Below are 142,998 nucleotides of genomic sequence, written 5' to 3'. Positions count from 1 at the left end.
GCCAATTTCTTTGACTTCTGGGTAGTCTGTAAGTACTTAGTAGACAAGAAAACCTATCCCCAACTCGATAGTCCTTTGGCATAGCTCTTTTCTTGTCAGCCTGTCAACCCTCAAAACGAGGCTATAGAGCACTGCACACCAGAACAACTAAACACAAGAACAGTTTTTTCCCCAAACGCCATCACTCTGCTAAACAACTAATTCCCTCAACACTGTCAAACTATTCACTAAGGCTGCATTACTACTAATCTTCTCATCGTTCCCACCACCCATCTCCTCCCACTTATGACTGCATGACTGTAACCTTGTTGCTGGTATCCTTACGATTTATATTGACTGTTTCCTAATATGATTTGATTGCTTATCTGTACCCTATGACTATCATTAAATGTTGGACCTTATGATTCTTGATAAACGTATCTTTTATTTTATGTACACTGAGAGCGTATGCACCAAAGACAAATTCCTTGTGTGTCCAATCACACTTGGCCATTAAAGAATTCTATTCTATTCTATTCTATTCTATTCTATTCTATTCTATTCTATTCTATTCTATTCTATTCTATTCTATTCTATTCCATTCTAATTTCATTGTTCTGTTCTGTTCCTGATTCTGTTCTGTTCTATTCTATTCTATTCTATTCTATTCTATTCTAATCTAATTTCATTGTTCTGTTCTGTTCCTTATTCTGTTCTGTTCTGTTCTGTTCTATTTTATTCTATTCTATTCTATTCTATTCTATTCTATTCTAATCTAGTCTAGTCTAATCTAATCTAATTTCATTGTTCTGTTCTGTTCCTGATTCTATTCTATTCTGTTCTGTTCTGTTCTGTTCTATTCTATTCTATTCTATTCTATTCTAATTTCATTGTTCTGTTCTGTTCCTGATTCTGTTCTGTTCTGTTCTGTTCTGTTCTATTCTATTCTATTCTATTCTATTCTATTCTATTCTATTCTATTCTATTATATTATATTATATTATATTATATTCTAATTTCATTGTTCTGTTCTGTTCCTGATTCTATTCTATTCTATTCTATTCTATTCTATTCTATTCTATTCTATTCTATTCTATTCTATTCTATTCTAATCTAATCTAATCTAATCTAATCTAATCTAATCTAATCTAATCTAATTGTTCTGTTCCTGATTCTATTCTATTCTATTCTGTTCTATATTCTATTCTATTCTAGATGGTTCTTTTCTCTCCATGTCATTACGGAACCTCCCAGCTGTAGCTGCCAGGATCTAATCTGGATTTAAAGATAAATTTCACTTGCTAATTGGAGAAAAGCTGGAGAAAAATCAGTTTTTAATAAAACCTGGGACTGAGACTCAAAGAAACATTTCTTCAGTGCTCTTTCCCCATCTAGGAAAAGTCCTGCATCTTTAAGCCACTCCGGTTATATTGGAAAGGAGGAGTGTATATATGTACTTCCTTATTTAAAAGACAACTATTATTACCCAAAGCTATTTTATCTGGCACCTGTCATAGCTCTTGCATGCGCAGGAAAGATTACATGGTAATAATAATTTAAAAAAAGCTGATTTATCTGACAGAAAAGCACGTGGGGGCAAGATAAGGTCAGCAATAACCTGAGCTTGCAACTTTGCTCTGTTTTAAATGGAGCTGTTTCTGATGAAGATAAATGGGTTCTCGGGAAGAGATTCAGGGGCCAGGAAGGTGTGAGCTGTTCGGACACGAAGTCGCAAAAAGATTGACCGATGGGGGCTCAGACCAGAGGTGGGTTACAGCAGGTTCTGACCAGTTCTGGAGAACCGGTAGCGGAAATTTTGAGGAGTTCGGAGAACCGGTAAATACTACCTCTTGTTGGCCCCGCCCCGATCTATTCTCTGCCTCCCGAGTCCCAGCTGATCGGGAGGAAATGGGGATTTTGCAGTAACCTTCCCCTGGGGTGGGATGGGAATGGAGATTTTGCAGTAACCTTCCCCTGGAGTGAAAACTAATCAAGGAGAGAAGCAACTTAGAATTAAGGAGAAATTTCCTGACAGTTAGAACAATTCATCAGTGGAACAACTTGCCTCCAGATGTTGTGAATGCTCCAACACTGGAAGTTTTTAAGAAGAGGTTGGATAACCATTTCTCTGAAGTGGTGGAGGGTTTCCTGCCTGGGCAGGGGGCTGGACTAGAAGATCTCCAAGGTCCCTGCCAACTCTGTTATTCTATTCTATTGAACAAAGTTTTTTTTTTTCCCCGGTCCCGATTGCGTTCGTAAGTCGAGGATCACCTTTAAAGAGGAAAGGCCAGGATGTGAGTCAACCATCTGATGAAGCCAAGCTTCAAGCTACACACCTAACACATGCCGTAAAAAAGACACCGATTTGTTTGCCAACCGTCTTGCAAGGGTGACACAGTGAAAACAAGGAAGTGAACTTTTTGCCAAAGGGAACTGAGCAACCAGTGAAAGGACAAAAACATTTGCGTGCCAACTACAGATCCTGCATTCCTTCTTTCTAAGGAGCCTTTCCCCTCCCTTGGCCAACAGCAAAGTTGATTTACTTGAAGCACATGCTAAATCGCAGTAGGCCAACAACTGTTGCCAGCTACCAGCTAGAACCCGAAGAGCTGAAAGGCACAGAGAGAGCTGCAACTGAAGTCCTGTTTTCCCTCCCGCCCTCTGCCTGTTTGTTTAATTGTTGGCTTTATTTAATGGCCGCTTTATATAGTGACTACTGTCCATTGCAGTCCGTGTTTTTTTTTCCTGGCCTCGGGCACCTTACATTATCAAAAATTCCCCCTCGGGTTTGAAAGAACCATTAAAATGGAATGGAATGAATAGAGTAGAGTAGAGTAGAGTAGAGTAGAGTAGAGTAGAGTAGAGTAGAGTAGAGTAGAGTAGAGTAGAATAGAATAGAATAGAATAGAATAGAATAGAATAGAATAGAATAGAGTAGAGTAGAGTAGAGTAGAGTAGAGTAGAGTAGAGTAGAGTAGAGTAGAGTAGAGTAGAGTAGCAGAGTGGGAAGGGACCTTGGAGGTCTTCTAGTCCAACCCCCTGCTTAGCCAGGAAACCCTATACCACTTCAAACAAATGGTTATCCAACATCTTCTTTAAAAACCTCCAGTGTTGGAGCATTTACAACCTCTGGAGGCAAGTGGTTCCACTGATGAATTGTTTTAACTGTCGGGAAATTATTCCTTAGTTCTAAGTTGCTTCTCTCCTTGCTTAGTTTCCACCCATTGCAAATGTATCTTTTCTTTTTATGTACACTGAGAGCAAATGCACCAAGACAAATTCTTTGTGTGTCCAATAACACTTGGCCAATATTCTATTCTATTCTATTCTATTCTATTCTATTCTATTCTATTCTATTCTATTCTATTCTATTCTATTCTATTCTATTCTATTCATTGCTTCTTGTCCTACCCTCAGGTGCTTTGGAGAATAGCTTGACTCCCTCTTCTTTGTGGCAGCCCCTGAGATATTGACTGCTATCATGTCTCCCCTAGTCCTTCCTTTCATTAAACTAGACGCACCCAGTTCCTGCAACCATTCTTCAGTTGAGGTCGTAAATCGAGGACTACCTGCGGTTCCAAAGCTATGGATTTCTATTTCAACTTCTTACTTCCTGAATAGTGACCTACTCGTGTTACTTTTTCCCTGTGCAGTGAAAAGTTATCTGTTCCCCTCCCTTATTCCAATTATTTCAAACGCCTTGATGTGCCTGCAGTTTCAAAGATCAGAATTGTGCATGCCACAATATTCCCTCTATGGAAGTGAAAGTTGGACTTTGAAGAAGGAGGATAGCAAGAGGATGGACGCCTTTGATCTTTGGTGTTGGAGAAGGGTCCTGAGAAGATGGTGGACATCCAAGAATGCAATCGCCAGATCATCAAACCAACCAACCCAGATTTCTCTCTCGAGGCACAAAATGAAGGGTCAAATTATTCCTGCTTCACATGAAGTGAAGACCTAGAGAAGCTTCTCATGGTGGGAAAGGTGAAAAGAAAGAGACTAAGAGGACAACCAGCAGCCAAGTGGGTGGAGATAGTTACGGGGGGCAATGAATGTCTCATTGGAAGAGTGGAAGGGTCATCTGAGGACACATCACCATGGAGAAAATTTATATCTAAGGTTGGGAAGAGTCAACACAAAGAGTCAACATTGACTTGATGGAACGTAATCAGTCAAGGCAAACAACCAGCTCTGTCATGTTGGGAAGAGGAGAAAAGGAGAGGAGAGGAGAAGAAGGAAGAGGAAAGGGAAGGGAAGACAAGAGGAGAAGAGAAGAGATGGGGAAGGGAAGAGGAGAGGAGAGGAGAGGAGAGAAGAGGAGAAGAGAAGAGAAGAGAAGAGAAGAGAAGAGAAGAGAAGAGAAGAGAAGAGAAGAGAAGAGAAGAGAAGAGAAGAGAAGGACCAACAACAAAGTAGATGGATTCAGTGACACTATGCACCATTAGAAGATCTGAAAAACCAGATTAGGGAGAGATTGTCGTGGAGAAGGTCTATCTTTGTGGTCTCTAAAGGTCTACGCTGATTTGATAGCACACAACCAAGCAATACCTTAGCTTAAACCAGCTTTCTATAAACTGACATTGCCACCTTTTTTGGAGAACGCAGGTCCTCCCATGCCCGGCTCAAATAACCAGATCTCCGCCGTTGAATAGGACTCCAATTCTTTCTCTCCCACCCCACCCTAGCCCCCAAATAATCTTCTGTCGGGCTCTTCAAGTATCGTAAGAGAGTTTCCAACCGAGGACTTAGCCTCCTTTTTAATGTCGTTCTCCAACGAAATGAGCTTAAGCAGGCGTGACCACCTACACAATATTTCTCCTGCATTATTCATGGCCTGCTCCTATTCCCCCTCCTCGGCCTGCCTTCTCCAAAAAGGATACCGGTAGCGTTTTCCCCAAGTAGCACATTTTTTTATTATTATTATTATTATTAAATAAGCCCATGCTTTTGTGAGTGGTAGCCGCAGTTTAGGAAAGCTAATGCCTTTTAATAACATTTGTTAACTCTGGAAAGGGGGATGCCCTCCCTCCCTCCCTTCCCCGTCTCCTTTTCCTCTTCCTCCTTGAAATTTTGCAGACTAACAAGGCTCACCTCTTCAGGTGAGTCAGAAGAACGTTGTGAATCGGATGGGAGGGAGCGGGAGATGTGGATGGCATGTGCGTGTCTCCGTGTGTGAATCTGCTTGGCAGGTGGACGGGGAAGGGAAGCAATTTGCACACCGAGGAGAGCGATTCTAAAAAAAAAAAAAACACCCCCAAACCACTTCCGTGTGGCACAATGGCCTGGTGGCAGGAGGCATTCCGATCCTTGCTGGTTCCTAAGGGGCTCCAGAAAACCCTGTCACTAAAGGTTGCTATCCTTCTGTCCCTGCTTCGCACTTGTTTTAAAATGGGATGGTTGTGGGATGGGATGGGATGGGATGGGATGGGATGGGATGGGATGGGATGGGATGGGATGGGATGGGATGGGATAGAATAGAATAGAATAGAATAGAATAGAATAGAATAGAATAGAATAGAATAGAATAGAACAGAACAGAACAGAACAGAACAGAACAGAACAGAACAGAACAGAACAGAACAGAATGGAACGGAACAATGAAATTTAGAATGGAATGGAATGGGATGGAATGGAATGGAAGGGAAGGGAAGGGAAGGGAAGGGAAGGGAAGGGAAGAGAAGAGAAGAGAAGAGAAGAGAAGAGAAGAGAAGAGAAGAGAAGAGAAGAGAAGAGAAGAATGAAATTTAGAATGGAATGGAATGGAATGGAATGGAATGGAATGGAATAGAATAGGAAACAGAACAGAACAGAACAATGAAATAATAGAATAGAATAGAATAGAATAGAATAGAATAGAATAGAATAGGGAACAATGAAATAATAGAATAGAATAGAATAGAATAGAATAGAATAGAATAGGGAACAATGAAATAATAGAATAGAATAGAATAGAATAGAATAGAATAGAATAGAATAGAATAGAATAGAATAGAATAGAATAGAATAGAATAATAGAATAGAATAGAATAGAATAGAATAGAATAGAATAGAATAGAATAGGGAACAATGAAATAATAGAATAGAATAGAATAGAATAGAATAGAATAGAATAGAATAGGGAACAATGAAATAATAGAATAGAATAGAATAGAATAGAATAGAATAGAATAGAATAGAATAGAATAATAGAATAGAATAGAATAGAATAGAATAGAATAGAATAGAATAGAATAGAAAACAATGAAATAATAGAATAGAATAGAATAGAATAGAATAGAATAGAATAGAATAGAATGGAATGGAATGGAATGGAATGGAATGGAATGGAATGGAATGGAATGGAATGGAATGGAATGCAGGATAGGATAGAATAGGATAGAATAGAATAGAATAGAATTTTTATTGGCCAAGTGCGATTGGACACACAAGGGATTTGTCTCCAGTGTTATTCTTATTTTAGGCTTACATGACAACTTTTGTCTGTTTGCTGTCTCAAAACAGTGAGAAACTATGCCATCAGATTTTAGCAGAGTTGGTGCGGTTCCAAGACTTGTGAAAGAGATTGCCCCTCTCCGTCTAAGTGGAAGAAGATTGACAGAATAACAACAGAGCTGGAAGGGGCCTTGGAGGTCTTCTAGTCCAACCCCCTGCTCAAGCGGAAACCCTATACCATTCCACACAGAAGGCAGTCTCTTCTTGAAAACCTCTGGTCATGGAATACCTATAACTTCTGAATGCAAGCCTTCCACTGCTTACTTGTTCTCACTGTCAGGACGTTCCTCCTTAATTCTAGATTGGATCTCTCCTTGATTAATTTCCACCCATTGCTTCTTGTCCTGCCCTCAGGTGCTTTGGAGAATAGCTTGACTCCCTCTTCTTTGGGGCAGCCCCTGAGATATTGGAAGACTGCTCTCATGTCTCCCCAAGTCCTTCTTTTCCTTAAACTAGACATACCCAGTTCCTGCAACCGTTCTTCCTATGTTTTAGCCTCCAGCCCCCTAATCCTCTTTGTTGCTCTTCTCTGCACTCTTTCCTGGTTCAAATGTCTCTCTTCCTTGCTCATGAGTAGAACTTCCAAACCATGGAGAAGAACCCTCTGAAAGTAGAACCAAATAAACTGGGCGAGTTTAAAGTTGGGAAGCCGCCAACTCTGAAAATGAATCGATTAATCAAATCAGAGAGGAGTGATAGCAATGCAGCTGGTAGGGTAGCTTGACTCTGGAAAAGAGCAATAATTTCAGGTCCTTTGGTGAGGTCAGAACTGCCACCTCCCTGCCAGTCTGGGGGAAAATGAAAGCGAACGGTGAGGACCCTTCTCTGGGACAACCGATGAAGTCTTCAAGGTCATTTTCCTGTGAGAAGAACGCCAACACGTAGCGTGACTGTTTCCAGAACATCTGTTTGAAAAGTTGATTGGAGAATAAACAATGGAAAGGGACCAAGGGAGGAAAGTGAACAGGCCAAAGTCCGGCGTGAATTCTCAGTTCTGACTTTAAAGCTAAAGGTTCCCCTCAGACATATGTGCTAGTCGTTCCCGACTCTAGGGGGCGGTGCTCATCTCCATTGCAAAGCTGAAGAGCCAGCGCTGACTGAAGACGTCTCCGTGGTCATTTGGCCGGCATGACTCAATGCCAAAGATGCACGAAACGCTGTTACCTTCCCACCAAAGGTGGCCCCTATTTTTCTACTTGCATTTTTTTTTTTACGTGCTTTCGAACTGCTAGGTTGGCAGAAGTCGGGACAAGTAACGGGAGCTCACCCCATTAGGCGGCACTGGGGATTCGAACCGCTGAACTGCCGACCTTTCGATCGACAAGCTCAGCGTCTTAGCCACTGAGCCACCGCGTCCCTGGTTCCGACTTTACACTACTGTAATTCACTTGACTTCTAGTAAACAATACCTTTCTCGACCAATGGAGATAAGGATCCTTAGAAGCCCAAGTTGAGACAGGTCTGTTAATTTTCAATGGTTATGAACCTGGGAACCTTGCTCTATTTCCCATCCGCCCACCTTCTCATCAATAAACCAGATTTTAAATTTCCACCTACGTGCAATCTTATTTTATTCTTTTCGGCCATGATGCAATCTCCTGAAAGTTTGGCTCGCCCCGAGGACTCATCAGCATTCAGGAATGATGCATCGGCTCTTCCCAAAATCTTTTTTAACTCCTGGAGTTGCGACGGAATTGAGCTTGGCGAACTCCCATTATGTTCCCCGCCACGAAAGGCACTTGGGAAAAAAAATGATATTGTTCCCAGCAAGGCAAGCTTGCTTTTTAAAGGAGAAAAAAAAAATCCTTAGTTTCTAACTCCAGCTAGGAACAATAATACACAGCAATAATGGATTTACCCCTCAGGTTCTTCTGGAGCTGTCACGATAATAACAACTCATTTTTAAAGCTTCAACCAAGCTGTGCTGAATTCCAGGGGAGGAAATCCAATGAGCGGGAAAGTTTCTTCTAGGTTTCGCCTGCTCTGCTTTTCATCTGCTTTTTGCTTTTTCTGAGGTGGGAAGACTTGAAAGGGAGACCATCCGAACTGTTTCACCCCAATCTTCTGTTCTGCTCTACCGAATAAAAAGTCATGATGAGAAGGTCAAGAGATAGCTTGCATCACGCCAAACAAAAAAAGCTAAAAATACAACTGAGAATCTCCCGGTTCTTGGCTAACGTGGAGGATGAAAGAGAAAATGGTTGAAAGCAAACAAGCATTCTCCAAGATGTTTCTTCTGTTGAGATGATGGGGCTACTGGGGTTAATTCACATTCATAAACACGAGCCAAGAGTGTGCAGCGGCAGCCCAAAAAGCCAACGCAATCCTAAATTGCATTAACAGAGGGATTCAATCAAGATCATGTGAGGTACTAATACCACTCTATAAAGCCTTAGTAAGACCACACCTAGAGTACGGCATCCAGTTTTGGTCACCACACTATAAAAAAAGATGTTGAGACTCTAGAAAGAGTGCAGAGAAGAGCAACCAAGATGATGAGGGGACTGGAGGATAAAACATACAATGAACGGTTGCAGGAACTGGGCCTGGCTAGTCTAGTGAAGGGAAGGACCAGGGAGACATGATAGCATCTTCTAATATTTGAAGGGCTGTCACAGAGAGGAGGAAGGGGGTCAAACTATTCTCCAAAGCACCTTTGAAGGTCAGACAAGGAACAATGGATGGAAACTGATCAAGGAGAGATTCAACCTGGAAATAAGGAGAGATTTTCTGACAGTAACAACAATCAACCAGTGGAAGAGAAGTTGCCTTCAGAGGTTGTGGGAGCTTCATCACTGGGAGCTTTCAAGAAGAGACTGGACTGCCATTTGTCAGAAATGGTGTAGGGTCTCCTGCTTGGCTGGGGGGTTGGACTAGATGACCTACAAGGTCCCTTCCAACTCTGTTAATCTGTTAATCTGTAGTTTCATGAAGAGAAGGACCAGGGGAGACATGATAGTAGTATTCCAATATTTGAGAGGCTGCCACAGAGACGAGGGGGTCAAGTTATTTTCCAAAGCACCTGAAGGCCAGACAAGGAATAATAATGGATGGAAACTGAACAAGGAGAGATTCAACCTAGAAGTAAGGAGAAATTATTTCTGACAGTGAGAACAATCAACCCATGGAACAGAAGTTGCCTTCAGAAGTTGTGGGAGCTTCATCACTGGAGACTTTCAAGAAAAGATTGGACTGCCATCTGTCAGAAACGGTGTAGGGTCTTCTGCTTGGACTAGATGACCTCTAAGGCCCCTTCCAACTCTGTTATTATTATTATTCTATTCTAATTCTGAGGGATGGCTCAAAAATGGTTTTTTAACAGAATAACAGAGTTAGAAGGGACCTTGGAAGTCTTATCCAACCTCCTGCTCAAGCAGGAGACCCTCTTCCATTCTGGACAAAGGGTTGTCCAATTTCTTGAAAAGCTCCAATGATGGAGCACCCACAATTTCTGGAGGCCAAGCTTGCGTTGATGAATCGTTCTCACAGTTAGGAATTTTCTCTGTTGTTCTAGGTTGGTTTAAAAAGTGGGATTCAGCCGGTTCGCACCACTTCGGGAGAACCGGTTGTTAACTTTCTGAGCAGTTTGGTGAACTGGTTGTTGGAAGAAATCATTAGGGCAGAGAACCGGTTGTTAAATTATTTGAATCCCACCACTGCTTATGACCGTTTTTCACACTTACGTCCGTTGCAGCATCCCCACGGTCACGTGATCAGAATCCAGACCCTTAGCAACTGACTCATACTTATGACCGTTTCCCTTCCGCGACCTTCCGACAAGCGAAATCAGTGGGCAAGCCAGATTCACCTGTCAACCCTGTGACTGACTAATCGCCTGCAGTGATTCACTTAACAACGGTGGCCGGGAAATGGGGCGAAACTCTCCCTTCGCAAATGTCTCACTTAACAACAGAAATTTTGGTGCCGAATTGTGGCCGCAATTCGAGGACTGCCTGCATTGCCTTCAATAAAATAAAAATAAAAGAAGGTGGAATGAAGGTGAAGCTTCCAGCAATGTCTTGCTTGCCTTCTGCCAACTCATCGGGGGTGTCATTTTCAAATTCGATGTTGTGCTGCCAAAGCATTATTGATCTAATTTTCTCTGCAAAATGCTTATTAATGTTATCTTGTTACCCCTTGATGCATATGGCCTTGTGCGGCGGGGAACAGCTATAATTGTCTCTTGGCAAAGAATTATTCAGGGTTTTTGTTTCCCCTCCCTATCTTGAAGAGAATGAACAGCATATGCAGTTACACTAATGATTTCGTTTCTGAAGGCTTCTTGCACCGTGTTTGTGGGGGTGTTGGCAACGCATTACACCTAGATTAACAATCATTCATTTTAAATATCCTACTTAGAAAAGCCTGTTTTGATTACTAGATGCAAATATTTCTCTCTTGCTCCGTTTCCTTTTATTCTTCTGAGGCAGTTTAAAAAAGAAACATGTGCTTCCCTCATCGTTTTGCTGAAAATAATTTGGATAATTTGGATATTCCTTCCCTTCCCTTTCCCTTCCCCTTCCTTCCTTCCTTCTCCTTCATCCTTCCTTCCTATCTTCCTTCTTCCCTTCCCCTTCCTTTTTTCTCCTTCATTCTTCATCCTTCCTTCCTAGCTTCCTTTCTTCCTTCTCAATGTCCCATTCCTTCTTTCCTTCCTTCTCCTTCATCCTTCCTTCCTATCATCCTTCTTCCCTTCCCTTCCCCTTCCTTCCTTTCTTCCTTCCTTCTCCTTCCTATCTTTCTTCTTCCCTTCCCCTTCCTTCCTTCCTATATTCCTTCTTCCTTCTTCCCTTCCCCTTCCTTCCTTCTCCTTCATCCTTCATCCTTCCTTCCTATCTTCCTTTCTTCCTTCTTCCCATCCACTTCCTTCTTTCCTTCCTTCTCCTTTATCCTTCCTTCCTATCATCCTTCTTCCCTTTCCCTTCCTTCCTTCCTTCCTTCCTTCTCCTTCCTATCATCCTTCTTCCCTTCCCCTTCCTTCTTATTTTCCTATCTTGCTTTCCTCCTTCTTCCCTTCCCCTTCTTTCCTTGTCCTTCATCCTTCATCCTTCCTTCCTATCTTCCTTTTTTCCTTCTTCCCATCCCGTTCCTTCCTTCTCCTTCTTTCTTCCTTCCTTCCTTCTTCCCATCCCCTTCCTTCTTTCCTTCCTTCTCCTTCATCCTTCTTTCCTATCTTCCTATCTTCCTTCTTCCCTTCCCCTACCTTCCTTCTTATTTTCCTATCTTCCTTCTTCCCATCCCCTTCCTTCCTTCTCTTTCCTTCCTATCTTCCTTTCTTCCTTCTTCGCATTCCCTTCCTTCTTTCCTTCCTTCTCCTTCATCCTTCCTTCCTATCATCCTTCTTCCCTTCCCCTTCCTTCCTTCCTTCTCCTTCCTATCTTCCTTCTTCCCTTCCCTTCCCCTTCCTTCCTTCCTTTCTTCCTTCCTTCCTTCCTTCCTTCCTTCCTCCCTCCCTCCCTCCCTCCCTCCCTCCCTCTCTAACTAAATAAAAATAAGAAAGGCTAAAGAGTCAAAAAACAAAACAAAACCCTAAGGGCTTAAAATGTTGGACATTATAAACTAAATGTTCCAAATTCCAAAATTTGGGATTATTGTGTCATGCTGGACACAATAATTGTATATTGCATCAAAATATGACAGTAATCGGCTTTCTGGGTGTTGACAAACATGACTTTTAATCCATTGTTCTGTTACCTTCCTAAAAACACCACCAGAGGTATTTTTAACAAAAACATTGCAACGTCAGTAGCTTTGGAGTTTTTGTTGGCATTCACACTTCCACAACTATTACATAAGTGGGTGTGTCTGAAGAACAGCTCCAGAGCCTGTTTTTTCCCCCTTTATTAGAGTTTCTTTATTCTTAAAAACTGTTTCTTAGAGACCAGCTGTTGCCTGCCCGCTCCAGATTTTACATTTGAACGATGGAGGAAAACAGAGTTCACTTTTTATTAAATTCTTGTTATTGCTCCACACGACGTGTTGCGAAATACTTGTACAGGATTCCAAAGCAAACATTACACAAGGCATGAAAATGAAATCCCCTGTTATCCTTATGAAATCCTCATGATTTCAAAGGCCAGCTGTCTCTCCTGGCCTGACAGGACTCTGATCTTCTCCCATCGGCTGGTCCAACCAAGGAAGAATTTCATTCACTTCACTTTGGGGGTGAAGATGTAGAGCACGATTTAATGGAGTGGGAGAGAGAAAAGCTGAGTTGCAGGACAATGCAACTCAAGAAAAAAAGCGAAAGTGGCAAATTTCATCCATCTTCAGGAGTAGGCATCTTCATGCAGTTAAATCTCCTACAATTATATACAGAGAGAGAGAAGGGGGGAGAGAGAGGGAGGGAGGGAGGGAGAGAAAGGGGGAGGGAGAGGGAGGGAGAGTGGGAGAGGAAGAGAGAGGGGGAGGGAGGGAGATGCGGAGGGAGGGGGAAGGAGAGAGGGAGGGAGGGAGAGGGGGAGGGAGGGAGAGAAGGAGGGAGGGAGGGAAAGAAGGAGGGAGGGAGTGGGGGGACAGGGAGGGAAGGAGGGAGCGAGAGAGGGAGGGAGATGCGGCGAGAGAGGAAGGGGGAAGGAGAGAGGGAGGGAGGGAGGGAGAAATGGAGGGAGGGAGAGGGGGAGGGAGGGAGGGAGGACAGTTCATAATAGCCAGGTAAAATCCATTTTCCAGTTTAAAAAAATAGTCCTTAAAAATACACAGAAACTCCATTGAGGGATTGGGGAAATCCCTACCTTGATTTAGGCTCTGTTGGTGACCTTCAAGACGATGGGTATTGTAGGTCTTTTGAAGATCCCTTTTGTGGAAATCACCAGTGGGATCTACAACAGGAAAAGAAATGGACAAGTTGTATTTAAATATAGGGAAATAAAATGCAAGGAAATTCAGGGCAAGGTCTGAATTTCTAACATCTATTAATTCTACCCAGTATAATTCTCTCATTGAGTTTAGCCGGCTGGGAGTGATGGGACTCAGAATCCATACATTTGGAAGAATCCACATTAGGGTTCATTTTTTTTCTAGGGTTACATCATTTGAAGCGAGTCGCTGTTTTAAAAAAATTCCAGTCTGCGGATTGTCCATTCCAAGTAACTGCAGCCTATTGGAAGATAGGATTTTGCTATCTCATTTTGCCCTGTAAATATATTTCCTAATATATATATACATATATATCAACATCTTCATGTGGGTTTTGATTCTTGCCATCCCGCATAATTGGACAATAAGTTTATCTTTAGGAAAAATAACACCCAGAGAGAGAATCTATCCTATCTTCTGTAGCTTTAGTTGAAGATAAGGTAAAAGATAAAGGTTCCCCTCGCACGTATGTGCTACTCGTTCCCGACTCTAGGGGGCAGTGCTCATCTCCATTTCAAAGCCAAAGAGCCAGCACTGTCCGAAGTCGTCTCCGTGGTCATGTGGCCAGCATGACTCAATGCCAAAGGCCCAAGGAACACTATTCCCTTCCCACCAAAGGTGGTTCCCTATTTTTCTACTTGCATTTTTTGCATGCTTTCAAACTGCTAGGTTGGCAGAAGCTGGGACAAGTAACAGGAGCTCACCCCGTTACGCGGCACTAGGGATTCAAACCACTGAATTCCCGATCTTTTATTATTTATTTATTTGTTTGTTTGTTTTAATTTGTATACCGCCCTTCTCCAACAGGACTCAGGGTGGTGAACAGCCAGAATAAAACAGAACATACAAAATTTTAAAAACAATTTAAAAATAATTAAATATTTTTGGCCGCAATTTAAAACAAACCCAATTAAAATCAATTTAAAATTAACCAAAAACTATGGGGTCATAGTTTTGATCGACAAGCTCAGTGTCTTACCCACTGAGCCACCACATTCCTAATGATTAGCATATTTCAGGCTAATTCTGCCCACTGCCAGGAGTTCGATCCTGACCAGCTCGAGGTTGACTCAGCCTTCCATCCTTCCGAGGCGGGTAAAATGAGGACCCAGATTGTCGGGGGCAAGAGGCTGACTCTGTAAAACCGCTTAGAGAGGGCTTGTAAAAGCACTGTGAAGCGGTATATAAGTGCTATTACTATTGCTATGTGCATTTCTCCCTTGTGGAGTTGGATCCGTGATGGAAAAGAAAGACAGAGATGGGCGTATGAATCCACGCTTCTATTTTCTTCCAACTGGGAAGCGGGAGTCAAAGGGTTAAGCCACAGAACTACAAGCTGCATCTTCCAAATACTCGGTGTTGTGTTGGCTGCAGGTGAAGCGTTACCTGTCGAGCTTTTACTCTCCAGAATAGCTGTCTGCATGACACTTTCATTAGCTCTCCTGTCTCTGCTACTGTGAGAGGAAGGGAGGATTTGATGCCAACCTGTTGTTGTTTTCTTTCTCTAGATGAGCACAGCTCCTGATCCTCACCTGAGTTTCTTTGCAGGGCTGGAAGGTGAAATTCTGCATCAGGCTGGCTACGGCGGCCTTCATGGTAAGGGAAGCAAATCTCATCCCAATGCAATTCCGGGGACCAGCTCCAAAAGGCAAGTAAGTATAAGGATTGATCTTTTCTTTGACCTCTTTGCTGAATCTGTTGGGACAAGCCGACATTCAGTCAACTGTAATTGTCAACCGCTGTAGGAAAGGTGGAGTCAAGAGAGCAATCAGCCTGGAATCGTTACGTGCCCACAAACAGTCTAAGTCCAACTCAGGGGGGAAATGCTCCAGGTTTGGGCCAGATCGCCTGATCCAGTAGCGATGGCTGTGGGTGGTTCGGAGAACCGGTAACAAAAATCCCTGCGCCTCCCCCTCCATGCCCAGCTGAGCCGCGCGATCCTCAGAGGCGCTTTTTTTTTTTTTTACTTTTAAAAGCATTTTTTTCTACAACCTCTTCAGCCAAAAAAATGCTTTTAAAAGTAAAAAAAAAAAAGCTTCTGATGATCACGCGGCTCAGCTGGGATCGTCAGAGGCTTTTAAAAGCATTTTTTTCTGCAACCTCTTCGGCCATTGTTTTTTTTTTTTTAATTTTTTATTGAAAATTATTAAAAAATACAGAAAAAAATATAATAATATGGATAGAATTGCAGAGAGTAATATAATACATATAGAGTTTTAAAGTATCAATTTTCGCCTGGAGAAAGTACAAACTTCCATTAAGCTAACTCATCAAAAGAAAGAAAAGTTTAACTAGAAAAAAGAATTCTCAATTGTCATGCAATACTCCTGTAAATATTTACCCACGTTCATATTAAGGTTAATATTTTCATTTTTCTTAAGATTTCTTTTTTTGCAGCCAAGCATACCATCTGTCCCAGCTCCTATATACCCCCGACTCTTGTCTATCTCGCAAAAGTCCAGTAAGTTTGTCTGCTTCTGCACAGTCCATGATCTTTGCAATTAACGTAGCTTCCGATGGGATATTTTTGGATTTCCATTCTTGCGCGAACGAGATCCTGGCTGCAATGATGATGTGGGCCATTGTTTAGGCTGCAGCTACTTCCTTCCATCCCCCAAAGTTATTCTCACAGCCCATTATAGGCTTCTAATTTCTCTACCTTAACCAGCAGGCCAACTTTGGCCATTGCCAAGATCACCTAACAAGCTCTCTGTCTGGAAGATTCAACCCAGGTTGATGTTTTTACCATCAAGTCATTGATTGTGAGAACTGGAAGTATAAAAAAAAAAAAAAACACCAACCACCAGAGAAATATCAAAGGGTACCTTTCAGGTCTAAATCGCTCAGGTTCAGGCCAGTATTCCGGATTGTAGTGCAAAATGACTGATGGAATCACAATGCCCATCCCTTTGGGAATGGTGATTCCATTTAATTCGATGGTTTTCTTGCACACTCTTTGAAGTCGCCCAGTGCCTGGATGCATTCGGAGGATTTCGCTAATGACCATTTCCATATACTCCATTTGCATGAGGGCCTCATAGGTGACTGGAGCCTGAGAGAGAGAGGGAGAGAAAGAGGGAGAGGGAGGGAGGGAGGGGGAGGGAGGGGGAGAGAGAGGGAGAGAGAGGGAGGGAGAGAGGGAGAGGGAGAGGAAGAGGAAGAGAGAGGTGGAGGGAGGGAGAGGGAGGGAGGGAGGCAGAGAGAAAGGGAGGGGAGGGAGGAGAGAGGGAGGGAGAGAGAGGGAGGGAGGGAGGGAGGGAGGGAGGGAGGGAGAGAGAGGGAGGGAGGGAGGGGGAGGGAGGGAGGGAGGGAGGGAGAGAGAGAGAGAGAGAGAGAGAGAGAGAGAGAGAGAGAGAGAAAGAAATAAGCCTCTGCTTATTTTGTCCCTAACTAACTTAACTTAAAAGTTAATATCTGTATCTAGAGCAGAAGAACACAAACTCGTGTCCCAAAGGTGCTTTTTCAAGAGGCAACTGGACTTCCTTGTTTTTCTTTGAAGACATTTTGCTTCCCATCCAAGAAACTTCTTCAGCTCTGACTAGATGATGGATGGATGGATGGATGGATCCAGTCAGAGCTGAAGAAGCTTCTTGGATGAGAAGCAAAACATCTTCAAAGAAAAACAAGGAAGTCCAAGTTGCCCCTTGAAAAAGCACCTTTGGGATAACCATGACCTGGATGATTGAGAACCTCCATAGACAGAAACTCATGGACTCAGGAAAGTTAACTCCTGTAGCTTTCTGGATATATTCATGTGGTTCTCTCAATTTTTGATAGTCCTTCTCTAGCATGTGTTTCGAATCTCCAGTCTGGCCTACAGTCCTTGAAGTTCTTCTGAAGTTCTTTAGATAACAACCAGGTCCAATGCTTTGTTTGTTTGTTTGTTTGTTTGTTTGTTTGTTTGTTTCTTTGTTTCTTTGTTTCTTTGTTTGTTTGTTTGATGGTTTAAACTATATTAGTCACTCAACTCCAATGGACTCTGGATGGCCTACAAGACTGGACAATCCATAAAAACAAATAAAAACATCAAGTGAGCATCCCAGACTGAAACCATCTTGTAAACAACACAAATCAAACAACGCAGAGACCCTAAACAAACAATAATTCATCAACCGTGCCGGGCCTGGGACCCAAGCCAGGTTAGCTGGCTTGCTCTTTGAGACAATGGCGTATCAAACAACAGCTTGCTTTGTGCTGTGTTATCACATCCCTATCGCTGTAGGAGGTGACATAGCGTTACCATAGCAACGTGCTCACTATGGATTGCATGTTCTAAAGGTGCAAAGTGTAAGAAGTGTTTTATCGTTCTTGTCATCGTTGCGGTTAGCAGGCTTTCCTTAATGCTTAGCATGTTCTTGAGGAGGCCATAAAGTAAGACTTTGATGTAGGAGTTATGCCATTTTTCCTGAAGAAAGCATCAACCCTTAATTCAGATAGTTTAGAGTTTGGTCATTGTTTAGCAGCTGATCTAAAGGAAACCTAACTATGCTCAAAGAGCTACTTCAATCAATCAGAATAGAGCTGGAAGGGATCTTGGAGATCTTCTAGTCCACCCCTATAACATTTCAGACAAGTGGCTGTCCAGTCTTTTCTTTAAAACCCCCAGGGATGAAGCTCCCACAACTTCTGAAGGCAAGTCCTTCCTCTGATTAATTGTTCTCAATGTTAGGAAGTTTCTCCTTAATTCCAGGTTGCTTCTCTCCTTGATTAGTTTCCACCCATTGAGTCTTGTCTTGCCTTCTCATGCTTTGGAAAATAAGTTGACGCCTTCTTCTTCTCTGTGGCAACCTCTCAGATATTGGAACATTGCTATCATGTCACTCCTAGTCCTTCTTTTCTCTAAACTAGACATACCCAATTCCTGCAACCGTTCTTCATATGTTTTTTTTCCCCCCTTCAGGCCCGTAATCATCTTAGTTGCTCCTCTCTGCATTTTTTCCAAAGCCTCAACATCCTTTTTATAATGTGTTGACCAAAACTGGATGCAGTATTCCATAATACTACTCGTCTGGAATGTCAGGTATCCAGGATACTGGGTACTTAATATTCCAGACCAGGGATCAGCAACCAGCAGCTCTGGAGCTGCATGTGGCTCTTTCATCCCTCTGCTGCAGCTCCCTGTCGCTCAAAATATGCGTCATACCTGCCAATGTGAGATACCTGCCGGCACGCGATTTATTGAGGATTTCGACCCATTGTTTTTTTTGTTTGTTTGTTTGTTTGTTTTTTGGAGTTCAAAATGTTTTTGTTACGTGCAGAAATAAAAATTTGTTTTCTCTGCAGCAGTTCATTGATTTCATAAATGCAACACACTATAGTTTTATATATATAGTTTTATATACATGAGATGTGGGTTTTATATACATGAGATGTGGGTGTGGCTTACTGATGATGGCTAACGAGCCAGAAATAGAATTTGCTGGCTGCCAGAAAGGAAAAAAGCCCAGAATCGAGTGGATGTGATTCTACTGAGCTAGGGCTGCAGAAAAATCTTGGTTACGTAGGAAAAACCTGGCTAAGAGGAAAAACACACATAAATCCTACGAAGAAGTAAGAAAATAGATATTGTACCTTTACAGGGAGGATACATGAGATGTGGGTGTGGCTTACTGATGATGGCTAACAAGCCAGAAATAGATCTATATAAGTCTCTCACCTGGCAGCAATATATATATATATATATATATATATATATATATATATATATATATATATATATATATATATATATATATATATATATATATATATATATATATATATATATATATATATATATATATATATATATATATATATATATATATATATAACATAAAGTTTAAAAAACCCTATATATGCAGTGTTATCTTCATTTTAGATGTCAAAAGGGTTTTTGTGACTCCCGGTGTTTTCTTTTCTGTGGGAAAATGGCTCTTTGAGTGTTTAAGGTTGCCAACCCTTGTTCCAGAGGATGGGAATCAAGGCGGAGTTTAATGGACATCGTTGAAAGCCTCATCGCACCCATGTTGAGTGTCACCTACCTTGTTAGGCAGAACCTGGTCAATCTCCTCCTGAAGTTTCTGCTGTATGTCAGGTTGGAGGGCCAGTTCATATGTCAAGTAACTGAGGGCACTGCTGACCGTCTCATAGCCAGCAATAATGAAGATAATCGCTTGAGCCAGAATTTCCGTATCAGTCAAACCTACATGAAGAAGGGAAGAGAGAAGAGTTGAAGGCCACTTTCGAGGATGCAAAGACACCCTAACTTAATGAACCTTGGAGAAGATGCACAAGAATAGGGCCAACTTTCTTTACTGATCCGTTGGTGAGGCGCTCTTCAGGATGGTTTCCTACGAAGTTTAGCTGAAGTTTATAGACGGGATTGAGAAATTGTAGGCCTCATCCAAGACACTCTGGATCAGAGGTGGGTTGCTCCCGGTTCTGTCCGGTTCTTGAGAACCGGTAGTAAAAGCGACGGGAGACTCCTCCCACCCACCCTGATGTCATATTTGGTGATCTGCACATGTGCAGAAGCTTCTGCACATGCGCAGAAGTACGTGCGCGCTCCCGTTGCAAACCGGTAGTAAAAGTAAGTAGAACCCAACCCTGCTCTGGATTCTTATGAAGGTTTCCCTCAAACCCACTAACTTTACTTTAAAATATTCCTAAACTATCTCAATGCTTTTTTTTTTCCCCTTCACTCACAGGTTTGTCTGTCTCACACACATTGCATTATTAATTCCCACGCTAGCAGACTTAGCAACGAACGCTGCTTCTGGTTTGAAGATGTGACCGTCGACGACGATTTCAAATTATTACCTTTATAGGTGTGATTCACACCATTCACCTCGTGGCTTGTCAGCGAGTTTTGAGATTCTATCATCAGTTGCAAGAAATCCACTCTTCTCTGAAATAATAAGAACATTTCAGAATACTTGCTCCTTGGCAACCTGGCCCAACAAAGAACGGTATTTACGCAAGAGCAACACAACTTCGGAATGCTGATTACAACGATGGCATTTTATTCAGAAGGAACCCCCTAATTATTCCCAGGTCACTGCTTGCAACGCTGCAGTTTAATTTGAAAGGGATTGAATACGGGAAAGGTATCGGATATGCTTAAACCTAAAATGGAAGGCTAGGCTTTTGAAATCTAACAAAAGAGGATAGACTTGTGATGGCAAACCTACGCGACAGGTGGCACGTGGAGCCATTTCTGCGGGCACACGAGCCGTCGCCCTAGGTCAGCTCCACCGCGCATACGCCTCTCGCCGCTCAGCTGATTTTTCGGGTCTCTGCCGCACATGTGGGAAATGCGCACGCATGCTACCGACGACCTCCCATCGACCCGTGCGCTCCCACAGAGAGGGCCTCCTCGGGGTGCCATCAGCCAGACAGTGTAAGCTGGTGACCCCCAGGGGGAGGGCCTTCTCTGTGGGGGCACCCACCCTCTGGAATCAGCTCCCCCCCCCAGAGATAAGGAGAATCCAGGACCTCAGTGCCTTCCGCCGTGCCCTTAAAACCCATTTTTTCAAGCAAGCCGGGCTGGCTTAAGATGAAATTTTTTAATTGTTTTTAAATGTTTTAAACATTTTAATTGGTAATGAGTTTTAATTGGGCCAAATTTATATATCTTTTAATTGTTTTTTAATATTTGTCCTGCATGTTTTTTTAATTTTGGCTGTACACCGCCCTGAGTCCTCAGGGAGAAGGGCGGTATAGAAATTCAATAATAAATAAATAAATAACAAATAAATAAATAAATGCTCATGCCATTCCTCCCCTCCCAGGAGTCTCCATGCGGCCTGTTTTGGATGCCAGGTAAATACAGGGCTTGCTCAGAGGGTAAAAAACGGGCTCCCTGGGAGTACCAGAAGTCCAGAAACAGGCGTTTCCGGCCTCTGGAGGGCTTCTGGAGACCATTTTTGCCCTTCTGGAGGCTCCAGGAAATTTAATTAATTAGCTTCCACCCGTTGCTTCTTGTCCTGACCTCAGGCGCTTTGGAGAATAGCTTGGCTACCTCTTCTTTGTGGCAACCCCTGAGATATTGGAAGACTGCTCTCATGTCTCCCCTAGTCCTTCTTTTCATTCAACTAGACGTACCCAGTTCTTGCAACCGTTCATCGTATGTTTTAGCCTCCAGTCCCCTAATCATTTTTGTTACTCTTTGAGACAGTTCCTTAAATATTGGAAGACTGCCATCATGTCTCTTTGTTTACAAATAATTCTGAAGCTACTTAGCTTGGAAAAGATTACAGATTACAGATATGAATTCCTGACGCTTGGTGTTTTTTTTTTTCAGAATTAATTTAATAGCTGAAGCTTCTCCCATACCTTTTCACCCTCCTGGGCCCTTTTCTCTTTCAATTTTGTTATGGACCTCGCAAAGAACTCCAAGGATTCGTTGGAAAATACACTGATATTCATCTTCTCAAGAAGAGGCGTTAACCATGGGGCAACATCTGGAAAGAGAGGGGAAAGTGTTAGGAGAACACCTGCAGATGTCATGAGCAACTAGGCTGTGGGGTTGCTTTGAGGCAGAAGGAAATGGTTATCAACCCAAAGAACATTCATTTGAGGAGAAGCTTGAGTGGTGAGATTATTTATTTAAAAGGGGAAAGTAGTTGTGAGATTGAGTGCCCTCAACCACGCAAAATGATGTAGACAAAAGGCACACTCAAACCAGAAGAGGTATTTAGCAGGTTCTGACCGGTTCTGGAGAACAGGTAGCGGAAATTTTGAGTAGTTCGGAGAACCGGCAAATACCACCTCTCACTGGCCCCACCCCCATCTATTCTCTACCTCCCAAGTCCCAGCTGATCGGGAGGAAATGGGGATTTTGCAGTATCCTTCCCCTGGAGTGGGGAGGGAATGGAGATTTTACAGTAAGCTTCTCCTGCCACGCCCACCAAGCCACACCCACAGAACCGGTAGTAAAATATTTTGAATCCCACCAGACGTTCTACTTCTAACTTTATGGTAAGTTTATATTAACAGAACCTTGCAATATCTTTAGACTTGCAATCTAATCTCTCATCACCCCTCCTTTACCTTTACAATCTAAGAAACTAGGGTGGTCCCTTCTGACTTGTTGGCCACTTTCCCATTCCTTCAGTGGGCTCAGCTGCCTCTTATCTGTCCATTGTCTAGTCTTCACCTCTTCCTCCTCTCTCTCAAGGCCATTCCCGCAGACCATTACAAAGCGCTAAACCTTATCAGAGGTTACAAAGAATGGGTTTCAAAGCTGAAGGTAGCACCAACCTACATGACAAAATAAACAGCGGAGAAAGGAAGTCAGCCGTCGTCAATTTCTGTGCCTGTTGGACAAAGGGGTCTTTGGAATTGTTTATGGAATCCGTGTTGACACCAAAAGAGGTGCTTGTGATCACATCCATGCTGTAGGCACCGAAGATTCTGGACAAATGCAAGACACAAATGGTCAAAATAAGGAAAAAGAAGGAAGAAGGCCCTCAAATGTCCATCTGTACCAGAGGTGGGTTTCAGCAGGTTCTGACCGATTCTGGAGAACCGGTAGCGGAAATTTTGAGTAGTTTGGAGAACCGGTAGCAAAAATTCTGACTGGCCCCACCCCCATCTATTCTCTGCCTCCCAAGTCCCAGCTGATTGGGAGGAAATGGGGATTTTACAGTAACCTTCCCTGGAGTGGGGTGGGAATGGAGATTTTACACTATCGTTCCCCTGCAACATCCACCAGGCCCCACCCACCAAGCCATGCCCACAGAACCAGTAGTAAAAAACCCACCACTGATCCGTACATGTCAAATTTTCATGTCTGAAACATTTTTCTTTAGCTGAGCTGGATCTGCTAGTAGACGACTGCTAGATTTCAGCTTGCTCTTTGATCTAGATTTCCAACATTTGGATCTAGAACATGAACTTTGAGGCCTGGATTTTAAGCTTGATCAGCTTTTTGAGGCACTATGGGACCTACCTCAGCAGAGGTGACTTTCTATGTGATCGTCTTCTAAATGATCTACTGCCAGATTACACATTACAGATTAACAGAGTTGGAAGGGACTTTGTAGGTCATCATCACTGGTAGCTTTTTTTTACTACCGGTTCACCGGAACCTGTAGCTTTTTAATTACTGATTCGCCCCGAACTGGTAGTTTTTATCACTACTGATTCGCCCCGAACTGGTAGTTTTTATCACTACTGATTCGCCACAAACCGGTAGTTTTTATCACTACTGATTCACCACGAACCGGTAGTTTTTATCACTACTGATTCATCCCAAACTGGTGTAAACTGGTAGCATTTCACTCCTGTGCCCAGCCCACCCAGTCAGGCTGTTACTCACTTTTTAACATCCACCAGTTCGTCTCGATCAGCTTTCTTCTGCAAAAGCGCTAGTAAATTGTTCGCATAGTTCTGAATGATGGGAAGCATCTGAGGGAGAAGAAGAGGATGGAGAGACACAAAATGCAAGTGAGGGAGAAAGAGAGCGTATCGTTTTTGTCCTACAGCAAAATCAGGGTTTGGGGCACAGCCATAAGGCTGTGCTTCCCCTACCCCCCCCCCACTTCTTATTCCTCACCTCTTTCAGCTTTCCACTGGTGAAAGTGGGCGAAAGCACTGTCCGAATCCTCTTCCATTGCTCATCTTCTGCTGACACGATGGATTTCGTTAACTGGCCCCGCGGAAGAAAATTCTAAGGGTCACGTTTGAGAAAGAGAGAAAAATGGATGCGCATCACGCATTTGGGATGAAAAAACAAACAAACCAGGAAGGTTTTAAACAGGGGTGCAGGGGTACACAGGGGTGCAGGGGCACAGGGGCACATGGGTGCACAGAATCTTAGCTAGAGGTTCACCTGAACCCCTGCGAACCCCCAGCAGGGGGTATACAGGGGTTCGGGTGAACCTCTAGCTAAGATCCTGTGCAGTTTGGAGAAGCCTCAAATCTCACTTCTGGCTGGCCCCACCCACACCTCCCCTCCCAGGACTCCCCATGTGGCCCGTTTTGGATGCAAATAAGTGCAGGGTTTGCATAGAGGCTCAGGGAAGGTGAAAAATGGACCTATCGGAAGTTCGGGAACACCGGAAACGGGCCCGTTTCTGGCCTCCAGAGGGCCTCCAGAGCCTGGGGAGGCCTTTTCGCCCTCCTGGAGGGTCAAGGAAAGCCTCCGGAGCAGTGTTGGGTTTCAAATTTTTTTACTACCGGTTCTGTGGGCATGGCTTGGTGGGCGTGGCTTGGTGGGCGTGGCAGGGGAAGGATACTGTAAAATCTCCATTATTTCTCTTGGGTTATAATTACTGTACTCTGATTAGGCCTATAATCAAAGCCTTTTTCTCAACATTGTCAGAATATTTGCCGAATTGAAACTCACCCCACGATTCAGGAAGGTGGAATGACTTTCTTTTACCAGTACAATTTTAATCATCTCAGGGTCTGTTATAACCAGCATCGGCTGTCGTCCATCATAAGTCCTGGAATGAGCGGTCAATGGGTTAGTTGAAGTCTGGCAAGAGTTACATATATTCATACACCCGTGTTTCCCCGAAAATAAGACCGGTCTTATATTATTTTTTGCTCCAAAGATGCATTAGGACTTATTTTCTGGTTAGGTCTTATTTTGGGGGAAATATGGTACTAATTGCATCCGTCTGGCTGATGATCTTAACTAGGGCTTATTTTTGGGGTAGGGCTTATATTACAAGAATCGGTTGTAGGGTTTATTTTCCAGTTGGGTCTTATTTTCAGGGAAACAGGGTAGATATATATATACATATTAGTGGTAGGTTGCTACTGGTTTTACCCAGATCGGCAAACCAGTAGTGGCGATGGCGGGAGGCTCTACCCACCTGCGCAGGACGCTTCTGCGCATATGCAGAAGCATTGCATGTGCACGCAAGCGCGCGCACACACATGAGCAAACCAATACTGACGGGTTTTGCAACCCACTACTGAGACATATCAGAGGTGAAATCCAGCAGGTTCTGACAGGTTCTGCAGAACCGGTAGCGGAAATTTTGAGTAGTTCGGAGAACCGGCAAATACCACCTCTGGCTGGCCCCAGAGTGGAGTGGGAATGGAGATTTTTGCAATATCCTTTCCCCAGGAGTAGGGAGGGAATGGGGATTTTGCAGTATCCTTCCCCTGGAGTGGGGTGGGAATGGAGATTTTACAGTATCCTTCTCCTGCCACGCCCACCAAGCCATGCCCACCAAGCCACGCCATGCCCACCAAGCCACGCCCACAAAACCGATAGTAAAAAAAAATGGATTTCACCACTGATACATACATATATACTGTGTGTATATATATATATATATATATATATATATATATATATATATATATATATATATATATATATATATATATATATATGATTCATGTATGAATCCCCTCATTCACATATTCACAAACAAGGGGAACAAACACAGAAAGTGTGCCAATCGAATAAAAAGGAATCCATACTCACCCCCAAATTTTACCATATTTTTTAAAACAGGCTATATCAAAATTGGATCTTCCCTGTAAGAGGAAAAAATGAAGAATGGCGAAAACCAGCCTTTGCAACTTTGAGATCAACTCTCTTTTAAATCATTCCTTGCCCTAAAATTCACAGCACAGATTTGCAAACCTCTCTAATCACGGAAAAATAAGGAATCGCTTACAACTTACTCTAATGAGCGTTAGAAATTACGACGCGCTGAAAAAAGTAACATACGACTCTTGTTCACACAACCGCTGCAGTGACTCATTTAAGGACTGTGCCAAGAAAGGTCGTAAAAAATAGGGCAAAAACTCATTTAACAAACGTCTCGCTTTGCAACAGAAATTTTGGGGTGAATTGTCATCAATTGTGAATCATATGTCGAATATACTGCCTGTAAATTCAGAGAGGTTAGGTGGACGGGTGAGTTTTGCGAACAGGGCAGGGTTCGCAAAGCTGAAATAAGAACAATATTAAACTAAAAAGACTTTCCAACTTGTTTGCTGAGTAAGTTAGTTAATAGGTTTTCACACCACACCCCCAAGTGTTTAAAGCCGGTTTCTTGCCAAGCTCAAATATACAAGCAGCTGAGTTATAGATTCCTTTTTGCTTTACAAGATAAATTCTGATTAAAACTGGGTGACAGAGAAATCCCAAGATTCCCTGCCTTGTTTTTGATTCTAAAGTCCATGTCTCCATCAAAAAAAAAAGAAAACCAACCTGAGTACATTATCTCAGGATTAATTTTAAAAAGTTTCATGCTTATTCTCCAGAGCATCTGAAGGCAGGACGAGAAATTGTGGGTGTTAAAGAGAGATCCAGAGTAGAACTAAGGAGAAATTTGCTGACGGTGAGAACAGTTAACCAGTGGCATGACAGAATGGAATGGAATGGAATGGAATGGAATAGAACAGAACAGAACAGAAAATGAAATTAGAATAGAATAAAGAAAGAATAGAATAGAATAGAATAGAATAGAATAGAATAGAATAGAATAGAATAGAATAGAATAGAATAGAATAGAATGGAATGGAATGGAATGGAATGGAATGGAATGGAATGGAATGGAATGGAATGGAATGAAATGGAAGAGAAGAGAAGAGAAGAGAAGAGAAGAGAAGAGAAGAGAAGAGAAGAGAAAATGGAATGGAATAGAATAGAATAGAATAGAATAGAATAGAATAGAATAGAATAGAATAGAATAGAATAGAATGGAATGGAATGGAATGGAATGGAATGGAATGGAATGGAATGGAATGGAATGAAATGGAAGAGAAGAGAAGAGAAGAGAAGAGAAGAGAAGAGAAGAGAAGAGAAGAGAAGAGAAGAGAAGAGAAGAGAAAATGGAATGGAATGGAATGGAATAGAATAGAATAGAATAGAATAGAATAGAATAGAATAGAATAGAATAGAATAGAATAGAATAGAATAGAATAGAATAGAATAACAAGATTTGGAAGGGACCTTGGAGGTCTTCTAGTCCAACCCCCTGCTTAGGCAGGAAACCCTCCACCCCTTCAGACAAATGATTATCCAACCTCTTCTTAAAAACTTCCAGTGTTGGAGCATTCACAACTTCTGGAGGCAAGTTGTTCCACTGCTTAATTGTTCTAACTGGACGGCCATTTGTCCACAATGGTATAGAGTCTCTTCCTTGAGCAAGGGGTTGGACTAGAAGACCTCTAAGGTCCCTCTCAACCCTACGAGTCTACGTTGGATGTGCCTCCTACTGCACGAACATGTTTTCTTGAACTTATTATTAAAAACCCTAAGCCCCAAACCCCAATTTGCAAGTCCTCTCTTCCCTAATCGATCTTAGAGATTTGAACCCTCCCAGAAGATTAAGTCTGCCCTTGAACCTGTGCCAATAAAAATAATCTGCAAACTTACATTACGAAACCAGAAGGTGGTACCGATGAACGGGAGAGGCATGGGGCCGGGAATACCTAACTTCCTGAAGACTCCGTAAGGCCAGACGCCGTATCTGTAAAAAGGAGAACATAATTGTTCAGGGTTCAGGAGAGTTTGACTATGGACAGAGAAGTTAGAGGTGCAAGGAAAGTGTCTGTTTTATTTTTTAACAGTTTATTTATATATTTTCACATTACATACTTAAGTGCTTAGTGAAGAGCGTATTGTCTGGATCATTTTATTTATATATAATAATATTTTTCCCACGTCTGATTTCTACCGCTTAGACCCGTGATGATGAACCTATGGCACGCCATATCGGTGGGCACACGAGCCATATCGGTAGGCACATGAACTCAGCTCCGCCAGCTGATTTTCGGACCTTCTGGGCCCACTAGAAGTAGGGAAACAGGCTGTTTCCTGACTCCGGAGGGCCTGAGGGTGGGTGGGGAAGGCCTGTTTTTTGCTCTCCCCAGGCTCCAGAGCGCCTCTAGGAGCCTGGGGAGGGTGAAAACAGCCTTCCCCACCCATCCCCCCGGAGGCCCTCCGGAGGCAGGAAACAGCCCGTTTGCCAACTTATTGGAAGTCAGCAAACGGGCCGTTTCCAGCCCCGGGAGGGCCTCTGGGGGGTGGAGAAGGCCATTTTCGCCCTTCCCAGGTTCCTAGAGAGGCTCTGGAGCCTGGGGAGAGCAAAAAACAGGCCTACCGGGCCCACTGTGCCATTGCATGCCAAAAGCAGGAGGAGCGTAGGGGGGCTCGTGTGCGCATGCATAGGGGGCAGGGCGCATATAATTATGGGTGTGGGCATACATGTGCATGACTCCCCCTCCGTGTTCCCCCCACTTTTGACATGCGATGGCAAAAGGGTTCCTGTCACTATCACTGACAGATAGTCACTGTCTTAGACTATCCAACCATTTATATAACAAGTCCCATGTTCGAAAATCCTCTGCGTCTTCTTTTTCTTTTCTTTTTCGTGTCAATCTGTCCATTTCTGCACAGTCTTTTTTTTTTTTAATGACATCTTCTTCTGTAGGTGTTTCCTCATTTTTCCAATACTATGCAAATATAATTCTGGGGGTGCAAGGAAAGACCTTTGTCCCACTTGGCTTGAAGGGCCCATTTAATTTGACGGCCTGCAAGCTTCGGCCTTCCATGGGGACTCCGGTGACCATCTGCGTGTCTCAAAGACTATTATATATATTTCAGCATCACGACAGTGTAAAAATCCCAGGATCTGGAACTAACAAAGCAATGGGTGTACTGCTAAGCTGTCCTTGATTTACGACGACACCTGGAACCAGATGGTTGTTAAGTGAGTGACGCCTAATCTTGCAACCTTTTTTTTTTTTTTGCCACAGTGGTTAAGCAAAATCACCACAGTTGTTAAGTGAATCACAGGGTCGTTAAGCGAATCTGGCTCCCCCACCCCCACCGTTGACTTTGATGTTTGGAAGCCAGCTGGAAAGGTCACAAATAACAATCCCAGTTATTTTTTTTTATTTTTTATTTTTTTAATTTGATTTATATGCCGCCCTTCTCCGGAGACTCAGGGCGGCTTACAATGCGCTAAGCAATAGCCTTCATACTTTTGTATATTTTATACAAAGTCAGCTTATTGCCCCCACAAACTGGGTCCTCATTTCACCTACCTTAGAAAAGATGGAAGGCTGAGTCAACCTTGAGCCTTGGAGAGATTCGAACCAGCAGAAATTGCAGGCAGCTGTGTTAATAACAGGGTGCACTAAACCACTGTACTATCAAGGCTCTTATTATGGAAATAACTTCCATAAATATGTTGGCAAAAGCCAACATTGTCATAAGTGCAAGGACTGGTCATCAGTGACTTTTTTCAGGGCCGTTCTAACTTCAAACGGTCGCTAAGCAAAAAGGTTGTAAGCCAAGGACTATCTGTAGTTCCATCAGGAACCTTCACGGGTATTAATTACACTGAACAGTGGGGTCCTATTGCCAAATTTAACCCTCATTCGCAGGTTGCATCCCAGCCAGGAAGGGGAAACAATCTGTTTCAGTTCTGCAAATCTGCAAACAGATCAATGCACCGCTTGAAGCCCCCGCCTCGGTTTGGCTGCTGATTTAAAAAATAAAAATAAAAAAATAAAAGTTACATTCCGTTTGAAAGAAATTTGCTTAGCTGTTTAAAAAATAAAAATGACAATTCCCTTCGTAAACAGAACACAAGGTTGGAACGTGAGATCTTCCAAAATCTTCGCCAGAGGCAGTCCAGCATGTTCATGTTAACTCAGGAATTAAGCGTTTAATCTGGAGATATATATATATATGTATATTTGTGTGTTTGTGTGTCTACGCTCGCAACATTTTCCTCCGTGCTTCCTGCCATAATGACTTTGTAAGGCTCTTTAATAAGCACCGGCCATTGATAAGCGGGGCAGCTGCTGCTTCTGCAGAAATCTTCAGAGAGAGATAACCTCGAGGTAAAAGCAATCATTTCATAAAGAAAAGGGGGGCCCCGGACTAAAAAGAAGCCTTAAAAGCCTGAGCAAAAAAAATAAAAAATCAATTTTTTAAAAAAAAAGAAAGACAAGTTTCCTTTTAGACCTTCCACCAGCTCAAGGCAAAAAGGGAAAGTGGGGAGAAGAGAAAATTTTTTAAAAAATGCAACTTAAGACATATTTCTTGCTGAGAAATCAGAGCTGAGCTAGCTTTTCTGGCAAGAAATCCTGTAGGTATCCATCCGGGGAAGTTCTGGTGTTTTCGGTCTGAGCTTCCTACCGGTTCCTCGTCTTTTCTACTTGATTTTTAAGTAGGTCACCCCTGCAAGGTAGATGAACTCAGCAGTGGTTAGTGGAGGATCTAAAGGATTAAGTTGCGGTCCCCAAACATCAAAGGCTTTTTGATATCTACGTGATGATCTTAGAGTTGAAGACCCTCAAGTAGAATCAATCAGTCTAGACTCAAGATCCTAACAGGGTAGACTCTGCTCAGCTTCCAAGCCCACCGTTGTAAATAAACGTGTTCTCTTTCCCAATTCAAATGTTTAAATTCCTCGAGGAACGTTGGGGGAAACCAAGAAGGATGTCAAAGCAATAGGCTTCTGTAGTCTTATCGTCTATAGTTTCGCCAACGGTAGATCAGGTCAACTCGAATATACGAAGATTGCGTTCTTCTCTATCCACAGCGAAAAGTAGGTGGCAAAATAGACAAAATCGGGGTGTGGAATTTGATTCTAGCTCAACAATAAAACTGCGCAGACTAAACAATCCTACTTCAATCTTGGATATCTTCAATTAAAGGTAGGAAAGAGACCCAAAAAGGTTGACCACATCAGTTAAGGCGAACCAGTGGTTGAAGTTAGAAGAACTTTGTTCTTGTAACTCAGTAGACTATCTCCTACAAGTTTTTATTTCTTCCTGTATGCTATGGGATATTGAGGAGGACCTCAACAGGTAGACCCAGCAACAAACAAGGCTGAAATTCATGCAGGGAGAAGAATATGGAACATCACGTTTTACTTACAACATCAGAAGACCAATGAATAAACTCAGAAGTGCCCAAGTCTCTATTGAAAAATATGGAAGGTGGTCCATCCTGAATTTCTGGGATCTTGGGTTTCTCTTTCTGCTTTTGGAAAGATTGATGGTTCGAGGGAAAAAGGTTGACAGAAAGTACTACTGGTTCAAATCGTTGAGAATCGCTGCTCCTATTTGCCTTTAAAGCCAAGAGTACGTAAAATAAATACGAAGGGACTATTTAGTTCATGAACTAGAGGTGGAGCAAAGTCAGAACAGGAGAAACTCAGTTGCTAATATTAAACTCCAGAGGTGAAAAGGTCTTGAAAATAATTGACCGAGTTAATTTGAAAAATCTTTTTTTAATGAAAAAAAAAAAAGAAGAATAAGACAAACTGGGTTTAAAAATGACATACATCTGTAAAAACTAACCACGTTACCAAATCTCTTCCAAGCGCCAACGGGAGTTTATGACTGTCGGAGATTGCAACCAACCAACAAAGTAGAATTACATGAAATGACAACTGAATATCAATAATGTTAACCATGTCTATAAAATACATCAAATAGTGATGTAACGAAGCCAGCACCGGGAGCTGAGAGGTATTACCTGCCTCTGCTACACAAAAACTTGACAATATTGAAGTTACTGAATATAACATAACTTTTCCAAATTCTGGATTCTCTTCTGGATTTTGTGGACAGCCGTGAAGAAGACCTTGGAGAAAGTAGGCAGGAATGTTCAATTACATGGACAACAACATGTTTTAAGCCCAAGAACAAAGCAAACATAAGAAACACATCCCCAATTTTGTTGTCTCTGTCAAATTTCGAGACAGAGCTGGCCTGCCTTCCTTTGAAGGTCTATCAATAAAAATGGAATTAGTGCCTCGATCCCTTTTTTTGTGTCTTATCATAGCAGGCATAGCTAAATGCCTGCTAAGTGGCCTAACCCTTTTTTTAAATGTTTTTAATTGTTTTGTCATTGCTTTTAATTATGGGGCCAAATATATATATATATCTTTTTAATTGTATTTTAATGTTTGTGGTTTATGTTTTTACTTTGGCTGTACACCGCCCTGAGTCCTCAGGGAGAAGGGCGGTATATAAATTTGATATAAAATAAAATAAATAAATAAATGTCTACGGAGATTCTCAATCCTCCAGGTCATGGGTAGTACAGTGGTTTAATGCACCCTGTAATTAACACAGCTGCCTGCAATTTCTGCAGGTTTGAATCTCTCCAAGGCTCAAGGTTGACTCAGCCTTCCATCCTTTCTAAGGTAGGTGAAATGAGGACCCAGTTTGTGGGGGCAATAAGCTGACTTTGTATAAATATACAAAAGCATGAAGGCTATTGCTTAGCGCATTGTAAGCCGCCCTGAGTCTCCGGAGAAGGGCGGCATGTAAATCAAATAAAAATAAAAATAAAAATAAAATAAATGGGTGTCCCAAAGGTGCTTTTTCAAGAGACAGCTGGACTTTCTGGTTTTTCTTCGAAGACGTTTCACTTCTCATACCCTGAGGACACAAATAAACCTCCGGATGGCCTCAATGACTCTCTAAAAGAATGCAAATGTCGAGCTGTCCGCAAGGAGTATAAATCCTTCCGTTCCCCACCATCCAGCCAGAGCTGAAGAAGCTTCTTGGAGGAGAAGCGAAATGTCTTCAGAGAAAAAACATTAAGTCCAGTTGCCTCTTGGAAAAGCCCCTTTGGGACAACCATGACCTGGAGGACCGAGAATCTCCATAGACATCTATATTGTATGGACATAGAAAATGGCCTTGGGCTTGTGTTTGCTATGATGGTATTCCTGCATACAATACTTTATTTACTTTAATATTTTATCTCATGCTATACATAAATTCTCCTTAGGTTAATAATTAGACATATTGAGTTCAGGTTTCTTCTTGTGTTGGAAAATATATCTGAGTCACCTGCCACATCATCTTTCTCCAGGGATGAAATTGTAATATTGGGGATTTTTTAAAGCTATATTTTGGTCTAGCGGTTAAGGCGCCTGGCTAGAAATGGGGACACTGTGAGTTCGAGTCCCGCCTTAGTCATGAAAGCCAGCTGGATGACCTTGGGCCAATCGCCAAGAGATGGTGAGTTCTAGTCCCGCCTTAACCATTAAAGTTGATTGGGTGCCCTTGGGCCAATCGCCAAGAGATGGTGAGTTCTAGACCCTCCTTAACCATTAAAGTTGATTGGGTGACCTTGGGCCAATCGCCAAGAGATAGTGAGTTCTAGTCCCACCTTAACCATTAAAGTTAACTGGGTGACCTTGGGCCAATTGCCAAGTGATGGTGAGTTCTAGTCCCTCCTTAGCAATGAAAACCAGCTGGGTGATCTTGAGCCAATCACCAAGAAATGGTGAGTTCTAGTCCCGCCTTAGCCATGAAAGCTGACTGGATGGGCTTGGGCCAATCACCAAGAGGCAGTGAGTTCTAGTCCCGCCTTAGCCATTAAAGTTGACTGGGCAACTTGGGCCAATCGCCAAAAGATTGTGAGTTCTAGTCCCGCCTTAACCATTAAAGTTGACTGGGCAACTTGGGCCAATCGCCAAAAGATTGTGAGTTCTAGTCCCGCTTTAGCCATGAAAGCTGACTGGCTGACTTTGGGCCAGTCCCTCTCTCTCAGTCCAGCCTACCTCACAGGGTTGTTGTTGTGGGGAAAATAGGACAGGGGGGGAAAGTGTGATGGATATATTCACCACTTTCTTAATAAAAATATTAAAAGCAGGAAACAAATAATACATTAATTAAAACTAGAAACCAATATTACTCAGGGAGGGGGAGAGAGAGAGAGAAACATTATGAAAGGTGAAATGCTGCAACCTGCATTGAAAGAACATTGTGTGCAGTTAACTCTAGCAAAACATGCTCATTTGCTCAGTTCCTGGCCCTTTACCCTTCTTGGATGAGAGTCGTGGATCTCTGCCATCTTCCAGGTGGAAAGTGGGAGGGACAGACTGGGACACTGTCAGCTGCGGTCAGGTGAGTTCATGCCAGAAGAAAGATCAAAGAATGATGAGTTAAGAGCTCTGGGTCAGGAAAGTTTGTGCGATGCAAAGTAGAAATTCCTGACTTATTAGGAAAATATCGATCCAGCTGGAGGGCATGGAAGATGGCATCAACTGATCCTTCTCACTCGTTCAACCAGCAAAGAATTTGAAGTTTTATTCCAACATCCCTGTTTAATTGAAAATGGCTGCATCCAGCCAGGCTAAAGTCGGAAATACCTCTGCTACTATAAAATCTTACCTTTTGAGCACAACAAATTGCTAAATGTCTTTCCTTTTGAGTCTAGTACAGTAAGCTAATATCCCTTGATATCACTCAGCAATAAACGTTCTGAATAAAACAAGAGTATCTGAGAATGGCCCATTTATCATAACAAAATAAGGGAGATTTAAGCTTCAGGGGTTTTTTTTTTCCCCCTCCTGTAGAAGCATTTTGCTCTTCTCTTGGTCCAATTCATTTCCATGAAACTTGCCCAGGAAAATGTCTCAAGACAGATATTAATTAGGAAACTCAGGAACTTACATTGTGGGATCCTTCTGAATTTTAAAGCTATGGTGGCGCAGTGGTTAGAGTGCAGTACTGCAGGCTATTTCTGCTGACTGTGCCTGCAATTTGGCAGTTCAAATCTCGCCAGGCTCAAAGTTGACTCAGCCTTCCATCCTTCCGAGGTGGGTAAAATGAGGAGCCAAATTGTTGGGGACAATATACTGACTCTGTAAACTGCTTAGAGAGGGCTGTAAAAGCACTATGAAGCGGTATACAGCGGGAGCCGAGGTGGTGCAGTGGTGAGAGTGCAGTACTGCAGCTACTTCAGCTGACTGCTAGTTCAGCAGATCAGCGGATCAAATCTCACCGGCTCAAGGTTGACTCAGCCTTCCATCCTTCCGAGGTGGGTAAAATGAGGACCCAGATTGTTAGGGGGCAAGATGCTATTTAGTATACTGTCTTTGGTGTAAGCCACCCAGAGTCCTCGGAGAGTGGGCGGCATAGAAATATGAATAATAAAATAAAAAACAAAATAAATATAAGTGCTATTGCTAAACTCAATCATCCTCTTTTAACGACCCCATAATCCCTTGCCGGATGAAGTCTGGGCAACTGAATAGAGTTGAGTGTTTGCTGGCCAGATGCCCTTCCTATCGCCAATGCGGAGTTTTTTTTTTCAGCAGATATATTCTCAGTGTACCCAGAGAGAGAGGAATGTAAATAAATAAATAAATAAATAAACTCCATGAATAACGGAATAAGAGAGTTGGAAGGGACCTTGGAGGTCTTCCAGTCCAACTCCCGGATAAAGCAGGAGACCCTAGACCATTTCAGAGAAACGGCTGTCCTATCTCTTCTTAAAAACTTCCGGTGATGGAGCACCCACAAATTCTGAAGGCAAACCGTTTTACTGATTAATGGTTCTGTCAGGAAATTTCTCCTTAGTTCTAGGTGGATTCTCTCCTTTGATTAGTCCCCTATGGATTTTTGAAAGCTCTCCTTCTCCTGTAGATTTTAGAGTTATGCTTATGAAAGTTATTGTGTGTTCCATTTTTGGCTGTAAGGGTGTTTTACTATGTTTCCTACTTGTGATGGTGCTAACCACTCCAGACGGCCAAGGGCTGGTGGACTCTATAGCGGTATGTAAGTAAATAAATACTTTTAAGGTACAGCTATGTTTGCAAAGTTATAAGTAGGTAAAGGTAAAGGTTCCCCTCGCACGTATGTGCTAGTCGTTCCCGACTCTAGGGGGCGGTGCTCCTCTCCGTTTCAAAGCCGAAGAGCCAGCGCTGTCCGAAGACGTCTCCGTGGTCATGTGGTCGGCATGACTCAACGCCAAAGGCGCACGGAACGCTGTTCCCTTCCTACCAAAGGTGGTCCCTATTTTTCTACTTGCATTGTTTTTTACGTGCTTTTGAACTGCTAGGTTGGCAGAAGCTGGGACAAGTCACGGGAGCTCACCCCGTTACGCAGCACTAGGGATTTGAACCGCTGAACTGCCGACCTTTCGATCGACAAGCTCAGCATCTTAGCCACTGAGCCACCACGCCCCTTATGTATGTATGTTATAAGTACATCTTAGTTATTCCCATAAAATTATTTCTCTGGTGAGTACAGGTGAGTACAATTTGGATGCAGAAAAAGATCATAAAACTCAGGGAGAGGGGGTCAAAAAAGGAGGAAAGTCCTATGTTCTAACCCAGTTTTCTGCAAGTTTGGACTGTCCTTCTCCAAATACCTATGGAGATTCTCAGTCATCCAGGTCATGCTTGTGCCAAAGGTGCTTTTTCCAAGAGGCAACTCCTTCTCGAGATGTTGGAACTGTAGACCTATCTATCTTGAAGACCCCAAGAGAGGCACAAATTGTTTTGAATAGAAGGAAGAACTTTGTGTGATGAGATGAACCCAAAGAATGAACCGGTTGAAGGTCTTGTTTAGAGATGAAATGAGTTGAGAACATCTGCTTCTGGACAGTAGGTATTTCTACTGAGATTTAGAAATAGTACATTGTTTATTGGCACTTGGATAGATGTTCTGGTGACAGATAGATAACCTACTAAATCACACATGAACAAATATCATCCAACAACTATTTAGCAACTCAATTTTTGTGGTAGGACATGTCATCATTCTTTCTTGCCTTCTGTGAATGCCTATAATTTCTAAATTTATATTCCACTATAATATAAAGGCTCACTTTTGTAATATTTGTAGATGTCTTTTTGGATAAAGTAAAGACGCATAATACAGTTTTTCGAAAACACCACCAAATGCAGGAGCTAAAACTGGGATAAAGACAGCTTTGGCACAAATTTACTTCTTAGTAGATCTGAAATCATAAATGCAGCTAAAAACACATTCAAATCTCCTTGAAAAATAGGAAGTTTTTTTTTTTAAAAAAAAAATCAGGTTTCTAAAGTTAATTGTACAGCCACCATTGCTGCAGAATTTGTAAGTGAAGAATAGATTATTTATTTATTACGTTTATGTTCTTCCTCCAGCAAATTTTAGGTCGTAATGGAAGTCAAGAGAAGTTGATCAAATGGGAATCTTATCCAGGAAGAGACACTGAAAGTCAGGCAAAGGTCAAAAAAGGCAAGATGGAAGCTGAAACTGTACAATGTCTTTGTGTGTCACAGATACTACATATCCCAGACACCCAGTTTAGGATGATACCCAACAGTCTGAAGAATTTCTAGCAATCTGTGTCATGGTTTAGCTAAAGGAAGAATTGCACAAAAGACAAATAATGTATTGGTCCTAGGTCTAACACCATTTTGAGACATTTTTAAGACAGCTAATAGAATTAGAACCGCTAATTATCTAGTTATACTTGACAAATATAGTTCCTAGATCAGAGATGGGTTTCAGCAGGTTCTGACCAGTTCTGGAGAACCGGTAGCGGAAATTTTGAGTAGTTCGGAGAACCGGTAGTAAAAATTCTGACTGGCCCTGCCCCCATCTATTCTCTGCCTCCCAAGTCCCAGCTGATCGGGAAGAAATGGGGATTTTGCAGTAACCTTCCCTTGGACTGGGGAGGGAATGGAGATTTTAGAGTATCCTTCCCCTGGAGTGGGGTGGGAATGGAGATTTTAGAGTATCCTTCCCCTGACACGCCCACCAAGCCACGCCAACCAAGCCATGCCCACAGAACCAGTAATAAAAATAAAATTTGAAACCCACCACTATCCTAGATGGAATGTTGGGATGAAGAAATTATGAGTATAAATAAAAACGTTCTTTCAAAACCAGAAGAAGGACAAACGTCAGCTCTGGAATTATATCTTCTCCATGAGTTGGAATAATGAAGATTCAGCATGGATAAGATGTTCCTTGAAACCAATATCCTCCTTCATAGGTTTTTATTATATCATTATTATTGTGATTGTAGGTATTTTTTTTTCAGACTTCACAAAAGGTTAACAGAGTTCCTTCCAAGATGTTGCAACCACTGTGTGATATTACTTTCTCTAATATCCTTTCTCTCATTCCGTAGGCGTTCTCATCAAGACTGCTACTTGGCATGATTGCAATCCTTTGGTATGTATGCATAAAATAAACAGATAATAGATATGTAATCTCTTTACCTCTGCCTGCCCTTCATCTAACTTGACACGCAAAGTTGCGTAGAGTAGTTTTAAGGTCCGGTGAGTCAGTGCCTTTAGTTATTCTTATCAACATGTTTGTGTAGCCATGAAGTTCAGCAAAGTTCAGGAGTGTAGACAAAGGAGCTTCTGAAGCCACCTGGACACCGTGAGGTGACTGCCAGCTGTGAGTTCATGCCCGGTGCAAAGTGTACTAAAGCCACCACCGAGGACCACGAAAGGACTTTAGACCCCCTGCCTTGAACTTCCAAAATCGCTTGAACAAAAAAGTAAAGAACCAAATACTGGACACCTTGGTTTAATCTGTCAAATCTCATTCTTCATGAAATGGCATGTTCTTCCCGAATCAGAAAATCATGGGATTTGCAATCCAGCACATCTGGGGAATGCCAGCTTGGAGAAGTGATGTTTAAGTACAAGTGACATTTGGTATTGGATGGAGGCAGTAGGCTAATTGTCAACAAGATCTGGAGAACGTGTAGAACTTAACTTTTAAACCTTGCCAAAAGAAGGTAGGAAGAGACAAACCTGGGATGATATCAAACCAGGAACCTTCTGAAGGATGGTTATTGCATTTCTTACATTGGTTCTGATCTCATTCATTCATTCATTCATTCAATCAATTTAAAAGATCACCCAATTTCAGTATGACTCTGGATGGCTTCTGGAGTTAACAATCAAAAGAAAAAAATACGTGATTTTAGGGCAGTATTTCTCAACCTTGGCAACGCGAAGAGTGATGAACCTCAACTCCAAGAATTCCCATTTTGGGTGGCTTGGGAATTCTGGGAGTTGAAGTTCACCCTGCTTCAAGTTGCCAAGGTTGAGAAACTCGGCTCTCGTGAGACATTCAAATAAATAATGCGGAAGCCATCACAGCCATTCATAGGGTAGTAATTCTTCCCAACTCTAACTTGATCCTCAACCAAAACTTGGAGTCTTTGAAATCTTGGGCAATGGATGCTTACTCAGTCGTCCAAAATTAAGGAATTGTTTCGATAGGCGTGCCATCAAAGAATTCTCAGAAATTAAAATAGGTTTCCTAACATCCTTGTTCAGGTTGTAACATGACGGTTTTCTATTTTAAAAGGCCCTCGTGAATTGTACAGATCACCAGCTGGGATAAACAGTATGAAAGTCTAATGATGAATAATGATATATTTTAGCTACGCCTGTCTTGAGACAGCCTCCGTATCAGTCTTATATCTGAGACAGATGGGATTCGAGGATGTCTGTCTGTCTGTCTGTCAATCAGTCAATCAAAGAAGCTCAACTGAATAGCGAGGAATTGATTTGTCAGATATGACCGTGCCTTGAAAAACCAACATTTTAGAATTTGTACTCCACCTTGGAAGAAAACGAGCCCATTTTGAGAAAACAAGCTACCTTTGAGGAGTTGCTAAAGCTGGCAGAGACAACATCCTCCCACAGTTTTGGGTGGTGCGATTTGTGAACGCAGCTGTGAACATTTGCGATCGTGGTTTATGCATGCGAAAGAAGCTAACTGCGGTAGGCTCAACAAAGCTTAAACAAATCGTGGCTCACCACAATGTTTAGAAACAGATCTCCACTCTAGCTTCCCTTATCACTTGCTCACTCCTTAAAATATCCTAGATTGGATTAGAGCAATGTGTTCTCCACAGAGCTGCCAACCATCTTGAGATGGTTAGGAAGTAACCGTTCTAGACTGCTGATCCAATCTAGACTCTCTAGGTCTAGAACAAGGGTCACTAACTTTTCGGAACTCAGGGACCACTAAATTCATAATTTAAAATCCCACGGACCACTAATATGATCTGCCTAATGACCGGCAGGGTGGGCGTGGCTAGGTGGTCATGTGACTGAGTGGGCATGGCCAACTCGATGTCACTCACATCAAGGGCACCTCGCCAGCCTCTACTCACCCCTCCCAGTCACTCCTTGCCTCCCTGCCTGCCAACAGGAAGCAGTTGTTGGAGCTAAGCAGCCACCATGAGAAAGAGTTGGCAAAACAGCTCAGTTCTAATAGGATCTGGTCAAGAAGGAGGCTCAGCAGAAGCACCTCACTGAGGACTAGGAGCATAGGCTTTCCAAGCAGAGGGAAGACCTGCGGGAGTGCAAGGCCAGATACCGGCGCCTGGAGGCTCAGCGGGCTGAGATGGTCAGCCAGTTCCAGGCCATGACGCAGTCCCACTGGAACGAGGCTCTTCGGCTCTTCGCCACCAGCGGTACTTCCCTCCAGCCTTCGCCCAAAGCCCCACACCAGGAGGACGAAGCAGACCCCAAGTCAGGATTTCTGCCCCCCTCCAACCCGCACAAAAAGACCCCGAAGGGGGAGACTCTCTGCAGCACCACAAATGTTCATTGCACGTTTCCGTCCCAGGGGCCGCAGTTTGAGGACCCCTGATTTAGTGCAATATAAAAAATGCAAGTAATTTTTCTGCGGACCACCAAAATATTCTCGTGGACCACCAGTTGGTGACCGCTGTTCTAGAAGATTCTCTAGGTCTAGATCAGGTCTAGATTCTATAACGAGATGGTGGTTTCTCAACAAATTCAACCTTTTCCTAGTTTGTTTCCAGGCTCGGTTCAAAAGCCTTCTGAACAAATTCTCGGCTTATTGTAAGGACTCCACAAACTGGTAGCGTTTAGAAAAATTGAACTCGGTGTTTTACACAGGTCTTGTTTAATCTGCTAAATCGTGGTGATTCCTAAGAGACCTGAGATATTGTTTAAATTGGACATGCACAGTAGGGCTGCCTCTGTCTGTATAATACATTTTTAATGCTTTTGCGAGAATAAGTCAAAGTTGCACGGAGGGGAACACCTTCCTTTTTGATACTCCAGCTTGCCGCGCAAGGGCAACGTTGAGTATATTATCCTCGCCCGAGTAATCATCTCTTATTCCAAGCAGAACGGTCCTACCCCTTTGACGCTAACAATTAATCTGCTAGTGATTTCTCGGAGATCTATATTGCTGCCTTTAGCAATATAGCACAGATTACTCCGATCTGGTTCCGTTGCAAAGGGAAGTTGGGAAGGAGGCTGGAAATTTTATTTATTCTATTTATATCTTGCCTTTATTATTTTTACAAATGTTACACCTCTCCTGCGGGACCTGCATTGGCTACCGGTTGCCCTCTGGCTGAGATTCAAGGTGCTGGTAATTACGTATAAAGCCCTACATGGCTTAGGCCCGGGGTATTTGGCGGACTATCTGCGGCCAGCGACAGCTCCCCGTCGCCCGGTGCGTTCTCACAGGGAGGGCCTCCTTGGGGTGCCATCGGCCAGACAATGTCGGCTGGCCACTCCTAGGGGGCGAGCCTTCTCTGTGGGCGCACCTGCCCTGTGGAATCAGCTCCCCCTGGAGCTCCGGGTGGCCCCTGACCTTCGCTCTTTCCGCCGTGACCTTAAAACATGGTTGGACTGAAGGGATTTTAAAGTGGAGTTTTAATGGTCTTTTTATAATCTTATTGGGTATTTTTAACATTGATTTTGCTTGTTTTTCTTGTTGTGAGCCGCCCTGAGTCCTTCAGCGATAGGGCGGCAAACAAGTTTAAATAATAAATAAATAAACTGTCAGCACTTCAAGTTGCATTTACTCTAGTGCTGACATAAGAAGGAGAGGCGGAGGCGTCTGGAAAGGGACGTTTGACTTTTCACCTACTTATTTTCTCTGGAGATAATATCCCCTAGGAGATGGGATGGGAGGGGGGAAATTCCTTTGAGCTGGAGCAGTAGATTAGGGGTGGAATGACTTGGAAGATGGCCAATGAGTGCAGGGGAGTGGAGAACGGAAAGGGAGGGGTTTGGGTCTGGAAGTCAGTGTTGGCTTCTATGGAGTCGGATTAGAATGTCGTGCTTAATAAATAGGAGTTTTTCTTCAAAGACTTTGTTTGAAATGCAATTTATTTGAGACGACCTCGAAACCTGACTTAAACCTTCACCCTCCCCAGATGTTCTAAAGCTGTGTTTCTCAACCACAGCAACTTCAAGATGTGTGGCCTTCAACTCCCCAAATTCTCCCAGGAAACACATTTATCAGAAATGATGTAAGGTCTCATGCTGAATGGGGTGGGGTGGGGGTTGGACTAGATGACCTATAAGGTCCCTTTTCCAACTCTGTTAATCTGTAAATCCAAAAGAGTTCTGGATTCTGCATTATTGGCTCTTCTACTTTATTACCCACTTCTGAGAATACAAATTCTTCCAAGGGTACTAGCAAAAGTTTTCCCTTGGGGCAACACCTTTCTTTTGCCCGCTGTAAAAACGTAGCTTTCTACGAAAGCAACTCAAGAAGATGACGACAGTGAAAGAAAGTGGAAAAACATCTTTATTTATCTCGTACGTCTATATTTTACATGCTTGCTTGTTTTTCAAAATAGGTATTTTCAATACCTTTTTGAAAGGTATTGGAGGAGGCGAGGAGGGATGGCTAATTATACAAAAGTACAACAAAATGCAAAGCAAGCCATTTAATAATTAGTTAAAACACCATTAAAATTCATCCGTGGTACAGACTCCTTCTAATGAAAGCCCCCTGTTTCCAGATTCTCCGAGGCTGGATGAGATCATCCTTACATATTATTAATGGATATCAGTAGATGTCAGAGAGAAAAAAATTCAATTGATTTTTCTTGGTGAAAAGTTCCAAATTTCTGATGGTGATAAGGACAATCCAGCTCAGGTGCATATGCAGTCTGGATTTTACTAACTAGATTCATCACCGGCTTAATTTATAGGTCACAAATGTTCAAAATATCAAGTTATACATCATCATCAGTAAGGACAACAAATATTAACATCTCCTCCACCTATGTTATGATTTCAACCTTATAAGAGCTACTTAAAGCAAACGGGTCCATCTCTCCAAAGCTATTTAGTGACTATTTCAATGGTTTTTCTTCCAAGGTTCTACAGATGACGATGTCCAAAATTGTTGCATCCACTGCAGGGATGTTGCAAGCATCATCGCTAAGTTTTATTCCTCATTGTCTCGGCCGCCTTATCGTGGGACTAACTTCAGAACGATTGGTTTCTCCGGGACTAAGAATGCTTGGTTGCTCATGACCAGAGGAATCTGCGGGAGAGAGAAAGAACGGAGAAAGAAATTAGCAAACGGGACAACCCAACCCAAATGTTTTTGTTGCATGCAGAAATAAAAATGTGTTTTTCTCTGTAGCAGGTCATTGATTTCATAAATGCAACACACTATAGTTTTTTTATGCATAGCATAAAGGTTAAAAAAAATGATATATCCAGTGTTATTTTCATTTTAGATGTCAAAAGGGTTTTGTGGCTCCCGGTGTTTTCTTTTCGGTGGGAAATGGGTCCGAATGGCTCTTTGAGTGTTTAAGGTTTGGTAGTACAGTGGTCTAAAGCACCCTGTTATTAAGACCAGCTGCCTGCAATTACTGCAGGTTCGAATCTCGCCAGGCTCAAGGTTGACTCAGCCTTCCATCCTTTCTAAGGTGGGTAAATTGAGGACCCAGTTGTGGGGGCAATAAGCTGATTTTGTATAAATATACAAAAGGATGAAGGCTATTGCTTAGCGCATTGTAAGCCGCCCTGAGTCTCCGGAGAAGGGCGGCATATAAATCAAATTAAAAATAAATTTTTAAAAAAGGTTGCCGACCCCTGGACTAGAAGATCTCCAAGGCCCCTTCCAACTCCGTTAACAGATCAAGTCCAAATCTATCTTTCTCACCGGTGTTTCTTTGCAGACTTTAAAGGAGAAGTGTTGCATAATGACGGCAATAGCAACTTTCATGGTGACCAACGCAAATCTCATTCCGAGGCAATTCCGGGGTCCAGCTCCGAAGGGAAGGTATGTGTAGGGATCGATGTTCTCTTTGTTTTCTTTGCTGAACCTGGGTGAACAGAGGAAGGAAAGAATGTCAGGAGCTGTAAGAAGGAGCTAGGACAAGGGACCTCAAACTTTTTAAACAGGAGGCCAATTCACAGTCCCTCAGACTGTTGGGAGGGGGCGGAGCAGCTGGGTGGGCGTGGCTAGGTGGGCGTGGCCAATTTAGCAGTCCAGAATTCACAGTAACTTAATAAAAAGGTTTATTTATTTATTTATTTATTATTTAAATTTGTATGCCACCCTTCTCCCGAAGGACTCAGGGCGGTGAACAGCCAAAATTAAAATACATACAATATAAAATTTAAAATAATTTAAAAAACAGAATTAAATCGAATTGGCTTCCCCCAAAATTAAAACCCATTACCCTTTAAAATAACCCATTAAAATTTTAAGCCAGCCCAGCTTGCTGAAATAGGAAGGTCTTCAAAGCTCGACGGAAGGTCCGGAGGTCCGGGATCAGTCGTATTCCTGGGGGTAGCTTGTTCCAGAGGGTGGGAGCCCCCACAGAGGAGGCTCTCCCTCTGGGGGTCGTCAGTCGACATTGCTTGACCGATGGCACCCTGAGGAGACCCTCTCTGTGGGAGCGAATTGGCCGGTGGGAGGTTATCGGTGGCAGAAGGTGGTCTCGTAAATAACTGGGCCCTAAGCCATGGAGCGCTTTAAAGGTGAGAACCAATACCTTGAAGCGCACCCGGAAGACCACTGGAAGCCAGTGCAGCTTGCGCAGGCAAGGTGTCACATGGGAGCGCCATGTCGCCCCCATAATTACCCGCGCGGCCGCATTCTGGGCCAGCTGGAGCTTCCGAGTGCTCCTCAAGGGGAGCCCCATGTAGAGAGCGTTGCAGTAGTCCAGGCGAGAGGTGACAAGGAGTCGGGACAAGGGACAAAGAATCTGCTTCGTGGTTTGGGGAGGTCTAGGTCAGAACAACAAATGCAAACATCTGGTTTGCTTGTACCTCTCAGGTCTGAACTCTTCTGGTTCCGGCCAGTATTCCGGGACCTGATGCAGAATGAGGGGTGGGATCATAATCACGGTGCCTTTGGGAATCGTCATCCCGTTGATTTCAACATCCGTCTTGCAGACTCTTTCAATACGCCCTCCGAGAGGATAAATCCTTTGGGTTTCGTTCAGCACCATGTCAAGGTACTCCAGTTGCATGATGGCGTCATAGGTAACAGGTGCCTTTGTGGGATAATTAAAATAATTAATTTTCTTTCGTATCCGGTCCACCTTTCTTCTCCCAGATTGAGGCAAAGATGCCCATTTCCATGTTGACTCAATGTTGGTCAAAATATGGTAACAGAGTTTCCTAACACTGAAATCAACTCTGCATTAACAGAAACTCCGGACTCTGTTGGATAACGGGGGAGGGCGTTTTTGCCCTTCCTGGGCTCCGGAGGCTTTCCTCGAGCCTCCAGGAGGGTGAAAACAGCCTCCCCAGGCTCTGGAGGCCCATCCCAAACTTCCGGTAGGCCCATTTTTCACCCTCCCTGAGCCTCCGCACGCACCCTGCACTTATCTGCATCCAAAACAGGCCATGTGGGGACTCCTGGGAGGGGAGGGATGGGCAGGGTGGGGTGGGGCCACCCAGGAGTGGGGGTTCGCCAAATTGCACAGAATCTTAGTTAGAGGTTCTTCCGAACCCCCAGCAGCCCACCCTTGTCATTACCTTATTGGGTAGAACAGTATCTATTTCCTCTTGCAGCTTCTGCTGAACATCTGGGTGAGTGGCTAAATTGTAGGCCATGTAACCAAGGGAATTACTGGTGGGTTCATATCCAGCAAAAACGAAGATAAACGCCTGGGCTAGAATTTCTTTATCGCTCAGGCCTGCAAAATAGAAATAAAATTTTTAAAAAAATAGGGTGATACAGTACAGAAAATTTACTGCGGGCAATCATTATGACTTCGTACCAAAGATAATAATGGACCTTGCCTCGTATTGTTTTATGTACTTCGAAACACAGCTAAAAGGTGTCAAACTTCCTAAGGTATCATAGAACAACGTTGATCGATGCTGACTTTGCTTGAAAGAAAGAAAAAAAAATCACATATGCTGTCTTTTTTTTTGGTTGTTGTTCTTTGAACCATCTGTTTCTTGGAAAAGAACTTCTCGCTTGAGTTCAAGATAGACTTTGGAGGGCCCATTGATTGAGACTTGCAAGAACTACTGAGGTGGGGGTGGGGGGGAAGTCTTATCTTGCCAGGTCTCCGTAAGTCCAAGGTTCTTTAAAATATGATGCTAAGTTATGGAAATTAGCGTGTGATCTACCTCAGCGATGGGGTTATCATGGAGAAAATCTGTCTATGGGGCTGCTAAAAGATGATAATGACTTGATGACACATAATCAGTCAAGTAGGTGGACTCTGTGGACGTTGGCCACAGAATTGAGATGGTGGGTGTTAAGCAAATCCCTTCCAGGGAACCCCATTGCACATATAACAGATTTGGAAGGGACCTTGGAGGTCTTCTAGTCCAACCCCAAGTGGCTGTTCAGTCTCTTAAAATTTCTTGGCTGTTTACGACCATTAATTACAAATCGGTTAGCTAGGACTTCTCAATCCATCAATAGAAATGCACCACAAAATTTAGAAAATGTGTAATGGTAAACGGGAAACGTAGGGACACGGTGGCTCAGTGGCTAAGACGCTGTGCTTATCGATCGAAAGGTTGGCAGTTCAGCGGTTCAAATCCCTAGTGCCGCGTAACGGGGTGAGCTCCCGTGACTTGTCCCAGCTTCTGCCAACCTAACACTTCAAAAGCACATTAAAAAATGCAAGTAGAAAAATAGGGACCACCTTTGGTGGGAAGGTAACAGCGTTCCGTGCACCTTTGGCGGTGAGTCATGCCGGCCACATGACCACGGAGACGTCTTCGGACAGCGCTGGCTCTTCGGCTTAGAAACGGAGATGAGCACCGCCCCCTAGAGTCGGGAACGACTAGCACATATGTGCAAGGGGAACCTTTACCTTAAACGGGAAACGGGGCAGTATTACCTTTATATGAGTGATTCAGTCCATTGCTTGTAGAGTTTTTGCCATTGTTTACAGAGTCCTTCTTGTTGTTTTGGGAGTCAATCATCATCTGGAGGAAATCCACCCGGCTCTGTGAATCAAATGAATGGATCCATGAAAACCGACAAATCAAGCATGCAACTTGGGTGTCACTAAGCATTAAGGGAACAAAGATAGGGACAAAAATATGGGTAGCCAGTGGTATATTAACCATTAAGCAGACTAAGCACATGCTTAGGGCACCAGGCACCACAAAGTTGAGAAAGAAAGAAAAAAACAATGAAGATTTGTAAAAAGAAATGGGTATGGCTTATTTTGTGGGTGTGGTTTGATGGTCATGTGACAATTCTTTAGGATTTAGCAGAGGTACTGGTCTACCAGGCATTTAACTGCTTGCCGAGCTGTACTGGTCTACCCATTTGTTTTTGGAGGCACTGGTCTACCCATTTATTTTTGGAGGCACTGGTCTACCCATTTATTTTTCAAGCACACTGGTCTACCACTACACTGCCTTTTAACACTGATCAGCTGTAGGGCGGCCCTTTGAGGCCCCACGGCAAGAGTTTAAACAGTTTTTTTCCTTTTAGCCGATCAGCTGGGTCTTGGGAGGCAGCGAATAGATTGGGGGAGGGGCCAAATAAAAGGTAAGAATAACACGGGGGGGAGGGAAGGCCCAGCTCCTGAACGGTGACCGTTACCGGTTCAGCCGAACCGGGCCGAACCGGGAGGAACCCACCACTGGTGCTTACCCCTTGGCCTTCCTTCAGTCGCGATTCCTTCATTTTTGAAAAAGATTTTGTGAAGAAGTTCACAGCTTCCCACGAAAAAGCGGTTAGGTTCAAGGCATTGAAAATGGGCATGAGTGCCGGGAACGTAACTGAAAAAGAAATTCATTTGTGAAAAACACCGCCATGTCCCTGGAGGAAAACAATATTTTATTATACATGTGTTTCTTTCCTTCGAGTACCCAAGGTGAGCAATGAATAAACATTAACAAGATTTATTCAAAAGGCCACACTCTGCAAACGCCAATGGCCGTCAGGCGGGTGCATTAAGAAGCCTCTGGATTATGCAAAGATGCGTCCTTTTCGACAGAAATGCCGTGTAAGGTTGTCTTTGTATCACAGCAGGAGAAACTCAAAGCAGTGCCATTATCCCTCATTAATTGGGAGCAGGCAACTTGCCACCTTAGGTTCATACCTGCTGCTCGGTTTAATTTCATTTTCAAAAAGCTCCCTGCAAAAAGATGAATCCAAACTGATCGGAAAAGGGAAACAGAAACAGCGACAGAGGAGGAGGTGGGCGAACGGACGAAAAGAGCTCCATCCATTTTGGCTTCGGTTAGAAACATCCATCGAACAATGAAATTACATCGCACCAAAACTCTAACCTAGGGGGTCCTCAAACTACGGCCCACGGGCCGGATATGGCCCACCGAAGCCATTAATCCAGCCCACACGGGACCACAAGGCTGCCCTGCCCACATCGCTCCACCCGGCCGCCGGCCACCAGCCACCTTCTAGAAGCTGAGGCGGCCAAAAATGGGATGCGCGGAGGCCTCGGGAGGTCAAAAAACGGGCCCATTTTTGGGCAGCAGAGTGGTACTGGAGGCTGGGGAGGCCACAAACAGGACACCCAGAGGCCTTGGGAGGCCAAAAATGGGCCCACTTTTGGCTTCCTCAGCCTCCAGAGAGAAGGAGAGGGAGAGAGAAAGACACACACAGAGAAACAGAAGTCCCTCACACAGACCCCAAGGCAGCCATATCCCTTCACTAACCTGATTTCCACCCCCAGGAGCATAACAAATTGAAGTTTTCATAGGAACGAAACTGTGTACACTGTTATCTATATCTACATATGTAAATAAATCAATATTAGAATTATATGTACAAAAGATAAATTGAAATCAGGGAGGAAAAAAATGGATGTGCAAGAAGTGTTTACCGATGCGAAATTGTTGAAAAGAAGAAAATTGTAAAAGAATCTTTTTTTGAATTCAAAAAAACAAAACAAAACTGTTTTAATAAAAATTATGCTTTAAAAAAAAACAAAAACAAATTGAAGTTTAATTTGTGTGTATTGTTTAATGGACTGCTAAATTGGCCATGCCCACCCAGTCACATGACCACCGAGCCACAGCCGGTTCGGGGCTCCCCCCCCCCAACAGTCTGAGGGACCGTGAATTGGCCCCCTGTTTAAAAAGTTTGAGGACCCCCTGCAGTCTAACCCTTTGGGCTATGCATGCAATCTCAGTTTCGATCACACAATCTTCTGTGAGTAGATTGCAATCAAGAGGGAGCATCTCTAAAGAGCCTTGGTAGTACAGGGGTTTAAGGCACCCTGTTATTAAGCTGGTTATTAAGACCAGCTGCCTGCAATTACTGCTGGTTCGAATCTCGCCAAGGCTCAAGGTTGACTCAGCCTTCCATCCTTTCTAAGGTAGGTAAATTGAGGACCCAGTTTGTGGGGGCAATAAGCTGACTTTGTATAAATATACAAAAGGATGAAGGCTATTGCTTAACACACTGTAAGCCGCCCTGAGTCTCCGGAGAAGGGCGGCATATAAATCAAATTTAAAAAAAAAAAAAGAGAGAGAGAGAGAAGAAAGGTTTCCCATCTCCAATCTCAAATGCAGCAGAAGATCCTACCAACAGAATGAAACGGAGAAGCAAAATTTCTCCGGGCGAGTTAGGGAAGACTTCGCCGGATTCCAGAAAGCAGAACTTACATGCAAGAATGATCCGTGGATCGAAAGAATTGAACTTGGTGAGCTTCTTGATCTGCTTGACGAAAGGATCCTTGGGATTGTTCATGGAGTTGATGTCTATCCCGAAGGAAGTGCTGGTGACCACATCCATGCTGTAGGCCCCGAAGACGCTAAGAAGAAAAAGGAGAGCAACAGATGATCCAAGCTGCAGGGGTTTCGGTGACAAAGATTTAAGAAATGGCTATAACGGCCTGACAGAAGATACATCAAAACACGTGTAGCCAACACAAAAAAAACCACAGCTTCCTGATGGGGCCGGTTTGTTAAACATCAGTTTTGGCTCTGGAAATCCCCCACACATCTGGAGCACGTCAAGTTGAAGAACGTAGGCCTGATGTCACCAGCAGCAGCTTTCCAGGGTCCTGGATTGTAGCCTGACCCAGAATTGAACTGAGACATTCGACGTCCAAGGCTTGTTGCAGTTTGTTTAATACTTTGTAGGCTGCAGTTGGCTTGATGGCTCTCATGTCAGAGAGAGAGAGGGAGGGAGAGAGAGAGAGATTGGAAGGATGGATGGATGGATGGAAGGATGGCTGGATGGATGAGACAGATGAGAGATGATATATATAGATGAGCGATGAGATAGATAGATAGATAGATAGATAGATAGATAGATAGATAGATAGATAGATAGATGGATGGATGGATGGATGGATGGATGGATGGATGGATGGATGGATGGATGGATGGATGGATAGATAGATAGATAGATAGATAGATAGATAGATAGATAGATAGATAGATAGATAGATAGATAGAGGTAAGTAGGTAGGTAGGTAAGTAGGTAAGTAGGTAGGTATGGATGGAGATAGACAGACAGACAGACATGGATGGAGATAGATAGGTGATAGGTAGATAGATAGATTGATAGATAGATAGATAGATAGATAGATAGATAGATAGATAGATAAGTAGGTAGGTAGGTAGGTAGGTAAGTAGGTAGGTATGGATGGAGATAGACAGACGGACATGGATGGACATAGATAGATAGGTGATAGGTAGGTAGATAGATAGATAGATACATAGATAGATAGATGATAGATAGATAGATAGATAGATAGATAGATAGATAGATAGATAGATAGATAGATGAGAGAGAGAGAGATAGGTAGGTAAGTAGGTAGGTATGGATGGATGGAGAGACAGACAGACATGGATGGAGATAGATAGATAGATGATAGGTAGGTAGGTAGGTAGAAGATAGATAGATAGATAGATAGATAGATAGATAGATAGATAGATAGATAGATAGATAGATAGAGATAGATATAGATAGACAGAGATAGATAGATAGATAGATAGATAGATAGATAGATAGATAGATAGATAGATAGATAGATAGATAGATAGTAGGTAGGTAGGTATGGATGGAGATAGACAGACAGACAGACAGACAGATAGAGATACACAGATAAGAGAGAGAGAGGGATACTAAAATGTCTCTATTTTGCTGCACAATTCCTCGAGTTCTTCAAATCCCTGGATTTTAATTTGCAGTTTTCTCTAGTATAAATATACTTAGCATTTGCAAACAAACCCCATTAATATAATGCCTTTTTCCTACATTGTTTTCATCCACAGATGCATTTTTGACCAGATTTGTCCCAAGCCCGTGAAATGTATCGCGACGGTACACATTTTCAACGATAGTCACATTTTACTCCGGGTAGCAGTCGGGAAACGAGAAGCGGTATTTCAAACGCGGCATTACTAAGGCCGTCTCTCTCCCACCTCCCCATTTGTGACAGCGCTGGATAGTCTTCCTGCTCCGAAGAACTTACTCTTTCACATCTATGGGCTCGTCGTTTTCCATTTTCTTCTGAACGTTTTGAATTAAAATCTCCCCGTAGTGTTTAATGATGGGAAACATCTGAAAAACAAAACCACGGTTTTAAACATTGATAGGCAGTTCCCTTTCTTAGCGGCTGGTGCGTTCCAACAAAGCCAGTGGCTGATTCATAAATAATTACACATTCAACTGTGATGCAGATAATGGCAGTCTTTCTTAAGTTTGATTGATGGGTTCCTCAAAATTTATTTTTCTTTCTCTGTGGGGCATTTTAGGGCTGAAACGGACAGAGCGGCTAATCTGATCCAGGATCGATGTTCTTTGGAGATCTGTTAGGGCTGTTTGTAGAACTAAATTTGAGATAGATGGCCCTCAAAGTCTTTATTTACTCAATCCAAATAGACCTGGAAGGGATCTTGGAGATCTTCTAGTCCAGACCCTACTCAAGCAGGAGATCCTATCTATATCATTTCAGACAAGTGACTGTCCAGTCTCTTCTTAAAATCCTCCAGTGATGGAGCACCTACAACTTCTGGTGGCAAGCTGTTCCACTGGTTAATTGTCCTCACTCTTAGGAAGTTTCTCCTTAATTCCAGGTTGCTTCTCTCCTTGATGAGTTTCCATCCATTGTTTCTAATCTTGCCTTCGGGTGCTTTGGAGAACAAGTTGACCCCCCTCCTCTTTGGGGCAACCCTTCAAATCTTGGAAGACTGCTAACCTGTCTCCCATACTCCTTCTTTTCACTAGACTAGCCAAACCCAAATCTTGCAACCGTTCTTCATACTCCTAAGCAAGTCTAGGATTGCCCTGCAAGGTCATCAGATGGTTAGAGAAAGAAGGAAAAAGACATGTCCCCTAAATAAACAATGTAGGAATTGCTCTTCCTATGACAGATGTGGGACACACTTTCCGATACTCCCAATTGGGATAAAAGATGGGAACCAGCTCTACTCCGTCTTCCTAAAAGCAGAACATCTAAGAAAAGATCACGTCTTAGCTTCTGAAATTTCCTTTCTTCTCATTACCATTATCTTGGTAATGTAAAAGGGGACAATATTTTGAGGATCGCTGGTCACCTTATCCCCTCTCACTAGAGAGAAACTAGGAGCTCTTAAGAGGAAACCTTCTCCTGCTGTTGATTTCACAGTCAATTGTTGTACCGTTGGGTACGAAAAGAACATTTTAGAACATGCGTTCTTCAGATTTTGTACATTGGTCATGGATGGAACAGAAGAGGGATTGTTATTGTGACAACACTACATAACCTGAAAGAAGTACATAGTAGGAAGAGATGGCAAAACCTCCTTCAAGTTTTTGTTTAATAGCTGTTTCCTTCCTCCCTCCCTCCCTCCCACCCTTTCTTCCTTTTCTCTACCCCTTCCTTCTTCTTTCATATGTAGCTTCCTTCCTTCCTTCCTTCCTTCCTTCCTTCCTTCCTTCCTTCCTTCCTTCCTACCTTTTCTTCCTTCTCTCTACTCCTCCCTCCCTCCCTCCCTCCCACCTTTTCTTCCTTCTCTCTACTCCTCCCTCCCTCCCTCCCACCTTTTCTTCCTTCTCTCTACTCCTCCCTCCCTCCCTCCTTCCCTCCCTCCCTCCCTCCCTTCCTTCCTTCCTACCTTTTCTTCCTTCTCTCTACTCCTCCCTCCCTCCCTCCTTCTCTCCCTCCCTCCCTCCCTCCCTTCCTTCCTTCCTTCCTACCTTTTCTTCCTTCTCTCTACTCCTCCCTCCCTCCCTCCTTCCCTCCCTCCCTCCCTCCCTCCCTTCCTTCCTTCCTACCTTTTCTTCCTTCTCTCTACTCCTCCCTCCCTCCCTCCCTCCCACCCACCTTTTCTTCCTTCTCTCTACTCCTCCCTCCCCCCCTCCTTCTCTCCCTCCCTCCCTCCCTTCCTTCCTTCCAAAATTCAGCTCTAGCTTTGGGGCATGAAATGAAGCTTAGAGGAAACAACCTCTTTGAAGAAAGAAGTTGAGAAACGGAATAGAGAAAGTTCTCCGTTTTTTTAAGGTGTTTTTTTTTTCTTCTTGTTACCTCCTTCAGCTTCCCGCTGGTGAAGGTGGGGGAGAGCACAGTGCGAATCCTCTTCCACTGTTCGTCTTGGGACATAGAGACTGCATTTTTTAAGATGTCTGGGGCAGGGAAAGCCTAGAGGTCAGGAAGAAAACATTACACAATATTCAGATTTCAAAAACTCAGCCGTGTCTGAAGAAACTCTTGGGATGCAAAACATCACCGGATACCACGATGGTTAGGTGATAAATTCACCCCTATTGTCAGACTTCAATGCTATCTCAAAATAAATGAATTTCCAAACTGCCAATCTTTAAGGAAATCTTCTCTTTATTCGAGCACAGCAACCGGATCATGACTCGATGCGGACAAGACTGACCTTTTGCCCTTCAATCCCTCCCTTTCCGATCCCCAATTATCTGCTTCTCATTGGCTATCTTCCAAGTCACTCTCCTGACTTCTTGTCTCGTCATTTCACAGGAATGTTCCCCCCCCTCTTCATTTCCACGGAGACCGGGCTTCAAAAGGATTTAGCAGGCAAAAGTTCAGGGCTTATCTCCCTTTTCTATGACAGCACTGAGGTGCTGACACCTATTTTGGGGAGGTGAAGGCATCTACCACCTGCTCCCAACTGTGGCCCAACTTAAAACTGATCTAAGCAAAAATCTCAACCCAGACTCTTCTCTACGATAGAGAAAAAAAAACAAACCCCAAACTTCCTCTTCTTATCTTCTGATTTAACATATAGCCATATACTTTGCTATCTGATGGTTCAAGAAGCAAGAGACTTACTCGCCGGTTGGTAAAAGTAGTGTAGCATTCTTTCACTAGGACAGTCTTGATAATTGCAGGATCCAATACAGCAATAATAGGCTGACGGCCATCATAAATTCTGCATTCAGAAGGAAGAAGCACAAAGAGATGCTATAAGCATATATATATATATATATATATATATATATATATATATATATATATATATATATATATATATATATATATATATATATATATATATATATATATATATATATATATATATATATATTCATTCTCTGAGCTTACAGTGTAGCCTTTTCTACTTGGCCCCTGCACTGGTTGTTGACTAGATCTTCCATCATCCCCATCCATCATTTCTGAGGAGGATAGGATGTGTAGACTGGTATTGCTGAAGCATCCTGAGTTGGGGCAGACTTATTGTCATGGTAGTCTTTATGGAGAATCTAAAATGGAATGACCGATGGTTATATGTTCAAGAAAACTCGAGCAATCAGAAAAGTTCCTAGTTGCTGCTGGGTTCTCAGCTACACTTTTCTAGATGATGGAGTTGATGGAAATAATTTTTCTTCCCTAAAGACAGCCACTTGTACCAATACTCCATTCAGTTGCCCAACTCTCAGTAGACTTAACCTAACTGAGATCCCACAGAGGAATCAAGTCAACCTCAGGTCATGTTGAAAAGCTAAATTGGGTCATCAAGTTGTGTGGTTGCAACCTAGACAGAGAAGATGACAACATTCTGGCCAAAGGCAAAAAGGCAAACCACTTACTTCCTGTTGTCAAGACACCATGGATGAATATGTCCATGACCTAATCAGGAAAACATTTGACTCAAAGGACATTTTTACATTTACTAGTGGGTTACACAACCTCCAATGCAAGCAAGATGATTGAGGGACTGGAGGCTAAAACATAGGAAGAACGGTTGCAGGAACTGGGTATGTCTAGTTTAATGAAGAGAAGGACTAGGGGAGACATGATAGCAGTCTTCCAATATCTCAGGGGCTGCCCCAAAGAAGAGGGAGTCAAGCTATTCTCCAAAGCACCTGAAGGCAGGACAATAAGCAATGGGTGGAAATTAATCAAGGAGAGAAGCAACCTAGAACTAAGGAGAAATTTCCTGATAGGGAGGACAATTAACCAATGGAATGACTTGCCACCAGAAGTTGTGGATGCTCCAACACTGGAAGTTTTTAAGAAGAGATTGGATAACCATTTATCTGAAATGGTGTAGGGTTTCCTGCCTAAGCAAGGGGTTGGACTAGAAGACCTCAGGGGCTGCCCCAAAGAAGAGGGAGTCAAGCTCTTCTCCAAAGCCCCTGAAGGCAGGATAAGAAGCAGTGAATGGAAACTAAATCAAGGAGAGAATCAACCTAGAACTAAGGAGAAATTTCCTGACAGTGAGAACAATCAATCGGTGGAACAACTGGCCTCCAGAAGTTGTGAATGCTCCATCACTGGAGGTTTTCAAGAAGAGATTGGAAAACAATTTTGTCTGAAATGGGTCTCCTGCTGGAGCAGGGGGTTGGACTAGAAGACCTCCAAGGTCCCTTCTAGACCCTTCAAGAACAGAACTCTTGCTGTTTTGTTCTTTCTCACGAATGAAAATAGAGACGTGCCCACCGGAAATTCCTGCCAGAGATTATTTCGCGAGCCCTCCTGCCCTCCCTCTTAACTTTTCACGCCAGAGAAAGCTGTTTACAGTCTGTGCTTAGATCTGCTTACTTTCTAGAAAGAAGAGGTTTCTCTGCGCCTTTCACAGCCAAGCGGATAATCTCCCAGAAAAATCATATTTGAAAAGGGCAACTATTTGCTTTGTTGTCGCACCAGCAACAAAGCATCTTCCTGGCCGAGAGCTTATCGACAAAAAACCATTGTGTAGCTATTGTACAACTGGTCCAGCTTCCCTCCCTCCCCCCCCCCCCCCAATAGATCTGTGAGGGGATGGATGGCTTTAAAAGACGTCAGAAATGAGCCGTGGAAAATACCCACCAGAGCTCCAAAGAGAAGAGAGGAACATCTGGATTTCTGGTTAATTCTATAATTTGGGACAGCCGTGGTAGCTATGAAAAGAGAGAGCCAAAGACCCTTGGAAGGCTAGAACTTCGCAGGCATTTCTATAACCTTGTAAAAATATATGCATAATAAAGAAATGCTATAACTACACTCAGGACTATAAACTGCAACCTGTTTAAATAAATATTTTATCAAGCCAGTGAGAAGCAGAGTCATCGAACCTACTGATGAATATTCAGGATTGGTTGGTTTTTATTTTTATTGATTTGTTTCTTCCTTTCCTTTCCTTTCCTTTCCTTTCCTTTCCTTTCCTTTCCTTCTCTCCCTCCCTCCCTCCTTCCTTCCTTCTTTTCTGTCCTTCTGTCTTCTTTCCTTCATTCCCTCCTTTCCTCCTTTCTTCTTTCTTTCTTTCTCTTTCTTTCTTTCTGTTTTTCAGTCTTCCTTCCTTCCTTCTTCTCTTCCCTTCCCTTCCTACTTCTCTCCCTTTTTTCCTTCCTTCTCTCTCCTCCTTCTTTCTCTCTCCTCCTTCCTTCCTTCCTTCCTTTCCTTTCCTTCTCTCCCTCCCTCCCTCCTTCCTTCCTTTTTTTCTGTCCTTCTGTCTTCCTTCCTTCCTTCTTTCCCTCCTTTCTTCTTTCTTTCTTTCTCTTTTTTCTTTCTGTTTTTCAGTCTTCCTTCCTTCCTTCCTTCCTTCTTCTCTTCCCTTCCCTTCCTACTTCTCTCCCTTTTTTCCTTCCTTCTCTCTCCTCCTTCTTTCTCTCTCCTCCTTCCTTCCTTCCTTTCCTTCTCTCTCTCCCTCCCTCCTTCTTTCTTCTTTTTCTTTCTTTCTTTCTTTCTTTCTTGAATCCTTTCTCTTTGAATCCACCCGTAGTCTCTGTAGATCTGAGCTGAGAACTAGAAACTTGTAATCAATAGAGTGCTCACCTCCAGATCTTCCCGTATTTCTTATAGCATTCACTGTCGAATTTTATAAATCCCTGGGAGGAAAAAAAAAAAAGTTTAAAGGCTTAGAAACAATGGATTTTGAGAGTTGAAGTCCACCAGTCGTAAAAGGACCACCCTTCCCCACCCCTGATCTAAAGGTTGAGTTGGCCCCTCTATCAATACTCACTTTGCGGTAATTCAAGAGTGTCCCAAAGAACGGCAATAAGGTTGGACCAGAAATCCCCACTTTGCTGAGAATTCGAAATGGCCAAACTCCGTATCTGGAAAGAGAAAGAAATGTGACCCAAGAGATGTTTGCTGAACTGTGTATTATTCAGTAAATCTTACTGAAGTTTTTAAAACAATCACTCTGAGGTTCTTGGTGCTCTCTGAGCTGGGTTGTTTTTTGCAGACATTTCATTACCACACAAGGTAACATCATCAGTGCTAGACGGAAGAGGGGGGAGAGGAGGAGGAGGAGGGGGACTGTGGGGTCCTTGGTGCTCTCTGTGCTTGGTGGTTCTCTTGCAAATGTTTCATTACCACACAAGGTAACATCATCAGTGCTAGAAGGGAGAGGAGGAGGAGGAGGAGGAGGAGGAGGAGGAGGAGGAGGAGGAGGAGGAGGAGGAGGAGGAGGAGGAGGAGGAGGAGGAGGAGGAGGAGGACTGTTGGGGTCCTTGGTGCTCTCTGGACTTGATGGTTCTCTTGCAGACCTTTCACGACCCAACTAGGTAACATCATCAATGCTAGAAGGGAATGGGGTTTGCAGAGGAAGAGGAGGAGGAGGAGGAGGAGGAGGAAAGGGAAAAGGAGGAGAACGGAGGAAAAGGTTAGGAAGAGAAGGGGAGGAAGAGAAGGAGGAGAGGAGGAAGAAAAGGAGAGGAGGAGAAGGGGAGGAGGAGGAGGAGGGGGAGGGGGAGGAGGAGGAGGAGGAGGAGGAGGAGGAGGACTGTTGGGGTCCTTGGTGCTCTCTGAACTTGATGGTTCTCTTGCAGACCTTTCATGACCCAACTAGGGAACATCATCAGTGCTAGAAGGGAGAGGGGTGTGCTCTCATTTTACGTTCTAGTGGCTTGCCCTGTCAACCCCATTCCCTTCTAGCACTGATGATGTTCCCTAGTTGGGTCACGAAACATCTGCAAAGAAAACCACCAAGCACAGAGATCACCAAGGACCCCACCCTTTAACCCCGAACTTCAAATATTCTCTTCTTAAAAAAAAGAAATCACTTACTCACTAACTACAAGGACTGAATTCATAAAACCTGCCGAGCCCGAACTGTGGAACCGTACAATATTTGATAGAATTTGATAGATTCACTGGCGATAAAGGGTCAATGCAATATCTCAGGACAAAGCTGTGGGACCTGTTCTTTCTAACCATAATAGAGGAAGCAAAGTCAGATGTCCAACTGCAAATTTCTCTCTCTCTCTCTCTCCCTCACTCTTTCTCCCTCTCCCTTACTCTCCCTCCCCCCTCTCTCCCCCCTCTCTCTCCCTTACTCTCTCTCTCCCTCCTTCTCCCTTACTCTCTCCCCCTCTCTCTCCACCTCCCTCCCTGTCTCCCTTTCTCTCTCCCTCCCTCCTTCTCTCTCCCTTTCTCCCTCTCCCTCCCTCCCTCTCCCTCTTTCTCTCCCTCTCTCTCAGACTCCAGTCCCCTATGAGGCCCTCATGCAAATTTCTCTCTCTCTCTCTCCCCACCTCTCTCCTTCTCCCTTACTCTCTCTCTCCCTCTCTCTCTCTCTCTCTCTCAGACTCCAGTCACCTATGAGGCCCTCATGCAAATTTCTCTCTCTCTCTCTCTCTCTCTCCCCTCTCTCCCTCACTCACTCTCCCTCTCCCTTACTCTCCCTCCCCCTCTCTCTCCCCCCTCTCTCTCCCTTACTCTCTCTCTCCCTCCCTCTCCCTTACTCTCTCCCCCTCTCTCTCCCTCTCTGTCTCCTCTCTCTCTCCCTCTCTCTTTCTCCCTCTCTCTCTCCCTCTCTCTCCCCCTCTTTCTCCCTCTTCCTTACTCTCTCTCTCTCCCCCTCTCCCTCTCTCCCTCTCCCTCTCCCATCCTCCTCCCCCCTCTCTCTTCCCCATCTCGATGGATCCTCATGGGTTTTGTTTTTTTTCCAAGCATGGTGTCAGCCAGGATATAATTGCCGAAGGGAGAACGCAATCATGCCTGATAAAGATGATTAGAAGACTCAACCTCATCATGACCAACAAGCCTCTCGAATAATAAAATGACCGCTTAGTTAAGTGATTTGGAGAGATTGGTGTTAATCAACGGAGAAGCCGTTTTCATTCTCATCCTCCTGCAGGTAAGTGGAAACCTGCTCAGTTGAATTCCTCCTTTTATTCCAGAGTTCAAAGGGAAGGACACCGTGCACCTTTCTTCAATTTCACCTGGATAACCTCTTCATGACGTGGTGTAAAACACACGGGGGACATTGAACATACAATGGTACCTTGGTACTCAACTGCTTTGAAATTCGTCGAATTCGGAATTCGACAATTCTTGACGTGGAAATTTGGTCCCGATACTCATCATTTGTTTAGTACTCAAAGCACAAGCTAGAATTATCGGTGTCGGCTGCCTTGTGGCTCACGACATTATTCCTTATGGGGGGAAAAAATGTTTGGTACTCATCATTTTTGACACTCATCACGCCTCCCAGAACCAATTAACGATGAATACCAAGATACCACTGTATCAGAAACTGTGTTTTATTGATTTGGATCGCATCAGCAGAGATCTATCTGTCTTCTTGAAATAATTACCTTCCAAAGATTTGCAGTTTTGAACATGAAATGAGAGGCAACACCTCCAACCCATTTCAGTTTTCTGTTTAACTGATAAAGGGGAATATTTGACATGAGGGGTCCTTGGTGCTCTCTGAGCTTGCTTGTTTTCTTGCAGACGCTTCTGACATCATCAGTGTTAGAAGGGAGTGGGGTATGTGAGAGGGAGGAGGGGGGGAAGGGGGGAGGGGGAGGAGGAGGAGGAGGAGGAGGAGGAGGAGGAGGAGGAGGAGGAGGAAGAAGAAGAAGAAGAAGAAGAAGAAGAAGAAGAAGAAGAAGAAGAAGAGGAGGAGGAGGAGGAGGAGGAGGAGGAGGAGGAGGAGGAGGAGGAGGAGGAGGAGGAGGAAGAAGAGGAGGAGGAGGAGGAGGAGGAGGAGGAGGAGGAGGAGGAGGAAGAGGAAGAGGAAGAGGAAGAAGAAGAAGAAGAGGAGGAGGAGGAGGAGGAGGAGGAGGAGGAAGAGGAGGAGGAGGAAGAGGAAGAGGAAGAAGAAGAAGAAGAAGAAGAAGAAGAAGAAGAAGAAGAAGAAGAAGAAGAAGAAGAAGAGGAGGAGGAGGAGGAGGAGGAAGAGGAGGAGGAGGAGGAAGAGGAAGAGGAAGAGGAAGAGGAAGAAGAAGAAGAAGAAGAAGAAGAAGAAGAAGAAGAAGAAGAAGAAGAAGAAGAAGAAGAAGAAGAAGAAGAAGAAGAAGAAGAAGAAGAAGAAGAAGAACTGTGAGGACCTTGGTGCTTTCTGAGCTTTATTGTTTTCTTGCAGACGTTTCATTACCCAATTAGGTAACATCATCAGTGCTAGAACAGAGTGGAGTATATGAGAGTGAGGAGGAGGAGGAGGAGGAGGAGGAGGAGGAGGAGGAGGAGGAGGAGGAGGAGGAGGAGGAGGAGGAGGACGACGACGACGACTGTGGGGTCCTTGGTGCTCTCTGAGCTGGGTTGTTTTCTTGCAAACGTTTCATGACCCATCTAGGTAACATCATCAGAGCTAGAACTGAGTGGGGTGTGTGAGAGGGAGGAGGAGGAGGACGAGGAGGACGAGGAGGACGAGGAGGACGAGGAGGACGAGGAGGACGAGGATGATGACGACAACTGTGGGGTCCTTGGTGCTCTCTGAGCTGGGTTGTTTTCTTGCAAACGTTTCATGACCCATCTAGGTAACATCATCAGAGCTAGAACTGAGTGGGGTGTGTGAGAGGGAGGAGGAGGAGGAGGAGGAGGAGGAGGACGAGGACGAGGAGGACGAGGATGATGACGACAACTGTGGGGTCCTTGGTGCTCTCTGAGCTGGGTTGTTTTCTTGCAAACGTTTCATGACCCATCTAGGTAACATCATCAGAGCTAGAACTGAGTGGGGTGTGTGAGAGGGAGGAAGAGGAGGAGGAGAAGGAGGAGGAGGGGGGGAGGAGAAAGACTGTGGGGTCCTTGGTGCTTCCTGAGCTTGCTTGTTTTCCTGCAGATGTTTCATGACCCAACTAGGTAACATTATCAGTGCTAGTGTTTTCTGTTTAAGAACAGGAAGGTGCAAACAAAGACAACTTCTTACATTGATGAAGATTCTCAGTTACCCAGGCAGAGTTGTTTGGAAGTTGAGTTACAGCAACTGGACCTCTGTTCTTTTCCTCTTCATTTGAAACGTTTCGCTGCTTATCCAAGCAGCTTCTTCCGTCTGAGCAAATTGATGAGGAGAACCTCATGTATGTCCTCCAGGATAGTCTCATTCAGGGATAGGCAAGAAATCAAATCCCCCTCGAAAACATATATGGGGTCCCCCCAATCTCCTTGCTCAGACTAAAGAAGCTCTTGGGAGAATCAGCGAAACGTTTCGAACTAACAGGACAAGGCAAGAAGTCCAGTTGCCATGACTCAACTTCCAGGTGTAGCTACTCATGGTTGTCAACGTAGGAGGAGAAGAGGTTGGTGTTTGTTGCAATTAAGTGCCACCCACTGAAATTTCCTGCACCTAGCCACCCTTTTTCAGCTTCTAAAAATAACTTGAGATTTATTGATATTTATCCTGGTAAATGATTCACCAGCTTCCTTTTACAAGCCTGGGCGAGATATTATGTAAGTAATTGAAATATCTTATCATCGATGTTTAGAAATATCTCATTCGGCTTTGGGATCCTGTGATCCTGTAAGTCAGGTTTTCTTTGAAAACAGTCTGGAGAACTCCGTTAACCCAATTTTTAACCTTATTCTCAAGGTGAGAAATATATATATTTTTAAAAATTTTATTTACCGTATTTTTCGGAGTATAAGACGCACTTTTTTCTCCCAAAAAAAGAGGGTGAAAATCTGGGTGCGTCTTATACTATGAATGTAGCCCCGCCCAGCTTCTCAAACAGAGGTTTCAGAGGCTGAAAAAAGCATCAGAAACGAAGCTTCAGAAAAAAAGCCTCCAAACAGAGTTTCAGAGGCTTTTTTTCTGAAGCTGTTTCAGAGGCTTTTTTCCTGAAGCTGTTTCAGAGGCTTTCAGAGGCAGAAAAAAAAGCAAAAAAAAGCAAAAAAAAAAAAGCAAGGCACAGAGCTCACAACCAAGGAACCTGTTGCTAAAATTCACCTCTGGGAACAGCTGATTGGGGGTATTCCACCCGCCAATCAGCTTTTTTCTTATTTTCCTCCCCAAAAACTAAGGTGCGTCTTATACTCAAGTGCGTCTTATACTCCAAAAAATACAATATATCATATTTAAAAAGAAATCGGACATAGTGCAACGGTCCTGGCATTGTCTTCACCATACACACTAAAATATAACATAAATATCTACTCAGCATACATTGCTAATTATATACATTTATGTTTACATATATTACATCATCTTTCAGTCTGCCCATCCTAGTTATTTCCTATTCCGACTTCCATTTCTCAAATCCCACCATTGGTAAAATCTATTCCAACTCTCATACTTTTTCTGTCTCTCCTTTATTTTTTTAGTTCTAGCGTCAATCTATCACATTCTGCACAGTCTAATATTTTCTTTATTATCTCCCTTTCTAGGAGATAATTCTCATTCTTCCATTGTTGGGCATATTCCATTCTCGCTGCCATGATGATATGTAATATTAAATACGTTGATCCTTTACCATAACCTTCTGTTATGATTCCTAATAGAAATAGTTCTGGTTTAAATGCCAATCTTTGTCCCATCACTTTTTGCCAGCCACACCTGGATCTTTTGCCAATATTCTTTTGCTTTCCTGCATGTCAGGGTGAGAAATATTGCTCACCCTGATATGAGTCAGAGAAAGTGACTTAGATAAAACCCATCCCGAGAATTAATGGTGCAGGAACAAGATTTGAACTGGGAGCTTCAAGTTCTGAAGACGCATCTCTGAATGACTACGTTCAATTAAAACATTCTGGATAGAAGGTCAGACTTGCTCCATTATCACAATCTGGACTGGGATTTCTAGCTGCCCATCAATGAATAAAAAAACCGGGTGCTGGGTGATTTTACTCTTTGTAGACTGGTCACACCCATTCACCCTGTTATGTTAAAATTTATGGGGTCCTGGTGGTTTCTTTTTTTTTTTATTGAAAAAGTTTTACAAATACATTTTCACCCCCATTTCCCCCCCCTAACCCTCCCTAACCCCCCCTAACCTTCCCTAACCCCCCTAACCCTCCCCTCCCCCCCGGGACTTCCCCAAGATATAATCCAAATCAAAGTCACATTTTATAAAACTTGAACCCCTCCACCCCCTGTGTATTATTCAAATCCTCACAAAATTCAGTTATTCTATTCTTGTATAATACATTCAGTTAAAGCCTATCTGATATTTCCTAGTTTGATATTTATTCTGCACATAATCTATCCAGTTTTTCCACTCCCATACATAAGTCTCTTGTGTCCGATCTTTTAGATATGCTGAAATCTTCGCCATCTCTGCAAAAATTAGCCATCTTCAAAGTTCATTCTTCAATAGTGGGCATAGCTTCCTTTTTCCAATACTGACCTATCAACAATCTCGCTGCTGTTATAATATACAAGGGTCCTGGTGGTCTCTGAGCTTGGTTATTTCCTTGCAGACATTCCATTACCCAGAAAGGTTAACATCATCAGTGCTAGAACTTTGCTCAGACAGCATACCCAACTCTCTTTTAGCACTGATGATGTTGCCTACATGGCTTACGAGACATCTGCAAGAAAATCACCCATCTTAAAGAGCACCAAGGACTCCACAGTTCAACCTCAAATATTCTCTTATCGATGTTGAAAATTAAGAGCTACCCTTTTCTTGTTTTTTTCAGAACCACGAGGAAAAAGAACGAAAAGGAAAGGAAAGGTGGAAAGCCAACGTAGAATACTTACAGCAGAATAAGTCCCATCAAAAGCACCACCAAGAACCATGTCTCCATGGATAAGGTAGGAAGAAGATCCATCGTGAGTTCTTGGATCTTCTGGCCGGGTGATTCTTCTATGAGCTTCAGCTAGAATTCTGTCCTTGAGCAGACAATTCTGGGACAACTTTCTTCTCCCAATTTCTTGGTTATCCTTTGTCAGCCTTGCTATGCCTGGAGAAGTGAATCTGTCCTGATGCGACTTACAGTTCTATTTATTTGCAAAAGAGGAGGAGAGCTGGTGCTCCTCCTACTGACACATGATAGGCTGTGAAGTCATATGAACTTGCTTGCTTTATTATGAAAGAGCAATTCAGACCAGCTTTGTTAAGCAAGAACATAATGTACTTCGAAAGTATTACTTTCCTTAACAAAATACACAAACACATATCAGTGTGTGTTTTGTTAAGTCATCACGGCTGGCTTCAGCTGTACCACCATCGGGAGCCTGGATCTTTGCGGTTTTGAGGACCACAACGTGGCTTTAGCAGAATGTGAAGCAAGATTGTTGATTCATGGACTAAAATATTTGTGTATCATTTCTTATATCTATAGACTCAAAGCGAGTTGCGATGAATCCATAGAGCAAACAAGCCAACCCAAGTCAAGTCCAACTTCAAAACATCTCCACTTCTTCTGATGTTAGAGGAAGGCGAGACGTTCTCAAGTTGGGGTCACCAATAGTGACCACATCAATGTTACGCGTAGCTTTGTGGGTGTTGAGCTCCCATTGCATTCTTCTGGCCTGAATTTTCAACTTCCCTGCCTATAACCCAAAGTCCTGAGCTTCCCAAGAAATTCCCAAAGGCAACATGGAAAGATAAGTTTTCACAAAGTGCTTAAAAAGAAGTTGTTCGTGTAGGAAGGCGCCCCTAGAAAGGAGAGCATTCTGCTTATGTAGCTCAGGGTTGAACTGTGGGGTCCTTGGTACTCTCTGGTTTTCTTGCAACCGTTTCATAGCCCAAGTAGGGAACATCATCAGTGCTGGAAGAAGTGGGGTTGGCAGAGTTGAGGAGGAAGAGGAGGAAGAGGAGGAAGAGGAAGAAAAGGAGGAGGAGGAGGGGAGGAGGACCGTGGAGTCCTTGGTGCTCTCTAAGTTTGGTTGTTTTCTTGTAGATGTTTCATGGCCCAAGTAGGGAACATCAACAGTGCTAGAAGAAGTAGAGCTTGCAGAGTTGAGGAGGAAGAGGAGGAAGAGGAAGAAGAGGATGACAAGAAAGAGAAGAGGAGGACTGTGAGGGTTCTTGGTGCTCTCTAAGCTCAGTTGTTTTCTTGTAGATGTTTCATAGTCCAATTAGGGAATGTCATCAGGGCTAGAAGAGAGTGGGGTTTGCAGAGTGGAAGACAAGGAGGAGTTGAAAGAAGAGGAAGACAAGGAAGAGGAGGAGAAGAGGAGGACTGTGAAGTCCTTGGTGCTCTCTGAACTTGATACTTCTCTTGTAGACATTTCATGACCTAACTTGGTAACCTCTTCAGCATTATATTGCCGGCGAATTCCATAGATGATAGCAGAACTTTCCTCGGGTAACTAATTTTTAGAGGTACCTTCTAGGATTTGGAGGCTGGTGCTTGGATGACCAGGAGGGCCTCTAAAGCATCGCTAATCACATTTGGGTGGAAGGGACGGACGGAAGGAACATGACCGTCTCAGACGCCCATCCTTAGACAATCCAACCCAACATCTAAGATCATCTCGGCACTCCCCTTATTTTCATTCCAAGCTTTGCACTAGAAATTTGGGTCGCTCCGTATCAGGCGTCGACGAAACAGCCCCGAGCTCTAGCTTGAGTGATTGCTCATCAGTCTTTGGTGAGCCTTGTGGTTTATCGCTTCTGACCTTTATCCCAGCAGGAAAAACAGGCGTTGGCTTGCCTCCTCCTGGTTTTGATGGTGACCTTCAGTGTAGGAATCCACAATCTACATATGTGCAGGAAATTTCCTATCTCGGGTGGCAAACCTCAGATAAGTAAGGTTACTTGCACGTAAGCGCCAGGAAATTACATTAGAAGATAAGACCCTAATTCTGTAAGCAAGAGGAACAGGAGGAGAGGAAGTGGGATGTGTGTTAGATTTTAATTATAGCCAAATATTGGAAGTGCTTAAGCCAGCAGTAATGATTAACCTATGATTTAAGTTACCTGGAAGATTCTGTGAGCCAATGATATTCTGTAACTTGAAAGTAACGAACTACATAATGTCACTATGTAAGACACTAAAGTTACCACATATATTCTCAACCTTTGTGTGTGTGGTCACTCAACACTTCAGGTGCAAATCAATCCAAAGATTTATTATTTTTATTTTAATTTGATTTATATGCCGCCCTTCTCCGGAGACTCAGGGCAGCTTACAATGCGTTAAGCAATAGCCTTCATACTTTTTATATATTTATACAAAGTCAGCTTATTGCCCCCACAAACCGGGTCCTCATTTCACCTACCTTAGAAAGGATGGAAGGCTGAGTCAACCTTGAGCCTTGGCGAGATTCGATCTTACTTTAATTGCAGACAGCTGGTGTTAAATTACAGTGCTTCTGTCCGTTGAGCTAAACCAGGCTCCTAGTTAGGAGATTAGGATGGAATAACCATGATATTCTAAACAAGGCTGTCAACGTGCAAATGGATGGCCGAAGTTACTCTACTTCAGGATGTCAGGTGGGAAAGACTAAAAAGGCAAAAAGAAAAAAAACATCCAATGGGAAATGGAGATTTATGGGGAAGGAGCACAAGACTGGTTTTGCATGAAAAAAAAAATTCATTTTTTTTTTCCTCTCCGTCAGCATTTAAGTCACCCTTCGGGATTGCCTGTGCAAACTTCACTCTCTGCTGCATTTGTTTTTAGAGTCTCTGGGTTTTTTTTTTCCTCCCTATCCTCTGAAAGTTCAGCTTGCTTCAGATCTGTTGACATGTCTCTGATTACATAAGCCTCGGAGAAATGGGAGGGGGGGGGCTTTACTGTTAACTCAGCATGGACCGAAGACAAGAGATAGGACGAGAACATTTTGACCACGATTGATTCTATCGTCTGCGTAATTCTGCCTGGGTCCTTCTGACCCAACTAGGTAACATCATCAGCGCCAGAAGGGAATGGGGCAGGGGTGGGGCTGCTGGGAGCTCGCAGGGGTTCGGGAAAACCTCTAGCTAAGATTTTGTGCTGTTCGGAGAACCTCCAAATCCCACTCCTGGCTGGCCCTGCCCCGCCCATCCTAGCCCCTCCCAGGAATCCATACACATTTATTTATTTATTATTTTATTTTATTTTATTTTATTTTATTTTATTTTATTTTATTTTATTTTATTTTATTTTATTTTATTTTATTTTATTTTATTTTCTATTTTTATTTGATTTATATGCCGCCCTTCTCCGGAGACTCAGGGCGGCTTACAGTGCGTTAAGCAATCGCCTTCATACTTTTGTATGTTTTTCTACAAAGTCAGCTTATTGCTCCCCACAAACCGGGTCCTCAATTTACCTACCTTAGAAAGGATGGAAGGCTGAGTCGACCTTGAGCCTGGCGAGATTCGATCTTACTTTAATTGCAGACAGCTGGTGTTAAATTACAGTGCTTCTGTCTGTAAATTACAGCGCTTCAGCCCGTTTTGGATGCAGGTAAGAGCCTTGATAGTACAGTGGTCTACCCACCCTGTTATTAACACAGCTGCCTGCAATTTCTGCTGGTTCGAATCTCTCCAAGGCTCAAGGTCGACTCGGCCTTCCATCCTTTCTAAGGTAGGTGAAATGAGGACCCAGTTTGTGGGGGCAATAAGCTGACTTTGTATAAAATATACAAAAGGATGAAGGCTATTGCTTAATGCATTGTAAGCCGCCCTGAGTCTCCGGAGAAGGGCGGCATATAAATCAAATTTAAAAAAAAAAAAGTGCAGGGTATACACGGAGGCTCGGGGAGGGTGAAAAACGGGCCTACCGGAAGTTCGGGAAGGACGGAAATGGGCCCATTTCCACCTCCAGAGGGCCTCCGGAGTCTGGGGAGGCCGTTTTCACTCTCCCAGAGGCTCAAAGAAAGCCTCCAGAGCCTGGGGAGGGCAAAAATACCCCTTCCCCGCCGTGGTGCAGGAGGCTGACTAGGCCACACCCACCATGGCCGTACCTGGGCAAAGAACCCCTTGCTAAAATTTTTGAAGCCCACTCCTGGAATGGGGTTTGTGGAAGAGGAGCAGGAGAGGAAGGGAACGGTGGGGTCCTTGGTGCTTTCTACCTGTCTGCCTTCTGTATGGATGGTTTGAGCCTGGAATGATTGGCTCAGCCAATCTCCATAGTACGCATGTTGTACGCTGACAATAAAGGTTTGCGTTTGAATTTGACACTGCAGCCAACATCTATAGATTCTTCCTCTAAAAATAATCCACCCTTCAGAGATGTTGAACCGTTGAACCTCTAGTCTAGGAGAGAAAAGGCTGAAGGTGGTAGGTGGGGTAGTAAGTTGATGGTAGCAGGTGGGGTAGTAGATATGACATCACTGTAGTCCTTGGTGCTCTCTGAACATGGTGGTTTTCTTGCAGATGTTTCATGACCCAACTAGGTGACATCATCAGTGCTAGAAGGGAGAGGGGTTTGCGGAAAGGAGGAGGAGGAGGAAGAGGAGGAGGAGGACTGTGGGCTCTCGGAAGGTTGTTTTCTTGCAGGCATCTCATTACCCAACTAGGTAACATCATCAGTGCTAAAGGGAGTGAGGTTTGCTCTCCCTGCCCCCTGCTCTACTTCCCTTGTAAATTCCCTCCCATTTTCCCCCTACAGAATTCCTTCAAGGCATTGTGGGAAATTCAAGGAGCATTTTTCAACCTCCCCTTCCCTTCCAAGGCTACAAGGGCCTATGCTATTTTTCTCTGCATCACCTTAAATACACACCTGTCCTGGGAAGTAAAAAAGGAGTTTGAAGCTCATCCCTGAATGAAATGAAATTCCAGCACGAAATAATAAAATTGAGTTTCTCTATTCCCGGGGCGTTTTTTTAATATATATATATATTTCAATTCTCCCTGAAAGGAATTAATTCTCCCAAAGTGAGCTTGCCCAGATGGGGTGACTTTGTACAAAACCTGATAAGCTGTATTCTTGGCAGTAGCGGTGAAATATGCATATTATTATTATTATTATTATTATTATTATTATTATTATTATTATTATTATTATATTCAAATGTATATAAATGTGATGTATTATCCTACTCTTTTAGCTCCGTTCTCCTGTTTCGTTTTAAGCCACAGAATCTCTAAAGAATTCTATATCCTTCCATATCATTTTTTATTTTTTATTTTACAGATCCAGCACAGTGCCGAATCAAAGTTCTCCGTATCATTTAAACTCTATAACGAGCCAAAAAAAAAAGAGAATATTTCTCTTTTTGACTTCCTTCTTCCAGGGGAGCTCCCCAATTTCTAATAAGTCTGATGTAATTTAATGTAAGCAGAAATATCTTGTATCTGTTGCAATCGAGGCATAAGACGTTGAGCAAATAGATCTACCGGTAAGCTGTAAGACTCCTAGGACTGATTCATGTATTTATTTTTTATTTTGTTTATTTATTTTTATTTTCATCAAGCATGTGTTTGATGACAGATACAAGTGCAAACATAATTACAAATGCATGAGAAGGATACGAATAAAAGGAAACATTAGGACGGGGACGGTAGGATTGCTGGTGTGCTTATGCACGCCCCTTACAGACCTCTTAGGAATGGGGTGAGGTCGACAGTAGACAGTCTAAAGTTAAAGTTTTGGAGGTTTGGGGAAGAAACCACAGAGTCAGGTAGTGAGTTCCAGGCATTGACCACTCTGTTGCTGAAGTCGTATTTTCTGCAGTCTAGTATGGGATCGGTTTACCATGAGTTTGTAACTGTTGTGACCCAGGCCCAAGAAGGTATCATCAGACACAATCAGCTCGAAACAGACTTTATTAGAACAACTGAGAATTTACTCATTCTCAGCTGTAGTCCAAACTAAATTAAAACAAATTCTTCATAACCCAATTCTTCAGCCTTATCACCAACCTTGGTCTAATTAGGCAACCTGCCAAAGGCTTTTCTTGCCAAAAGTTGAGAAGCAGAAGACGCCGACAAGAAATAAACGCAGCAAGACAAGAAACAAATCTATCAACGTTGTTTTCCGACAAAGAACCCAAGAGCTGTTGCTGGTCTTTTAAGCCTTATGGGAGGGGCCAATCATCTCTTGGCCTTACTCCTGAGTCGTCCCTTTTGCTTTAGCTGCTCTTGCCTTCTGGCAGCTCTTTTCATGGGTATCGTGATCGCCGATTGTCCATGCACAAGACTGAAATTAGCAATGTCTGTGTCCCTCCAGAGTTTGCCCATCAGAGTTTGATGGGTTGGAACAGAGTTGGAAGGGACCTTGGAGGTCTTCTAGTCCAACCCCCTGCTTAGGCAGGAAACCCTCCACCACTTCAGACAAATGGTTATCCAACATCTTCTTAAAAACTTCCAGTGTTGGAGCATTCTCAACTTCTGAAGGCCAGTTGTTCCACTGATGAATTGTTCTCACTGTCAGGAAATTTCTCCTTAGTTCTAGGTTGCTTCTCTCTCTGATACATTTCCATCCGTTGCTTCTTCTCCTGCCCTCAGGTCCTTTGGAGAATAGGTTGACCCCTTCTTCTCTGTGACAGCCCCTCAAATATTGGAAACCTAGCAAGTTCTCAGTTCTCCGATTCAATTTATTTTTGCACAACGATCCCATCTGCTCCCTCGCCCAACCGGTTTTTCCACAAATATTCAGGTATCGAATGGGATCGGAGGAAGAGAGGGCTGCAGGATTTCATCACCCAAAGGAGCTCCTGCCCAAATTTATTGCTGCAAAACAGGATGGCAGCAATAAACTGAGATTTCAGCAGAGAGCTCCACCTATCCAATGTCCTTCTTTCTTCCTTCCTTTCTTTCCTCCCCACCCCCTTTCTGAATGAAGCAAGAGAGATTATTTTCCACTTTCGATCACTTGGGGCAGATGCATTGATAAACGTGTTTGCAAGTTCAAGGCAGTTTACAGCTGAGCAAGCCCTCAAAGATCATCGGAGTTTATTGGCAAAGATGATGAAAGAGTTTCTTCGCCTTGTAATCGAGAGCAAACTCCAACATCTGACTCCGTTTTCAGAGAAAACCTCTCTAGCCGCCTCCCATTCTAGCTCAAGAAAAAAATAAAAAAAGAATACAAATAGTCATTGAATTATAACAGTTCATTTAATGAACAGTTCAAAGTTACAAGGGCACTAACAAGCGATTTATGGCCGTTTTTCACACTTATGGCCATCGCAACAGCCCCACAGTCACATGATCAAAATTCAGGCACTTGGCAACTGACTCGTATTTATGACGAGTGCAGCGTCCTGGAGTCATGTGTTTCCCCTTTAAAGCAGGGGTGCTATTCAGCAGGTTCTGACAGGTTCTGGAGAACCGGTAGCGGAAATTTTGAGTAGTTCGGAGAACCGGCAAATACCACCTCTGGCTGGCCCCAGAGTGGGGTGGGAATGGGGATTTTGCAATAACCTTCCCCTGGAGCGGGGTGGGAATGGGGATTTTGCAATAATCTTTTCCTGGAGTGAGGTGGGAATGGGGATTTTGCAATAATCTTCCCCTGGAGTGAGGTGGGAATGGGGATTTTGCAATAATCTTCCCCTGGAGTGGGGTGGGAATGGGGATTTTGCAATAATCTTCCCCTGGAGTGGGGTGGGAATGGGGATTTTGCAATAATCTTCCCCTGGAGCGGGGTGGGAATGTGGATTTTGCAATAACCTTCTGCAGAAAAGAGACCTGGTCACAGACCTCATCTCTCCTAAAGGGAGTTGGGCAGTGGTGAGTTGCTCCCGGTTCGCACCGGTTTGCAAGAACCGGTAGTAAACTTTTGTAGTAGTTTGGAGAACCGGTAATAACATTGACTGGCCACGCCCCCGAACCAATTCCCGGCCCGCCCAGCTCATCAGAGGCTTTTTTTTTTTTACTTTTAAAAGCCTTTTTTCTACAACCTCTTCAGCTAAAAAAATGCTTTTAAAAGTTAAAAAAAAAAGCCTCTGATGATCGCGCGGCTCAGCTGGGATCATCAGAGGCTTTTAAAGGCATTTTTTTTTCTACAACCTCTTCGGCCGAAGAGGATGTGGGGGGGGGGAAATGCCTTTAAAAGCCTCTGGCGATCCCAGCTGAGTTGCCTGATCGTCAGAGGCTCCTGAAAGCATTTTTTTCTGCAACCTCTTAAGGTTGCAGAAAAAATGCTTTTAAAAGTAAAAAAAAAAAAAAAGCCTCTGATGATCGCGCGGCTCAGCTGGGATCATTAGAGGCTTTTAAAGGCATTTTTTTTTCTACAACCTCTTTGGCTGAAAAGGATGTGGGGGGGGGAAATTCCTTTAAAAGCCTCTGGCGATCCCAGCTGAGTTGCCTGATCGTCAGAGGCTCCCGAAAGCATTTTTTTTCTGCAACCTCTTAAGGTTGTAGAAAAAATGCTTTTAAAAGTTTTTTTTTTTAAAGTTGGCCACGCCCACCCAGTCACATTACTCACCACCACCAAGTCATGCCCACAAAATAAGCCACGCCCACAGAACCGGTAGTAAAAAAAAATTTCGAACCCACCCCTGGAGTTGGGATACCTGTTCATTCCTCCCTCCATTATACCAAAGTTTGCTGTGGACAGCTTTTCGCCAACAAATCCTTTGGGAGATGCTGAGAATCGCATGGAGCATGAAGGAGGTGAAACCATTTTTTCACGAGAGGCTTTTTTTTTTTTTTTAATTTGATTTATATGCCGCCCTTCTCCGAAGACTCAGGGCGGCTTACAATGCATTAAGCAATAGCCTTCATCCTTTTGTATATATTTATACAAAGTCAGCTTATTGCCCCCACAAACTGGGTCCTCATTTCACCTACCTTAGAAAGGATGGAAGGCTGAGTCAACCTTGAGCCTTGGCGAGATTCGAACCCTGCAGTAATTGCAGGCAGCTGGTCTTAATAAGCTTAATAACAGGGTGCCTTAAACCCCTGTACTACCAAGGCTCTTTTGCTCTCCCTCCAGGCGTCTAAAGCCGAGGACAGGCTCTTCGGGATCTTATTCCAACTTTCCTGCATTCCAAAGCAAAGTTTTGGCCAAACCTTTGGCATTTGCAAGGACTCCAGCAGGAAAAAAAAGAAAATGCCTTTTTAGGAAATCTGCAGCTGAGAAGTCTATCGAAGGCATACAGTGCCCCCTGCAGGCCAGGCCGTAGATTTGCAGGCTCAGGAAAGTGCAGGATCACACATTCCACAGGTAACAAGGAAGCCACCTGAGACAGGTGGAAGATCTGTTGCCACAGATACCCTGAAAATACTGGATTTTTCCCCCAAAACAGCCGTTTCCTCTTCCAAAGTCGTTTGTAAAATCTAAAATTTGTTATTACCGGTTCTGTGGGCGTGGCTTGGTGGAAGGAGTAATGTGACCGGGTGGGCGTGGCCAACTTTTTTTTTTTTTTACTTTTAAAAGCATTTTTTTCTACTACATAAAACCAGCTGTTACTTTCATGCCCCAATAACTCTGAAACAGCTGAATCGGTTTTCTTCAAACGTTTTGTTTGTTTGTTTACACATTAACATAATGCAACTTTATTTATTTTTTTCTTTGCACAAGCACACACACACACACACACACACACAAAATACACCTTTGGCCTGAAAACTGATCTGAAAAAGGGTCAGACAAAGGAGAGCGGAGGGAGGGAGGGGACTTTGCAAAAAAGTTATTAGCACCCCGTTGAAGGTAAAAAAAAAAAAAATCAAATTAACACCCAATAGAAGGTGAGAAGTGAAAAAAGGAATGGCATCTCAGCGTGGAACACCTCTTCTCCAAGGTCCCTTTTTGGACTTCCAGGTGTTTTGAAAATTGGTTGCAAGCGGTCAGCCCCAAATTTTCAGAACCACTAACCGGGCAAACCAAAACTTACAAAATAGGAGTTCAGCATCCTGATGGCCTCCTGCTGCTAAGGACAACAGGGCTGGAGGTTGTCGAGATTAGAACATAGAATAACAGAGTTGGGAGGGATCTTGGAGCTCTTCTAATGCAACCTCTGGCTCAAGCAGGAGACCTTGTACCATCTGAGACGACCAACTGTCCAGTCTCTTCTCGAAACCCGCCAGTGATGGGAGCATCCATAACTTCTGGAGGCAAGTTGTTCCACAGGTTAATTGTTCTCACTGTCAGGAAGTTTCTCCTCATTTCATTTCATTTCATTTCATTTCATTTATTCGAATTTCTATACCGCCCTTCTCCTTTCGGACTCAGGGCGGTGAACAGCCAGATAAAAAACATCTATACAAACATCACAGTTAAAAATAAAGTTAAAATAATTTATAAATTTGGCCCATAATTTAAAACTTGTCAATTAAAATAAATATTAAAATTTTAAAACTAACCCTAAAATCAGGACAGAACGGCTAGCTGAAAAAAATGAGTTTTTAGGGCCCGACGAAAAATCCGGAGGTCGGAGATCACTCGTATCTCTGGGGGTAGATTGTTCCATAGGGTAGGTGCCACCACAGAGAAGGCTCTCCTCCTGGGGGTCGTCAGCCGGCATTGTCTGGCCGACGGCACCCTGAGGAGGCCCTCTCTGTGGGAGCGAACCGGCCAGTGGGACGCTATTGGTGGCAGAAGGCGGTCCCGTAAGTACCCCGGCCCTAAGCCATGGAGCGCTTTAAAGGTGATCACCAACACCTTGAAGCGCACCTGGAAGTCCACCAGAAGACAATGCAGCTCGCGCAGGAGAGGAGTCACATGGGAGCGCCCCGTCGCTTGGATCTCTCTTGGATCAGCTTCCACCTAATACTTCTTATCCTAGCCTCGGGTGCTTTAGAGAACAAAACAGAATGGGAGCTGGAAGGGACCTTGGAGGTCTTCTAGTCCAACCCCCTGATCAAGCAGGAGACCCTATACCAGTGATGGCTAACCTTTTTGTGATCGTGTGCCAGGAGCGGGGGGGGTCATGCGCGCACGTGCCCACACCCATTATTCTATGTGCCCTGCCCCCACGCATGCGCGCATGACACACACACACACACAAACATCCCGCTCCTGGCACGTGATGGCACGGTAGGCCCGTTTTTTGCTCTCCCCAGCCTCCAGAGTCTTTCTAGGAGTCTGGGGAGGGCAAAAATGGCCTTCCCCACTGCCCCAGAGGCCCTCCGGAGACCAAAAAACGGCCCGTTTGCCAACTTCCGGTCCCACTCCTAGAACTCCTAGAAAGACTCTGGAGGCTGGGGAGAGCAGAAAACAGGCCTTCCGGTCCCACCGGAAGTTGGCAAACGGGCTGTTTCCGGCCTCCGGAGGGCCTCCAGAGGGGTAGGGAAGGCCGTTTTTGCCCTCCCCAGACTCCTAGAAAGGCTCTGGAGGCTGGGAGAGAGAAAAATGGGCCTTCCCCGCCACTCCCTGAGGCCCTCCAGAGGCAGGAAACAGCCTGTTTGCCTACTTCTGATAAGCCCAGAAGGCCCAAAAATCAGCTGGCCGGCTCGCACATGTGCGCCGGAGCTGAGCTCACGTGCCCACCGATATGGCTACGCATGCCATAGGTTCGCCATCATGGCCCTATACTATCTCAGTCAAATGGCTGCCCAATCTCATCTTAAAAGCTTCCAGTGATGGAGCACCAGAGGTGGTATTTATCCGGTTCAGTCCGGTTTGCCCGAAACCGGTAGCGGAAATCACAGGTGGCTCCGCCCAGCTGCCCCAGCTCTATGCCACCCTATTTAGGCATGTTTTTGAGGCCGGAGGCATGCACGGAAGGCACAGGTGCCAGCAATGCGCATACGTAGAAGGCCGGGCACATGCGTGGACTGGGTGTGTGCGCTCACATTTGCGAAGTGGTAGGGAAAGTAAGTGAATACCCGCCTCTGTGGAGTACCCACAACTTCTGGAGACAAGCCGTTCCATTGATTCATTGTTCACGCTGTCCGGAAATCTCTCCTTAGTTCTAGCTTGGATCTAGTTTGGTGTGAAGGCACCCAATGAATGCATTGCTTTGTTCTTCTTGGAGGCACAATTGGAACAAAACGCGAAATAATGACGACGGTGGTGTTACGGCCATTGCCCTTCCCAAGTCCCCAGGAATTCGCTGCAGCGCCAGACACCCCCTAACCTTCCCGCTTCCCCCCCGCTATTCCTCCGTTTCCCAATGCAAGAAAACAACCACAATAAAAAGCGCATCCAATTTGCAAAGCCTTCAAGGCTGCGGAAAATAAATGCCCAAAGTAGATTTGATTGATAGGACCCAGCCGGATGCCGTTCCACCCTGAGGTCTGAGGTTTGCCCTGCACATTTTGGAATAAAATGCATTCTGATCTTCCTTCGCTCAAAAAGCAGCAAGACCCAGCCGAAGGACCACAGGAAGGAATTAATAATTCAAAGCGGTCGGTTGGCTCGCAGGGCATCGTAATGGCTTTCCTCCATCAGCGTCATTCTTATCCAAAGCCGGGGTCAAAAAAACAGCGCTGAGGGGTGGAAGCGAATGGGCTTTTTCCTGCAGTGAAGGAGATGCCACAAAGTTTTGACTGCTGGTTTCAAATCAATATGTACGTTGCTGTCTTCACTTCTGCTCCTGCAGTTGTTGTTTTTTTAAATTATTGATTTGGTGGCCTTCTTCCCCAGGGGTGGTATTTGCCGGGGGGGGGGTTGTTTGTTTGTTTTTTAATTTGATTTATATGCCGCCCTTCTCCGGAGACTCAGGGCGGCTTACAATGTTCTTAAGGAATAGCCTTCATACTTTTGTATATTTATACAAAGTCAGCTTATTGCCCCCACAAACTGGGTCCTCAATTTACCTACCTTAGAAAGGATGGAAGGCTGAGTCAACCTTGAGCCTGGTGAGATTTGAACCTGCAGTAATTGCAGGCAGCTGTTCTTAATAACAGGGTGCTTTAGACCACTGTACTACCAAGGCTCTCCAAACTACTCGAAAATTTCCGCTACCGGTTCTCTGAACTACTCAAAATTTCCGCTACTGGTTTTTCCGAACTACTCAAAATTTCCACTACCAATTTTCCGAACTACTCAAAATTTCTGCTACTGGTTTTTCCAAACTACTCAAAATTTCCACTACCGGTTTTCCGAACTACTCAAAATTTCCGCTACCGGTTCTCCGGAACCTGTCAGAACCTTCTGGATTTCAACCCTGTCCCTTCCTATTCTATTATTTTATGTTCTATGAATTAAGATGGCAAATGCTACAAGGGAAGAAGTTGGGGGCCAAATGTTGGCAGTCAAACACTCCCTCAAATCAATCAATCAATCAATCAATCAATCAATCAAGAGCCTTGATAGTACAGTGGTTTAGTGCACCCTGTTATTAACACAGCTGCCTGCAATTTCTGCTGGTTCGAATCTCACCAGGCTCAAGGTTGACTCAGCCTTCCATCCTTTCTAAGGTAGGTGAAATGAGGACCCGGTTTGTGGGGGCAATAAGCTGACTTTGTATAAAATATACAAAAGAATGAAGGCTATTGCTTAACGCATTGTAAGCCGCCCTGAGTCTCCGGAGAAGGGCGGCATATAAATCAAATTTTTTTAAAAAAAAAATTCAGTTCAGAGGCGTACTTAAGGGATTCCCAACTTATATGGAAGCATCAAAACACAGACTTGAAAAAGCAATAAAACTATAAGGGACTGTTCCCTCCAGTTGTTGTTTTTTTCCCCTCTAGGTGAAACTTTTAAGTTCTTAAAGACTCTAAAGCCAACTTCTGTACATCATTTCCTTGTGTGTCTCACCACAATATGGCAAGCAACTGTGTATCTCGGCCCTTTGAAGGAAGCTAGGTCAGGAAACAGACTCCGCAAACTACTGTAACTCTACTTTGTTGTTGCAAAGTGTTAGTGCAAAGTGTTAACAATAAAATCTTGAAAGCTTGGCTGAGATTGTCTCTATTTTAGCCTCAGAATTCAATGTTGATTAAGGATGAGGGATTGCGCCAAAGGGGGACCAGAAGGAATCCGAAGGCCACAACAAAATGCAAACAGGTTGAATGACATTTACATCTCAATGTTCGCTAAGGGGCTTCTGCATTGTTATTATTTTCTGGGAATGAAATAATTTTCGGATTCCATCTGAATGGATGGGGCTCTGAAGGTCACATCCCCAAAATCTTGGCTGTTAGGGCTACCATATCTGGAGTGAAAAAGGGATATGGTGGCTCAGTGGCTAAGACGCTGAGGTTGTCGATCAAAAGGTCGGCAGTTCGGCGGTTCGAATCCCTAGTGCCGTGTAACGGGGTGAGCTCCCGTTACTTGTCCCGGCTTCTGCCAACCCAGCAGTTCAAAAGCACGTAGAAAAGTAGGGACCACTTTTGGTGGGAAGGTAACAGCGTTCCGTGCGCCTTTGGAATTGAGTCATGCCAGCCACATGACCACGGAGACGTCTTCGGACAGCGCTGGCTCTACGGCTTTGAAACGGAGATGAGCAGCGCCCCTAGAGTCGGGAACGACTAGCACATATGTGCGAGGGGAAGCTTTACCTTTATCTGGAGTGAAAAATTATGGGTGGCCACTAGATGGCAGAAGAGACTTACAGAAAAATGTTTGGCTTTGTGCTGCCATCCTGTGGGCACTCCAAGTGGTGCATGCCAATTTCTCACCCTCACCGATTCTAAGAGGCATGAATGCTAACTCTCAGAATTCCCCAGCCTGTGGGGGATTCTGGGAGTTGAAGTCCCCCCCTTTTAAAGTTGCTGAAGTTGAGAAATACCGCAGTAGTCCTAACACATCCCTGAATGGCTCCATCCTTGAAAAATCCTCTCAACCCTGCTTCCTTGCCTTCCAATAAGTCTCATTTCTGCACTAGCTAAGGAACAGATTCCTTCCCAGATTGCATTTTCAACATGGAAATGGGACACCATAGCAATGCTTGGAACTTCAGTCCAAAGAAAGATGAGTCAATTCCGTTTTAAACACAGCGTTTTAAACATACTTCTTGTCATCTGAACAGAATCTATTTTTTAAAAAGTAATTTAGTAAATAAATCTGTTGGCAACAGATGATATTTGCAGCTGGCACAGGGCTGGTAATATGTTGCCTTGTCGTTATGGTCCTAATAACTATTTCACAGCTGTTGTAAAAAAAAAAAAATACTTCGACTTTTTTGGCCTAGAAGAAATCACAAGATTTGTTCATGAAGATTATCTTCCTTTTAACACATTTTAATGCAGTTTTTCACCTAGTTAGAGTGGAACTCAAGGAAAATCTGTTTCTTTGCCTTTTTTTTTCTATCGTTTCCCCCTTCCTGTTTGGCTCTTATTGTAAAAATGTTCGGCATCCTTTACAATACTCATTTATAACCATTTATAATATTGTTATAACAATATTTTATTATAACAATTTCCTACCCCGATATGTTTGCATGAAGCAGGCCAAGAAAGTAACTGTGGAAAGAAAATTGGCACCCAAAAATAGATTATACAGCTTTTCAAATTCTAAACACACTTTTTTTTAAAAAAAAAAAAGGTGCTAATATATTCTTGATGAGTGTAAGATTACAAAAATCCAAGCTGTAAAACTCAAGGAAGTGTTATTTTCAGATTCCAGACCTAGTTCATTCACACAAATAGAAAACTGGATTTTTCTCCCGAGACGTTGTGTTTTCTATTTGTCTTCCATGTAAAAATACACCCACCCTCACGTGTACCTTTTTACAAAAATGTTTTTATGGAAACAAAACGCATTTAAAGTTTGTAAACTCCTTGTGGGTGTGTTTCACTCTAGGTCAGGCTGAAATGTTTTTAAAGTTTATCTAACGTTTGACAAATTAGAGAAACTTTTTTATCTTGGAATAATGTGGCTTGGGACAGAAATGATAATCACCCATCATTCAAATGTCTCAATCTGGGACGAAAAGGTAAACTCACTTCTTCAATAATTTGACAGGTTTAAAAAGACGATCAAACGATGGTAGAACACTCTTTAAAGCAATGTATCTCAACCTTGGTAACTTGAAAATTGATGTCCCAAAGATGCCTTTTCCAAAACGCAACTGAACTTTCTTAATTTTCTCTTTGGAAAAAAAAAAGAGATTCACTTCTCACCCAAAAGTCTTCTTCAGTTCTAAACTGAAGAAGCTCCTTGGATGAGAAGCAAAATGTTTTCAAACAACCTGGATGATTGAGACTCTCCATTATTTATTTATTTATTGGTTCGATTTATATGCCGCCCTTCTCCGGAGACTCAGGGCGGCTTACAATGCGTTAAGCAATAGCCTTCATACTTTTGTATATACCTGCTTAGTAGGGCTTTCGGCCCCCCTAAGTGGTGTTCTTTTTTATATATATACAAAATCAGCTTATTGCCCCCACAATCCGGGTCCTCATTTTACCTACCTCGGAAGGATGGAAGGCTGAGTCAACCTTGAGCCTGCCGAGATTCGAACTCACAGTAATTGCAGGCAGCTGGTGCTACTTAACAGCACTTTAGTCTGCTGCGCCACCAAAGCTCTTCAATTAACATTGAAGATGGGTGAACTTCAGCTCCCAGAATTCCCCAGCCACCCATCCGATTCAGTGGTGGGTTGCTCCCGGTTCGTGTGAACCGGTAGTGGTGGGAGGCTCCGCCCATCCAACATCATCAAAAACGCTCTGCGCATGTGAACGCTGCACACTCACGCTACTGAAAGCGAACTGGTAGCGCCGGGATTTGAAACCGACTACTTATTGGATTGGCTAATATTGGTGTGACACATGCCCAGACACCCCCTGTACTTCCTAACTCGTAAGATTCGGGTTTTTTTCGCCATCTACATGTATACATCCAAACGAGACTGTCTTGTTTCTCTGTCTCATATAGGTGGGAATATGCATAATTTTGTATTTATTCATTTATTTATCTTGTCATGTTTATGTAGCGTATATCGGAGGTGGTGACTCTTTTGAGAGCTGTACGCGATGAAATTTTCATTTTAATGTTATGCCAATTAGTGTACATTCAAAGTGACAATAAAGTTAAAAGTTATTCTATTCTAAACCTGTCCTTTCCAGTCGTGGGTTTCAAATTTTTTTTACTACCGGTTCTGTGGGCGTGGCTTGGTGGGCATGGCATTACTTGGTGGATGTGGCTTGGTGAGTGTGGCAGGGGAAGGATACTGTAAAATCTCCATTCTCTCCCCCCTCCAGGGGAAGGATACTGTAAAATCTCCATTCCCTCCCCACTCTAGGGGAAGGATACTGTAAAATCCCCATTCCCTCCCCACGCCAGGGGAACAATACTGTAAAATCTCCATTCCCACCCTATTCCAGGAGGATACTGTAAAATCTCCATTCCCTCCCCACTCCAGGGAAACGATACTGTAAAAACTCCATTCCCTCCCCACTCCAGCAGGATACTGTAAAATGTCCATTCCTTCCCCACTCCAGGGGAAGGATACTGTAAAATCCCCATTCCCTCCCAATCAGCTGGGACCTGGGAAGCAGAGAATAGATGGGGGCGGGGCCAGTCAGCATTTTTACTACCGGTTCTCCCAACTACTCAAAACTTCCCCAACCGGTTCTCCAGAACTAGTCAGAACCTGCTGAAACCCACCTCTGGGTCCTTTCCCAGCTGGGAAACTGCGATGTTCTTTTGTTACATTGCCCCCCTAAACTTTTTTAACTTTTCTTCTTTTGCAGTTTGAAAGCACGTTGAAAACAAGGACCTTCTTGGAGAAGTGACATCTAGCGATTTTAAGGTGAAGAAGACACAAGGGGGAGAGGTGTGGCACGGGAGTGGGGGAGAAAACATCATCCCTTCCCCTCCCCCCCCACCTAAATCAGTGTTTTTCAAAAGTTGGCCACTTTTCAGATGTTTGGACTTCAACTCCCAGAATTCTTACAGCCGCCAAGTTTACACTCTACATGAAAAGGGGGCGTGTAAAGGGGTGGGGGCCCACCAGGGCCAACCGCAAGGTCTCTCCGACGCCACGTGGCTTGCACGACTGTCTCTCACGCCCACCGTGCATGCCCGGAGGAGCCCCCCACCCCCAATTGTCAAGGGCCAGCTGACACTTTGCGCCTTGCGCGCTCTTTTGCAATTACGCGCTGCTTCTTTGCGCGCTCCCCTGATGCAAAACTCGGCCGGCCCGGGTTGCGTTTTGCCCGGCCCCGGCCAAGGACGGATGAAAACAAGGCAATTTTGCAACACAAAAAACGCGCTCAACTCGGGTTAGCACGCTAAAGGTTGCATTCCCACGACCTGCCTCCGGGGACTTTGCAGAGCAGATTGTCTAAAACTCCGCCTAGAACCGCGTGGTGCAAACGAGTCAAAGAGCGTCGTGTGAAAACGCAACCCCAAGCGGGGACTCCGAAAGGGCAGGCTTCCCTCCTCCTTGCCAGAGAGGTTGCATAACGGCCTTTCCTCCCCTCCCAAGAGGCTGCCACCACCGGGGCCCACCCCGGACTGACGTCGCCTCGCCTCCACCCATCTCTACATCCGTGCCAACCTCCCTTTGCGCCAGCCAGTTCAGTTTCTGTTCCCTCCAACTTGCTTTCTCTTCCCACCCACCCCCACGAGACCGCGGGCGGTCCAGAAGCACCCCCGGAGAATCCCCCCACCCACCCTCCAGGCCAGGCCAGGCGGACCACAACCCCCATGGTCCCCAGCCCGGCAAACTCCACCAACGCCCCCACCCCCAAAACTCTTGAAACACATCCCCCCCCCCGAGAAAGCCAGCCCCCCCGTGCCCTCCGTGGAAAGGGACAACGCCCCCTCCTCGCCCCAAGACTCGAGTGGCCGCTTCCCTCCGGGGGGGGCGCGGGGAGCAGCCAGCCCTGCCCGGCCCGATCGTGTTTGTTTTGCCCGGCCACGCGGTTGCCTCCCTTCCCCCCATCCACCCCATCCACCCTCCTCCCGGGTCACACACACACACACAAGACCCGCATAGGCAAGACCCACCCCTTCCCCACTCTCCTCCCCAACCCGCACCCAGCCGGGACCACCCCTCTCCAAGCGCCAGCCTCTTTCCAAGCGCCAGCCCCCCTCCCCACGCGCGGGGAGGGGTCCGCGGAGGCGCCTGCCAGCTAGGCCGACCCCTCCTCTAGTCGACCCCCCCGTCGACCCCCGCCCCCGGGCCGCCCCCTCCCCACCAACCCGTGCGCAACGAGGTCCCCCCTCCCCTCTCCACCCAGCCAGCCTAGCCTAGCCAAGCAGGGCGCAGCAGCAGCAGCGGCGGCGGCTGCAAACGGCAGCGGGGCGGCTCCCCCTACGGCCGCGGCTCCGCCCCGGAGGCCGGCGGGGGAGTCGGCTGGCTGGCTCGCACGCTGGCTGGCGGGGAACATCATGGCTGAAGTCGGCGAGGACGGGCGCGGCGGCGGCGGCGGGGCCGGAGCCTTGGTGGCGCTGCGCTCGGCGCCCTGCAGCCCCGCCGCGCCCCAGCCGCTGCCTCCGCCGTTGCTGCTGCCGCTCGTCCCCGCGGCTTCTTCTTCTTCCTCCGTCTCTTCCTCCTCCTCCTCCACCACCGGCGGGGCGCCGCTGGCCCGGCTGCAGGGCCGCGACTTCGAGTTCCTGATGCGCCAGGCGGCGGTCAGCATCGGGCGCAACTCCTCGCAGGGCGCGGTGGACGTGCACATGGGCCACTCCAGCTTCATCTCCCGCCGCCACCTGGAGCTGGCCTTCCGCGCGCCCCACTTCTTCCTCCGCTGCCTCGGCAAGAACGGCGTCTTCGTCGACGGAGCCTTCCAGCGGAGGGGAGGGCCGCCCCTCCAGCTGCCCCCGCAGTAAGTGCCCCGCCGGGACCGGGTGGGAAGGAGGAGGAGGAGGAGGAAGAAGAAGAAGAAGAAGAGGAGCGGCTGGTGGGGAGGATGGCGAGATGGGGATGGGGGGCGCCCGCCGCGGGCCTGGTTGGAGATGCAGCTGGGAGCGCAGGGTGGGTAGGGGGGAGAACAGGAGGAGGAGGAGGAGGAGGAGGCGCGCCGGGTGGGTGGTTCCAAGGGGAGGGAGAGGAAGCCCCGGTGAAGGGGGGAAGAAGGAGGGAGAGGGGCCGACACGTGTCGGGGCAGGAGCCGGAGGGTTTGTTGACAAGAGCTCTTTTGCGCGCACGGGAGAGTCGTGGTCTCGCGGGGTGCAGAACGAGTGGAGCCCCCAAAGGAGGAGGAGGAGGAGGCGGCCCGGGAAAAGCTTGGCAGGGGGTGGGAGGTAGGATGCAGGGGGTTAAGGTCGTGGAAAGGGGGGCATTTGCAAGACAAGCTGGAGAGGAGGAGGAGGAGGAGAAGAACCCGCCACCCAGGAAAAGTCTGGGGATGGAGTTCCTTTTGGAGAGAGGGGAAGCCTCTGGAAAAGGGGGTCGCCTCTCTCAAGGAAGGAGACCACGGTTGACTTGGGGGGGGGGTGTCTAGCCCAGGAAAGACAGGCCTACCTTGCAGGGAGGGGGAAGGGATGGCAGTGTTTTGAGTTAATTTCTGAAAGTTATTCTTCACCGAAGGCACCTGAGAGGCTTCTCTAAAGAGCTGGGATCCGACTGCGGGGTTCACACAATCCGCTGGACCCCCTGCTTAAGGGAGCTGCGTGCCCCCCAAAAGTGGGGGAGAATGCAAACACTTGAACCGTGGAATGGCCTGGTGGATAGGTTCACCCAACAGGCTCCATTCAGTGGCAGGTTGTCAGAAGGGACCTGCTCTGGCCTTTTCAGGGAGGGGGGGGTGGCCCCCCCAAAATGGGGGTCTCTTTTAAAAAGGCTTGGGTGGGGGAAGGCTTTGATAGAGATTACTTGACCGGAGATTATCTGGAAGGCATTTAAATGATAGGTTTCCTGGCCTAGGAACCAGTTTAGAAAAAGGGAAGAAATTAGAGGGGAGATCCTTTTGAGGAGTGGGGGAGCTTTCTCCCCCCCCAACTCTTCCTCCCCCCAAACTCTGGGAACCCTTCCTTTTCCTGGGTCATTCCTCCTACCAGTCATTGCTTAATTAATTATCCGGATAATTAAAAGAAGGCCATCCTGCTGAGCAGAGAGCTCTACGTTTTCTTCTTCCTGTACCCCAACATCTCAGGTCTATTTAGAAAGAAAGAGGAAGAAGGTGGGGAGTCCAGACAACACCCCCCCCAGGTGCAAATCCTGCTTTGGGGTCCTTAGGTGAGGGCACAAGTCCCTCTTGACCATCTGAATTAAGCGGTGTGGAAATTGCACAGATTGGGGTGGGGTGGGGGGGGTGATCCTGGAAACCAGGCAGGGAGCTAAGCAGCTTAATGAATAAACAGCCAGCCCAGCCAAAAAGCAAACAAATCCACAATTCAGCTTTGTGAGAGGTGTGAAGGCAACCAGTAGTGTTTCCAGAATGTGGTGGTGGGGGTGGGTGGGAAATCCCTGATAGCTGAATTTAACCCGGCTCTACATTGCTCCTTAGGGCCACAAGAACGTGTGAATTCTGAGTGCAATTAAGAGTCCGATTAAACTCAGATACAATACAGAATCCCGGTGTCTTGCTTCCTTTTCTCTCCTCTGTTGTTTCGCCATCCCCAGGCCCTCCCTGGTTGTGGAAAAAAAAACCAACAACAACAACTCAAAGCATGTGGTGTTTTGCTTGTTCTGTTGTTATAGTCCTTCGGGCCCCACTCCGTATATAAGTTTTCTTGGCAAAGTTGTCAGAAGTGATTTGCCTGTGTTTTTCCGGAGTTTTAATTTAGTACCTTCGCTGCTATGGTACTCCAGGGAGATTGGGAAAAAGGACAAGAAAACACAAGAAAACACACAACTGCACATGTTGGAATAACTCTTTGTTGATATTTAGATCGTATCATGCAAAACTTTCCTTTTGGAGCAATCTTGGAATTTTTTTTTGCTGCTGTTCATGTTTGTAAGATTGTTTTGGAAAAAGTGCTTCACACTAAACCAGGTTTATTTTCTAGACAAGGAATGTCCAACCTTGGCAACTTTAAAGACTGGTAGACTTCAACTCCCAGAATTGCTAGCTGGGGAATTCTGGGAGTTGAAGTCCACAAGTCTTAAAATTGCACCTCTCTTGACTTAAAAGCACGTTTGAAGGCCAGAAGGATGAGACAATATTTCTTTTCTAGACAAGAGGTCTCCAACCCTGGCAACTTTAAGACCTGTGGACTTCAACACCCAGAATTCCCCAACCAGCCAACATGGCTGGCTGGGGAATTCTGGGAGTTGAAGTCCACAGGTTCGCATGATTGGACACCCCTCTGTTCTAAGCAGAAGGTAACTTGGTTTCGGGGATGAGCAGTTTTAGTCTGCTAAATCTGAATCTCAACAAAAAAAAACCATTGGGGGTATTTCAGAGCAGCACAACCGGAATTTCAAAATGATTTAGTGTGGGTGGTCCCGAGAGCTAATTATGAGCGTATAATAGGGGAACTAATAAATGAAGGAGTGTTTTAAGGAGGGGAAGTATTTAAAGTGACGATTGTAAGAACGAGATGCCTCAACTTTTGCAGTCAAGGAGGAATTCCAAGCAAACGAGGAAAAAGAATATTTTCAATTTTAAGGGGGGGGAAAAATAGAATGCTAATAAAGTTTGTAGCTCAGGGTTGAAATGAGAAGTCCTTGGTGCTCTCGGGGCTTGCTTGTTTTCTTGGAGACGCTTCATGACCCCTAACAGAATGCTTTTAGCATGAATGTTGATGTTCCTTCTAAAGGAAATAGAAAGCCATCAAAAACAATGTGTAAAATTGGAGTTGTTATTCTGGAAAGTTTGGGCCTGAAAATGGAATCCTTCGGATAATAAAAGAAGAGGCCTCTTTAGTTAGGGCAGAAAATGGATTTCAAACATTTAGCTCTGCTCTTCCACCATCTCATGGGCTGGCTGGAGAATTCTGGGAGTTGAAATCCACGGCTCTTAAAAGCTGCCAAAGTTGAGAAACTCTGGCATAGAGATAAATGCAAACAAAAAAATAAAATAAAATAAAGTAAGCCCTTAGGCCACGGAAATGGGGTAAAAGGGATTTTTTTAAAAAGCATAAAGAGCATTCCTGAAAGTGACCGACGATGAGGGATGACGAAGATGAGGGTGATGAAGACGAAGGTGAAATTCTAAGTCTCCCTATTCTTTCTTTCCTGGGAAAAAATTTTTTTGCCTGTTGCATGAACCTAACCTGGTGTGGTTTGGGCAATAAATGAAGCTGCCTGAATGGGAACAAGGAGTTGTGTGAACACACATCTTGTGCCTGGTAAATTAAAACAACAATAGCGATGAGAAAGTAAAGGGTATTTTGATGGCAAAAGCCATCAAGTGACCTTAGGATGGGGAATAATCGTGTAAAAAAGTGGCCCACGTGTGTAAGAAGGAGTTTTATTTATTCTGAGTTTATTTTCTGATTGAAAAAGGGACTTGGGTAGGAGATCTTCTGCCTCTATAGTCCAAACAGCAGCATCTTTGATAGAATAGAATATAATTTTTTATTGGCCAAGAGTGATTGGACACACAAGGAATTTGTATGGTAATTAATTATTATTATTTTTTAGCAGAGAGTTTTCTGCTAAAATAATCTCTGTTTGGAAATTCCTTGAGGGATTTTTGGTTTCGTAGGAATGGAAAAAAAGAATTTCCCAGCCTGATAAGGAGCAAACAGCTGGATCCCATAAATACATTTTGGGCAGATAAGAGTGAAATTGAAAAGAACAAAATTTCTTGACCGATTCAGGGTGAATCAACCGTGTGATGGATGCAGTATTGCTCCTTAAGGTATTAACAGAGATAAACACACGCCTGCTCACATGAGGGGCTGCAGAAAAGTGAGCCTTGCTTGGCTTGGTTATTGGCAAACCATGGTTTATGGCTCGGCAGGGATGAGTACACTATCCAGTGGGGGGGGGTGTGAGTTGACGGATTAAGGATTAAGCAAACTACGGTTTGGTGAAATGTGTCAGCCCAGCCTGTTGACTTTCCTGTGGGCATCATTAAGAGTTCCTATTAGTTGTAGCCTCCACGTTGTGTGTCATGGTGGCTCAATGTGATTTCAAACCTGGAGGGTATGTGCACGTATTGTGTGTGTCACAAACGTGTGTGCTTTGGAAACTGAGAAAGGAAGCAGTAATCCCCAAGAGTTTGCTAACCTTTCTCCCTCCTAAGATAATTTTCCAAGGGATGATTGCTATTTTTGCAAAGTTGCAATGAAACAGGAGTTTGGGCCTGCTGCGTCTTCCCAATAACGTGTCCAATTTTTGCCTTACCTGGAATTGTTGGAGTTGCTGACCAGCAGATGAATTGGTTGTAAGATAAATTCATTTCTCCTTGGTTTTTTTGCATCGTTTTTGCAAATTGAATTTATGGTTACATAGCCCAGAGGCACTTCACTCTGATAGGCAGTATAAAAATCTGCTAAATAAAATAAAAGCAAACATGGAAAGAATAAGCAGAAGGTGGGCCAGACACAAGTGTGGTGGGCAGATGGAGATGGAGAAATTTGCCAAATAAATAAGAAAAATAAACACGGAAAGAACAGGGAGAAGGTGGCCCAGACACACTCAAGTGTGATGGGCAGTATGAAAATATGTTAAATAAATAAATTAAAAATGTGGAGAGAGTGGGCAGAAGATAATCTAGACACAACTGTAGTGGGCAGTGTAGAAATTTGATAAATAGATAAAACAGAATAAAGTAGAATAGAATATTCTTTATTGGCCAGCTGGGATTGGACACACAAGGAATTTATCTCCCAGTGAACATACAAGCATCAAAGTAATAAATAGAACAAAACAGACTTGTAAAAAAAAAAAACACGGTAAAAAAAGGAAATAAATATGGAAAGAATGGGCACTGAAGTGTGATAGGCGGCATAGAAATATTTTAAAATACATAAAATAAAAAATGTGGAAAGAATAGGCAGAAGATGTGTTAAATGCACACGGGTATAGTGGGCAGCGTAGAAATTTGGTAAATAGATAGAATAGAATAAAATAGAATATTCTTTATTGGCCAGCTGTGATTGGACACACAAGGAATTTATCTCTGGTGCCAAAACTCCCAGGGTACATACAAGCAACAAAGTAATAAAACGAAACACACTTGTACAAAAAAAAAAAAATACATTTATGATTAAAAAGAATAATAAAACATGGAAAGAATAGGCACTGAAGTGTGAAAGGCGATATAGAAATTTGTTAAATACATAAAATAAAAATAAATGTGGAAAGAAAGATGAGTTAGACGCACACAAATACGGTGAGCAGTGTACAAATTTGGTAAATAGATAAAATAGAATAAAATAGAATATTTTTATTGGCCAGGTGTGATTGGACACACAAGGAAGCTTTCAGGCTTACATACAAGCAACAAAGTAATAAATAAAACAAAACACACTTGTAAAAAAAAAATACATTTATATTTTTTAAAAAAACAAATAAACATGAAAAGAATAGGCCAAAAACAAATGGCATCTCTTCAGACTTGAAACCTGCAGTCTGGCTGGCTTTTTGTCACCAGCTTTCAAATGAATCTTTGCTCTGTTATACTTTTATTTTTTAAAAATAAACAAAAGTTACATAACTGCAAGCTGTTTTCTTGCATTTAGGTATTTGGTGACCTGTCTCCGGTTCCTGGCTTTTTTTTCCCCCAAGGCAAATCTGAACTTGGAAATGTTTTTGTTCCGGGGGAAAAAAAAAAAATCTGGGACTCTTTATCGGGGCAATTAATTTCTCCTTGTAAAACATGGCTGACTTTTTTTTTTTTCCCCTTCCTGCTTTGCAAGAACCGATGGCGTCCGTGCCCCCTCAATTAACTTCCTCTCTCTGCTAAAATTGCAACGGGTGCCAAATTAAGAGGCTGGGAAAGCCAACTTATCTTTACATGATTGATTGATTTTTAAAAGTGCCCGAGCAACAACATTCCCCTTCCAAACATTTGTAACCGTGTTTTCCACACCTGGGTAAATTATGTAAGTTTGGATTTTTAAAAAGTGTATTTTTCCCCCCTACCCTTTGGGTAAGGGACACACGATACCCATCATCCATCACCAGAGGGACACAAAAAGTTGTAAAGGGCTTTTTGATAAGTTTCCGTAAGGAAGGGGAAAAGTTTGGAAAGCCCTGCCTTTCATTTTGTTTTAATTTGCCAAGAAAGTTTAAAAAGCAATGCCTTTTGTTTTAATTTGCCATGGAAGTTTAAAAAGCAATGCCTTTTGTTTTAATTTGCCATGGAAGTTTAAAAAGCAATGCCTTAGCAATTTTAATTGGCAAAGAAATTTTTAAAAAGCAATGCCTTTTATTTTATTTATTTATTTATTTGTTTAAATTTCTATACCGCCCTTCTCCAAATAGGACTCAGGGCGGTGCACAACCTAAGTAAAAACAAAGCATACAAAATTTAAAAAACAGTATTAAAATAATTAATTAAAATAATTAAACATTCTGGCCGTAAATTAAAACAACCCAATTTAAAATCAATTTAAAATTTAGCTCAAGCCAGCCCAGCTAATTTTAAGTTGCAAAGACATTTTTAAAAAGCAACGCCTTTTATTTTAACTCGCAAAGACATTTTTTTTAAAAAAAGCAATGTTAAGCTTTTATTTGGTTTCCTGATTTCTCGACTGCGGATAATTCTGCCGAAGGGAGGGAGTGGGGTGGAAATTGGCTTTCTCGTCTACTGTTTATGATCAGGGTAAATAAACCCCAGACTCCTCCCTTTCCAGTTTTGTAAAACCGATGATGCAATATTTCCTACCCCCCCTTCTTGCTTGCTTTTTTTCCCCTCCCCTTAAATGGAATTTGCCCTGTGTTTTCTCGCAGGTAAACAGTTCCAGTTTTCCTTGCGTTTAGTGCTTGCTGCTCGTAGCCAGGCCTCAAAACTTGTGGCACGTTTTTCCTTTCAAGGTTAAAACTTGAAACTTGTTTAGATCTGGCCGAGCATATGGATATCATTACTTCTGGATGTTTTTATTTTATTTATTTATTTATTTTGCTTGCAAAACCTTTCCTATATATGTTTCTGGTCCATAAATTTCCCAGGGAGGGGAAAAACCCTGCAGGAAAGGAAATTCCGCATGCATGTTAAATAGTAGCTCCATGGTATATTTTCTTGCATATGGCTGTGTTTAAAATGCCTTTCCGCAGAAGTTTTTTAACACGGGATTTTTTGGCAGGACAGAAAGAAGCAGCTGAAATATTTGTCCGTTTTGTGTTAGCATTTCCACCTTTCGGGGAAGGAATATCGAGGGGAGTTTTATAAATAGAAATCCCATTTTCTGTGTTTGGGCTACAGGATCGAAGAATTGAAAACAAGGTTCCCTTCTCAAGGGTAAAATATATACTATTATACAGATAGTCCTCGACTTAACGGCCACAATTGAGCCCAAACTTTCTGTTGTTAAGTGAAACATTGGTTAAGGGAGAGTTTTGCCCCGTTTTACGACCTTCCTAGCCGCAGTTGTTAAGTCAATCCTCCCGCCGTTGATAAAGTCAGTAAGTCAGCCATTAAATGAATCTGGCTTCCTCACTGACTTTGTCTGTCGAAAGGTTGCCAAAGGATATCACGGGACCCCGGGACACTGCAACTGTCATAAGTACATGCCAGTTGCCAAGCCTTTGAATTTTGATCACATGGTTACGGTGCAAAAGTCACATGGTTACGGTGCAAAAGTTTGTAACTCTGAAAAATGGTCTAAGTCACTTTTTTCAGTGACATTGTGACATTTATTATTTATTTATTATTATTTATTTATTTATTAATCAAATTTCTACACCGCCCTACTCCCGAAGGACTCAGGGCGGTGAACAGCCAAGATAAAATACAGATAATACAAATATTAAAAATCCCTTAAAATTGTTAAATATTTTGGCCGAAACACGGATTAAAACACCCAATTTATAAATTGAATGGTCAGTAAATGAACTGTTGTTAAGTCGAGGGATACCTGTATTTACTAGGGCCTAAGTTAGGGGTTTGCAGTAGATCTTGGCTTCTTAAAGCAACCCGCCAGCCACGAGTTCGATTGTAACTGTGGCTTAGAGAAGCTGGCAGGAAAAGCTAAATATACTGTTAAGAGTGATTCATGACCAGCTTGTGATCAATAAACCAGGTTAATGATTATGCTGTGGGAGTAAGAGCAAGAAAACTCACAGAAGATTTTTTTATTATTATTATTATGATTTGTGGCCAGTCGCTTGCTCTTGGGCTGGCCTACCTCACAGGGTTGTTGGGGAAAAAAACTGGAGGAGAAAATATGCTTTGTCTCTGTTAACTCCTGGAGGAACTCAGATTTAATTCAATTGAACTCTCTCTTCCATTTGTGCAAGCCTTTTTTTTTTTTTACAAATTAAACACTTTTGGAAAAATGAATGGAGGCAGTCCTTGACTTACAAACATTCATTTAGGGACCGTTCAGACTTTCAACCGGTCCTCGCACTTACAACCGTCGCAGTATGCCCCACATGATCCATGTGCTTAGAGTGGTTGCCGCATCCTTGGGTCACGTGATCGTCGTTTTGCGATCTCCCCGGCTGGCTACCAACCTACAAGCAAATTCTGTGGAGGAAACCAGTTTCGCTTAACGACCCCCTGATTCACTTAACAACCGCCGCGGTTGGCTTAACCACGTGGCAGGAAGGCCACAAAATCAGGCCCATCTGGCTGAACCGAACGGCCTCGCTTAGCGAGGGAAATTCTGCTCCCCATTGTGAAGTCGAGGGACTACCTGCATCTGAAAATATTTAAAAGTCCCAGTGTTGTTATTAAAGAAATCTCAGCCAATTATCTCCACGCCTGCAGAGAGCAGCTATCAAAGGCTAGATCAGCTCCAGAAATCTGCATCTAAGGAGACATTTAATCATCCTGCGGCGAGTTTAATTATTAGCTCGGATTTTCCAGATTTTTTTTTTCTTCATTTATTTATTTAGGAAATGCACTTTAAGTCTTCTTTTTTTCCTCTCTCTCTCTCTCTCTCTCTCTCTCTCTCTCTCTCTCTCTCTCTCTCTCTCTCTCTTCTCTGATGGAGTCTGCGGAGAAAAAAAAAATATCTCTGGTGTTTTAAGGAGTTGTGGTGTTTCTATATTCTCCCCTTCTGCTGTGTGTGTGTGTCGGAAAATATATAAACGTCCTGCCAAGCTTCCTATTTCACAGCAGCGACATAAATCTCGGTCGGTAGGATTCAGGTTTCACAGCTGTGTTGTCGTCCGGCGTGTGTGTGTGTGTGTGTGTGTGTGCTGTACACTTTTGCAAAACGAGCAGAGTGAACAAAAAAAAAAAAAAACAGAAAAAAAAAAGAATAACAAAATGCGAAATTGCTCCAAGGAAAGGCCCCCCGTTAGTGAAAGCAACTTTTATGGTGAGTGGTTTCCTCGAGAACAGGAAGAAGCAGCAAGCGACGGTGTCTCGAACCCTCTTCATTAATCTGAGATTCTCGTCCCTGGAGGCCCTGTTCAGACATGGAAACGGGCTTGTTTCCGTGGTTGGAGTGAGCCAGGGCGAGATCCCTCCTCAGGTTCTTCGTTTCGCACAACGGTCAAGCTGCCGTTACGTTTACCCCGAAGTTGATATTCGTTTTCTCGCTGCGAGATTTGACCGCCGAGGTCTGAAAGTGAGGTCTGTCTTGAGATGGAGGCCACGGACAGTCGCAGCAAACTAAGATCAAGCCGGGTGATTTATTGCTTCCAGAGTTAACAACACAACACACACACACACACACACAAAAACCTTTAATGGGTTGGTAGCCACAGACGTTTGCAGCAATCCAAGATCAAGTCGGGTGATTTCTTGCTTCTAGAGTTAACAACACACTCACCGCAGAGGTGGGTTTCAGTAGGTTCTGACCAGTTCTGGAGAACCGGTAGCGGAAATTTTGAGTAGTTCGGAGAACCGGTAGTAAAAATTCTGACTGGCCCCGCCCCCAAATATTCTCTGCCTCCCAAGTCCCAGCTGATCAGGAGGAAATGAGGATTTTGCAGCAACCTTCCCCTGGAGTGGGGAGGGAATGGAGATTTTACAGTATCCTTCCCCTGGAGTGGGGTGGGAATGGAGATTTTACAGTATCCTTCCCCTGGAGTGGGGTGGGAATGGGGATTTTGCAGCAACCTTCTCCTGGAGTGGGGTGGGAATGGAGATTTTACAGTATTCTTCCCCTGCCACGCCCGCCACACCACGCCCCACCAAACCAGGCCCACAGAACCAGTAGTAAAAAAATTTGAAACCCACCACTGCTTTGGACTCTGGGTTCCCCAGACCCGCTGGCCAACCCACGTGTTTGGGGCCTTCCGGAAGACTGTCAAAGTGGGGGACAGTCTAATTTCTGGAGGGATGATATTCCAAAGGGAGGGAGCCACCACGGAGAAGGCCCCCCTTCTGGGTCCCATCAGATGTATCTCCTTAAAGGACAGGACCCACGACATTCCTCTCTCGCCGCTCTAGTGGGTCGGGTGGATATGACCAGAGGTGGGCTGTTGGGGGTTCGCACGGGTTCGGGAGAAACTCTAGCTAAGATTCTGTGCAGTTTGGAGAACCCCCAAATCCCTCTCTGGACTGGCCCTGCCCCGCCCACCCTACCCCGCCTCTCCAAGGAGTTCCCATGTCAGGGATGAAATGCTCCCGGTTCGGACCGGATTGCACAATCCGGTAGCAATTGTGGCCCGCCCGGGTGTCATTACTTCCTGGTTTTTACCCTCTGTGCGCATGTGCTTTTGCTCTCTCGTGCACGCACACGGAGAGTGCACTTCCGAACCGGTAAGAAAGGTAAGTAAATTTCACCCCTGCCCCATGTGGCCCGTTTTGGATGCAAGTAGGTGCAGGGTGTGTGTGGAGGCTCGGGGAGGCCGTTTGGGAACTTCCATCCTCCAGAGGGCCTCCGGAGCCTGGGGAGGCCGTTTTCGCCCTCACGGAGGCTCAAGGAAAGTCTCCGGAGCCTGGGGAGGGCAAAAATGCCCCCCCTCCCACCATGGCCACGCCCACCCAGCAACTTGGCAGAGAACCCCTTGCTAAAATTTTTGAAGTCGACCGCTGGTCCCATCAGATGTATCTCCTTAAGGGATGGGACCCCCACCATTCCTCCCTCCCCACTCTAGTGGATCGGGTGGATATGACCAGCAAGAGCCATTAATAAGATGTTAATAGGGTATTATTATTATTATTGAAAGAGAACCTTGGCCCCAATTTCCATGCTCCTTTCCAATCAGTGTTACGAATTTTACCAAAATTGAGGCGGCAGCTTGGCTCGGTGTGATACGAGCTCCTTTGACGCTTGGTTGGCTTGGAGAGAGGACCGTCTCAAGGTAGAGATGCTCGAAGCAAGCAGCTCAACCATCGAATGGGGTGTTGTGGCTTTTAATTCTGTGTTGTTTCTATGCTTCATCTGAGTGGGGAAATTGCACTAAACGAAACCGAAAGTCTTTCACAAAAACAGCAGGTACGACCTGCAAGCACAGGCTCCACAATAAGTTAAGATTAAGATCCAGAATCTGATAACCTTGGTTTTTCTTAACCACAATTACTTAAATAAAGCATGACTTCCTGATTGCACATAAGCCTGATACCATGACTTCCAAAACACCATAGCTAGCTTCACATAGAAAGAAACCATTGTTACACGATGTTTTAACCCTTTGGCTTGATTTTTAAGCTTTGGTATCCCGCAGTTCTCTTACCAACCTCATGTTAAGCAGGTCTACTCAAAGGAAGCACCAAACTACAGTGGTTGGGTTTAAACATCACGCTAAATAGTGATGTGGTCCGTTGTTTGGTTTAGTGTGTCATGCTTTCTTCAACAAACCATAGTTAGAATAATGGTTGGAAGGGACCTTGGAGGTCTTCTAGTCCAACCCCGTGCTCGGGCAAGCAAATAGTTGTTCAATCTCTTCTTAAAAACTTCCAGTGTTGGAGCATTCACAACTTCTGGAGGCAAGTTGTCCCACTGATTAATTGTTCTCACTGTCCGGGAATTTCTCCTTAGTTCTAGGTTGCTTCTCTCCTTGATTAGTTTCCACCCATTGCTTCTTGTCCTGCTCTCAGGTGCTTTGGAGAATAGCTTGACTCCCTCTTCTTTGGGGCAGCCCCTGAGATATTGGAAGACTGCTATCATGTCTCCCCTGGTCCTTCTTTTCATTCAACTACATACTCCATTCCTGCATCCGTTCTTCGTATGTTTTAGTCCCCTAATCATCTTGGTTGCTCTTCTCTGCACTCGTTCTAGAGTCATAGAGGTGTATTCTTCAACATAATAGAACAGTTAGATACAGATACAGATCAACAGTGTTGGAAGGGACCTTGTAGGTCATCTAGTCCAACCCCCAGACCAAGCAGGAGACCCTAAACCCGTGATGGCGAACCTGTGGCACACAGTGCCATACCAGTGGGCACGCGAGCTCAGCTGATTTTCGGGCCTTCTGGGCCCACCAGAAGTAGGGAAACAGGTTGTTTCCTGCCTCTGGAGGGCCTGTGTGTGGGGGGGGGGGAATGCCCGTTTTTCTCTCTCTCCAGGTTCCAGAGGCTTTCTAGGTGCCTGGGGAGGGCAAATACAGCCTTCCCCACCCACCTGGAGGCCTTCCAGAGGCCGGAAAAGGCCCGTTTGTCAACTTCCTAGAAAGCCTCTGGAGCCTGGGAAGGGCAAAAAACGGGCCTACTGGGCCCACCGTCCCATCACGTCCCAAAAGCAGGCGGAGCGCGGGGGGGTTGCATACACATACGTGGGGGACGGGGCACATAGAATTATGGGTGTGGGCTGGCACGTCCACGCCCCCCTCGCTTTTGGCACGCGATGGCAAAAAGGTTAGCCATCACTGCCCTAAACCATTTCTGACAGTCCAGTCTCTTCTTGAACGCTTCCAGGGATGAAGCTCCCACATCTTCCGGAGGCAACGTCTGATCCATCGGTTGATTGTTCTCACTGTCAGAAAAGTTCTCCTTATTTCCAGGTTGAATCTCTCCTTCATCAGTTTCCATCAGGGGGGGTTGGACTAGAGGTCCTCCGAGGCCCCTTCCAAACTCCATCATTCTATTCTATTTTTTTTTTTCTTCTCGTACTAAAAACAGCTCAGTTTCTTGGGTGATCATATCTCGCCGTCCTTCGGAGTTAAATCCTTGATATTCCGTCCCTTCAGCTTCGAAACGAACTTCCTGGAACCAGATTAAGAATTACCTTAGCTAAGCCAATTACCTTAGTCATGAACCAGGAAGATGGCACGATAGGAATCTGGTGTCTCTCCCTGATTCATTCGTGGAAGATAATCACACAAATTTTAATCATGCAAAGCAGCGTCTGCATCAAGGCAAGATGTCATCAAAACCGTGAAATAGATGTTGTGATGTAATACCACAAGCTCCCTTCCCCTTGGGGACAGACAGTCCTCGACTTGCAACAGTTCATTTAGTGACCATTCAGATTTACTGTTGTGGTCCTCCAGCAGCCTGCGGAGCTGGCAGCGGAGTCGGGCAGCGATGAGGCTGAGGAACATGGGCCAATCCTGGAGGCAGAGATGGGGCCAGGGCCATTGGGGAGTGATGTGCAGACTCCAGAGCCTCCAGAGTCGGACAGCAGAGAGGCAGAGGAACAGGAGGAGCCTGTTCCTAGTGCACGCATGAGAAGAGCTGCCAGAAGGCAAGAGCAGCTCAAGCAAAGAGGACAACTCGGGAGTAAGGCCAAGAGATGATTGGCCCCTCCCATAAGGCTTAAAACAGACCAGCAACGGCGTTTGGGCTTTGCCGGAAAACAACGTTGGTAGCTTCGTCGTTGTCTTCTTCGTCTACGTCTTGTATTTATTTTTGTATCTGTGACTTCTGAAAGTTTGCCAAGAAAGGCCTTTGGCAGTTTGCCTAATTGGACCAAGGTTTGCGATAGGACTGAGGAATTTGTGTTGGGAGGAATTTGCTTTAATTTAGTTGAACGACGCTGGGAATGAAGTAATTCTCAGCTGTTCGAATATAGTTAGCTTTTTCACGGACTGATTTTCCTACTACTTACTTGGGCCTGGGTCACAACATTTAAAACACCACTGAAAAAAAGTGACTTAGGACAGATTTTCAGTCTCACGACCGCTGCAGCTCACGTGATCAAAAAATTCAGAAGCTTGGTTCATATTTATGACGGTTGGAGGGTCCCATGATCCCTTTTCGTGACGAGCAAACTCAATGGGGAAGGCAGGTTCACTTAACGGACAGCTGTGGCAAGAAAGGGGGTGAAACGGGGCAAAACTCACTTAGCAAATTTCTTACAACTGTCTCGCTTAGCGACATAAAGTCCAGTTCAAACCTTTGGAGGCTTAAATGGACCCATTTTCCGGACAGAAAGATCACCCGAAGTGACAAGGGTGCTTTTTGCGGTTTGCAGTGTTTCAAATCTCTTCCTCCCCTTTCACCGCGGACAAAAACCCTTCCCCTGTCCTGCTTTCTATAAACAGAGAGAGACGGTGTACCCAGAAAAAAAGGCTCGCTTGATCTTTTTAAACGGAAATGTTTATTAAAGTTTGTCGAGCGTGACAAAAGGAGAGAGAGAGAGAGAGAGAGAGAGAGAGAGAGAGAGAGAGAGAGAGAGAGAGAGCGGATGCAAAAAGGCCTTCGATTTCGGCATCGCCTGTGCAATGACAAGCTTTCTTTTCTTTTTTTTCCCCCAAAACAAGAAGAAAAAAAGATGAAGGGGGGGGGTTGGGGGGTTTAAGGGCTTTGTAAGTGTGGATTCCTCGGTGGATCAGAGAGCCTGGCAACCGGAGGAGGGATTTTGGGCCCTGGTAACGGCCTTTAAGCCTCTTCCCTTCTCCAGCCAATGGGAAGGGACGGGATAAGTGGAAATCCTGCAGGAATTCGGACAAAGGGATAGTGGCCGGGTCTTTAAGAAGAGACCGGACAACCCTTTGGTCTGAAACGGTGTAGGGTTTCCTGCCTGAGCAGGGGGTTGGACTAGAGGACCTCTGAGGTTCCTTCCAGCTCTGTTATTCTATTCTATTGTTTCTCTTTTGCCCAAAACCAAATGGGAGTGCCCATTGCCTGAAACGGTATAGGGCAGTGATGGCTAACCTTTTTGCTGTCGCGTGCCAAAAGCGGGGAGAGTGTGGAGGGGTGTCGCAGGCACGTGGGCCCACACCCATAATTCAATGCGCCCCGCGCATGCCCACACAACTCCCCCACGCTCCCCCTGCTTTTGGCACACGATGGCACAGTGGGCCCGGTAGACCCATTTTTTCGTCCTCCCGAGGCTCCAGAAGCTTTCTTGGCGCCTGGGGAGGGCAAAAACAGGCTTCCCTACCGTTTCTGGACCATTTCCTGACTTCCGGTGGGACCAGAAGGCCCGTTTTTCGCCCTCCCCAGGCTCCAGAGGCTTTCTAGGAGCCTGGGGAGGGCGAAAACGGCCTTCCCTACCCTTTCTGGAGGCCTCCCGGAGGCTGGAAACGGTTGTAAGTGCGAGAAAGGGTTCCAGGTCGCTTGTTTCAGTGCTGTCATAACTTCGAACGGTCACTAAGCGGACGCTGTAAATTGAGGATTACTGCACACCTCTGATCTCCCTTCCGTTGACTGGCGCAGTTCATTTTGGTCTAGAGGTAGTCCTCGACTTACGACCGTTGCTTAGTGACTGCCTCAAAGCCACCATCTTCCAGCCCCCCCTTCGTATCGTCTCTTCTTACTCCCGCAGGACTCCATAGAAAAATATCTCATATTTTTGGACATCATGGCCCGCTTGGGTATATCAGAGCAAAAAAAAAAAAGAAGAAGAATTCCCCATGTCATTTTTCTCCTTTTCACACTCCAGAGGAGCAAAATGCAACCACCGTTTTTTTGTTTTTGTTTTTTTTACCCCCAGAACCCAGTTCATAAAGTAGCTTAATGGCAAAATCTCCCGGGAAGAGTCATTGTATTAGCATCTTTGCTGGATACACCAGACTGGTTTAATTGTTATGTAAATTACTCTTGCTCCGACATCAACTTTCTTCTTAATGGGCCATTCATCACTGCAAAGTTTTCTCTCAAGGAGCCAGCTGCTCTTCCTCACAAGTCTTCCCCCCCCCCCACAAAACCCCACAAAAATCACATTTAAAATAGACAGACAGACAGACACAGATAGAGAAAGAGAGAGATGGAGAGATAGAGATTAGAGAGAGAAAGAGATGAGGGAGGGAGGGAGAGGGGGAGAGAGATACAGAGATACAGACATAAATTATATATATATATATATATAAAGAGAGAGAGAGAGAGAGAGAGAGACGATAGATAGATAGATAGATAGATAGATAGATAGATAGATAGATAGATGATAGATAGATAGATAGATAGATAGATAGATAGATAGATAGATAGATAGATAGATGATAGAGATAGATAGATGACTGATAGATAGATAGATAGATGATAGATAGATGATAGATGTGTTTTTATCCTTTGTTTTTGTCCTCAGTTTCTCTGTGTGTGGATGGATGGAGGAATGGAGAGAGACACTAGAGAGATAACAGAGATACAGATATAAATTATATATAAATATATATAGAGAGAGAGAGACCAGATAGACAGACAGAGATATTATATATGTTTTTGTCCTTTGTTTTTTCCTCAGTTTCTCTGTGTATTGAGGATAGATGGATGGAGAGAGGGAGAGAGACACTAGAGAGAGATATATATATACAGATCTAGATTATATATAGATAGAGAGATTAGAGAGTAAGAGAGACTGGAGAGAGAGAGAGAGAAAGAGAGAGAAAGAAAGAGAGATACCCTATTTCCCTGATAATAAGCCCAATTGGGGTTTTGAGCGCATGAACTAAAATAAGTTTCCCCCCCCCCCCCCCGAAAATAAGCCCTCCCCGAAAATATTTAAACACAGAACTGGAAATAAGGTAAGATGGCAAGAGGAGCCCCATCTTGCTCCACGGGCCCCAAAATAATAAGATCTCCCTGAAAATAAGGCCAAGCGCTTATTTCGGGGTTCAAAAGAATATAAGACAGAGTCTTATTTTCGGGAAAACACAGACAGACAGATAGATAGAGACAGATGATAAAGGATGGATGGATGGATGGATGGATGGATGGATGGATGGATGGATGGAGTGAGTGAGTGAGTGAGTGTTAGAAAAAAATCTCACATTCACAAGCTTAGTCTGGTGGTCCAGGCTGGGTTGCCAGGGGGAATCACGTAACTCCGGGACACTTCAAGCGTCATAAATATGAGACAGTTGCCAAGAATTTTGATCACATGTCCACGAGGATTCTGCAGCGGTCCTCAGGGTGAAAGAAACCCGGTCCTAAGTCACTTTTCTTCGTGCCGCTGTAAGCTGATGAACATGACCCTGGACTACTCCAACGGTCATAAATACGAGTCAGCGGCCAAACATCTGGATTTTGACCACGGGGGATGCTGCAACGGGTCATAATAATTGTGAAAAACCTTTTCACTTTTTTTTTCCAGCGTCGTTGAAATTTCAGTCACTTAAATGAACTGTTGTAAGTCGAGGACTACCGGGCTAGCAAAGGAGCTGAAATTTAGCTAGTGGGCTAAACGTCATTGAAAGAATCTAGAGAAGGGAATAAAATCACTCATGATTCCTCCCTTTCTCCCCTCTGTTTAACTCTGTTTATTATTAATCATTGTTCAAACAGCCGAGTGGAGATTTATTGACACAGGAAGGTTGAGAGGAGGGCACGGAAGGCAGCAGCCAAGTTCCCTTCTCAAAGGCTTGCCAAATAGCAGGTTCAGGGAGTCCTCGACTTATGACCACAATGGAGCCCAAGGTTTCCGTTGCTGAGCGAGACAGTTTCTTGAGTGAGTTTGGCCCGGTTTTGCTACTTTTCCTGCCGCCGTTGGGAAGTCGTTAAATTAGCAATACGGTCGTTAAGCGAATCCGGCGTCCCCCATTGACTTTGCTTGTCAGAAAGTGGCACAAGGGGCATCACGTGACCCTGGAACAGTGCAGCCGTCATCAATACGAGTCAGTGGCCAAGAATTTTGGAATTTTGATCATGTGACGACAGGGAATGCTACAACGGCCTTAAGTGTGGGGGGAGGAGTCACTTTTTGCAGTGTGCCCTTGTAATGTCAAACGGTCACTAAGTGAATGGTTGTAAGTTGATGACTGCCTTTATGGTCTTAGAAAAGTTTTTGATGCTTCCTGAACTTGATGGTTGGCTGGCAGACATTTTATTACCCAAGTAGGTTACGTCATCAGGGCAAGGTGAGTTAGAAAACTCTGTGTGAAGAGCTAGAAAACTCTTGTGTGGTTACTATTAAAGGAGACTGAGAAGGGAGGGAGGGAAGGAAGGAAGGATGGAAAGAAAGAAATAGGTTGGAAGGAAGGAAGGAAAGAGAAAATAGGTTGAATGGATGGGAGGGAGGGAAGGAAGGAAGGAAAGAAATAGGTTGAAAGGAAGGAAGGAGAAAATAAGTTGAATGGGAGGAAGGGAAGGAAGGAAGGAGAAAATAGGTTGAATGGAAGGGAGGGAGGGAAGGGAGGGAGGAAGGAAAGAAATAAGTAGGTAGGAAGGAAGGAGAAAATAGGTTGAATGGATGGGAGGGAAGGAAGGAAAGAAATAGGTTGGAAGGAAGGAAGGAGAAAATAAGTTGAATGGGAGGGAGGGAAGGAAGGAGAAATTAGGTTGAATAGAAGGGAAGGGAGGAAAGAAGGAAGGAAGGAGAAAATAGGTTGAATGGGAGAGGGAGGGAGGGAGGAAGGAAGGAAGGAAGGAGAAAATAGGTTGAATGGATGGGAGGGAGGGAAGGAAGGAAAGAAATAGGTTGAGAGGAAGGAAGGAGAAAATAAGTTGAATGGGAGGAAGGGAAGGAAGGAAGGAGAAAATAGGTTGAATGGAAGGGAGGGAGGAAGGAAAGAAATAAGTAGGTAGGAAGGAAGGAAGGAGAAAATAGGTTGAATGGATGGGAGGGAGGGAAGGAAGGAAAGAAATAGGTTGGAAGGAAGGAAGGAAGGAGAAAATAAGTTGAATGGGAGGGAGGGAGGGAGGAAGGAAGGAAGGAAGGAAGGAGAAAATAGGTTGAATGGGAGGGAGGGAGGGAGGAAGGAAGGAAGGAAGGAAGGAAGGAAGGAAGGAAGGAGAGAGAAGATCCTTGATGCTCTCTGAGCTTCATGCTTTTCTTGCAGACTTTTCATCCCCCGAAATAGGTAACACCATCAGTGCTAATAAGGAGTAATGTTTGCTCTGTTTATATCCTGAATGAAATGTGATGCAAGCCGTATTTTGAAACCAGACACAGCTACGCAACTGTATTTTTTCCCTTCTGGTTTCCTTGAGTTGCCGTTGATGGAAAGGACACCAAGCGGCTGCCAAATTGCAACGGAGGGACGGCCGTCTTTGAAAAGGCTGTGATGAGCTTTGTTGAATCATCCGGTTGGAATGCAAATATTCCCACCTCCAGCATCGTCATTGGATTGAAGTGTTCCTCGCTATCATTGGCTGCTGGGAACCGTAATAATTGAATAGGAGACAAAGCTTCTCAACTGCATGAAGTTCGGTGAAGAAGGTGGAGTTGAGGTGCTCTATCCTCATTTCCAACCCCTCCCAAAAAAAACCCTCTTTGAAATCTGGAACGGAGGTTTTGTCCCATAACAGGATTGCTGTTGAGCTAATTTGGCACCTCCTAAAAGTTACACCCCGAGGGCACAATTAGAGCTTAGCAAGCAGATATTCCCGAGTCAACTTTGTGTGATCTTGTAGTACGTTGCTGAGGACATCTGAGGAACCACCCAGTCAACGGTTGGGCTGCTTTGTAGTTTGTCAGATTTATTTTGGGTATCTGAGGGTGGAAGCAGGTTTGGGCTGGTTCTTCAAATAGATCTTGAGGGTCAATCCTTGTTGGGGACTTTGGTGTCACCAGGAAAGTTCTGGAGAAGGTATCTTCTTCTTCCTGTTCCTATCCTTTGGTTAGAGTTAGGGTTAGGGTTAGGGTTAGGACTCAGGCAAGTCCCTTGGACTGCAAGGCGATCCAACTGGTCAGTCCTAGAGGAGATCAACCCTGACTGCTCTTTAGAAGGCCAGATCCTGAAGATGAAACTCAAATACTTGGGCCACCTAAGGAGAAGGAAGGACTCCCTGAAGAAAAATCTAATGCTGGGGACAATGGAGGGCAAAAGAAGAAGGGGACGGCAGAGAACGAGGTGGCTGGATGGAGTCACCGAAGCAGTCGGCGTGAGCTTAAATGGACTCCAGCGGATGGTAGAGGACAGGAAGATCTGGAGGAACGTTGTCCATGGGGTCGCGATGAGTCGGACACGACTTCGCAACTAACAACAACAATCCTTTGATTTTATGGAGCGGGCATTAATCGTGGCAGGTTTGTGGTGTGTAAGATATGAGATCCCAAGGAAAAGTGAAACACGCAGAACAAATGAGATATACAAAAATTGTCACCATAGAAAAAACGAGATATGCAAAAATTATCACCACGTCAGTTGGGTAACCTTTAGCATGAATGATGGCCTTACAACGTCTTCCCATGGAGTGAACCAAGTCTTTGAGTTCTGCAGCTGTTATAATGTTGAAACCAAGATTGAATGATGGCTTCTATTAACTGGGTTTTATTGCGGGGTCGCTTCTGACTAACAAGTTTCTTTAGTGGGCTCCATAGATTTTCAATTGGGTGAAGGTCTGGGCTATTCCCAAGCCATTCCAGCAGTGGAATAGGATTATCTTGAAACTCCAAAAAAAAAAAGTGGTGTTATTAGCCATCAAACCTCAAAAATACACTTGTCCCAAAAGGTTTCCACAATTTTGGCCACTACTGTATAATATAATATAATATAAATACAATGTATTTGTAAGTTTTAGAAGTTGAAGGATTATTATCATGTATACCTAAATGGTATTATTATTGTTATTAGTAGTCTGTATAAAGTAAAGTGACAGTACATATACAGTGTACTGTTCACTAAGCACTCATATATGTTAAAGAAAAAACATGAAATATATATATATATATATTTTAAAGATCACTATTTCCCCCGTGGGAACGGGGGGAGAGGAAGCACAATCCTTACATTCCTCAAGAGGACAAACAGGTTACCCAGGAGTAAAGCAGTTGGGAAACCCTTGATGGAATGCAGAAACAACATTACTTGCACTTTCTCCTTTTTGTCCTCAATTTATGACCACCGTTGGGGTCAGAATTTCCATGGTTAAACAAGAAGGTTCTTTTATGAATCGTGCCTGATTTTATGACCTTTTGGCCAGAGTTGATAAGCAAATCACTGCGGTTGTTAAATGAATCATGAAGTCCTTAAGTGAATCCCAGCTTCCCCCATTGACGAAAGCCAGCTAGGAAAGTCACAGGATGCTGCAGCCATCATAAATACATGCCAGTTGCCAAGCAACCAGATTTTGATCACATGACCAGGGATTTTTGCAACGGTTATAAGTGCGAGGACCAGTTACACGTCGCTTCCCCCCCCCCCCAGTTCTGTTGTAACTTCAAGCCAATGGTTGTAAGTTGAGGACACCTGTACCAGTGAGGAGAACGAAACAGAGAAAGGGAGAAAGGAAATTGCACGTGGTTGGCACAATAAATGAATCTGATTTTCCTCCTGAAAATAAGACCGGGTCTTATATTAATTTTTGCTCCAAAAGGGCTTATTTTCTGGTTAGGTCTTATTTTGGGGGAAATATGGTAATAAATACACCCATCTGGCTGACAATCTTAACTGGGGCTTATTTTGAGAGTAGGGCTTATATTACGAGCATCCTGAAAAATCGTGCTAGGACTTATTTTCCTGCTGGGTCTTATTTTCGGGGAAACAGAGTAGGTAGGTAAGTAGGTAGATAGGTAGACAGACAGACAGACATGGATGGATGATAGATAGATAGATAGATAGATAGATAGATAGATAGATAGATAGATGATAGATAGATAGATAGATAGATAGATAGATAGATAGATAGATAGATAGATAGATAGATGATAGATAGATAGATAGATAGATAGATAGATGATAGATGATAGATAGATAGATAGATAGATGATAGATAAATAGACAGACAGACACAGACAGACAGACAGACAGACAGACAGACAGATAGATAGATAGATAGATAGATAGATAGACAGACAGACGACCTCTTAAAGTCCCTTCCAACTTTTGTTATTCCGTTGTTAACTTGGGAGACTCAACCATCCAGAACCCCGAATCGTAGCTTATTCGTCTCGGCCTCCTGCACCCCCCACCCCCCACTTCCTTCCCCAAGAAGGAAGGAAGGAAGAAACATTTTGCAGATGGAAGTTGTAGAAAAAACAAAAGGGATCCCCCCCCCCTTTTTTTTTTTTTTTTGGGAGAAAGCACAATCTTTTTTTTTTTGTTTCGTTTTGTTTTAATTTTCCTTTTTAAAAACAACGTCTTGTATTTCTCTAACCCGGCTGTTCACTTGAGAAGGAGAAAAGGTTGGCCACGCAGCCTTGTTATGACTTGTTCGGTTAAAACAATGGGGTGGGATTGGGACGGGTGTCTGTGCAGGCTCTATTTCAGGAAAGGGGGGGGGAGTTATTAAATATTTTTCTTCCCGGAGTCCAAGGCTGCTTAAAAAAAATTGGCGCGCTGAGAGCTGGGTGGGGGGGGTTGGAAATGGGGCAGTGAGAAGGAATATATTTCCATAGCCAAATGTGAAACTGGCAGCTTTTTCTAACCTCGTTTTTGGCCTTTTAAAAGCTTCTTTTCCTCTACTTCACGTTTGGAGAATGCAGTCTGTAATCAAGTACAGGTAGTCCTCATCTTACAACGATGAGGGAGCCCAAAATGTCTGTCGCTAAACGAGACAGGGGTGAAGTAAGTTTTGCCCCGTTTTACGACCTTCCTTGGCACAGTTGTTGAGTGAATCGGTGCGGTTAAGTTAGTCACAGGGTTGTTGAGTGAATCTGATTTGACTTAATAATAATAATAATAATTTTATTTCTATACCGCCCTTCTCCCGAAGGACTCAGGGCGGTGTACAGCCTATTTAAAAACACAAACAAAGCAACAATATAAAATTTAAAATAATTAAATAAATTGGCTCAGATTTAAAACCCAAAAAAATTTAAATACCCCAATTTAAAACTATTGTGTTGATAGTCCGGCCTGGCGGAACAACAGGGTCTTGACTGATGATGTTCCCAGTTGGGTCATGAAACGTCTGCAAGGAAGCAACCAAGGACCACACAGTCCTCCTCCTCCTCTTCCATCCCACAAACTCCTTTCTCTTCTAGCACTGATGATGATACCTAGTTGGGTCATGAAATGTCTACAAGGAAGCAACCAAGGACCCCACAGTCCTCCTTCTCCTCTTCTCTTCCATCCCACAAACTCCTTGTACCACTGATGATGTTAACCTAGTGGGGTCATGAAACATCTGCAAGAAAACCAACCAAGCTCAAAGACCACCAAGGACCCACAGACAAACTTCTCTTAATGTGGTGTGTTGCGCTTGTAGCTTAGCATAGTTAGGAAAAATGTCCAGTTTTTCTCAGGACGGGCGAGTTGCTATCTTCTGATCTCTAATCCAGTCCGGAGTAGAGATGTTTCTCCACTCTGGCAGAAGATTTGACCCCGGTATGTATTTTCGTTTTTTTGTTGGATAACAGCAAGAGACTGCCCTTGTCCTAAAGACCAGAGGATGGAAAGCATTCCATAAAAGAAAATTTTGGATATTCCTCAGTCAGGGTCTCCAACGTTGGGCACTTTAATACTTATGGACTTCAACTCCCATGATTCCTCAGCCAAGGTCTCCAAACTTGGCAACTTTAAGTCTGGTGGACTTCAACTCCCAGGATTCCTCAGTCAGGGTCTCCAACGTTGGGCACTTTAATACTTGTGGACTTCAACTCCCAGAATTCCTCAGCCAAGGTCTCCAACCTTAGCAACTTTAGGACTGGTGGACTTCCAGAATTCCTCAGCCAGCGTCTCCAACCTTAGCAACTTTAGGACTGGTGGACTTCCAGAATTTCTCAGCCATGGTCTCCAACCTTAGCAACTTTAAGACTGGTGGACTTCCAGAATTCCTCAACCAGGGTCTCCAACCTTAGCAACTTTAAGACTGGTGGACTTCCAGAATTCTTCAGCCAGCGTCTCCAACCTTAGCAACTTTAAGACTGGTGGACTTCCAGAATTCCTCAGCCATGGTTTCCAAACTTGGCCACTTGAACACTTGTGGACTTCAATTCCCAGAATCCCTCAGCCAGGAATTCTGGGAGTTGAAGTCCACAAGTCTTAAAAGTTGCCAAGGATGGAGGCCCCTGCTCTAGAGGCTGAGAAAGGACCACATCTGGCTGCATCGGCTGTATTCCACTTGATGCTCTGTAAGATGGGCTGGAATTAACAGTTTTGAGGCTTTTCTTACCTGGATCACTCAAGCAGGTGTCTTCACCTGGTCTGATAGCATCCATCCTCTCATTTTTGGACCAGGTGGGACACAGCAAGGAGGAGATTTTGGATAACAAGCAACCGATCGAAACAACCACCGGTCCCACATATCCAAGTCTTCACGAGAAAAGAACCGCCGAGAGAATCACAAAAGACGAATATTTAGAACCAGTTCCAAGAAAAGAGAGCGAAGCCACATCGTGCTTTAAAAGCTGTTTCAATATTTCCCATCCTAGTTGACCCGGGGCAGATCTTAAAACCGAACGCGCGCATACAAACCGGCTGTTTGCTAACATGATTGTCCAGCTACAAATTGCGGTTTTAAAAGCTGGAAGGGACTTTAGTATTTTGGATCATTTCTTCCAGCTAAAAAGGCTTTTTAGTGCTTCGTTTGAGGCCAGGAACAAATGTCGGGGTTTTTTTGTTTTTGTTTTTCTTCCCCCCCTTTCCCAAATTGGCCAGAACGTTGTAACCGGAATGCGAAAAATAAACAGCAGTTGCATTTCGTTTTGTTGTCGTTTCTTTCTTCTTCTTCTTCTTCTTCTTCTTCTTCTTCTTCTTCTTCTTCTTCTTCTTCTTCTTCTTCTTCTTCTTCTTCTTCTTCTTCTTCTTCTTCTTCTTCTTCCTCCTCCTCCTCCTCCTCCTCCTCCTCCTCCTCCTCCTCCTCCTCCTCCTCTTTTTCTTCTTCTTCTTCGTCTTCTTTTTCTTCTTCTTCTTCTTCTTCCCGCGCTGATGAGACAAAATCTTCCTCGGAGCTTATTAAATGTGTCCAGATGTCTTCTGCCATTATCAAGGCTGCAGATAATTCTCCTTTATTGTAAGGGAAGTACAGTGTGATGCTACGATATTAATTTATGCTCAGAAAGCTTCCTGTGGATGCCTGTGGGGAATGGAAATCTCCTCCGTGTGATTCATTTTGGCTTTTTTTTAAAAAATAAAAAATAAAAAACGTGGACTTTGGGGGAAAAAAATTCTTTGTAAACCACAACTAACAGAGGTAGATCAGCCAGAATCAAAAGTGCATTTATTCGTGCTTGGGAAGAGCGGAATACTGTATGGAATTACTTGAAAAGCTAAACACAGGTGGTCCCCGACTTTACGACCACAATGGAGCCCCTGAATAAACCTCCCTGAAAATAAGGCCAAGAGCTTATTTCAGGGTTCAAAAAAATATAAGACAGGGTCTTATTTTATTTATTTATTGGTTCGATTTATATGCCGCCCTTCTCCGGAGACTCAGGGCGGCTTACAAAGCGTTAAGCAATAGCCTTCATACTTTTGTATATACCTACTTAGTAGGGCTTTCGGCCCCCCCCTAAGCGGTGTTCTTTTTTTATACAAAGTCATCTTATTGCCCCCATAATCCGGGTCCTCATTTTACCTACCTCGAAAGGATGGAAGGCTGAGTCAAACCTTGAGCCTGGTGAGATTTGAACTCGCAGTAATTGCAGGCAGCTGGTGCTATTTAACAGCACTTTAGTCTGCTGCGCCACCAAGGCTCGGGGAAACACGGTATTCGTAGCTCAGGGTTGAAATGATAGGTCCTTGGTACTCTCTGGGCTTGGTTGTTGTATTGCAGGCGTTTCATTACCCAACTAGGTAACACCATCAGTGCTAGAAGGGGCTGAGGTTTGCAAAATTGAACAGAGGGGTAGGAGGAGGAGAACCGAGGGGGTCCTTGTTGCTCTCCGAGCGTCGCCGTTTTCTTGCAGACGTTTCTTGACCCAACTAGGCAACATCATCAGTGCACTGGGTGATGTTATCTAATTTGGGTCATGAAACCTCTGCAGGAAAACAACCCGAGTTCAAGAGAGCATCAAGGTTTGAATAGGGTAGACAAAAATGCAGGTGGAGAAAAAAAATATATACAATTTACATTCAGGAATTGAACTGTAAAAACTGCCAACGGTTTTATGATGGAGGGCCCAGAATCTTGGTCTGGGGGGGGCGGTGTATGTCCTTTTTAGAAGACCCCCCCCCCCGGCCATGCTTTTACTAACCAGGCTGATGGCCTAGAGACAACATTGCTGCATCCGTCACGGAAATCCCTCCGTGTAAACACAGCCTTGCAACGCACATATTTCCAAGCAACAGTAATGTTAAGATGTCGGGAGGATTTACAGTTTTGCTGTGATTTATGGAAGCCGTCCTCTTTACGGGGACTTGCTTAGAGTTCCCCGAAGCCCAGGGAGCTGTTTGAAAGCGTAGTTGTAAAAACAGAAAGAAAATAGGAGGGAAAAAGCAAAATATGGAGGCACTGTATATTTTTTTCCCCCAGATTCCTTTCAGATTTTTATATATATATTCCTTTTCCTGACTTTTTTTTTTTACGGTGGTTCCCTTAAGTAAAACACTGCAGTTTTTTTATACTTCCTGCTCCTTTTTTAAAAAAAAAATACTGCTGTTTTTCTTTTGCTTCCGTCCTTCCTTATTTGGGCTTTACTTGCATTCCCGAGAGCAAAAACTGGAGTTTTACTGAAGGGATTCGCAAAAGAATTGCAGTACAGGTAGTCCTTGATTTACAGCGGTCTTGTTGAGTGACCGTTCGAAGATACATCGGCATTGAAAAAAGCGACATAGGACCGTTTTGTTACACGCGTGACGGTTGCGCGCTCGATCAACATTCAGACCAGCGGTGAAATCCACTTGCCTTCGCTACCGGTTCGGTAACGGGAGTGCACGGGAGCACGTTTGTGCTATGCACGCATACATGTACCTCTTCTGCACCTGCGCAGAACCTTCTACACATGTGCAGATGGTAAAAGACCGGGACGTAATGACGTCCTGGCGGGTGGGCGGAGCTTCCTACCGCCGGCGCTACCAGTTCAGCGAGCCAGATAGAACCAGGAGGGATTTCACCGCTGATTCAGACACTTGGAAATCTGACTCGTATTTATGACGGTCGCCGTGCCCTGGGGAGGGTGGTCACGTGATCCCCTTTCGCGAACTTCTGACAAGCAAAGTCCACGGGGAAGCCGAATTCCCTTAACTGTGTGAGCAACTTAACTGCTTCAGGAATTCACTTAACCACTGTGGCGCAAAAGGTCGTAAAACAGGACCAACCTCATTTAAGAACTATCTCGCTTACCAATGAAAATTTGGGGCTCCATCATTTTATTTATTTTATTTTATTTTTTGATTTATATGCCGCCCTCCTCCGGAGACTCAGGGCGGCTTACAATGCGTTAAGCAATAGCCTTTTTTTTTTTTTTTTTTAATTTGATTTATATGCCGCCCTTCTCCGGAGACTCAGGGCGGCTTACAGTGCGTTAAACAATAGCCTTCATCCTTTTGTATATTATACAAAGTCAGCTTATTGCCCCCACAAACTGGGTCCTCATTTCACCTACCTTAGAAAGGATGAAAGGCTGAGTCAACCTTGAGCCTGGGGAGATTCGAACCTGCAGTAATTGCAGACACCTGGTGTTAATAACAGGGTGCTTTAAACCACTGTAGTACCAAGGCTCTTGCCTTCATTCTTTTGTATATTTTATACAAAGTCAGCTTATTGCCCCCACAATCCGGGTCCTCAATTTACCTACCTTAGAAAGGATGGAAGGCTGAGTCAACCTTGAGCCTTGGCAAGATTCGAACCTGCAGTAATTGCAGGCAGTTGAATGTTAATAACAGGCTATTAGTCTGCTGCGCCACCAGGCTCCTCTAAATGGAGGATTGCCTATAACGGGTGTCAGCAACCTGCAGCTCCGGAGCTGCATGCGGCTCTTTGGGCCCTCTGCTGTGGCTCCATGTCAAGTGATTCCACCACTGGCTAGCCCCGCCCTTAGCCCTCCCCTCCCAGTCACTCCTCGCCTGGCCTGAGAAGGTAAGGGCGACGATGCGGGATGGAGAAGCAGCCGGGGCAGAAACAGAGAGATACAGATACAGAGGGAGGGCGGAAGAGGGAGGGAGGGAGAGAGGGAGGGACGGAGGGAGAGAGAGAGAGAGAGAGATGTCAAAAAGTTTTTGTGGTTCCCGGGTTTTTTTTTTTTTTTAACAACCGGTTCTCTGTCCTAATGACCGGCTGGGTAGGCATGGCTGGGGGGGGGGGGAATCATGTGACTGGTGGAAGTGAGTGACGTCGAGTTGGCCATGTTCACTCAGGTTTTGTGGCTCCCGGTGTTTTCTTTTGTGTGGGAAACGGGTCCAAATGGCTCTTTTGAGTATTTAAGGTTGCAGACCCCTGGACTATAATAATAGCTAGTTAAACTCGCCTTGGTAGTACAGTGGTCTAAGGCACCCCGTTATTAAGCTGGTTATTAAGACCAGCTGCCTGCAATTACTGCAGGTTCGAATCTCGCCAAGGCTCAAGGTTGACTCAGCCTTCCATCCTTTCTAAGGTAGGTAAATTGAGGACCCAGTTTGTGGGGGCAATAAACTGACTTTGTATAAATATACAAAAGGATGAAGGCTATTGCTTAACGCATTGTAAGCCGCCCTGAGTCTCCGGAGAAGGGCGGCATATAAATCAAATTTAAAAAAAAAAACTCTCATTGATCGGTGTGTCAAGTTTCAGGCTACCGTTTTGGGATCCAGGAGCATATCAAAGAGATCCTCCAATTCTGCATTGTTTAAAATACGTGCCTGATGTTTATACTCGGGTTTACGTGTCACACACTCAATTGTGTCCGTTTTTCTTCCTTTTTTGCCCCCCCAGGTGTGTTATCCGGTTTCCCAGCACAGTCATCAAAATCCAATTCACGTCCCTCTACCATAGAGAGGAGGCGAGAGAGGACACGGCATCTCCTCCACTCCGGCCACTCTACCCACAGATCTCGCCGCTTAAGATCCACATTCCGGAGCCGGATCTACAGAATATGGTCAGCCCCCTCCCTTCTCCCACTGGCACCATCAGGTAAGCAGCGTGGGTCTCCAGCACAGGTGTGCCCAGCTCCGTATCAACAAACACCGCTTTTCCCAAAAATTCCCATTTCTCTCCTTATACTTCAGGTAGTCATACATTACATTGATTGATTGATTGATTGATTGATTGATTAGCCCTTGATTAGCCATATCAAAGTGCAGAGTACCAGAAGCAAATTATTACTAAAATTTGATAAAAGCAATTTAAAATGGAATTGAAATAAAATACAATTTAGAATGAAATTGGAGTAAAATACCATTTAAAATGAAATTGAAATAAAATACAATTTAAAATGAAATTGGAGTAAAATACCATTTAAAATGAAATTGGAATAGCAATAGCCCTTAAACTTATATACCACTTCACAGTGCTTTACAGCCCTCTCTAAGCGGTTTACAGAGTCAGCTTCTTGCCCCCAACAATCTGGGTCCTCATTTGACCCATCTCGGAAGGATGGAAGGATGAGTCAACCTTGATGCGGTCAGGATCGAACTTCTGGCAGTGAACAGAGATAGCCTGCAACATTGCATTGTAACAACTGCGCCACTATGGCTTCCTTCCTTCCTTCCTTCCTTTCCTTTCCTTCCCTCCTTCCCTCCCAAGCTATACCAGACTTATATACAGCTTCACAGTGCTTTCCAGCCCTCTAAGCAGTTTACAGAGTCAGTCTCTTGCCCCCAATGATCTGGGTCCTCATTTTACCCACCTCGGAAGGATGGAAGGCTGAGACGACCTTGAGCCCGGTGAGATTCGAACTGCCAAATTGCAGGCAGCCGGCAGTCAGCAGAAGGAGCCTGCAGTACTGCACTCTGACCACTGCGCCACCGCGGCTCTTAAATAAACGACGATTTAAAATGAAATTAGAATAAAATACAGTGATTTAAGATGTAAATAAAATATGATAAAAATTATAGTTAGATGTCACCTCTGCAATCCACCCCAATCAATCCCACCTATGCCGATTTCAACCGAACCATTTTGTTCAAGTACTGTGCTGTGTTATTTTCAGATTCTGGATGCACATAAGGTAAGTTGTTTTGATATGGGGATCCCATTGGGTCACTCGTTTGGCATGTAGATCGAGGTACCCATCTCTCACCTCCTTATACAGATAACAATCAAATACACCTGTACATTGATTGATTGATTATCCCTTTGTTGTTGTTGTTAGTTGCGAAGTCATGTCCGACCCATCGCGACTCCATGGACCATGTTCCTCCAGGCCTTCCTGTCCTCTACCATCCTCTGGAGTCCATTGAAGCTCACTCCGACTGCTTCGGTGACTCCATCCAGCCACCTCCTTCTCTCCTTCTTCTTTTGCCCTTGATCTTTCCCAGCATTAGGTTCTTCTCCAGTGAGTCCTTTCTTCTCATTAGGTGGCCAAAGTATTTGAGTCTCCTCTTCAGGATCTGGCCTTCTAAAGAGCAGTCGGGGTTGATCTCCTCTAGGACTGACCGGTTGGATGGCCTTGCAATCAAAGGGACTCACAGGAGTCTTCTCCAGCACCAGAGTTCAAAGGCCTCCATTCGTTGACGCTCAGCCTTCCTTATGGTCCAACTTTCACAGCCGTACATTGCAACTGGGAAAACCATAGCATTTGATTATCCCTTGGGCCATATCAAAGTGCAGAGTTCCAGAAACAAATAATGACTAATCGTTGTTGTTGTTGTTGTGGAGAAATAGGAGGAGGAAGGAGGATCAAGTATGTCGCCTCCTTGAGTGATTTATAAAAATAATAATAATAAAAGGCAAGCTGTAAAATAATGACAGCAATGATCGTGGACCACTTGGGTCAAAGCTCATGTGAAACAGAAGTTGGGTTAGTTAGAAGTTAGAAACCCTGGGTTGGAACTACGGTGCTGAAGCTGGGAGGGAGGAAGGCAATGGGTGTCTTTTTTTTCTTTCTGCGGTGACTTCACTTTCTTCAGGAAGCAAATATCACGTGCCCCAAACGGTGATACGTTTTTGCTCGACACACCCGAGAGCCAGTGTTGACACAGGCAAGCTTCAGCTTGCTGGTCTTGATGGGAAACACGAGTCCTTTCCCAAGCTGGTGGAGAGAGAGAGAGAGAGAGAGAAAGAGCCGAGATCTCCATCGCTGAGACCAAGGGTCCTGGGAAGTGTGAAGTCTCCTCTGAACTTGAGATGCTGGAGACCTGCTAGAGTGCAGGTCTCCAACATTGGGCACTTGAAGACTTGTGGACTTCAACTCCCAGGATTCCTCAGCCAAGGTTTCCAACCTTAGCAATTTTAAGACTGGTGGACTTCCAGAATTCCTCAGCCATGGTCTCCAAACTTGGCAACTTTAAGACTTGTGGACTTCAACTCCCAGGATTCCTCAGCCAAGGTTTCCAACCTTAGCAATTTTAAGACTGGTGGACTTCCAGAATTCCTCAGCCATGGTCTCCAATCTTGGCATCTTTAAGACTGGTGGACTCCAACTCCCAGAATCCTTCAGCCAGGAATTCTGGGAGTTGAAGTCCACAAGTCTTAAAAGTTGCCAAGGATGGAGGCCCTTGCTCTAGCGGCTGAGAGAGGACCACATCTGGCTGCATCGGCTGTATTCCACTTGATGCTCTGTTAGATGGGCTGGAAATAACAGTTTTGAGACTTTTCTTACCTGGGTCACCCAAGCAGCTGGCCTCACCTGATCTGATAGCATCCGTCCTCTCCTTTTGGGTCCAGGTGGGACACAGCAAGGAGGGAAATGGGTGGGCGAAATAGGTCACTGCTAACCCCCTATTTTTGCTGCTGTTTTGACTCGTGATGAAAAGGAGGGGAGGGGTCTTTTGATGGTTGCTTTGAGTTGATCTCTGAGTATCCTTTTGAGCAAAAGAGGGTTAAGGTGGAATTGGGTCAGAGCAGCTCCCAACTCTCTTATGGTCTCATACTGAGTCTTAATACAAGATTTCCCTTCCTTCCTTCCTTCCTTCCTTCCTTCCTTCCTTCCTTCCTTCCTTCAATCCTTTCCCTTCCCTTCCTTTCCCCTTTTTTCCTTCCTTCCTTCTCTCTCTTCTCCCTCCTTCCCTCCTTCTCTACTCCTCTGCCTCCTTCCCTTCCATCCTTCCTTTCCCTTCCTTTCCCCTCTTCCTTCCTTCTCTCTCTTCTCCCTCTCTACCCCTCTGTCTCCTTCCCTTCCTTCCTCCCTCCCTCCCTCTACCTTCCTGTCACTCTACTTCCTTCCCTCTTATCCTTCCTTCCTTCCTTCTTCTCTACCCCGCCACTTCTTTCCTTCTTAGTCCTTCCTTCCTCTCATTTTTCTTTTCCTTTCCTCCCCTCCCCACCCCCCTCTGTTCTGCCCTCCCTCCCTCCCAAAGAAGGAGAAGTTTAAGCTTGGACATTGCCCTCATTCTATAAGTCACTCAACACTTTTCAACTTCTGCTGAGCTGGTAACAAAACTCCAGAACCTTTCTAAATAGGGTGTACAAGAGCCCCTCTGATTTTTCTCCTTCCCCTGAACCCTTCATTTCTTCTTCTTCTTCTTCTTCTTCTTCTTCTTCTTCTTCTTCTTCTTCTTCTTCTTCTTCTTCTTCTTCTTCTTCTTCTTCTTCTTCTTCTTCTTCTTCTTCTTCTTCTTCTTCTTCTTCTTCTTCTTCTTCTTCTTCTTCTTCTTCTTCTTCCTCCTCCTCCTCCTCCTCCTCCTCCTCCTCCTCCTCCTCCTCTTCCTCTTCTTCTTCTTCTTCTTCTTCTTCTTTCCATTCCCTTTTAGTTCCTTGGCTGCATTGAGTTGGGATTTAGCACTCTAGCCCCCCCTCTGCCCCCCCCCCCCCGCAAGGGGGAAGCCGGTGCCAAACAGAGCCTCTATATTCCAAGGCACTCTACCTTAGCGCACCGGTCCTTTTTTGTGTATGTCTGTGCAAACTGGGGGTGTGTGGAATGGGAGACCACCCACTCCTCTTGTTTCAAGAGGCTTGTTTCTCGAGCCTGCCACGACCCCGGGCATCTCTCCGGCAAAAGCTTTTGCAAGGCTCGTTTTGAGGAATGCCAACCATCCTGTGGCGCGAAGGCGGAGGAGAGAGAGAGAGAGAGAGAGAGAGAAAAGAAAAGTTCAGTTTTCTCTCCGGGGTCCTCCCCCTCCTGGTGGTGCTGGGAAGCTGTTCTCATGAGATCAGCTTTCCTCTCCTTCCCTGTCCCCCCCCCACCCTCTCCTTCCCCATCCCATCCCATCCACCCCTTTTGGCACCATTCGCTTACCTAATTTGGTGCGCCCTCGCCCTGCGTCTTCCTGATTGGTCCCCGGGAAAGTTTTCCAGCAAAGATCTTTTCCTTTTTGGAAAGCAGAGACCGCGCCTCCCTCTTTCCCCTCTTGGCAGACACTTCCCAACTGTTATTGTTATTATTATTATTATTATTCCTTTTTTTTTTTCTTCCCCGTTTGTTTGTTTGGCTTAAGCTAAGCGGCAGCATTTGCCAGAATACGATAGAATCAAATCAAATCAAACTTGGTTAGGCCATCCCTGCTCTGTTTCTCATCATTGGGCTCTTGCAAATCTTTTCTTCCCCCCCGTAACTTTCTTTTGGAAAATGCTGGGAAGTTTTCTTCCTCTTTGTCTTGTTTTTCCTAAAGACGATCCTCCTCCTCGCCTTGGTTTCCGAAGAAACACCGTTTAAATTAGTTCCCTTCGAGGAAAGCAGATCCATCTGCGCCACGACGAAATGGTGTACAAATGTTTTTGCAATTCTCGTTTGAGGTTTTGACCCAAGGAAATTTTTTTTTTTAATCCAAGCTGGGACTGGAGAACTATCAATCTATCTAATGGAGATGATGGATAGATATGTAATGCTTTTTTTAAATAGGAGAATTGTTGTATTAGGGGTTAGAAATAAGAGGTGGAAAGTAGAAATTGGGATAATGTTACGATGCATTACACTGCCTCAAAATATAATACATTATAACTACAATGTATATGTAAATCTCAGAAGTTGAAAGATTATTATGATGTATATCTAAACGGAGTATATTGTATTATCACTATTTTGTATAAAGTAAATTGACCCAGATAATGTACTGTTCAGTAAAAACTTACATATGTTGAAGAAAAACTTAACTTATTGCTTAATGCACTGTAAGCCGCCCTGAGTCTCCGGAGAAGGGCGGGATATAAATCAAATTAAAAAAAAAAAACCACCATAAATAAAATTATATATTTTTAAAAAATCTTATCTAATGGAGGTTCTCAATGCAGAGTCAGTCCTACAGTAGTGGCCAAAATTGTGGAAACCTTTTGGGGAAAGTGTATTTTTGAGGTTTGACGGCTAATAACACCATTTTTTTTTCCTGGAGTTTCAAGATAATCCTATTCTGCTGTTGGAATAGCCTGGGAATAGCCCAGACCTTCACCCAATGGAAAATCGATGGAGCCGACTAAAGAAACTGGTTAGTCAGAAGCGACCCAGCCATAAAACCCAGTTAATAGAAGCCATCCTTCAATCTTGGTTTCACATTAGAACAGCTGCAGAACTCAAAGACTTGGTTCACTCCATGGGAAGACGTTGTAAGGCTAAATTCATGCTAAAGGTTACTCAACGAAGTATTAACTGACATGGTGATCATTTTTGCATATCTCGTTTTTTCTACGTGTTTCATTTTTCTTCTTTATCCTGTAACTGCTATTCTAATAGCAAACCCTTCATAAAAGTTATTGCATGACATTCTTGATTAAATTGTCTTTCCATGGATATATAATTTTATGGTACTACTCCAATAAAAAAAAAAAGTGGTTTTTATTAGCTAGTTTTAGAAAATACACTTTGCCCAAAAGGTTTCCACAATTTTGGCCACTACTGTGAGGTGGAGATGGCGGATTGTGTCCCGTCTCAGAGAGTGATGGGTTCGGATTACGCCTAACCTTCCCGGACAGGAATTTTGCATTCTTCGTTCATTTCCTTTTTCTTGTTTTCCCTCCTCCTTTCCAACACTGTACAGATAATCCGTTCAAACTCAACAATGAAAAAAAAAAGTGACGTAGGGCCATTTTTCACACTTAACAAACCGTCGCAGCCTCGCCAGGCTCCCACGATCCAAATTCAGACACTTGGCAACTGACTTGTATTTACGACGGACGCCGTGTCCCAAGGTCCCGTGATCCCCTTTTATGACCTACTGGCAAGCAAAATCAGTGGGGAAGCCAGATTCACTTAACAACCCTCTTAAGAACGGCAGCGACTCACTTAACAACGGTGACGAGAAAGGTCGTAAAATGAGACAAAACTTCACTGAACAAATGTCTCACTGAGCAACATAAATGTTGGGCTCAATTGTGACGCTTAGTTGAGGTCTACCTATACTCTAAATTTAGAAATAAATTTTAAGTACTTCAGTCTGACATTCTACTCTTTAAAGGTCATTTAAAATCGAAAGTGTGGTGGTGGAGAGGTTTTTTTATTATTATTATTAGAATTATGCCCTGTTTAACAAAACCTAACCACTTCAGCAGTTTCAACTCCGTGACGTGGAAAAAGAACCTGTTGCTTTTAAAAGGATTTTTTTTTAACTTCCTTCCTTCCTCCACATTCTTCCTCTTCTCACACCCACCCCTCTGGGGGGGGTTTCCCCCCCTTAAGCCCTTTGCTTAAATTTTAAATTGCTTTTTTCCCCCACGTTAAAGGCTAGGCAATAACAATTAGACTTTTTTTCTCCAGTTCCTTGAGCAAGTTGGCTTTGGGCAAGCTAAGCCTTTGTTTTGAATTTGGATTTGTCAAACAACAGGAATATATATATATATATATATATATTTAAAAAAGAAAGCAAAGTTGATGTGTGGGTATTTCGTGTTTTGTTTACTTCTTTGCAGAACACACAAGGAAGGGAAACAGCTCTTGGCTGGGTGTAAAATGCCAGCAGAAACATCCTGCAGTGAGCTCATGCTTTGTCTGCAAACTGCCAAAATAGAAAAACGGTGATAAGCCAAGATTTTTACAGAAAAATATAAAGCAGGAACGTTTGGGGTGTACGGCTTCAGAGGCAGGGTGTTAATAAGGCCTTCGAGGTTTTAAAAAAAAAAAAACTTGAAATGCAAGTTGGTGGATTTCTTCCTGTTTTTGCCCAGGAGCTGCTGGTTTTACCTTGGTGAGTAAACCCAAAAGGTTAGGATAGGTTGCAAACCATTTAAAGCTGCAGGTTTTAAGCGTTTCATGTTTTTAACCACAGTCTTGGGTTTTTTTTAAAAAATAATAATAACAATAATACAGAAGAAAAACAGTTCAGTTAGAAACAGTTTGAGATAAAAATAACTTGCAAAAAAAAAAGGGGGTGAAAATTGCATGCCAAAAAGAAAGATGACCAGGTTAGAAATAAATTAAAGATATACATACATACATACATACATACATACATACATACATACATACGTTTTCCTTGTAATGAACTTTTGCTTGTAAGTGAAAATTTTGTTTGCTCGTACATAAACTTGCCTGTGTTTTCAAAGAGTCTCTTGCACACTTCCATCTTGTGCCCTCACTAAGAGATTTCGTAGTGGTAAGGTAAAGGTAAAGGTTCCCCTCGCACATATGTGCTACTCGTTCCCGACTCTTGGGGCCGGTGCTCATCTCCGTTTCAAAGCTGAAGAGCCAGCGCTGTCCGAAGCCGTCTCTGTGGTCATGTGGCCGGCATGACTTAACGCCAAAGGCGCACGGAACACTGTTATCTTCCCACCAAAGGTGGTCCCTATTTTTCTACTTGCATTTTCTTTTTACGTGCTTTCGAACTGCTAGGTTGGCAGAAGCCGGGACAAGGAACGGGAGCTCACCCCGTTACGCGGCGCTAGGGATTCGAACCGCTGAACTGCCGACCTTCCGATCAACAAGCTCAGCGTCTTAGCCACTGAGCCAACGCGTCCCTTTCTTAGTGGTAGCCACCCACCCACCCCCCAAAAAATTAGTAATTTTTTCTCTCTTTCATATGTTTCCTAATTAGACTGCTGGAGTGGACAATTTTCAGTTTTGTGAGGTTTTTTTCCCATTCTGATTCTTACGTAACTGTGTCACCATCAAAAATGTGGGAGTTTTCTCAAAGGGGGGGGGAAGAGATGCCTGGAGAAACTGGGCATCAGTAATAATCGTGATTTATTTTTATTTATTTATTTTTTTTGCAGCTCCCCTCGGTGATCTCTGTTGATTTTGCTATTTGAAAAGCAAAAAATGCTTTATGTAAACCCCTTAGCATGCTCATAAAATTACCCCATTTGGTATATTTATTAAATGTAAACACGTAGTTTAACCAGACAGAAGAAAGTAGCCATCCTTACGATCATAAAATAGAGTTATATCTTCTGGCCTTCAGCCATTCATATTTTTAGAGAGGGAAAAAAAAAACCTCTGGAATAGTCAGGGAAAAATAAGATTCGTGTTTTGAAAGTTTGGCTGTCGGGCGTAATGCTTTCAGTCTTAATTTCCTGCTTTTGAGATTTCAATTCTTAGGTTTCTGAATCTGAAAAACTTCGCTTGGACTGATTGAAATTACTCGTTCAGATGTTCCTCTTCTTGTTAGAAAAAAAAAAACTGTGACTTTCTGTTGCTGAAACGAAAGAAAACGCTTTCTAAAGCATGCCTTACAAGTCCTTTTATGTGGCATTTGTCTCTAAATAGCTGACAAGCCACAGACAAGTAAAAAGCTGTACAATTATCTTTTTTTTAAAAGAATAAACAGAAATGATCAATCTCGCAACACGATCTACCAATCTGTCGATGCAAATCGACACTCAAAAATAAGGTAAATTATAAAAACATAGCCCCGTTTCTCGCCACACAAATATTCATTGTGAATGTGGATATCTTATCATCCTGCTGGCTTGGAAGAAGTATGGACCTCAGCTCCCAGAATTCCCCAGCCAGCAGCTTGCTGAGGAATTCTGGGAATTGAAGTCCAAACAGGCTGGCTGGGGAACTCTGGAGGCTTTATCTAGCTATCTTATCTATCCAGAAACCAGCCATCAACCCTCATTGAGCAAAGGTTGAAGTTCACCCGTGTTGACTTGGGGAATTTTGGGGTTGAAGTCCACACATCCAAGTTGCTAAGGCTGAGAAGCCCTGATTGAAATTCAGACCTTTTTTAATCCAATGAATAAAAGGAGCAGATGACAAGCCTAAAGCAGACTTGATCCCTCATGTGAAATGAGGTCCAGTCCAGTTAATGCTTGGATGGCAGGTCATTCCAGGAATCTAGGACTCTTGGTCAAATCAGGACATTGACCATCCATCTCCAACCCAGCATTGGTAAATCATTTCCGTGACTCCCATGAGTTATGGATGGACGCAATCATCCAGACTCCAGTCTCCCTTGAACTGACAAGATTTCTTAAATTTGTCACATCTTGGCATATGTCAGGGGTCTACGATCTTAAATACTCAAAGAGCCATTTGGACCTGTTTCCCACAGAAAAGAAAACACCGGGAGCCACAAAACCCGAGTGGGCGTGGCCAACTCGATGTCACTCACTTCTACCAGTCACATGACACACACCCCTAGACACGCCTACCCAGCCGGTCATTAGGGCAGAGAACCACTTGTTAAAAAACACCGGGAACCACAAAATCCTTTTGACATCTCTCTCTGTCCTCTCCCCCCTCCCTCTCTCTCTGTATCTCTCTATGTCTCTCTCTCCCCCCACTCCTCTCCGTATCTCTCTGTCTCTGCCCTGCCCGCTTCTCCATCCCCCGCCATCGCCCTTACCTTCTCAGGCCAGGCAAGGAGTGACTGAGAGGGGAGGGCGAGGGATGGGGCCAGCCAGTGGTGGGATCACCTGATGGAGCCACAGCAGAGGGCCCAAAGAGCCGCATGCAGCTCCGGAGCTGCAGGTTGCTGACTCCTTACTTAGGTGAGCCTGCATTCCTCTATCTCCCACCACCTTTTGAGGAACCATTAATGCAACAGCGGTGGTCCTGTTGCTTGAATTCAGCATCTCCAAAACCTCTGTCTCTCCCCCCCCCCACCCACCTTTATCTACAGCCCTCCAACCCATAAAATCAAGGTACAAAATTGGAAATCCAGAAAAACAAAACCAGGCACCACGAGAGGATGAGAAAGAGGGCACCAACTGCTTTCCGCAAGGTGTAGAAAGCTACCTAGAAAGCTGGCAGCAGCCTTGGGTTTCATAAGTCTCGTCTTGTAGAAAGAACATCTGGCAGGTTGTGAGGTAACTCCTTTGGTGGAGCACAAACGACCACGTTGCTTTTTTTTTTCCTTCCAAGAAGTTCTCGTGATGCCATTCAAGAAATGTCTCAGGGGAAAAAAGATAATTCTACTTAGTTCCTGGCCAGGTAGTAGTGTAAGACATGAGCAAGTGTTTTTTCTCATCTTTTTCGAGCCTGACTTTAAGGTAATTTACCTCTTCCTTAAGGGACGCGGTGGCTCAGTGGCTAAGACGCTGAGCTTGTCGATCGGCAGTTCGGCGGTTCGAATCCCTAGTGCCGCGTAACGGGGTGAGCTCCCATTACTTGTCCCACCTTCTGCCAACCTAGCGGTTCGAAAGCACATAAAAAATGCAAGTAGAAAAATAGGGACCCCCTTTGGTGGGAAGGGAACAACGTTCCGTGCTCCTTTGGCGTTGAGTCATGCCGGCCACATGACCACGGAGATGTCTTCAGACTGACGCAGTATGCAGGTCCTCAATGGAAGGCAGATTGGTAGCCATTGTTTTTTATGCAAGATGTGTGAAGATCTTCTGTTTCTCATAAGAGGGAGCTAAATCCAGAGAGCTCCCTTAATTGGAAACAGACATCTTTTAAGGAAGACGCCCAGCACTGGTATGGTTTAAAATGCTTCATATTGCCAAAGCCCGCTGAGAATCCTTCACCATTCAGAAGTCCAGTTGACTCAACTTCCAGAAGACTCTTTATCAGGATGGCTTCATCCACATTTCACCATTCGGGGGTTGCATTTTGCACCCGCCGGCTGGTGAATTCTGGGAGTTGAAGTCAAACTGTCTAGTGACCAAGTTGGAGAAACACTAGTAGGCTAGCGGTGTCAAACTCAAGGCCCTGGGGCCAGATCCAGCTTGCGGGGGGCTTAGATCTGGCCCGCGGCCCTCCCAAGCTCCATTTTCGCTGGCAGAGGGTTGCAGGAGGCGAACCGGTAGCGGAAATATTGAGTAGTTCAGAGAACCGGTAAATACCACCTCTGACTGGCCCCGCCCCCCATCTATTCTCTGCCTCCCAAGTCCCAGCTGATCGGGAGGAAATGGGGATTTTGCAGTAACCTTCCCCTGGAGTGGGGAGGGAATGGGGATTTTGCAGTAACCTTCCCCTGGAGTGGGGGAGGGAAGGGAGATTTTAACAGGAGTGGGGAGGGAAGGGAGACGGCCTTACAACGTCTTCCCATGGAGTGAACCAAGTCTTTTAGTTCTGCAGCAGTTATAATGTTGAAACCAAGATTGAATGATGGCTTCTATTAACTGGGTTTTATTGCTGGGTCGCTTCTGACTAACAAGTTTCTTTTGTCGGCTCCATCGATTTTCAATTGGGTTAAGGTCTGGGCAATTCCCAGGCCATCCCAGATTATCTTGAAACTCCCCCCCCCAAAAAAAGTGGTGTTATTAGCCATCAAACGTCCAAAATCCACATTCCCCAAAAGGTTTCCACAATTTTGGCCACTACCGGTAAAGTCTCCAAGGTTGAAAAACACTCCGTTAGCCCATGAAGAAAAGACACAGATCGGCATAAAATCTTGGTAGCCGCTGTCGCCATTCCGCAGCCACAATGGGTCAGAGACGCCATCCTGAGCAGATCCTGACTTGGCTCGTAACAGCGCGGAAAGCTTCAGATGGTCTATCCAAGGAAACCCTTTCCGGGTGTGGCTGTCTGTATCTGCTCCACACATTTTGAGGTTCTGGGGCAACATTTTTGAAGCTCTAATGAAAGGCGTGCACCAAACTGACCAAGCCTGTTCCTTACACAACATGTCACTTTCAAAAAATACACACACAGACACACAGACACACACACATATATGTACACAAATAGGTGCAGCCTTAGTGCCCTTGGCTGCGTGCCTATCAAAAATTCAGGGCTTCTCCTTTCGAGGGAAGGGTCACCGGCTTATTTTAGATGGACCCACCCCTCTTTTTTTAAAAAAATAAAAATTAAAAAAATCTGAGACTAGAAAAGGTTGCAGTTTTGAGAAGACCTTTTCCCTATCTTGGTCTCCTTTTTCCCTGGAGTTTTCTATTCTTCTCAGTATAATTTTGCAAACCGTTCCCGGAATCTCCTTCTTGGTTAAATTTGTGTACTGGGTACCAGGGGTGAAATGCTGCCGGTTTGCACCAGTTCGGAGAACTGGTAGCGGCGAGAGCACTAGGCTCCACCCACACACCCGGATGGTTAAAATCAGGAAGTAACCTGTTTTTTACTCTCTGTGTATGCTCAGAAGACTTTGCACATGTGCAGAGAGCCCAAAATTGCACATGACACGCGCACGCACTTCCGAATCGGTAGGGAAAGTAAGTAGATTTCACCCCTGCTGGGTACCCCATTACAGATCATTCTCAACTTTCGACCACGATTTGGAGCCAGAATTTCCGTTGCTAAGCGAGGCACTTACGAAGTGAGTCATGCCTGAGTTTTGTGACCTTTTTAAAAAAAAACATGGTTCTTAAAGCAAATGGTGCAAGTCCTTAAGTGAAGCCAGCTTTCTCCATCGACTTCGCTTCTTGGGAGCTGACTGGGAAGATGGCAAATGGGGATCTAGGAATTCTGCAAGCCTCCTAACTACATGCCAAATTTACTAAGGACGTAAATTTGATGAAAAGGACGAAATGGTCAAAAGATACGTTGCTGGTCCGTGTACGATACGCCATAACCACAGGTGATAATTCAGTTGGTTCGTACTGGACCGGTAGTGGAGATCGCGGGTGGGGTGCCCGCCCGCCCGCCCGCCCGAGCTCTATGCTGTCTTGTTTAGGCCCGTTTCCAAGGCTGGGCACATGCATGGAAGGCACACGAGTGAGCAAAGCACATTGCAGAAGGCTGGGTGCATGTGCGTCAGTTGCGCGCACGCGGTGAACCAGTGGTAAGAATATTGGAAATCCACCGCTGGCCATAACCCTAAATAAATTGATCGCCAGTCTGTGGGGGAGGTCCTAGCTGCGAGGACTGGTTATTAAGTCCCTTTTCAGTGCCGTTGGAAACTTCCAACAATCACTAAACTTTTACTTCTGTCTACTTGGTTTCCGAAGGCGTTGAACTCCGACTCCCAGAATTCCTAGGGACCGAGGACCAAGAGGAATTGTGGGAGGGGATATCCAGCAGAACAGGAGTGCTCCCAGGTTAAGGAAAAAGAACCAGGCAGCCGTTGTCGTGTCAGTCAGTTTTGGATTGTGTTTAGGATTTGATTTATCATCCTGTTTTTCCAGTAGCTAAACTGTTGGGTAGACAACACAAAAGTTGCACGTCTTCAGGCCAAAGGTTGTAGAAACTCTGACTCTAGCAACACTCAGCTCTTTGCAAATCTACTTGCAACCGTTCGTTTAGTGACGGTTGATTCGTTGGCCTTGCTTGCTTTTTAATCCTCCTACAACATGTTTTCCTGGAAGAGCTTAAGCAGCCATTTACTTATTCCATTTTTTCCCCTCTTATGTTGTTTTTTGGCAATGTTGTGTTTTCTTCTAGATTTGCAGCTGTGAGTGCCCTCTTGTGGCCCTTATCCCTGGTAATACTCCTTTTATCAGCAAGAAATTGAAAGATACAAAATACAAAAACTGTAACTTGACAACATTTGGCGGCTTCTCCTAAATGTAGGCTTGCGTCCTCTAAGCCAGAGTGTGTCCCAACCTTGGCAACATTAAGACTTGGGGACTTCAACTCCCAGAATCTCCCAGCCAGTCCACAAATCTTACAAGTTGCCAAGGTTGGACATCCCGGAGTTATAAAGATGAACATCCATCCAAGTCTTAAAAGTTGCGACGGTTGGGACACCTGTATGCAAAGTTTTGGGTGGTTGATTTGCATCCAACCTATCTTGTTGGGTTCACACAACGCCACAAACAATAGTTTGTAAAGCCAAACCTTAAGAAACCTACATTAGGGGATAATGCAACAGGTGAACCCACTCGGTTGAAGATCCGTTGTGAACCAACAAACTGTTTTTGACCTATCTGAAAAGATCTACTCAGTTGAACTGGTTAAACATTGTCCTGTTACGCCCCAGCCTCGGTTGAATCATTAACTTCTGGCGGACAATAAAGATAATCATCAACAGATCTAAACTCCGCTACAAATTTGTAAGGTGAATTATGCAACGGTGAGAGTTTAACGTTTTGAAAATCCATCGATCACAATTTATTATGGGCCAACCCTGAGGAGGAATAACTGAGCTCCTGCATTGATCAAAAACCATTGTGTGAAGCCAGACGGTGGTAGTATGTTCAACAAACTGGGATTAAGCAAGCCATAGTTTAGGACACAAACAAGCAATACTGTACTGAGATAATCTTAGAGGTAGTTTCCCTTCCAGGCCAGTTTTGGCAGCTAATAGATATATATGGCTTTTAATAGTAAGTAAGCAGTTACATTTGGATCCAAAATCACCTGAAAAATTGACATTGTGGTATAATAAAGCAAATTTGAAGAATGCAGGGAAGATAAAGGCGTGAACACTTGACTCAAACACGGTGTATTACTTAAATCTGTTGATTTAGGATGATGGCTTCAGGTCTTGGGAATGCGATTTAGCTTTTAACATCACATGTACGTTTGAAACAGGCTTTTTATTTTAACGTTGACTTTAATCCCCAACAATATTTTTTTTTCTTCCTTTTTTTTCCACGATGGCCGTTTTTCCTCAGTTGACGTTGGCTGTCCTTTGTGTCCTGCTATTAAAATTATTTTTTAAAAAAATAAAATTAAAAGATGTGATTTCCCCAGTGTGTTCTCAGAAGGGACCATTGAGTTGTAATGTTTATTGTGAAAACACAAAATCTACCTTTGAGAGGTAGGGTCATCTGTTTACCATCAGCAATGAGTTAAAGATCAACCCCAAGCGAAATCGTATGTTGTTTCTGTTAACCTCTTAGCCAACTCTTTGGAAATAAGCCTCCAGTGTACTGGTAAAAGGCAAAATGAAGTTTTTCTGGTGCCCCCAAAACAACACAACCTTCTTGATGGAGCAGAGGTTGGCAGATTACTTCAATGTAACTGAGATGCGAACGAAATTTAAACCCACTACTGATCCATTTTCATCCATTAGGGATGGGCAAACTCCATCAATCCAGAAAAGGAACATTCTAGAACCGTGATGGTGAACCTATGGCACACGTGCCACAGATGGCACACAGAACCAGCTCTGCAGGCACGCGAGCCATTGTCCTAAGTCAGCTCCACCGCGCATCTGTGCGCGCCGGGCAGCTGAGGCCTCCCGGAAGTCCGGAAACGGGTTGTTTCCAGCCTACGAAGGGCCTCCGGAGGGCCAGAGGAGACAGTTTTCGCCCTCCTGGAGGCTCCAGGAAAGCCTCTGGAGCCTGGGGAGGGCGAAAAACAGGCCTACCGGAAGTCCAGAAACAGGCCGTTTCTGGCCTCTGGAGGCTTCAGGGAGGCCTGCTAGGCCCAAAACGGGGCCCGGGGGATCGCACACAGATGTGCAGGGGCCCGGGCGTGTGGGGGGGCATCGCATTATGAATGTGGGCACACACGCAGTAGCACGCGTGTGCCTTCAGCACACAAGGAAAAAAAGGTGAGCCATCACTGTTCTAGAACCTTGTGCAGAAGGAAAAAGGGAATATTCCACCATTTCCTTTCAGATTTGCAGCGGTATCTAGAAGTTTGCCTTCCAAACTGGAAACTCTTTAATGTTAAGGATAAAAACAGCCTTGTTTTTGGAGCTGGGTCAACTAATGTTTTCTCCCTGCACCCATGTCAGTCTGAAATTCTTCGAAATCCTCTCATAAATGGGAAGGAAACCAAAGGAGAAGGCTTCTTCGTAGGCTTCTGATGTTAGATTTGAAGGAAGTGGACCTGAGGTCAAATCATTACAAAGGTCTTAAGCTTTCAGCAGGTTGATCTTAGTTTCTCTTTCAGGTTGAATTTGTTGTTCAACCTAACGAAATCACGTGAGGGTAATTCAGTATAAAAACAGAAGACCTCGCTAGAAATAATCTAGTTGAGTAAACTTCTGGAGAACCACAGGTTCCTTATCTGCGGTTTTGTCAACGTACCTTGCAGTTTTAATCTTGTTTTGGACGGAGATGTGAGTGTGTTTAACCGTCTTTTGAGAGCCCTTCAGCAGAAAAGCCGCTTAACAATTTTTAGGTGAAATTCTTAAAAGTTGGTCTCGTCTGCTTTTTTTGCGGGATCCAAAAGAAATCCTACTTCTTCTCATTCAGGTGATAGGTTTGGCTGCTGGGTTGATTGTTTATATGTTTGTTTTATTTATTTTTGACTGTTTTTAGCTTGTTAGGGAGTTTTTAGCTGGCCAAAGTCACTGGTTTGTGAGATGTTGTTGTTGTTAGTTGCGAAGTCGTGTCCGACCCATCGTGACCCACACGGACAACATTCCTCCAGGCCTTTCTGTCCTCTACCATCCTCTGGAGTCCATTTAAGCTCACCCCGACTGCTTCAGGGACTCCATCCAGCCACCTCGTTCTGGAGGTGACATAGATACAGAGAGAGAGAGAGAGAGATACAGAGAGGGAGGGAGAGAAAGAGAGAAAAGGGTTTTGTGGTTCCCTGTGTTGTTGTTTTTTTTGTTGGAAACGGGTCCAAATGGCTCTTTGAGTGTTTAAGGTTGCAGACCCCTGGGCTAGACGTAGGAGAACCTGGGGTGGAGTCAAAAGAGGAATCAGCTTAGAATCCTTACGTAGCCACAAAGGAGTCCAACCTCCCTTGAATTCTATTGACCCTGATTTAACTCCAAGCAGATGCTAACCCTTAGCTGAGAAAATTCCTGTGTATAGACACGACTAGCACTAAATCACCTTAATTGGACCTTCCTGTGTGGACCTGATCTTTCGCACCCAACATTAGCAGAGTTAACAACGGGAGGGGTGCAGTGGCCTAGAGGTGGAGCTCTCGCCCTCATAATCAGGAGGCTGTGAGTTCGATCCTAGGTAGAGGCAGATATTTCTCTCGCTGGACACAATGAGAATATATCTGCTGAACAAAACTCCGCATTGGTGTCAGGAAGGGCATCCGGCCAGTAAACACTCTGCTAGTTCCATTCAGTTGCCCAGACTCCACCCCGCAAGGAATTATGAGGTCGTTAAACGAAGATGATGATTAGCAGTTATTAACAACCCTAACAACTCTCTCTTTCCTCCCTGCAGTGTCCCTAATTCCTGCCCGGCTAGTCCTCGAGGTGCTGGTTCCTCAGGTTATCGCTTTACCCACAACGTTACCTCTGACCTCCAACTGGCTGCCGAATACGCAGCGAAAGCTACTTTGGAGCAGCAGACAGACGCCTCCGGTGGAGACAGCCCAAAGGTTGGATGAGCCTTTTCCCCTCTATCAATTGTGTAAAAGCTCAGTCCATGATCGGGAGGGTAAGGGGTATAGATAACCAAGGCAGAGAGGTGACCATCTTGAGACCTTGGATAAGTGGGATCTGGTCTTCTTCTCCTTCTTCTTGTTCCCCAGTAGGAGCTGTAGAAAAGATGAGGGAAGGAGGGCGAGAGGACCAGCTATAATATCTTCTGCTCTCTCACCTTGTCGTCTACTACAGTAGTGGCCAAAATTGTGCAAAAACCTTTTGGGAAAAGTGTATTTTCTAAAGCTAGCTAATAACACCACTTTATATCGGAGTAGTGCCATAAAATTATATGTCAATGGAAAGATAATTTAATCAAGAATGTCATGCAATAACTTCGATGAAGGATTTGCTATTAGAATAGCAGTGACAGTATAAAGAAGGAAAGTGAAACACGTAGAAAAAAGGAGATCTACAAAAACGACCACCATAGAAAAAACGAGATCTGCAAAAATTATCACCATGTCAGTTAATACTTCGTTGGGTAACCTTTAGCATGAATGACGGCCTTACAACATCTTCCCATGGAATGAACCAAGTCTTTGAGTTCTGCAGCTGTTATAATGTGAAACCAAGATTGAATGATGGCTTCTATTAACCGGGTTTTATTGCTGGGTGGCTTCTGACTAACAAGTTTCTTTAGTCGGCTCCATAGATTTTCAATTGGGTTAAAGTCTGGGCTTAAGGTGGGTTTCGACATTTTTTACTATCGGTTCTGTGGGTGTGGCATAGTGGGCGTGGCATGGCTTGGTGGGTGTGGCTTGGGCATGGCAGGGGAAGGATACTGTAAAATCTCCATTCCCACCCCACTCCAGGGGAAGGTTACTACAAAATCCCCATTTCCTCCCGATCAGCTGGGACTCGAGAGGCAGAGAATAGATGGGGTCAGAATTTTTACTACTGAACAACTCAAAATTTCCATTACCGGTTCTCCAGAACTGGTCAGAACCTGCTGGAACCCACCTCTGGTCTGGGCTATTCCCAGGCCATTCAAGCAGTGGAGTAGGATTATCTTGAAACTCCCCCCAAAAAATAAAAAATGGTATTATTAGCCATCAAACCTCAAAAATACATTTTTCCCAAAAGGTTTCCACAATTTTGGCCACTACTGCAACTATGCCCAAGTTAACCATCGCCTTGGCCAACAAGAGCACAGTTCCCATCACCCTCTTCATCCTCCATATTTTGTGGTGGTCAAAGAGAGAAGGAGGAACTTCAAGAAGTTGAGACCCACAATCGTGGCAGAAAACAACCTTCTTCCCTTTCTCCAACCCATTCTCAATTGCACCATCCTGACTCCAAAATCATTTGGGGTTCCAACGGTTGAACTTCCTGGCATTGTCAAGGCATTTAAACCGGCCTTCTCCAACCCGCCCCCCCCCCTCCCCTTCGCATGTTTTCAGACCGGCGTGGCAAAGCCTCAAAGCCCCGTCGGATTTGAGCTCCGAAACGCTTCCTTTTAACATCCAGAGCTGGCTTCACTCAGACAGACTCGTGAGAAATAAATTCCGAGGCAAGATTTCTCGAGCAGTCTGTTAACGGCGCGCGCGGATCAATAATCTATTTCGTCTGGTATGACACGGTGCTCCGGGGCTTAGCTAGCAACTCCAAAAGTCCACCCAGATTATTGCAAAAAAAAAAAAAAGTCTTTGCAAAACAGAGTAGCGGTAATGGAGGTTAATGGCAGGCTTTTTAACCTGCCTTTGGCTATTCGGACGCGCGTTTTGAGGCTAAGAATTTCGAGTGGGTTTGCAGATCGAAAAAGCAGACGCTTTTCCCAGAAAAATGGGTGATCTGTTTTATTTTATTTTATTTATTTATTTTATTTATTGATTTGATTTGATTTTTATACCGCCCTTCTCCAGCAGGACTCAGGGCGGTGGACAGCCAAAGTAAAAACACAACGTACAAAAATTAAAACAGTTTAAAAGATATTAAATAACATCGGCCACAATTTAAAATAACCCAATTAAAATTATTTTATTTTATTCTCCAAAGCACCTGAGGCCAGGACAAGAAGCAATGTGGGGGAACTAATCAAGGAGAGAAGCAACCTAGAACTAAGGAGAAATTTCCTGACAGTTAGAACAATGAATCAGTGGAACAAATTTGCCTCCAGAAGTTGTGAATGCTCCAACACTGGAAGTTTTTAAGAAGGTGTTGGATAACCATTTGTCTGAAGTGGTGTAGGGTTTCCTGCCTAGGCAGGGGGTTGGACTAGAAGACCTCCAAGATCCCTTCCAACTCTGTTATTCTAAGTTCTAAATCCTCAGTCCTTTCTTTACCTTGAAAAACATCTGTTTAGTTGCCTCTGATCTTGTTAGACAAGCTCGGGCCGAAATTATTAATATTCTGCGAAGCTGCTAAAAAGATCCCTTGGCGTCTTTCTCGTCCACAGGATGAATCCAAGCCACCGTATTCCTACGCCCAGCTTATTGTTCAAGCTATCTCGTCAGCTCAGGACAAGCAACTAACACTAAGTGGCATCTATGCTCATATTACAAAGCATTATCCGTATTACAGAACAGCAGATAAAGGTTGGCAGGTAAGTTTTCTTGGGGTTTTTCTTTTTCTTTTGAAGACGTTTCGCTTCTCCTCTCAGAAGCTTCTTCAGCTCTGACAGGACAGTGGGGAATGGAAAGCTTTATATTCCTTGCAGACAGAGCTGGCCATTTGACTTACAGCTCTCTAAGCAGTTTACAGAGTCAGCCTATTTTCCCCCAACGATTTGCATCCTCATTTTACTGACCTCGGAAGGATGGAAGGCTGAGATGACCTTGAGCCGGTTAGGATCGAACTCCTGGCAGTGGGCAGAGTCAGCCTGCAATATTCAGGAAGGAAGGAAGGAAGGAAGGAAGGAAGGAAGGAAGGAAGGAAGGAAGGAAGGAAGGAAGGAAGGTTGGTTAAGGGAAGGAAGGAAGGTTAAAGGAAGGAAGGAAGGAAGGAAGGAAGGAAGGAGAAAAGGGAGGGAGAGAAAGAAAAAAAAGGAAGGAAAAAAGCAGTAGCACTTAGACTTATTCACAGTGCTTCACAGCCCTCTCTAAGCGGTTTACAGAGTCAGCCTCTTGCCCCCAACAGTCTGGGTCCTCATTTTACCGACCTCAGATGGACAGAAGGCTGAGTCAACCTTGATCCTGGTGAGATTTGAACTGCCAAATTGCAGGCAGCCGGCAGTCAGCAGAAGGAGCCTGCAGTACTGCACTCTAACCATTGCGCCACCACAGCTAAATCTTGGCTAACCCGTTTTCCTCCTGCAGAATTCCATTCGGCACAACCTGTCCTTGAACCGATACTTTATTAAAGTCCCCCGTTCTCAAGAAGAGCCGGGAAAAGGCTCTTTTTGGCGGATAGACCCTCCCTCGGAAGGCAAGCTAGTGGAGCAGGCATTCCGCAAACGGAGGCAAAGGGGGGTGTCCTGCTTCCGAACCCCGTTTGGACCTCTCTCTTCCCGGTAAGTTCAATGTAACAGCCAAAAATGATGCTCACCACTGCCTAACTATAAAAAAATTGGCCAAGAGGATGATTTTTTTATTATTATTTTTAAAGTTCAAAAAAAAGTTAAAAATAGAAACTTAGACCAAACAATAGAAACAATAATTAATTCCAGTTTTCTGTCTGAGGCCAAATTTGGGGCAAAACTCTCCAATATTGGAGGAAAAGGGAGCTTGCTACATTTTGCTCAGTTGTGAAAATAAGGTCAGTAAATTGTAAGATGGGCTGCTGAGGACTAGCTACTCAGCTTAGTCAAATAAAAGAGATGGGGATGAATACAGGCAATCCTCGACTTAACCGACCACAATTGAGCCCAGAATCACTAAATGAATTGTTGTAAGTCAAGGACTTACCTGTACAAGAAATACACTGAATTTGCAAAGAGCGCTGGGTTTGATTTCTACCTTTCTCTGTTCTCTTCCAGGAGCGCGCCCCCGTCCCCTACTCACCCCGGCCTGCTTTCTCCCCACACGAGTGGCCTACAGACTCCAGAGTGTGTGTCGAGGGAAGGCTCCCCGATTCCTCATGACCACGACTTTGGATCCAAGCTTGCTTCTGTCCCCGAGTATCGATATTCACAAAGTGCTCCTGGTAAGGGTGCCACTGTCAGACCTGCCAGCACTTAAACCCGGGGGTGGGCTTCAAAAATTTTAGCAAGGGGTTGCTGGGTGGGCATGGGCATGGCCTAGGCCTCCTGCACCACGGTGGGAGGGCATTTTTACCCTCCCTGAACTCTGGAGGCTTTCTTCAAGCCTCTGGGAGGACAAAAACAACCTCCCCAGGCTCCGGAGGCCCTCTGGAGGCCAGAAATGGCCCTGTTTCCGGCCTTCCCAAACTTCCGGTAGGCCCGTTTTTCGCCCTCCCTAAGCCTCCACACACGCCCTTCACTTACCTCCATCCAAAACGGGGATGCAGTGTGGGGACTCCTGGGAGGGGAGGGGCCAGCCAGGAGTGGGATTTGGGGGTTCTCCGAACAGCACAGAATCTTAGCTAGGGGTTCTCGCGAACCCCCAGCAGTCCACCTCTGCTCTAAATAGAAATGATCCTTGGCTACATTTGTTGAGAAAAGTATAATTTTATTCACAGGCAAGCGTGTTGCGATAATGCATAGCCAGAACTGAGAATCACACGCCGAAAGTTAAGGGAGGAAACAGTTACTCAACTTTTTCCTCCCTTAACTGCCTTACATCACAGAACACACACACACACACACACACACACACAAAATGACCAATCAGGCTCAAGCATTATATTTTCAGAACAGTAGGTTGGTTTGTAGCTGCCTTCTTCTCCCAGCTGACCTTGAAGCAGCATCTCAGGAAGATACAGCAGTTACTTTCGCTTTCCCCACAAGCATTCCCCTCCCATACACGTTCCCCAGAGTTCATAGCAGACTATCACTGCATGGTAGTGAAGTCCACAAACAAACGTAAAGTGGCAGCTGGCAGTCTCCGGTGGAGCGGTGGGCTCTACCCAGAGTTTCTGCCACCCTGTTAGTCTCCTGGATGTGGGCTCAAGATAGCAAACAAACGTTAGGAATATCTCGTGAAAATTACCCCAAAAGAGTATCATGAGCAAGGGAGTGTCCCGGCTTTTTCACATGGACAACGTTGAGAATTGTCAAGTTTGGAGAAACTGGTTCTTGGTTTTTAGCGGAGTGTTATTCTTGAAATTTGTTTAGCTTTATTCGGGAATGCTGGATTCGAATCTCCTGTTCTAGCCAATGATGGGTCTCTTCCTCTTCCTCTTCCTCTTCCTCTTCTCCTTCCTTGTTCCATCCCTTTGATCCTTCCTCCTCCCTCCCTCCCTTTCTTCCTCCCTCCCTCTTTCCCTTCCTTCTTCCCTTCCTTTTCCCTCTTCCTGTCCCTTTCTTCCTCCCTCCCTCCTTCCCTTCCTCCTTCCCTTACTTCCTTTTCCCTCTTCCTCTCCCTTTCTTCCTCCCTCCCTTCCTTCCTTTTTCCTCTTCCTCTCCCTTTCTTCCTCCCTCCCTCTTCCTCTCCCTTTCTTCCTCCCTCCCTTCCTTCCTTTTCCCTCTTCCTCTCCCTTTCGTCCTCCCTCCCTCCTTCCCTCCCTCCCTCTCTTCCTTTTCCCTCTTCCTCTCCCTTTCTTCCTCCCTCCCTTCCTTTCTTCCTCCCTCCCTCCTTCCCTTCCTCCCTTCCTTTTCCCTCTTCCCCTCCGTTTCTTCCTCCCTCCTTCCCTCCCTCCCTTCCTTCCTTTTCCCTCTTCCTCTCCCTTTCTTCCTCCTTCCCTCCCTCCCTCTCTTCCTTTTCCCTCTTCCTCTCCCTTTCTTCCTCCCTCCCTCCTTCCCTTCCTCCCTTCCTTTTCCCTCTTCCCCTCCGTTTCTTCCTCCCTCCCTCCCTTCCTTTTCCCTCTTCCTCTCCCTTCCTTCCTCCCTCCTTCCCTTCCTTTTCCCTCTTCCTCTCCCTTCCTTCCTCCCTCCTTCCCTTCCTTTTCCCTCTTCCTCTCCCTTTTTCCCTCCCTCCCTCCCTCCCTTTTCCCTCTTCCTCTCTCTTTCTTCTTCCGTCCCTCCTTCCCATCCTTCCTCCCTCCCCCTCGGTCTCTCTCTCAGGATCCCCCGTAAGTGCCCAGCCGGTGATCATGGCAGTTCCTCCCAGGCCTTCTGCGCTGGTGGCCAAGCCAGTCGCTTACCTGCCCGCCTCCATCATGACCTCTCAGCAGCCTTCAGGACACGCGGTTCACGTCGTTCAGCAAGCCCCCACTGTTACAATGGTCCGAGTGGTGACGACTTCGGCAAGCTCAGCAAATGGCTACATCCTGACCAACCAGGGGCCAGCTGGGAGCACCCACGACGCGGCAGGGGCCGTCCTGGACTTGGCTGGTAAGCCTCGGGGGAGTATCTTCTCCCCCAGAATGTCCCCAGAATGGCAAAGATCTAGTCTTGCCTTAGCCATGAAAGTCAGCTGGATCACTTTGGGCCGCTCACCAGGCGACGGTGAGTTCTAGTCTGACCTTAGTCATGAAAGCCAACTTGGTGACCTTGGGCCAATCGACAGGCGGCAGTGAGTTCTAGTCCCACCTTAGTCATGAAAACCAGTTGAGTGACTTTTGGGCCAATCACCAGGCAACGGTGAGTTCTAGTCCCACCTTAGTCATAAAAGCCAGCTGAGTGACTTTTGGGCCAATCACCAGGCGACAGTGAGTTCTAGTCCCACCTTAGTCATGAAAGCCAGCTGAGTGACTTTTGGGCCAATCACCAGGCGACGGTGAGTTCTAGTCCCACCTTAGCCATGAAAGCCAGCTGGGTGACTTTGGGACACTCACCAGGTGACAGTGAGTTCTAGTCCCACCTTAGTCATAAAAGCCAGCTGGGTGACCTTGGGCCAATCGACAGGCGGCAGTGAGTTCTAGTCCCACCTTAGTCATGAAAGCCAGCTGGCTGACTTTGGGCCAATCACCAGGCGGCAGTGAGTTCTAGTCCCGCCTTAAAACCTTCTTTTTCCAACAAGCCGGGCTGGCCTAATTCTTTTTAAGTGTTTTTAATTGTTTTGTTTATCGTTTTAATTAATGGGGCCAAATCTATATATATATTTTTAACTGTATTTTAATATTTGTATTTGATGTTTTTATTTGGCTGTTCACCGCCCTGAGTCCTTAGGGAGAAGGGCGGTATACAAATTCAAAATAAAATAAAATAAAATAAAATAAAAATAAATGAAAGCCAGCTGGATGACTTTGGGGCACTCACCAGGCGACGGTGAGTTCTAGTCCCGCCTTAGTGATGAAAGCCAGTTAGATGGCTTTGGGCCAGTCCCTCTCTCTCAACCCAACCGACCTCACAGGGTTGTTGTTGTAGGGAAAATAGGAGAAGGAAGAAGGTGTGATGGATATGTTTGCTGCCTTGAGTTAAGTTGTCAAAATAATAAAGGCAGGATACAAATCAATCAATCAATCGAATCTCTCTTCTCTCCCTGTAGGGTTGGACGAGAAGCCCACCATCGCCTTTGCTGCCATACCGACCGCCAGTCGTGTCATCCAGACGGTGGCCAGCCAAATGGGTCAGGGCATCCCCGGACAGACGGTCACCATCCTGCAGCCGGCCACTCCCATGGCCCTCGGACAGCACCAGTTACCTGTCCGCACGGTGACCCAAAACGGAAAGCATGCCATTCCCACAAACAGCTTAAGCGGTGGGACTTACGGTATACATAACATTTCTCCTTCGTTCTCTTAGGGTTTGCGTGCTTTTAGAATCTTTCTCCAAAAGCGAGCTTGCTCTGCCTCGTAAAATAAAATAAAATGAATTTTGGGGGTGGCGGGGTCACCGCGATCACATAATCGCGGGACATCACAAGTGGAAATAAATGCAGGTTGCCCGAAATGCAGTCACATGATCGCAGAGATGGAGTAACCGTCTCTGTTGTGGCCCGCCAGAGCTGGTAACAGATTCGGACAATGAGGAGGTTGGGGAGGAAAATGGGCCAGTCCTGGAGTCTGGGGTTGGCTCTGATGAGGGCTCTGCGTCGGAGGCAGAGATGGGGTCAAGGCCGTCTAACAGTTACCAGCTGCCTTCAGAGTCAGACATCAGTGAGGCAGATGAACAGCTGGGGCCTGTTCCCAGTGTGTGCATGCACAGAGTTGCCAGACGAAGGGGACAGCTAAAGAACAAGGGTCGACTAGGGAGTAAGGCCACAGGTGGACGATGAAGGGCCCCTCCCAGAGGGAATAAAAGAGGAGCGAAAGGGGAGTGGAGTTTGCAGGAGACAATTAGTTCATTCCTGCATTCTTGCCAAGTATTGCGGGCGTCTGAAAGATATCAGCCTGGCCACTCTCCAAGCCTGATAAAGGTCGGTAGTTGTGAATTATCTTGAAAGACGGTGGGAGAGGAAAGACTTTGCTGGAGAGGAATTCACTGTCAATTCAATAAAAAGGGTTTATCGGGACCATCAGTCGGAGATGACTGAACGGGAAATCTTTACTTTTCATCCAAACAGACGCTGTGAGTTTTTCTAAAATCCTTTCTCTCTCTCTCTCGTTTTTTCCCCCCCGACTCCAGCCCTCTCCAACCCCTTGCAAGTACTTGCAGCTCAAGCTAGTTCCTCCACCCCCGTGGTCATCAGCCAGTCAAGAGAAGCCGGGGTGAAAGATTCTGATGAGCATTTGAGAGAACCCGATATCAAACGACCCCGAATCGAAGACCCTAGAGCGGTCGCGGCCTTGCAAACTGGCGTCATCACCTCCACAGCCCCTTCGGGACAATCCGCCGGAGAATGAGGCCGCGGGAAGTTAAGAAAGGCACCCGAGGCGCCGTGGGAGAAAAACCTCTTTTTTTCTCTCTCCCCTCCCCCACCCCAGCAGAAATCTTTTCTTTTCTGCAGCTATTAACACCTGGATCATTTCAGTGGTTGTTTTTTTTTTTTCCTTGTTTTTTTTTTTTTTTTAATCAACTTTTGAACATTTGGAAGGACGGGCCAGCGTTTGTCAAGATTGTCGAGGTGCCAAATGAATTGGGCAAAAAAAATTTCCATCTTTCTGGACCCAAGGAATGAATTTGCTCCTGTTTTTCACTTCAGAGATGCCCTCTTTCTTTCTTTTTCATTTTTTCTTTCTTTCGAGATTTAAAAAAAAAAGAGACACAGACCATTTTGATTGTTTGGGATATTTTTCTCTCTCGCTCCTCGCCTTCCTTAATTTTCATCCCTTCCTTAGTTTTTCCTTTTACGCATGGTAGTTTATGTGCGAGCGTACTTAAATGGCAGGACGGAGGCACGAACTTCAGGTGGGAACGTCTGACCTCAAAAACAGGTTTATTATTATTTTTTTCCCCCACTCTCCGAGGAAGAGAAGTGCATCCATTTTGTATCTCAGAACTCCAATTTATGAAAAATTATTTGCAAAAAAAAAAAAGAAAAAAGAGAAAGAAAGAAAAATTACTTGCAAAGCAATATCATACTTCGGTAACTGCCACCTAAAACGGCAGATATTTGTTTATATTTCCTTTGTATTACCTACCTGCAGCCCAGTTCACCTTCTGACAATGGGGAGTCACGCCCCTATCCAAAATCTCAATCCCAGAGCACAGTAAAATTAGTTTATCCCACTTAGATGGCTTCCTAATGAATTCGAAGCCTAAACTTCCCAGAATTCTCAGCCTATTGGACAGATGGCGGGATTCTGGGAATTGCAGTCCCAGCCTACCTCATTGGGATGGCTGACCTAGACAGCACTTGGCTCCACAGGTGCCTTTTGGAGAAAGAGATAAAAGTTTATTTCAATCATTGTCTGTTGAATGAAAAGAGCCAATTGTGATAAAAAAAAAAAAGGTCCGAAATTTGTGGATCTTTTTAAGAATTGTCACACCTGCAGGCTTGTAAAAGAACCACGTGGGTTCCTTAATTTCATTCCTGTTGATTTTTGACAGAGAAGGAATAGAATTTTTTTAACATTTTTAACCTTTAAGGACAGTTTCCCGGAGCACTCTTGTTATGTTACGGTCCGAGCGTTGGACTTTCGTCTCGAGAGACACCAGGTTTAAAAAGCATGAAACTTCCCTGGGTAAAACCTTGGACCAGCCGTTGTTTTGTTTCAGCCTAAACCTACCTCACAGGGTTGTTGTGAGGACAAAGGGGAGGGGTGAGGAGAGCTATGTATGCCACCTTGAGCTTGGAGGAAAGGCAGAATAAAAAAAAAAAAAAAGAACCGTAATAAATCAGTAACCATCAACGTGTCAGGTCACCCAATCCCTTCGTCTCACTTCAAAGCGTAGGATTTTTTTGTGTGTGCGATGAACAAGATAGAAAGATTACCGTTTTCCTCTGGTAAGTTTTGCAAGCTGGTAAGATCTAGCGGAGATCTCTTTTAACGGCAGGTTTGGGACCGCCCCAGATAAGGACGGATGCAAAATTAAAGGTGGAATGGAACAGAATCCACTTTCACAGGTGAAACGGAACACGAGTTCAGAGGGCTCCAGTAAGACAAAATTAAATCAAAAGAGTTGTTAATATTTATAAAGAATTGCAGGCTTCCTTCTTTCATCTGACTTCAGCAGCCCTTTGAGACTTTAAAAAAAAAAATGCACCTCCGATGAACGTCATGGAAGAAAAGAAATAACGGAAAAAGGTTTGAATTACTGTGGGTTGCTTCTCTTCTCTTTGCCATTTTCTTGAAGCACTTAAAACTCGCCTGTAAGTTGGTTTGCCTTTTCCCTTTGCAAATAATCATAACCCTGAAGCTGTTTGCCCCCCAAATTCCTTTTCTCCAGAAGATCGACGGCTTCTGCATCTCCTGTGTGATTTTTTTTTCAAGGGTTAATTAACAGAGTTGGAAGGGACCTTGTAGGTCATCTAGTCCAACCCCAACCCCCCCCCCCAAGCAGGAGACCCTACACCATATCTGACCGATGGCAGTCCAGTCTCTTCTTGAAAGCTTCCAGTGATGGAGCTCTCACAACTTCCGAAGGGCAATTTCTGTTTCATAGGTGGATTGTTCTCACTGTCAGGAAATTTCTCCTTAATGGGTAAGAGGTCCATTTCTGGCCATGGAAGACCATACCCAGGTTCACTTTTGGTAAATCAGAAGTTCTTCCAAGCAAGCAACTTCTCTTGATTATTTTTTTTTTCTTATTTCAGGCTGTAAATCACACCAAGCAGAGATGCAGGAACAAGTCATGTCACCAGTTAAGAGTGTGATGGGGTTTAATTTACAAGTGGACAATGAGCCATTTCTCTCTGATCCTTTCGTTTCTTTCCAGCTGGCAATGGGAATTTGCAGAGGCCCAAATGCCTGTTAAAATGGGGGCAAGGCCTCAGTCTCAGGGTAGTGTCCCGTAACTTGACTTATGTTGATCATCTTCCCTGCAAACAATTCCTGCTGGTGAAGAGATGATGAGAAACATCTATGGAGATTCTCCATCATCCATGTCATGGTTGTCCCAAAGGTGCTTTTTCCGAAAGAAATAGAATAGAATAACAGAGTTGGAAGGGACCTTGGGGGTCTTCTAGTCCAATCCCCTGCTCAGGCAGGAGACCCTATACTCGTGATGGCGAACCTATGGCATGCGTGCCATAGGTGGCACGCAGAGCCATATCGATGGGCACACGAGTGTTGCCCTAGCTCAGCTGATTTTCAGGCCTTCCGGTGCCACTGGAAGGCTATTTCCAGCCTCTGGAGGGCCTCCGGGGGGGAGGGCATTTTCGCCCTCCCCAGGCTCCTAGAAAGGCTCTGGATGCTGGGAAGAGCAAAGAATGGGCCTTCCAGTCCCACCGGAGTCGGCAAACGGGCCATTTCCAGCCTCCGAAGGGCCGGGGAAGGCTGTTTTCGCCCTCCCCAGGCTCCAAATAAGCCTCTGGAGCCTGGGGAGGGTGAAAAACGGGCCTACTGGGTCCACTGTGCCATCGCGTGCCAAAAGCGGGGGGGGCGCAGGGGTGTCACACGTGCCTCCGCGGGGAGAGCGGGGTGCACTGAATTATGGGTTTGGGCACGCGTGGGTGCGACCCCCCCCTGCACTCCCCCCGCTTTTGGC

The 142,998-nt window shown here is 44.6% G+C and overlaps 3 protein-coding genes across 3 annotated transcripts; 1 reads left to right on the top strand and 2 right to left on the bottom strand.

Annotated features, from left to right (window-relative positions):
* Positions 1-12,119: 12,119 nt before the first annotated feature.
* On the bottom strand, positions 12,120-31,346 carry LOC117676801 (cytochrome P450 3A9-like). The gene is made up of 14 exons (XM_060684004.2): positions 31,184-31,346; positions 27,665-27,758; positions 25,760-25,812; positions 24,662-24,761; positions 23,870-23,983; positions 23,633-23,721; positions 22,577-22,725; positions 21,646-21,773; positions 20,131-20,218; positions 19,353-19,513; positions 16,155-16,381; positions 14,862-15,024; positions 13,206-13,292; positions 12,120-12,773 (listed from the first exon to the last, which is right to left on the bottom strand). The coding sequence occupies exons 1-13, from the start codon at positions 31,252-31,254 to the stop codon at positions 13,212-13,214; spliced, it is 1,518 nt and encodes a 505-aa protein (XP_060539987.2). The 5' UTR covers positions 31,255-31,346; the 3' UTR covers positions 12,120-12,773; positions 13,206-13,211.
* Positions 31,347-42,588: 11,242 nt separating this feature from the next.
* Positions 42,589-64,772, bottom strand: LOC117676798 (cytochrome P450 3A9-like). Its single transcript, XM_060684073.2, has 13 exons — positions 64,527-64,772; positions 57,621-57,714; positions 57,434-57,486; positions 54,509-54,608; positions 53,738-53,851; positions 51,704-51,792; positions 49,884-50,032; positions 47,905-48,032; positions 47,138-47,246; positions 45,810-45,970; positions 45,096-45,322; positions 43,981-44,143; positions 42,589-43,353 (listed from the first exon to the last, which is right to left on the bottom strand). The coding sequence occupies exons 1-13, from the start codon at positions 64,595-64,597 to the stop codon at positions 43,279-43,281; spliced, it is 1,533 nt and encodes a 510-aa protein (XP_060540056.2). The 5' UTR covers positions 64,598-64,772; the 3' UTR covers positions 42,589-43,278.
* An 18,709-nt stretch (positions 64,773-83,481) lies between these two features.
* On the top strand, positions 83,482-141,200 carry FOXK1 (forkhead box K1). The gene is made up of 9 exons (XM_034436586.3): positions 83,482-84,246; positions 113,371-113,568; positions 130,828-130,984; positions 133,426-133,572; positions 134,285-134,478; positions 134,944-135,110; positions 137,089-137,358; positions 138,455-138,679; positions 139,534-141,200. The coding sequence occupies exons 1-9, from the start codon at positions 83,810-83,812 to the stop codon at positions 139,749-139,751; spliced, it is 2,013 nt and encodes a 670-aa protein (XP_034292477.2). The 5' UTR covers positions 83,482-83,809; the 3' UTR covers positions 139,752-141,200.
* Positions 141,201-142,998: the final 1,798 nt, after the last annotated feature.

The sequence above is a fragment of the Pantherophis guttatus genome, chromosome 14 (assembly GCF_059756535.1).
Source record: "Pantherophis guttatus breed Tessera chromosome 14, ASM5975653v1, whole genome shotgun sequence".
Taxonomy (NCBI): domain Eukaryota; kingdom Metazoa; phylum Chordata; class Lepidosauria; order Squamata; family Colubridae; genus Pantherophis; species Pantherophis guttatus.
This window is presented reverse-complemented; position numbering and strand designations above follow the sequence as displayed.

Coding starts and splice junctions, on each gene's coding strand:
- LOC117676801 (XM_060684004.2), bottom strand. CDS start 31,254: ATGGACCACCTTCCATATTTTTCAATAGAGACTTGGGCACTTCTGAGT. Junction 24,762..25,759: donor AAATATGGTAAAATTTGGGG/GTGAGTATGGAT, acceptor CGCTCATTCCAG/GACTTATGATGGACGACAGC. Junction 23,722..23,869: donor CCAGTGGAAAGCTGAAAGAG/GTGAGGAATAAG, acceptor CTTCTCCCTCAG/ATGCTTCCCATCATTCAGAA.
- LOC117676798 (XM_060684073.2), bottom strand. CDS start 64,597: ATGGATCTTCTTCCTACCTTATCCATGGAGACATGGTTCTTGGTGGTG. Junction 54,609..57,433: donor AAATACGGGAAGATCTGGAG/GTGAGCACTCTA, acceptor TTCTGAATGCAG/AATTTATGATGGCCGTCAGC. Junction 50,033..51,703: donor GAGCCCATAGATGTGAAAGA/GTAAGTTCTTCG, acceptor TTTTCTTCTTAG/CGTCTTCGGGGCCTACAGCA.
- FOXK1 (XM_034436586.3), top strand. CDS start 83,810: ATGGCTGAAGTCGGCGAGGACGGGCGCGGCGGCGGCGGCGGGGCCGGA. Junction 84,247..113,370: donor CCCCTCCAGCTGCCCCCGCA/GTAAGTGCCCCG, acceptor TTGCCCCCCCAG/GTGTGTTATCCGGTTTCCCA. Junction 113,569..130,827: donor TCTCCCACTGGCACCATCAG/GTAAGCAGCGTG, acceptor TCCTCCCTGCAG/TGTCCCTAATTCCTGCCCGG.